At 40.9% G+C, this 132,747-nt stretch overlaps 1 protein-coding gene across 4 annotated transcripts; it reads left to right on the top strand.

The window, feature by feature from the left end:
- Window positions 1–73,814: 73,814 nt before the first annotated feature.
- On the top strand, window positions 73,815–131,246 carry SCAF8 (SR-related CTD associated factor 8). 4 transcript variants are annotated; one of them, XM_036413828.2, is made up of 21 exons: window positions 73,824–73,960; window positions 79,205–79,267; window positions 101,642–101,725; window positions 103,000–103,044; window positions 105,041–105,202; window positions 106,231–106,384; window positions 107,218–107,348; window positions 109,310–109,486; window positions 110,565–110,641; window positions 112,614–112,731; window positions 114,146–114,277; window positions 114,557–114,669; window positions 116,287–116,480; window positions 119,565–119,665; window positions 120,818–120,931; window positions 122,020–122,176; window positions 124,418–124,554; window positions 125,727–125,871; window positions 127,333–127,401; window positions 128,229–128,447; window positions 129,140–131,246. In XM_036413828.2, the coding sequence occupies exons 1-21, from the start codon at window positions 73,931–73,933 to the stop codon at window positions 130,591–130,593; spliced, it is 3,876 nt and encodes a 1,291-aa protein (XP_036269721.1). In that variant the 5' UTR covers window positions 73,824–73,930; the 3' UTR covers window positions 130,594–131,246. The 4 variants fall into 4 exon arrangements, with proteins under 4 accessions (XP_036269723.1, XP_036269725.1, XP_036269721.1 ...); XM_036413834.2 differs by having other exon boundaries at window positions 110,562–110,641; XM_036413830.2 differs by lacking the exon at window positions 79,205–79,267 and having other exon boundaries at window positions 73,815–73,960; window positions 110,562–110,641.
- The last annotated feature ends 1,501 nt before the right edge of the window (window positions 131,247–132,747 follow it).

The following is a 132,747-nucleotide window of genomic DNA, read 5'->3' as shown; positions in this document are numbered from 1 at the left end:
ATTGTCTACATTTTACTACTTACTATGTAAGGATTCTATGCAGTAAAACTTTACAAAAGAACAGTCCCCACATTTAAAGGGGGGGGGGGAGTTAATATGAAGGCAAAAACAATAATCAATGTGTAAAGCAGATGACAGCCACCCAAAGGAACCATGTGAAATTTTACATCTTTGTGCCCCATTGGAATTTTTAGGGCCCTGTAGAAGGAAATGTCCATAGAGTGATAGACCAGATCAGTCAGCAAACTCATTAGTCAACAGAGCCAAATATCAACAGTACAACGACTGAAGTTTCCTTTGAGAGTCAAATTATTTAAACTTAAACTTCTTCTAATGCCACTTCTTCAAACTTGACTTGCCCAGGCCATGGTATTTTGTGGAAGAGCCACACTCAATGGGCCAAAGAGCTACATGTGGCTAGAAAGCTGCAGTTTGCTGACCACAGGGCCAGATTTACAGCTCAATAGGTCTGTTATCTCCCTACTCATTCTATGTTCCTAGATGGTAAATAATGTTAATAAAAAACAGGGATGCATATTAGAAACATAAAGTTGAGTGAAAAAAGCAAGTTCAGCAGTTTTTGTACAATAAGAAATTATTTTTGTTAAGCTTTCTAACAAACAAACCAAATAATATTTTGCTTGTGAAGTATGTATCTCTAAGAAATACCTATAATAATAAAAGCAACATTTGCAAATTGACCAAACAACCAAACAGTGGATCAACCATCCGTACGACTATTCTGTGACCCCCACTGGTGCCAGGCCAAGGCGGGTGCGATGTGATTGGTTGGGGGCCTGGCCATCACCCAATGATTGCCCTGCAGAGGGAGGCCCAGGTCACTGGTCAATTGATCAATCAGAGGCTCCATGATTGCCCCAAAGAAGGAGGCCCAGGCCACTGACTGGCAGGCTGCGGCGGGTGGGCGGAGCATTCCTCTGCAGGGGTGATCCACTGTGGAGACCCGGCCAGGGGGGCAGGGCCTACCTCTTTGGGGAAATCGATCGTGGAGCCCTGCGATGGATCACCCCAAAGGCCCAGGCTACCTGGCGGCGGCGCTGTGGCTGGTGGGCAGAGCCTCCCTCTCTGGGGGGATCCATCACAGAGCCCCCAGTGAGTATGTAGGGCCTACCTCTAGGGAAGTCATGGGGCTCCTGGACTGGGAGAGAGCACAGGCTGGGCTGAGGGACATCCTGCCCCAGTGCACGAATTTTGTGCACTGGGCCTCTAGTAAAAATTATAAACAGCAAGGAAATGCACATATAGTATCCCTTTTCTGGATTTAGGTGGTAAAAGAATAGGATCTGAGTATGTCCACAGGTGATTTCAGTGCTACTGGTAAAGTTCTAGTTCTTATGTTGGACATAAGATTTTTGTGATATTGGAATACAAGACAGGTTTTTAGGATTGGAAGTGTGACCGCATAAACTGTAAATCAAGTCAGGTGAGGCAATTTTGTACAACCCATCAATTTAAAAATATGAAATTGAGGGTGTTTAAACAGATTTACTTTAGCTGCTTATGTCTTAACCAGATGTCAAAATAACATTTTGTGGTGGACACTTTTTCAAATAAACTTTATTCGATGACATTTCCAGGTCTTTTTGCGCATGCCAGCTGTTAGGTTTGGGGGCCAGCACGCTGTGATTGGAGGACCCGTCAAAACCAGAAGGCATGTTCGGCTCGTATTTCTACATCCATCAAATTGCTGCCAGGAAGTAGACGAGCGTCCAGGAAAATTTCCATCAGGTACCAGAAGTCTGCAGGGATGGCCATTGTGTCCGCGCGGCGGACACAATGAGGGGAAGTGATCCTCCCGAAGAATAACATCTGCCCTGGCCCAAACGCACTCATTACTTCAGACCCGGTCAGCTGCAGTGTCACGAGAGCGGTGATACCATCACTTCCAAATGTGTTTCCGTGGAGGTGCCAAAGGAGGCTGGCCCCCATAATTATTCTGAGCGGCATGGAACAGTTGCTCTCCTGACATCCTGAAAAGTGATCTCTTTTCTAGTTTGTGTTTTTATGGCGGGCTGGTGCTATGTTCTTACTCTGTGGGCCACAACCTCATCCCCCAAGAAGCAAAACAAAAGCCCCCAAACCCAGCGCTAAACAGACCCGCTGGCCCCGTGTCCGTGGAAAGGGAATGGCGGGAGGCTCACATGACCCTGCGCCCAGCGGGAGCCCTCTGGCTCCAGGTGTGAGTGATGTGGGCGCCGCCCTCTGACCTTGTGTGTTCTCGTTTGTTAAGTGGGGATAATCATGCCAGCTGGACGCACAGGGTGAGGGAGAGGAGCATTGGGGTATGTGACTACCAAGTATTAGACGTCAGTGTAAAGGATCATTTTAAGTGGACAGGGACATGTAGCAGAAAACAAAAAAACAAAACAAAAAAACAGAGGAGAAATAAAAAGTAGGGCGTGCCCAAGGAAGGACATTCTCAGCTCTGATTCTAACAATTTTAGGATGGATCACAGGGAGACTTGGATAGTATCTACTAGGAAAACTCTCTTGATTGACTCTTCCAAGCTGTTCCAGGCACACATGCCAACCAATGCTAGTTCCCCGGAAGCAGGGTGTTCCGCAAAAAATTCATGCTCATCCTCAGAGACAATTCAACCGTGGCTTCAGCCAAGGAGTCGGCTTATAGAAAATACTGTAGAAAGGGGTTTTACTTACCCGTTCCGAACTGCCTGGCAGGATCCAGAGAGAGCCCTCAGGGGCCCCCAGAAGCTGAGGCCATTCCGTTTGCTGAGAGGTCAGGTAGCTCAGGTGTCAGAAAGGGATGCTCACGCCAGCGGCCGGCATGATGGCAGGGTGCCAAGCTAGGGGGTTGCCCAGGCTGGGGACATGGCCACCCAGTTTCAAATCAGGCACTAGAGGACTGGTCTTCGGTTCTACAGGAACACAAAAGAAGATTTGCTTTATCAGTGCAATCAGTCAAGTGAGTATCCATTTGGCTTTTGGTAACAAACACCTAATGCTTTCAGCAATGGTGGAGCTAATTAATTGATCAAGCCCCCGCTTGACTGGCTCTGTCAGGAAATGGGAGAAATACAGCCCAGCAGGACAACATCATGGCCCTTCATTTAAAGGACCCGTGCCCTCCGGGGGGATCCCAGCTGCTGAAGCCCTAGTTCAACTTCTCGTGGGGGGCTGGGGGGGGGGGGGGGGAGGAGATCGGAAGGAGGTGACAAAATTAATATGTAAATATTCATAACAAGTACAGTTGTCTGAATACTAACTCTAGCGCCTCCACACTCACAACTCAGTCTCCTATTGCCTTCCCCCTGCCTCCTGCCTGACTGTTGCTACCTTGGTCTGAACAGACTTCACCAGGAAAATAATGTCAGCAATGGAGACCGAGACCTGCCACCCAGAGTTGGGGGGGGGGGGAAGGCGTGTCCCTAAACTCTCTTAGCAAGAGTTTGTGAAGTCTGCAGTTAAGAAAGACTGCATGGCCAAAACCAGTTTGGCTCAGTGGTAGAGCGTCAGCCTGCGGACTGAAAGGTCCCAGGTTCGATTCCGGTCAAGGGCATGTACATTGGTTGCGGGCACATCCCCAGTAGGGGGTGTGCAGGAGGCAGCTGGTCGATGTTTCTCTCTCATTGACGTTTCTAGCTCTCTAGCTCTCTCCCTTCCTCTCTGTAAAAAAATCAATAAAATATATTTAAGAGAGAGAGAGAGAGAGAGAGAGAGAGAGAGAGAGAGAGAGAGAGAGAGAGAAAGGAAAGAAAGAAAGAAAGAAAGAAAGAAAGAAAGAAAGAAAGAAAGAAAGAAAGAGAAAGAAAGAAAGACTGCATGGATTCCAGCCCCATCTTCCTCGTTTCCACCTCTCATCTGGATGATCCTGAACCAGCCCCTTAGCTATCCCAATGTCACTGTCCTCACCTAGAAACAGGAGTCTGCAAACAGTGTCTGTCTTAGCTGTGCGTGTGCGTGTGTGTGTGTGTGTGTGTGTGTGTGCATTGAATGAGATAATATATAACACATAAGGCAAGTACTCTCAGCACTTAGCAAGAATTATTATTTTTCTTGGATTACCAATGGTCTTTGTATTTGGGGTTTATGCTTTCAGGGAAAAAATCAAACAGGATATTTGTAGACAGTTCTGGTTTTCAAACTCTAAGCAAAGTGCTGTATCAGAAGAGGGAAAAGTCAACATTAGCTTCGTAGCAAGCTCTGTATCCCAAACAATCAGCTTCTTGTTCATTGTCAAGTTCAGTTAACGTACACTAAGTCCCAGAGTCCTGACAATAATTAGGATGCTCACAGGCTTCTTCCTCGGGTTCCTTTTCATCGTGGCCTCAATATTTGGGTGGTCCTTCAATTGGCTCCTTTGTTACTTTATTCCATCTTTTGTTCTAAGTCTGGGACACCTGGAGGACATTTCCAAACTAGAACATTTGCTGCGACGTTGGTCCTTCTTTCATGCTCTGGTTTTAATAATGAGACACGATCATTCTAGAGAAACCCTTCATAAGCTGAATATTGTTTCAAAGCCGGCTCTATTTACATTTCTCGCGGACCTCTCTGTGGTACACTGTGTTCGGTAGGAAACATCTGGCTCTGGGGTATTCGTCACCGAGAGGCCGTTCACTCCAGGGCAGGGCATGCCTGCCTGCACGCAGATAACCCCCAATGGAGCCTGGCCTCAGCGCTGTCCTCAGCGCATGCTCTGCTCCTGAGCAGAGCACATCCACAAGTGTGGTCCAAACAAAATGCCCCCAGCGGGTCCCTGGAGAGTGTCCTTAGTGACCGGAGCCCAGCCTGTTGCTAGGACAGAATCTTCAGGAACTCAGCAATTCTATAACCCTGGGGGCTCTTATCCAGGGAGCCCTGGTCTTCGAGGGACGCACACTCGGGGAAGCTGGAATAAATTAGAACATTAACTTCCCATTGGCATGTCTCATTTTTTATGGAACTCCTGTGTGAGCAGTACCTTGGGAGTTGTGCTTTCAAATGATTACTCTGGCTACTCCGAGGACAAAAGGAACCCAAAAGCCTGGTGTCCTCAATCAGGCAACCCAGTTCACTGCTTACGTTCTACATCTGACTACCCAAAATCTGGACCCAGCCATGGGCGCTTAGTGTGTTTCATGGTTATCTGCTTCCTAGTTGACTTCCTACGTTGGTTTGTAAATATTAGAACCACCTGTATCCTCTTCTCCACCCCACCCCCCTACAGAGAAAAGCTCACGGGAACCTGCCCTGAGACTCATAGATAGCACCGATTTCCACTGCCCAGCTCAAGAGGGATACACATCCCAGAGACAGTGTGGTATCGTGGAGAGAACATGGACTTGGACTTAAAACTACCTATGTTCCAGTTCCAGCATTGATAGCTACTAACTACATAGCTTTAAACGAACAGTCATACCCCTCTACAACTCATAACGCCTACTCAGAACATGATGAGGATTCCATCAGGTCATATATATAAAGAATCTGATTTATACTAGTCTGGAAAATAGATTATTAGTATCATTACCATCATAATGATTGCATGATGGAAACACTGTGATTTATGGGTTGTTGTTTTTTCTAAATCACAACAATTATTAACATAGTATACACAGAATTGAAGTAAACAAACAAACAAACAAAAATAAACTGAAAGGAGCTTGTAAGTACAACTGACAACCCAGTTTAGTCCAGTTATCCTAAGACACAGATTTAGTGTTGGTGAGAAACTACTGGGTGCAGGAGGAAGTGACCCACAGAAAGTAAAAGTCAACAGCACATGGATCATTTCCTGGAGAAGTGTTCTTTTTTCCAGATTTCTTGTTTGTAGAGCAGTTATTCTGACAATGAAACACAGATGCTGAAGCCTCAAACAGAAATGAGATTCCACACCGTCCCATCCCAAAAAGGAAATCGTATTCTGATGATCCAGCAAGAAGAGCTCTTTAGCTCAGGCACACATGCCCGCCACCTGCGGAGGGAGGCTGTCATCCCATCCTCAGCTCCCACACAGCAGGCAGAGCTGTGACCATCTCTCACCAGCCCGCGGGGATCACAGAGCCAGCATGCCCTCTCAGCCCCAGGTTGGGTACCACTCTACACATAAGGGATTCACAGGGGTGCTGGGTCTGCCCAGGTTGGTGAGTCTGAGACAGCTACATGGGGACCTCCCCCAACCCAGAGAAGGTTAGGCCCAGGCAAAGCTCCCTCATCAAGCAAGGGAAGCTGGGGTTCGTGGGCACCTACTGCCCTGTCTCTTGATCATCAAACTTCATCCCATGTAGACTAGACTGCAAAGCAATGACTACAAACCCAAAAGGAAGTGAAGACTGGAAACAGTATTGACAGCAATACCTTACTGTTGTCTGACTCGGCAGCACATACATTGCATTCAGATGTGCAGGCCAGGGGTCTACAGATATTTTATGCTTTGGATACTTTCAACAGACCACCTACTTTACTCATCACCTGTTACCATGACAGCAGTGTGCATATGTTCACAGTGTGTATATGTGTATGGTGCTGTGCGGCTGACAAAGCACTCTGGCAAACATGATTTCATCATAATCCTCATAGCAACTCCATGCACAAGGCTATCAGTGTTGTTGTTGTTGTTGTTGTTGTTGTTTTGTTGTGTGTGTTTTTACAGTTGAGGTCATTGAGCCTCAGGAAAAAAATTAATTGGTTCACCCCAGTGCCCACATGACATGAATCTTGGGTCAGGGGTTTGAATCTGTGGCCCCTGACCCAACGTGTTTTTTTGTGTGGAGCTACATGTTCCATAGAGTTTCAGGCCCCTAATTTCTGAATGTTGTCCACGGTATTGTCACAGCTCTCAGCAGGGAGTGGGACAAAGTGCATTTTGCCTGTGGCTCTGAGCTGGGGCTGCAGCAGAGAGCAGGTAGCCCACAGAATCGGTCCCAATAAGCCAAGTGGTCACCAGCCCAGAGCTCAGGCTGCCAGGCCTAAGGAAGTCTGCTTTGAAAGTGGAATCTCAGCCATGCAATAATTTTCCCAAAGCCCAGGGGATCATGGGTAACTGAGCTTAGTGAGGGAACTGGCTTCTTTCTCTCAGTCAGTACAGTGGCAGCGTGGGTTGAGCAGGATAATTGGAAGATCTCTTTGAACCTACTAATACAATTGGAGCAAATCATCCAAACTTTGCCTGAAGGTCTGATCTTCAACTTTGGTTAAACATTTCCTTAAAGTCTTTTAAGTATAGAGTCTTGACCAAAAGGTTTCAATGGAGGCCTTTGCTCCCATTTTGTAATTTCTAAAATTTTTATAACCTGTTGTTCTTATTAACAGAAATGTATGATGTGGAAACTTTCTTAGCAATTTAAGGGATGTGTGGGGATTTCCTTTGGGGGCCACAGGTTCTCTGCCATGAACCTGAATAGGCATGTAAGCTCCATGAGGGCAGAATTCTGTATCACTCATATGTCCTCAAAACCTGGCGCATACTGGAAGTTGAATGAATGAATAGATTCTGATGATGTAGGGGCATTTGATGTTGCCTTTAGGCAGAAAGAGTTGCTTGTTTGGAAGGCAAACTAAAATAAAAAGGTTCCCTCATTATAAAGTACAATGATTATCTTGATAAAAACAAATATTAAGTATCTCCTCATTTACCTGATCCAGTAGCTGCAACTAATATACAACCTATTTATTGTATTTGCAATGGCATGTAAGATTCAAAATTACCATGTGGTTACGCATACAACAGATAAAATATGTGAAGTGTAAAAGATACCAATTATGAAAGCCATTGTTTCCCATAAGAGCCAAGGATGCCCCACCCCAGTTCTACAGGGGATTATGGTCTCATATCCTATGTGACTTTGCTGTAAGAGGAACCTGTTTATATTATCTGAGCTCAGAACCGAGCTCCATTTTAATTCTAAACACTAAGTATTTTGCTCCATTTGAATATATACAGAATTCTCCAGGAAGGCAAACATCATGTAATCTGAAGGAATATTGAATTTTGTTCAAAAATTGACCATGACTATTGAAGAAAATTACCATCAACAAATGCTCATACTATTAATATTAGACGCACTAATTAGAGAGCACCTATTTTTTTTTTTTTTGTATCTGTTGCATTCACAGTGATACTAAATTAACATTCAAATGTACGTATTTAGACTTCCACTTCCATATGTGAAGTGTTAATGGGTACAGGAATTATTCTCCTGCCATGGAAACTGAACAAAATACATGAAACAACTGTTTTCAGACACAGAACAGCTTGGCAGTGCTGGTCAGACTGTGACCCTGATGGGAGAGATCAGGTGAGGCGAGTGTTATAATTGCTCCAGCTTCCTGCCTGGAGCAATTTCTAAGCCACAGCACAGGGCCCAACAATCTAAGAGTTAGGAAGACAGAGATGATAGTTAAGGAGCCAGGGTGACTAGAACTTGTAAGGCAAAGAACTAGCAAAGAGAGTTGGAGAGAGAGAGAGAGAGAGAGAGAGAGAGAGAGAGAGAGAGAGAGAGAGAGAGAGAGAGAGAGAGAGAGAGAGAGAGAGAGGGAGAAATCCAAAGATCTGCAAAAGGCTTCTCTCAAATCTTTAAATACTAATGAAAAATGTGATCACTGATAGAAAGAAAAAAAAAACGACTAGATTGCATTAATAGCAATTAGACACTACAGAAGAAAGGTCAGTAAACTTGAAGCAATAGTATCTCTCCACAATGAAGCACAATGAAAAGAAAGACTGGGAAAAGATAAACAGCATCAGTGACAAATGGAACAACATCAAGTGGTCTAGAACATGTAGAACTGAGGACCAGATAGAATGGGTGAAAATAACAGAAAACATTTTTAAAGGAATAATGGCTGAAATTGTCAAAATTTGATGAAAACTACTAGTTTAAACTCTCAGACTTAGGATGCTTAAGGAATCCAAATAAAAGTAATCATAAAGAATCCAAGCTAAGGAACATCATAGAATCAGTGATAAAAAGAAAATTTTAAAAACTCTGGGGTAGGAATTGTGGGGACACATTACATACAGAGGAACAAAAATGAAACTTTGTAGGCCAGAAGACAATGGAGCAACATCTTTAAAGCACTGTCCTGAAGAAGAAGAAAAAAAACTTTCTATCTAAAATTCTATATCCAGAGAAATAGCCTTCAAAATGAAATGGAAATGAAGACTTACTCAGGTGTACAAAGTCTGTGTGAAGTATTACCTGGAGGATGTACTAATACAAGCAGTATGGGAAGGAATACTTTCAGACTGAAGAAAAATTGATACCCAATGGAAATCACCAATGATACCCATTGGATCACTTACTGGTGATCCAATGGAAATTTGGATCTGCATAAAGAAAGGAAGAGCATAGATATTATAAATGGGTGGAAATGTATTAAAATATATTTTTCTCATTTTAAATCTCTTTCAAAGATAATTATTATTAAAATCGATAATAATAGCATGTATTGCAGGGCATGTATGACAAAAATAGCATGATGTATGACAACAATCTATAAGAAACAATAGTGCAGAGCCCAGGAGGAAGAAATGAGATGCTCTGTTGTAATGTGCTTACAGAATGCTGTATATGTAGTAGTATAACAGCATCTGAAGGTGGTTGTGATAAGTTAAAGATGTACACTGTGAACCTCTGGGCAACCACAAAAAAAAAAAAAGTGAAGTAAAATGTATAACTGGCCAGTCACTTGTGACGAAAAAATAATCATTTTAAAAACCTCAATAAATCCAAAAGAAAGCAGCAACAATAAAATTTAAAAAAAAAAGAGGAACAAAAACCAAATTGAACAAATAGCAAGATGATAGATTTGATCCAAACTATATCAGTATTTATATTAAATGTAAATAATCTAAACACTTCTATTAAAAGACAAAGATTGTCAGATTGAAAAAAGAACCAGCCCTAACTACAGTGGTGCCTGTGAGAAAAAGACTTTAAGCACAACAAAACAGGTAAATTAAAAGCTAAAGGGTGGGAAAAGATATATGAGAACAGTAAGCAAAAAATAAAAAATGTTGAAGGAGCTGTCTTACTATCTGATGAAGTACATTCCAGAACAAGGAGTATTCCTGGGAATAAATATGCAGCACTCTTTTTTTTTTTTTTTTTTTTATGACCAAGATGTGAGTTCATCAGGGAGACACACAACCTTAAATGCTGACTCACCTAATTACAGAGCTTCAAAATAACGAAAATGGTAAAACTAAAAGGAGAAGTAAAATAATGTGAGATTTCAACACCATTCTCTTAGTTATCGATAGGACAGTAAACAGAAACTCGGGAAACACTTAACAACACTATAAATAACGTTGTCTAATTACTTTTTCTAGAACACTCCACCCAGCCATAGAACGTTCATAAAGATAAATTATATTCTGGGTCATAAAACAAATGTACTTATTTAGTCCTCATTTCAAAATGTCAACTATAAAGACAAAGTGTGGGAAATACTCAGTTAAATTTTGTTCTTACTTATAAATCTGACTTTATTCATTGCAATGAGAAGCAAGCCTCTGACTACTTCATTGTATCTTCTTGTATAGCAACTGAGAGTTTTATATTGAATTGCTTTTTATTTGTTGTGTTGCACGTAAGACACTGTATTGAAGGGTATAAAATTTGCATGTAAAATACTTTAATAAATTTCATTTTGTGACAGAGAAATGAAAATAACAAAGTGTTCTGCAGAAAGGGACATTGGGCACCATGGAATATAGAGACACTTGTCTGGAGCAAAAATGAGACGTGTCAATAGTCCTTTTCTCTTTACCATAGTCTGGTAGAAAACCTTAGCAAAGAAGCGCAGCTTCTCATATATGCAGACTCCAATCCCTTCCCCTTGCCAAAATTATATGCTGAGGTAGATAGCTATAAATTTGAATTTTGTGTGCAGAAAACTCACAGTTGAAAGGAATTTTTAATGTGATAAATGCAATGTAAACAAAATAGAGTGCAGTGGTGTCATTACCATCCTTGACATGAATTATATTCTTGTTAATGCAGTGACAGTAGCTAGTTTTTCTAGAAGCTCCATCATACAGGGCGTGGGGGGGAGAAAATCACTCATTGGGTAATTGCGTCATGCCAAGCACTTTGCTAGGCACTGAAACACAAAGTCAAATAAGTAAGAAAAGGTTCCTACCACACAAAAAAAGAAATTTCAGTGTGGCCAGAGAGGAAGAAGAGTAAAGAAATGGTGAGAGTCGTTGGATACGTGTTACATTAGAAATGTGTGTGGGGTTTAGGGACTGGAGAGGAATTGCTAAGTATAAATGGTTAACTTGGGAAGCGAATCTGGAGTATGCGATGTTTGTGGGGCATTGTGAAGGTGAAGTAAGTCAGACACCAATGAAGAAAAGTGGGAAGGGCATTCTAGGTACTCGTAGTAGACGTAGACATGAACTACCAGGATAACTTGGGGAATGCTGTGTTCACAGATGCTATGTATTTAGGAGAACAATCTCCTACTGATTATCCCCAGCCTTTCAGGGACTGCAACTCTGCTCAACTCCAGGGCTTTTGCGCTGTTCTGATACCAACTCAAAAGGTTTTTCTGAAGAACTTCTTTTGAAAACAGCCTGGCCAGTGAGGCTCCGTGGAAAATACAAGCTAGGATTTCATTTGGATGCATGACTTATTGGTGATTAAATATACCATCTCTGATTGGTTTCAGGGACAGTTTACCAGATTTATGTACTATAAAGGTAGTTGACCATGTTTTCTGTTTGAAAGTGGAGGAAGTAGCATCCTAATGCAAAAGCAGTTAAAAATTTTTATTGTGCAATATGATTAGAGAGTTACTTGAAAACTATAATGTCCATGTGCTGAAACTTGCTCCACAAAATAAAGCTTTAGTACAATTTAAATTATGCAAGCACATGAGCTAGAATTGCAATTATATGTAATTGACTTCGCCAATATAATTGAAGTGTGTGGTCTTACTATATAATTTACAAATCTGTACACAATTAGTTTTGTATGGTCTGTTTTATCTCTTTTTACAATGCCATCCTTCTCCAAGTTATGGGAGGTCCAAACGCCGACTTCTAAGGCCGTTTGTAGGTGAGAATATGTCTTCACCACCCTTCATAGGACACCCACACCCTTGCCATCCTGGCTCTTGGCTTCATTGACTAATGAAGCGACCCAAATTGGTCTGTGCTTACAAACTGCATTCTTCATAATTATCTGCACTCTCATTGTCACCCTCAACCACGCCACCACTATTTTGCAAAATATTAATTAAATATTTCTCTGTATGTTTTATAAAGAAGGGCTTTACAAATGCATATTTACTGCCCTCCAGAAAATAACTTACATGGACTATATATTAATTATCTGCCTGAATTTGTCAAAATTTCATTGCTTGTAATTTCTACCCAGAAACGTAAAAAAAAAAATTTTAAGATTTTTTTTAATTGATTTTTTTTTTTTTAGAAAAGAAAGGAGAGAGAGAAACATGGATGTGATAGATCCAGAACCATCTTCCTTCGTCCAGTCACCCACTTGCTTTTTGAGTCATTGACCTGGGATTTTGCTCTGAATATTCTAGCCATTCCATTGGTTCATCCGTACAATAGGGAATAATTATACCTCATACGCACTTAATATAGCACATGACTTAACATTCTGTCCTACGGTCAGAAAAATCAAAGGGTTGATGGCCCTGCTTTTTGCTCACTTTTCAGTGACATCAATTTGGGGAACAGAGTATACAAACCTTAAGTCTTTGGTTCCCACCTCTCAGAATAATAATACTTTTTTGAAAGTTTATATGAACATATAATAATCACCAAGATTTCAGAGAGCTGCAAAGCAATAGGCCTTTGGAGGCCTGGGCTAGTTTTAAGAAAAAATGCACCAACCTGAATTTTTGCAACAGCAATTCACCCCTCAGCCCCTCCTCAGATCCATGAAACCCTGAAGGGATGGCTTGGTGACCTACACCACTCTTTCTCATCCCCCAAATAAAAAAAGCAAAAAACACAAAGTATATTTTAACTTTTCTAGTTCTTTTCTCTCCAATCTTTCCACACCCTCATTAATTTAGGGGTACACTCTTCAGGAACAAAGTTGTTGTCCAAAAATGCTGGGTGCTTGCTTCTGCAAAAAGGGCCTTGAAAAAAAATGTTCATTACTATTCGTTTGGAAGTAACATTTCCTTTTCATCACATTATCATCGTTTCCCTGAAAACGTGCCATTCAATGTGTGGCGTTTTTCAGCTCCAAGAAAATGAAGACCTAACGTGAAATGAATGGAGAGCTAAAAATGGGCCCAGTGTCGTGGGGTCAACAAAGCCTGTGTTATTCTGCCCTGCTGACAGCACCCCTGAGCTTAGAGTCCGTGCACCTGCTTCTCTCCACTGCGGGCGCATATTTACTCAGAGGAAAGGGGAAAGCAGGGCTTAGCTCGAGAGCAGCAGTGTCAACAGCGTCACCCGTGCTCTCAGCAGCCATCGTTTGCCCACCTGTCTTTCTTGGAAATGTTTCAACGGGTTGTTTTCTCAGGTTCACGTGCAATTTCATGAGGCCCTGGACACACCAACTCTGTGTCAATGGTGCTGGCTATGAGAGAGAGAGAGAGAGAGAGAGAGAGAGAGAGAGAGAGAGAGAGAGAGAGAGAGAGAACATTATACACCAGGTTCCGTTCTCTAGATGCTTGTTCAATGCAGGTCAGATAAAATATGTAAATTTAGAATTATAAAATAATATAACACATAGTAATAGAGAGGAGAAGACAAGGAATCCTTGCCCTGCTTTTTGCTACTTTTCGATGACATCAATTTGGGGAACAGATTATACAAACCTTAAGTCCTTGGCTCCCAGTTCTCGAAATAATAATACTTTTTTGAAAGTTTATATGAACATATAATAATCACCAAGATCTTAGAAAGCTGCAGAACAATAGGCCTTTGGAGGCCTGGGCTAGTTTTAAGAGAAAATGCACCAATTGGGTTTTTGCAACAGCCTTGGGAGGAGTAAGGAGGGGGTCAGGGGGGGCTTCCTGGAAGCAGGGGCTACTGAGTGTTAGAAGAGAAGGAATCAAGTAGGAAGAATACATTCTCTGCAGGGAACCTTGCAACGGAAAGACCCTGGAGATAAACTGCTCAGAAAGGCCTTGAAGTCTTCGGGACGGGGCGCTGGGGGTCCCACAGAAGTTGAATATTGCTAGAACCCAAGGTGGAGGCTAAGCAGGGACTGAGAAAGCAGGCTGGCGGGTGAGAGGCATGAAATCACAGAGCCGTGTCCACCACCGTGTTTGGCAAAGGCTGCCACGTTAGAAGATCTGTTCAATACGGTGTAATAAAAACTAATCACTGTAGACCTGGGAGATTATCCAGAGACATCCTGCCACTTCGGTACTCAGGCAGGATATTAAAGATATTTTCATACTGGAGGCCTTTTACTAATTCTCAGGTCTGCGACACTGCCGTCCGTTTTTGTATTGTCACCTTCTAGCTACTTAGGCCTCGTGGCAGTCCTTTTAGGGCACAGAAAAAGGAAGCACACATTAAAAAAAAAAAAATCTGTAATTAAAAAATAAATAAAAGCATCTGCTTAACTGTTGCTTTCTGCAAAGATCGTGACGGTTAGGAAGCTGAATGACGGGAAAGTCCTGCTTGTCTTCACCAATGTTTCCTCCAAACAGGGAGGAATGTGCCGCCATTGTGTGGGATTTGCTCACTCACTGCTCAGGCCTTCTCTGGTCAAAAGTAAAGGCTTGGGTCACCCAGAGGCCTGGCAAGAAGCAATCAGTTCATGCCACCAGAGCCCTCGGGGTCCTTGTGAGTAAATAAGCCCCATTTTCCTTTCTCTCCCAGTTCCCTCTCCAGCTCCAAGGAAGGCCAGTGCAGCGGGCATCCTCTGACCTGACCCCGTTACCTACGAGGACATTGCTTCTGCTGCCTGGTACACACAGAGGGGACACCAAGGTCCAAGAGTCTTATAACGAGGGGGCCAGATGCCCTGCTTTACCTGGCACCGCCCCAGTTTATGTCTGTACTGCCAACATAAATACCAAGTGTCTCTGTTGGGATAATAAGTCATATGGTCACCCTGCTTCTAACCGGTTTCAGCAGAAGCTCAACGCCTGACTCTGAGCCTCTCTCCCATTCGGTCCCACAGCAGCCGACACGATGGAATTCCAGTGAATTCCTGTGAAACGTGAGAATTGGAGCAGTCCTTAGAGATTATGGTTAAGAGTTTGATTTATAATTATACATTCCAGGACCTTTCCGATAACCTGGAGAATTACATTTAATCAACACAAGTCCTTGTTGTGCTCCTATGACCAACAACTAGGTCATTTTTTAATACACAAGGAAGGCGTCAAAACCGGTTTGGCTCAATGGACAGAGCGTCGGCCTGCGGACTGAAAGGTTTCGGGTTCGATTCCAGTCAAGGGCATGTACCTTGGTTGTGGGCACATCCCCACTAAGAAGTGTGCAAGAGACAGCTGATCGATGATTCTCTCCCATCGATGTTTCTAACTCTCTATTTCTCTCTCTTCCTCTCTGTAAAAAAATCAATAAAATATATATTTTTAAAATACACAAGGAAGGCCCACCTCCCACCTCGAGCAAAAATGAGCAAGGCACTCAGCAAACCTAAGGCGAAGAGTGTGATGGAAGCAGACGGGGGAAGAGGCCGCCAAACGTGCCATTCCTACAGAAAAGATCCGTGGCGTGGGTCTTCTGGTCTGGTGTTCAGCCATGAGCTGGAGGGCAGCTTTTTCCCAACAACGCTTCCCTCTCCCTCTCTCCCCACTTTACACAGCACATTCCGCAGAGTTGCTGATTCTTTATTATTATTATTATTATTATTATTATTTTAAATATATCTTATTGATTTTTTACAGAGAGGAACCAAGGTACATGCCCTTGACCGGAATTGAATCTGGGACCCTTAAGTCTGCAGGCTGACACTCTATCCACTGAGCCAAACCAGTTAGGATTATTATTATTATTATTAATTATTACTACTACTACTATTATTTCAGAGAGGAAGGGAGAGGGGGAGAGAGAAACATCAATGATGAGAGGGAATCATTGATCAACTGCCTCAGGCACATCTCACACTGGGGATCTAGACTGCAACCTGGGCACATGCCCTGACAGGGAATCAAACCCTGACCTCCTGGCTCATAGGTAGATGCTCAACCACTGAGCCATGCTGGTTGGGCCAGAGTCACTGATTCTTTCTCTCTCTCTCCTTCCCCAACTCTGAGCCTTTTATATAAAAGTCTAAACTGGTTTTTTTTTCATTTGTTTTATTTAAAAAAAAAAAAAACAACTTTTTGAGACATAATTAACATGAAACAAACTGTCCATACTTAAAGGGGACAATTAAGTTCATTTTGATTACTCCGATGCAACTTTTGCCATGATCAGAATAATGGATGTGTTCATCGCCCCCAAAATCTCCTCCTGCTCTCTGGTAAGTCCTCCCACAGGCCCCTCCTGCTCCTCAACTCCCACCCCAGGCATCTTTCATTTGGCTTAAAACAAAACCAAAGAAGCAAACAAACAAAAATCTTCTAAAAAGGGATTCCTTTCCAATACTTCTAAATTGCTTAATTTAAACCTTCTGAAGCTCTAGGACTTCTTGCTAACCCATGTGAAACATACACAGCAATCTGCTTCGTTGTCTGGCACACTCTGCCCATTAAAAAATAAATAAATAAAAATACCAGAAAATTCCAAGAGAGCAAAGAACATATTTGGCTTGTTTGACAAGCTTAGGGGAAGAAGTATTTGCTTTAGCTGAAAGCCATTAGCAGCATTCTTTCCTATGGAAGAGGGAATGCCGGGAGCAGCGAGACACTGACATGGTCCAAGATTTCATTCAAACGCGAGAGACGGCGTTGCTAAAAAAAAATAATAATAATAATAATAATAATAATAATAAATACCAACTCAGGCCATAGAAATAAGTTGTAGTTCGCCCGAGTGAGTGGAATGCCTTCGGTTTCCATGGTGGCGTTAATTATTGAGTAACCTCTTCATCAATACTTTATTTAAGGAACTCACTGGAAACTTTAACTTTGAAAAGAATGCTCAGTGTTTATTCTGGGTTCACAGTGCACTTGCTTTGGGAGGGGAAGTCCCTTTTCCTATAATGATGGGAAACTGGGGGGAAAGCAGAGTCTGAACGGCTGAAGATTCCCCCACTATCTGCCTGCCTGAGCCTACAAGGCATTTCACATCAGCGTCTCATAGGCATCATGAGAGGACTGGACCAGAAAGTCCACGCAGGCTCCAAATGGTCTAGTGTGACCTTTTCGGGAATATCTTTGTTGAGCAAAGGGCTCAGCCGGTTCAGGTGCCCCCTGGAGTAGACAGAAGAGGAGTGTTGGGGCCTCCTCTGCTAAGGCTGTAACAGTGGGGTGCACACCCTAGGACGGAAGGATGGCCCATGGGTGTCTGTTGCCAAGGCTGGAGGGTCTGCACTCAGGTGAGGACCCCTCCCAGTGAAGGACAGGAACTGGGGGAAGAGAAGGGCCTGGGCTGCAGTGGAGGGCTTCTGTCTGAGTTCCAGTCCCAGACCCTACATCTTCGGTGCCTGCTCCAAAATCAAGACGAACAGGCCACTTTCTGCCCTCAAAGCCTCACTATCTGCCTCATGTGGCCTCTCAGAGCTATTATATTTCTGCACTGAACTCGGAATCTGCAGCCCCATTCAGAACTGAAAAACCCTGTGGAGGCTGAGCCGCCCCATGCCTCAGCCAACTGGGATGGGGATGGGGTTCAAGTCTCCAGCGGCAGTGAGACCAGCTGCTCCTGACAGGCAGGGACCCGCTGCTTGTCAACAACATGGGGGTCCACCTCAAAGAACAGTGAAATGGGAAGGGCACGCACCGAAGGCACGCTGGGATGACCTGAGGACTGAGAGTGTGACTCCTGCCCAGGGGGGATGCTACCACACACACTTCTCCGGGGGGCCCTCCCTCATTCCACGGCTATGACACTGCACTCTTGGATGGGCCAGCCGGTCCGCTGCTTCCTAGAAGCAGGTCAGACTCCCCATCACATGCCAAAGGGTGCCGGACTGCAGCGCCTCACCCTTTGCTGCAGCCTCTGCAGAGGCAGTGCTACCCCGCTGCCCTCCCGTCACAGGGGCTCCCCCTTGGAAAGCGTGAGCTAGCCTCCCCGCAGCCAGGGACGGTCTGATTGCTCACAGGGTCGCGGCCACGCTGGCCTCCGTGCACGACAAAAAAGCAGAGAGTCCTGATGGAAAGAATGCATCTGATGCACAATGAGAATCAGAGGCGAGAGGCCTGTGTCCCCAGGGAGACAGAGGGAGCCGTTTCAGATTCCAGATGGCTTTTCAGGCTTCAGTCTGGTCGAAAGAATGGCCGTTTCCACGAAAATTTCTTGTGCTTAAAGTCAACAGGGTTTCTATAACCTCACACACACTCACTCATACACACGGAGACAAAAAACAAAAACAAAAACACCTGATCTCACTGGAATGTTCTTGAGTGTATCAATCTAGAAGCCAAGAGAAACTTCATCAAAAATAAAGTTGCTTTTGGAGATCCCACTCACACAGGTCAGCACGCCAGTGTCTGTCACTCAGGTTCCACGCCATATGGAATGCGTGACCCACGTCCCTCTGGAGACCTCTGGCCCCGGGCCCCTGGTTCACCGATGGCCCAGTCACCTACTTCGCAACGTTGACCTCTCCAAACCACCAGCCATGCCTCTCCCCTGAGATCCTGACACAGAGCTCCCCACCCTCACCCGTGGGCAGCCCCCTGAAACAGCATGGAGCCCAGTCTCAGTGGGTGGCTCCTTTGAGTGCAGCTACATCCCACACCAGGCACCGGGCATCCCCCATGGCCTCAGCCCCTTTCTTCTCTAAGACCTGCCTGGCCAACCACTTCTCACGCTGCATGCTGCCCTGCCCTCAACCTTCAAACCTCTAACCTATTTCTGCACTTGGGCCATCCTTCTGCATACAGTCCTGGCTTCTCAGTTCCTACCATGGGGTCCACACCAGCTCCTCTCTTCTGAGCGCCCTTTGCAGACCCCCATCTCCATAGTGATCCCACCGTGATGAACGTGCATTCCTGCACTTAGACCCAGGACCGAAGGTAGGTACCAACCACTGGACATCACAAGTCCATAGACACGAAACTAGAAGTCACTCAGCCAACACAGTGAATTCATCCCTGCAAGACGGCGGAGAATCACAACCCTGCGAGCCACAGCTGTGCCAAACCCGTTTCACACCAGACTTCAAATCCCATCGGACACATAGTTTGCACAGATTCACCTTTTCAATATGAGCTGTCACAGCAGAGTTCACAGAAGCACCCGCCCAAGGAAAATGTCAGGATCTGCCGTGGAAGGTCTTAATCGGAATGGGCAGTGAGTGAAATTACCCACAAAGAGCCATCCTCCAGGGAGAGCTACGGGTGACCTGTGTCAAGCAACCCAAGAGATTTTTTTTCCTGGTAGAAAAGCTAACCATGAAAAGTCCAGTCACTAATGAAGTGCATACCTCTCCCTAGCAGTAAAAAAAAAAAAAAAAAAAAAAAAAAAAAGTGATTAAAGTTTTATAGCGTTAAACAAACTGTCTCCCAGAACCCCTTTTCTCTCTCAGCTTTTCAATGTGGGTCTTCAGATTGCGGCCGATCACTCTTATCTGGGAACGCGCAGTTTAGGGGACACAATGGCCTCCTGAGAGCCACCGAGGCTTCTGCCAAGTCCATACAACCGCAGCTCTTTGATGTTCCCCAGACGAAGTCCCTTCACGGCCCCGGCTTTGTTCGCACCCCCAGCCCTGCCATGGCTGCCCCCCTCCTCTCTTCCCACTGAAATCCCAGCTCCTCTTCAAGGCCCAGCTCAGGTTCCAGCCCATTCGGCAGCAAGCTTTCTCACAGCTCTGCATTCAGATACACTTACCACCCAGCGCACTAATTTGGTTTCTGTCATGTATTGTGTTATGTTTTGGATTTCCAATGATGTCACTTTCTCACCCTATTGAACCTCCTTGGAACCCCCATATCTGTCAGCCTCGAAATGGAATCTTAGTTCAGGGACATATACCTAAGGAGTGCTTAGTAAGTTCATTTTGATTGGTTGGATTGGGATATTAATAAAAAAACCCTTTCATGTGGTGCTTTAATAAAGTGTAGGGTAGTTTCTAAATATCACAAGCCTTTTATATGGATGTGTTATAATACATAAGGACAAATGCTTAATCTGATAAACTACAAATAAATTCAAGAGCCTTAAGTATTAGAGAAAGATTCAACTCAATATATGGTTTGCATATTATAAGATTTGAAATACATTGTATTTGTTCAAAATTTATTCTTGGATTCGGGGTCTTTTATGCCTCATAAAACTGCTGTCAAGCTTGGACGCCTCCCATCCTGGGCCTGGGTGACCTGGGTGACCTGGAGTAGGGGTTAAATCAAAGCAGCCTAAACAAGTGTAAATGCATGGAAAACTGACTGTGGCCCAGAAGAACCCAGGGTCTGAACACCAAGTTCAAGATTCTAGGTTAATCTAGAAAATGGAAAATCAAAAGGAAGAACTAATGCAATGTGTGGAATAGTTCAAGGCAACTGTTCCAAAATTAAAGTTGCAAACAGCTGGAAAATTGTGCAGAAACCCTTTCATGTGGTGCCTAGGGCATGCCTAAGGGGTAAAAGTGGAGACTTGCAGGCTGGGCAGGGATTCTTAAGTATAACACTCAAGAAACCAGAAAACATTCTTCTATGGACACTTGCATTCCCTCAACCTGATGTCCCATCATTCATGCATTTCCTATGTGAACCCGGGACCCTTTGGTCTGCAGGCCGATGCTCTATCCACTGAACCAAACCAGCTGGGTGCACGCTAATTTTCTCCTGGTGTATTTCCAGAGTGCATCAAATAATAATATAGGTTCTAAGTTCTTAAGTTCTAATATAGGTTCTAGGTTCTAAGTAATAATATATTTAACTCTAAACTCCAAAACTTAGCTGCCTTGTTCATAGTTATATGCTCAGTACCTAAAACAGCGCTGGACACACTGTATTCTCAGTAAATACTTGGTGAATGAATTGATAAATGGATACTTGCCTATGTGCCAGACCTTCTTTTGGTGTCAGGGAACATGCACTTCCTTCGAGCAGGTTAAATAAATTAAATTCTTGTCACATATTTTATTCATCATCAGACAGTGAGCATGGAAGGAGTACATCACTAAATAAAGGTGAATGTGAAATAACCATTGAATCATCTGAGACCGAATGCCCCTAGGCAGTCTAGATCTAGTGCCATAAACAACTACATAAAAAACTACCCATGCAGACATTAGCAGCCTAAGGCATTCCTACTTAATACACTTGGGCTTAATACACAGAGCTCCTCCCACGCACAGCAGTATCGGTGAGAATGAAACTCCTCTCTCAATAACAAACACAGGCCCTAGGAGTCAAACTGATAACCACCACGCCCAGGCACACCCAACCCAACCATAAAAACACGTGTGCCTCTCCTTACACCTGTGCAATGGTGCAAGTTAACTGCCCAACCCAGCTTCTACCTTGACCAAGGCAATAGCTTTTGACTTTATCTTCTAAAGGTTCAGTCTTCAGTATGCATGTACGTACAGATGTTTGCATTTATGTACACATACACACATGTGCATATGCATGCATGCATGCATGCAAACGTACACATCATGTGGTTTCTGAAGGTACAAGTTAATACTTCTCTGAAAAACAACAGCTAGAAGACTAAAAAATTAGGGGATATGAGTTAATTACTCATTTATGAATTTATTCACTTATTCTTTCTTCATTCACTAAGCATTTATTGAGTACCTACTCCTGCCAAGTATTTTTCTAGTGCAGAAGATTCAAAGATAAAAACAAGACACATTTCTTATTTTCCAGGAGATTACAATCAATTGGAGGAAAGAGTCAACAAAAAATTACTGTGGCCTAGCTTACGTGGCTCAGTGGTTGAGCATTGACCTATGAACCAGTAGGTCACGGTGGATTCCCGGTCAGGGCATATGCCTTAGTTGTGGGCTCGATCCCCAGAGTGGGGTATGCAGAGGCAGCCAATCAATGATTCTCTCTCCTCATTGATGTTTATATATCTCTCGTCCTCTCCCTTCCTCTCTGAAGTCAATAAAAATATATTTTTTAAAAATTACTTTGGAGTGTGGTCTCCGATACTATAGAGACCAGAAACTTCTGTGATCACACTGAAGGCAGGAGCACACTTTTTAAAAATATATATTTTTATTAATTTTAGAGAGGAGGGAGAAGGAGAAAGAGATAGAAACATCAATGATAAGAGAGAATCATTTATCAGCTGCCTCCTGCATGCTCCCTCCTGGGGATTGAGCCCACAACTCAGGCATGTGTCCTTAACTAGAATAGAACCTGGGACCCTTCAGTCCACAGGCCGACACCCCATCACTGAGCCAAACCAGCCAGGACAGGAACATACTTTTACTGAGCGCCTGCTCTGTGCCAGATGCTTCTCAGCAGGTATCTCATTAATACGTACAAAAGTCTTATGAAGTAGGTATTATTATATTTTTGTACAAGTTTCAAAAGAAAACTTGAGGAGTTTAAGCAGAACCAGGATTTTAATCCAATTTCATTGATTTGCAAGTCGGTTACCTGGAGTATTCTGGCCTGGCATCACCAAGGAGATGGAATTTTAATTAAATATTAAAAGATTAAAAGTCAATTACCAGACAGAGCTGGTGACTGGGAAAGAGGACACCCTCAGCTGTGGGAACAGCATATCCAAGGCTCCGAGGAGGAGGATGTATATTTAAGAAATGGCAAGTAGCATAGTTGGACCAAGGGTCAGGCCAAAGACTGCATTTCACCTGGATCACTTTCCTATGGTTTCTTTCGGAAGTCCATCTGGACCAAGTGTACCATCTCCTTCTCCGTGTCCAATCTGTGTCTGCAAGCCTGTGGCTGCCACCAGCCCAAGGAGCTGGCCCCTCCCTTTGCTGTCAACTGGGATGTGTTTCTTTCTAATTCATTAACCTCCCTAGGAGGAATTCAGGCTCATCAAAGCAGCATTACCAATATTTACGTCAGTTTTCAAACTTAATTTCTCGGCGTGGAGGGAGAAGTATGCAGTGGAGGAATGTTTTTGTTTCAGGAGCACAGGGTTTCTGTCACGGCTTTTCATTTTGGCTGAGGCTGAGGATGCCTCCCTGTTTTTCCAGTCAAACAGTAAACACCACCTTTGACGTCTGGACTTCCTGGATAAGAAGATAAATAACAGTGGCTCTTACAAACTTTGTTATAGTGAACTATGTTTTTCAGCTCACGGTAGACACTGTATACTGCACCCCAAGTGGAAGAGGACGTGATGAAGACAATGGTTATTTGCCTTGACACTTCAGTTCCATCCCCGTTCGCATCCTGGAGATTGGTATGTCCCCAGCTATTTCCCAAAAGTGCAGACTGGGTGCGGGTGGAGCCTGTTGCAGGCCAAGTCTTTGCTCAGATATCTCTCCTCAGATATCTCTCCCCTGGGACTCTAAGCTCCTGAGGGCAGGTTCTGCCATCTGCCCTTGTTCCTGGTGTGTAGTAGGATCCTGGTGTTGTTGTTGTTGCTGTTAAAATAATAACTCAATATATTATCCCCAAATGGCTCTTTAACCATCTGCTATGTTTGCCAAAAAGTTATCTGTCATTAACACATTGAAGGAACCCAGTAGGGTCATTAGTTCAGGGCAGGTTTGATCAAGGGAGGATGATGGAGAATTATAACACACAGCTACTCCTGGTTCTCACCTCCCTCGTCAGTGCATCGGTCCTTTGCCCTTACAGCAGTGTCGTTGTGCGGCTCACAGCAGGACTGAGGGTTATACCGCCTTCTAAGTTACACCACTTGCCCTTGCTGAGTTGCCTTTTCTTTTTAGTCTCCCCATCAGTGCTTCACATTGACCCACTGCCTTCACCACAGCTAGACAGTGATGAGAATGGGATTCTGGCAGAGACCTGGTTTGCTAGGAGCTCTGTGGGCTGGATTCGGGGATCTTAGAAGACCCTCAGGGTGGGGAGTGAGTGCTCCCAGCTGAGCAGTAGACAAGTGAGGGAGCACGGGTTCCTATTATCCTGCATGCCAATGAGGCTGAGTGCTGAGAAGCAGGACCGAAACCTGCCAAATGGCGCGTTGGCCATCCTCTCTCTCCTCCAGGCAGACAGAGGAGGAGATGTTATTGTGGAAGTGGGACCACAAGCTTGCGGCTGTAGGCGATGTGGTTGTGGCTGCTGAGTCAAGAAGTCCCCAACGCTGAAAACAAAGAAAAAAACAATGCTAGCAATGAGGAACTGGCTATTCGTTACAGAGCTTTGAGTGTATCACAAACATCAGAACCTTGAATGTTTCAGAGCCCAAAGGAAGCGGCTGCTCCAAAACTGAAGAGGACGTACAGCCTTGCCACATATAGGAAATCTAGCCAGGCTCATGTGCCCAGCCCTGCCACAGCCCAACATGGCAACAACAAGGATGGGGTGCTGGGTACGTTGGTGGCCAAAGGCACAAAGGATGGTGGCAACATGCACAGAAAAAGAACGGGGCCTAGAAGCCAGATGCCCATCAAATGCCAGGAAGTTCTTGGGAGAGGAAGCAGCGCCCTCCTCAGGCCCTGATGCTGGACGATGGATTTGGTCTCCATAATTTTACCAAAAACACTGCCCTTCCCCCTCCCGCCAGAGCAGAGCAGCTGGGCCTGCAGGGACGAGCAGAAGCCTGGCTCCTAAGTGTTGGTCCTCCTGCAGCCCTCATCCAGGCTGCTTTGTGAGAGCTGTTTCCCTCAAGAAGCTATACTTCCAGGGAACTCCATTTTACTCACCTCTCCGCAATGACGCTTAGAGAACCGCCCTGCATGTCTGGGGCTCTCTATAAAAATCTGGCACTGGCTGCCCGTGGCTCTCAACTCTGACCTCTCCTGCTTTGGACCTGCTGCCCCGGGAGATGCAGGCTGGGAAGAAACCTCGAGAGGCCGGCGGGGTCATTTTGGAAGGGGCAGGTGACAGAAATGTCCCTGTGCTCCGCATGAGGAACTACAGCCTCGGGAGGGACACGGACCGGCCCACGGTGGCAGCTGGCGGAGGGACGGGAGTGTGGGGCAGGGCCTGCCCGGGGACCCTCTGTTCTTTGAATTACATTAAATTACAATTTGCCTCAACAACTATTGAGTTTACAGGAATGACTCTTTCCAGAAAACACTGGAAAGAACATCCGTAATAGTGTTTGCAAGAAGTGCATTAAGAGCCATTATTCATCACTGGAAAGAGGCTCAAGCTGCCCAGAACCGCCGGGTTACGTTTGCGAAGGGCAGACAGAAAAAGCTATCTCGCCTTTTTCCCTAAAATGAAGCCAAGAGCCCTCCACACAGAGGCCTCCCCCTTCCAGGGGCCAAAGAGGAGCATTGTAGGAAGTAAGTAATGAATATTTCTTTTCTTTTTTTCCTCTTCAAGCTGAACGACGCTTTTATCAGCCTCAGGTTTTATCAGCCAATCTCACTTTTTCTTATATTTCTTTTTCCCCACAGAGATAGGACTGAGGAATGGTCCACGTTAATCTTCCCGGACTGAGCTCAGTCTGGTATAATAATAGATTCCAAATTCCTTTGCTTTTATTCCATGTTACTTTTTCCATAGGTGGCAGTTCCTATTAAATCCATAAATCAGTCATTTGCAGATGGTTGGGCTTTTTTTTTTTTTCTTGGACATAAGATATATTATACTCATAACTATTAATTTCATTCACTTTATATTTTCATTGGGTATATTTATTCCAGCTCTGAGTCATAAGAAAATAGTGCAGCAGACGAAAGACACACGGATTTCATTGAGTAGGGCCAACCTAAAACAGATAGCAATGATTACCTTTTGTAGACAATTTGAAGCCCATTTCTGTGAATATTTAATTCTAGAAGATTAAACCTAGAAGAAGAAAAAATGTCGGGATTCATCCCCTTTCACCATCTAATTCTCCAAAAGAGGACCCTGAGAATTGTCTGAAATTAGGTGCCTTGTGTGAAATTAGGCCTCATAGCAAAGTAATGTCAGAGGCAGGGCAGGAAATTGGATTTCTCCATTTCTAAGCAAGCTGTTTATGAGAAAACTAAAGTGTTGTTCTGTAAAAATGTGTTACTAAGGCCTTGCACACAGTAGGTCTTCAATAAATATGTTTCCCGAGTACCTGATTCAGAGTAATCATAAAGAATCTCTGATGATAATAAGTAAATGGAAGGGGGGGAGAGATAAAACTATGCCAGAGGGCCGAAACCGGTTTGGCCTAATGGATAGAGGGTCGACTCGGGGACTGAAGGGAACCCGGGTTCGATTCCAGTCAAGGGCATGTACTTTGGTTGCGGGCATATCCCCAGTAGGGGGTGTGCAAGAGGCAGCTGATCGATGACTCTCTCTCATCGATGTTTCTAGCTCTCTATCTCTCTCCCTTCCTCTCTGTACAAAAATCAATAAAATATATATTTTTAAAAAAAAAACCTGTGCCAGAGGATTCCCTCCTCAAGGAAGTGCAGCCTAACTCCCACTCCTTCAGTGTGGGGAGCTCATGATGATTATCTTCCAAAGAGGACAAGGGGGAAAGGGGAAGGGGAGGGGAGTAACTTTACTGTGGAGAAGCTGACAACGCTACCTCAGCTGTGATCAAGGTCAACATCAACAGCGATAGGTCATTTGGTACCCTCAATAAGATGTCGTGAGAATGGTACTTCCTGTCTGTCATCTTCCTTTTTCCCAAAAAAAAACCTCAAAACCCCAGTCTAATCATGAGAAAAGCATAAAGTAAATCTCAACTGAAGGACCGTCTACAAAATTCCTCACTACTGCCCCTCAAAACCCCCCAATCCAGGAAAGTCTGAGAAACTGTCACAGCCAAGAGGAGGAGCAGAGATTTGACAGCTAAATGCAGTGGGGTGTGGTGGAATCCTTGAACCGAAAAAAAGACAGTAGGAAACATTTAATGTGATCGAAGTAAAGTAAGAACTTTAGTTAATAGCAATGGTGTTGCTGCTGGTCCATTCATTGGAACAAATGCACCATATTAATAATGTAAGATGTTGATAAAAGTACATGAGAACTCCATATACTATCTTCTCAATTGTGCAAATTCCAAACTGCTCTAAACATTAAGATGATTTTTAAAAAAATCATTGATGAAAGGGTCAGGAGAAAGAGCAAGTGTTTTATGATTGCAGCCCATTGTTATTCTGGCTTGCTCCGCTGCATCTATTTCACCCATCCCATCCCACATAGAAGCTTCCTCTCAAGAAGGAGTTCCCTTAGAGAAGAAGGAAAGAGGAGTTACTGTGCTTTAACTTCACCAGAGCTCCCTTCCCACTCAAATATGCGTGCTGCTTGTTTACACAAACCCTCCAGATGGGACAGTAGATTAAGAAAACCGTGCCTGAAGACAGGGATCTGTTTTGTGCACTGAAGTTTCCCAAGTCTGTAGAGAGTGCCTCGTACCCAGTAAGCTCAACAAATATTTGTACAATGAAAGCCCTCGGGTAAGAAATTACACTTGTTAAAAAACATCTACTATGTGAAAGAAGATCTAAAGTGCTCTAGCTAATTTTTCAAAATAAATATTCCCAAACTTAAATAGTAAAATGAATGTGATCCTTCCAAAGTGGTACCCTTGGCAGGCCTACACTTAATTCAATCCTGCTGTGATTCTGAATAATTTTAGGATTATTCACTTGGAATCTTCAGCACTTCCAGGATCAAGTCCAAACACGAAAAATTAGAACTTTATGGTCTGGACCTTCCAAGCTCTCTCGGCTCATTGCTATGCACCCCTCTCCCACCGCTTCCTCTAAACCACTTCCTGTGAGACACGGTCCCCTGCCTGAAACCTTCTCCCATAATTCCTCCTTCACATCGTAGTTGAAGCAACACATTCTCTGAAAAACTCCTCCTTACCATCACACCACCGCCATCCTAGGAGATAATGAATCATATTTTTGGTCCTGCCTCTGTCCCCTGTCATTGCCTTTATCATGATGATCTGTGTTTATGTGTTTATCTTTGTTTCCCTTATTAACCTATGAGCTTCTCAAAGGCAGGAGCCTGTATCACCCATCTCCATATCCGCAGCGACCTACAGAGCTGCTAACTCAATGAGTGCCTGTTGAATGGCCTGGAAGAGAGCAGTAATTAAGTCCAGAGTCATGTGACTTACTCCTTTCAATAACCTCGGGGGTGGGAAATCTTAATGCTTTCAAGATTAATATATGATTGGAAAAAGATCAAAGCCATCTAGTAACTATTGAGCAATACTCTTTTATACAACACAGAAATGTCTACAAATAATGAGATTAATGTCCTTAGGTCTCATAAGGTAAATAAGTTCAAAAATTGTCTTAATATCTAGTAGTTAAATCTGACATATCAAAATGCTTACATATATAGATAATGGATTGTAGTTATTGCAAGATTTACTCATCCATTTATTCAACAAGGTACTTTTTTAAAAAATGGAATAAGCGTGACGCTATCTAGATCTGTGGTATTGCAAGAATGAGTAAGACTAGGTCTCTGTCCCCACCAAACTCGTATGTAAGGGGTGAAGACAGATATACCTGGTTATTACACAAGTCAGACTGTGATAAAAGGTGTGAACACTATAGGAACACAGATTCTGAAGTAGATCTTTTATTATTTAACAATAATTTTATGTATAGAATACAATACTGTTGACTATACAACATTATATAACAGATCTCTGGAACTTACTCATTCTGCTTAACTGAAACTTTATGCCTGTTAATCAGGAATTCCTCATTTTTCTCTCCCACCAGCCTCTGCCATTGCCATTCCACTCTTTAAGTCTATAAATTTGACTATTTTAAATGACTCATATAAGTGGAATCACGTAGTATTTGTCTTTCTGTGATTGGCTCATTTCAATATCCTCAAGTTTCATCCATGTAATCACATTTACAGAATCTCTTTTTTAAAGTTGAATACTATTCCATTATATTTATACCACATTTTATTTATTCACTCATCTGTCAATGGACATTGAGGTTGGTTCTTGGCTCTTGTGAGTTAGGCTGCAATAAACATGGGAGTAGTTCATTCTGACTGGGATGGTATTAAGAAAGCATACTTACAGAATTGTTGTCTTCAGCTCTGGGTGGGCTGAAAAGCAAGGTTTAGGCCAGATTGTGATAATCTTCCAATGCTAGCCTATAATCGATCAGCTGCCTCTTGCACACCCCCTACTGGGGATATGCCCACAACCAAGGCACATGCCCTTGACCGGAATCGAACCCGGGACCCTTCAGTCCCCAAGCCGACTCTCTATCCATTGAGCCAAACCAGTTTCGGCTCATATTTTTAACTTGGAATACTATGTGAATGGTGATTCTTTCTCACCACCCTTCCCCCAGTTACATATGCAATTAATAAAATAGAATTTGAATAGGCTCACATTATACTCACATACTTTTAAGTGTCCCTTAATTTTTTTTATATCCCTATTGAGAAACTTAAGCAAACGCATACCATTCTACCCATAGAGAGTCTATGAATCTATTTCTCCTACCAACATAGAACCAAGTACAATAAAGACTCCATATAAACGTTTGGTGAACAAATGGACTTTGACAAACTAATTGGACCTAGTAAATAATTTCCTAAGCCCTCAGATGAAAAACATAAAAGTGAAAATGTCCACTCTTTAACAGTGAGTCACCTTTTAAATATTTATTAAAATATTCTCATAAGGGCCCAGCCTTCAACTCTGCTAGTCCAAGAGCAATAGTACTAAGCTGGCCTTACCCTAAAAACACCCATCACTTAACTGGTCTTTCTTTAAACAGGGTATGCTCACTTAACTGGTTTTCATTTAAAATCCCATTAACAAAGTTTCAACATAAAACAACAAGATAAAAGTCAACATTTTATTTCCTGACCTACTAAACCAATCTCTGATGATTCTGAATGAACTTGAACTCGTTTTTAAATTATATTATTCCAACGTCTTTTTCAAGCCCACATTTCATTTCTCTTCCCAACCTTTGTTCCACACCCTTCTATTTTATTATTTTTTTTTTTTAGCTTATTAACCTCATAAACATGTTTGGTTTGCCATTTGATCTTAGTCGGCCACTTCACTCCATTATTGTTGTCCTGTAACAAACCCGGACACACTCCCAGAATACTACACTACACATTGAGACATAATACAGAATTAGCACATTTTTAAACTTTAAAAAGTTGTTGCTCTGACATGCAGAGCCATTACGAGACCTTAGCGTGCATTCAGCTGTGGCCCTCTCTAACCTCCATGGCTACTCCCGCCATGTCCAGGTGTCTTGTAATTTCCTGATCATCTTGTGCACACCATGCTTCTGTGCCTTTTCTCTCGCTGTTCCCTTCATCCGGTTTGCTTCCCCCAGCTTTGTTTCCTTTCCTTCAAGGTAACAATTCAATTGTCTTTTCCTGCAGGATGGCTTCTCCAGCCCTCTGGCTCTTCTCCGGTGGTTTCACAGTTCTTTACCCCATGACTCATCAGGCTGCGGGCTGCTTTCATTCATAATATCATGTGCACAATCAGTTCTTCATCATTGTTGCTTGAACACCCAACAGCATAAAAAATAACCTTTTAACTCAGCACATGTACAGGAGTTTCTCCAAATCTCTAGCTCACAGTTTATCTTTCTTTGTCTTCTCTGTAGCATTTAGCATATATTCCCAAGTATGTCATTCTATTTAAAGAATCATTGAATGTCCAAATCATCATCTCAGCTTAAGTAGTAGAGAAGCTTTTAACCGGAGGAAAAATAGATGAGATAAGATCCAAAACAATGAGTGTGCTAAGCATGGGTCTCCTAGGACTTTCTACACTGGCATTTCTCTCACCCTCTATCCAAGCACTGTGCACCTTGGTTTATGAATAAACTTGTGATGTCTATTACTGACTGCAAGAATACAGATTGACTGAATTCATCTCTGGTCTTGAGTTACTCCCAAAATCTGAACTGTCTTCCACCATTCCTTCACATTTTCTTTTGAAACCAAGTTCATATGGCTCCAATTTACCAGAATGAGAAGATGTTAGCCCTGGAATTTCTATAGTTCACACCCTTAATTAACAAATAGGGGACTGAGGCCATTTAGAAGCGGTGACTTGTCTAAGACCACAGAGCTTCCCTGAAATCCAAGTCTCTTAGATGTGTAACTCTATCCCCTTTCACCATCCTCACTTCAATCTTACCCACCTTGCTTTTCTCTCAGCCACTAACTATATCAGGTGAGAAGTTTTTTATGAGGGATAGAAGTTTGTGATTCCCAGTCACTGGTAAGATCATGAAAAAGAATTGTGGGAGTCGGTGTGATGAAATGGAAAATCTATGGCATTTGGAATGAAACATAGACTCAAATGCATGCTCTACCACATTCTAGCTGTGTGACTGTGGACAAATAATGTAACTCTCTGAGCCTAAATATCCTTGTCAGTAAAACAAGATTCAGCATGAGTGAGGCCCAGTAGATGCCGGGAGGGTAGACCAGCCATCAGAAGATGGACACTGAGCACAGCAGGCTGTCTAAGTGGGGACCAGATTCTGACATGGGATGGCCTAGAGAGGGTAGATAACATCCGTATGGTTCTCTTTCCATTCTAAATAGCTTCTTGACTCTGGGATGTCTATTAAAGCAACACATCAGCTTGTTTTCAAGAAGGGAAATGTTTATGCTGCCTCTGCATAGTCATTAAAAAAAAAAAAAGTCCCCCAGAGATATACTGGTAGTCCAAAATATAAAAACAATAACAACAAAAAACTTTAGCTTTCTGCCAAAATGACTTCAACGGTCTTCAATAATTCTAAATGCTAAAATGTGACCTTATGCTCCAGGACATCAACCTCCCAATGCAGCTATTTTGGTCTTCTTACCCTGACCGAAGGCTGTGTTTCCTTCTCGACCAGATATGATATCCTGCAACCCTTACCTCCGGGTCCTTACGTGTGGAATTCAGCTTTTTATCATTTCAAAGCAGAGCTCAGCACAAAGCCTGCTCACTGAACCCTGGGCGAGAGTATCTCATTCATCAACTTTTAAAAAAAAAAATGATACTCCCTTTTATTAAAACCTAGGAAGGGAGCCCTAAATGAGCTGCATGTTTTACGTGTCCAGGCTGGACTCAGAAATGGGAGGAGATGAAATGAGAGTCTCTTTTCTTTAAACACCTCTCATACTTTGAATTATGCCATGGAGCATGGAGCTGTTTTGGCATTTTATAAGATTACTCGAGGCCCACTGCATGAGATTTGTGCACTGGGGCACATTAAGTACACATTTAACAACTGGAGAACTTTTTTATTTTTTTATTTTTTTTTTTGCAGAAATGTATTTAATTAGCACCCAATTCAAGAATGAAAATGACTGATAACTGAATGATTGTAAAAATGTTCTTGCGACATTTATGTAATTTTTTGGATCTCAGAATACACCCACTTAACATGAAGGGGTACCTATGCAGTCTTGAGGAATAGCAAGAAGGCAGTTCAGACCACACTGCAACGTTCAACTGGCCTTGCCCGTTCCCACGTGATGCCTGACCCCACTGCCCTGAGCCACAGCCCGTGGGAAGGAGGGACCCTGTGGGGGTCTGAAGGACCCTGTCTCTGAATGGGCCTGGAGGGCAGGCCTGACAGCTGTGTGAAATAATAATAAAATGCACAAAAGTGTATCGACATCTTCTTAAGCTTTCTGAAATTGTTTTTAATATATATATTAATGATTTTTTACAGAGAGGAAGGGAGAGGGATAGAGAATTAGCAACATGGATCAGCTGCCTCTGGCACACCCCCTACTGGGGATGTGCCCACAACCAAAGTACATGCCCTTGACCAGAATCAAACCTGGGACCCTTCAGTCCACAGGCTAACATTCTATCCACTGAGCCAAATTGGTTATGGCAAGCTTTCTTAAATCTTGATAGATTAATGCAGTGAAACAAGAAATAAAGAAAATTACTGGCATATTGGTCAATTAATAGAGAATCTTTTTTTTATTCATAGGATAAGTTGGAATTTTCTTTTTCTCAGGGGAATTTGTTTTATAGCTTGATCTTGATCCAGAATAATTGCATGTAAATAGAATTTTAGAGATAAGAAAACAAATGACATCCTTTCCATCTGTGGATTCAAGCTATAATGCTAAAAACCTGAAGGAAAACACATAACATCACTTTCCGTGAGGAATGCAAGCGAATGGTAGGAATAAAGTTTAATCAACTCTGCAATGCATAAAGAGGTTAACCCTAATCCAAGCACTGTACAAGCTCCAACCATAAAACAAATCATATTTAAAATAAACATTCATTTAAAAATAAATAAAAAATAAATATTCATGATGTGAAGACCTACATTTAAAGGAGTCAGTCCAGGAAAACATATACTTTTTCCAATGAGGTTGCCATTGTTTAAACAATTTAGGAGACCTTACTTTAGAATCACCTTCACAAACTATAGCATAATTCTTTTTTCAAAAACCTTTTTTATTTTTTAATTACAGTTAACATAAAAATAGTATATTAGCTTTAGGTGTTCACGCCAAATTAGACATTCTATAACTTATTAAGTGATCATGCCAATCAATTTCACACCCCTCTGACAGCATACAGAATTATTAGAATACTAGAGGCATGGAGCACGAATTCGTGCTCTGGAGGGGTCCCTTGGCCTGGCCTGTGGGGATCAGGATGAAACTGGCCCAGTGCACAGATTTGTCAGGGCGTGTGCAGCCCATCTCACCCAGTCCCGATCAGCTGGACCCCAGCAGCAAGCTAATCTACAGGTCCGAGTGTCTGCCCCCCTGGTGGTGAGTGCCTGTCATAGTGCCTGGTCGAATGAGCAGTCAGACACTTAGCATTTTAGGCTTTTATTATATAAGATTATTGACTATATTCCCTATGCTGAACTTTACATCCCCATGACTATTCTGTAACCATCAATTTGTACTTCTTAATCCCTTTATCTTTTTCATCCAGCTCCCCAACCCCCTTCCTATCTGGCAATTGTCAATAGGCCAGGGGTGCCCAGCTGGTGTGGTTCAGTGGTTGAGTGACAACCTATGAACCAGGACGTCATGGGGCAATTCCTGATCAGAGCACAGGCCCAGGTTGTGGGCTCGATCCCCCACTATGGGGGCATGCAGGAGGCAGCCAATCAATGATTCTCTCTCATCATTGATGTTTCTATCTCTCTCTTCCATTCCCTTCCTCACTAAAATCAAGTGTGTGTGTGTGTATGTGTGTGTGTGTGTGTGTGTGTGTGTGTGTGTGTGTGTGTGTTATTAAAACCAGGTGCACAATGAGGCCAAATACTATTTGGTTCCCAGCTTGGCCTCACCTGGGCACCTCACCTTGGCCAGCTGGGGAGAGGGGCCATGGAAGATCGGGGTGGGAAGAGGCCGATCAGGGGCAGGGCCAAGTGGGGGTAGGGACCACGAAAGATTGGCCAGCCGGCCCCACCCCCGGATCAGGCCAGTTCACTGGCTGCAGTGGGCTTCACAACAACTGGTCATTCCAGTCATTATGGCGTTACAGTCACTGGCTTTTTATATATATAAAGATAAGATGCCACCGATTGAAACAAGTGTCTGTGTCTCAGAGATGCGAGTATGAATAAATGTGTGCCTCAGAACCCATGAGATATGGTCAGAGTGTCTCGGAGGACCTCTTGCTGCCCAGCTCGGTGGCTGCTTCTACAATGCACGTGGGGGCCCTGCCCTGAGACGGGTGAGCTCCCCAAGACGCAGTTGCAAAGGTGACACCTGAGCTTCGGGTGCAGCACCGTGAGGAGGGGAAAGTCCCCCGGGAGGACCACGTTTTATATGAGAAGAAGAAAATGCAGAAGAATGTGGAAAATGTTGAGCGAGCATAAATGGTTCCTCAGGAAGGTGTTAAGAAAACGACCTTAGTGAATTCTGACATTCAGAAGGTTTTTCCATCTGTGGAAAGAGCACACTGTTCCCATCCAGAGCGAAACCACCACTCCAGAGGGAAGAACTCCCACACTTCTTCCATGTTGCCCTTGGGGCTGGGGCAGCTCCGGGTTTGGAGGCAGCCATGCGTTCTGTCACCTGGGCTGGCTGGTCTCCCAGGCCCCAGAGCCAGAATACCCTGGAAGGAACATTAACGATGCAACTGGAACAGGGCGCCCCAAAGGCCAGATCCCATTTGTAGCCATTTCTGTGTATACGCCAATTCAACAAGTATTAGTCCAAGGATCTGGACCAGGTACCGGGTATTGTTTTTTAAAAATGGGACCAGGTGCAGAGTGTTGTGCCCTAAGGCAGTGGTCGGCAAACTGCGGCTGGAGAGCCACCTGCGGCTCTTTGGCCCCTTGAGTGTGGCTCTTCACAAAACACCATGGCCTGGGCAAGTCTATTTTGAAGAAATGGCATTAGAAGAAGTTTAAAAAATGTGGCTCTCAAAAAAGAAATTTCAATCGTTGTCCTGCTGATATTTGGCTCTGTGGACTAATGAGTTTGCGGACCACTGGTCTAAGGAGTGAGAAAAGCCTCAAAGTTGGCATCTGCCTGGAACTCCATTCCGTGCAGAGGATGGAGGGACTATGAACTGAGAAAGAGGGGGAGGGAAGGGAAGGGAAGAGGAAGAAGGAGGTTTCATCCGGAAACAGTACAATTTTCTCCGTGGTTTGGACTGTCCTAAAAGATCTTCACACAGACGTGTAGGAAAGCCTGCCTCTGGTAACCCATTGTATTATAACCCATCCATCGGAAATTTGAGAGAAACTGAGTAAGAGTCCTCGGTTTCTTCGCATCTCACACTCTCCCCACCCTCCAGCTGTGAAGGTCTAATTCGTAAATGTGTATCATACTTCCTACATAAGAATGTGACTTTTGGCCCTAACTGGTTTGGCTAAGTGGATGGAGCATGGGCCTGTGGATTGAAGGGTCCCAGGTTTGATTCCGGTCAAGGGCATGTATCTTGGTTGTGGGCACAACCCCAGTGGGGAGTGTGCCGGAGACAGCTGATTGATGTTTCTCTCTCATCGATGTTTCTAACTCTTTCTCCCTTTCCCTTCCTCTCTGTAAAAAATCAATTTAAAAAAAATATATTTTTAAAAAAGAATGTGACTTTTGGATCCACCTCAGCTGGTTTGGAAGCCTTTTTGCATAAAGCTGGAAGTTCTGAGCAGGCCAATGAGTAAATCTGCTTTTTTTTTTTTTTTTTTTTTTCCAGATGAATGGGATATCATTCAAGAATGATTATATCTTAATATGAAATCTGGAACATCAACAGCAGCTTAACATTATTTTTAAATTGAGGTAGGGAAAAAATGTATCTTATTTTTATCCACATAGAAGTAACTTCAATTTAGGACAATTAACAGTTACGTTTCAGTAGTTATTTAGTAATAATGCTCCTACACTGTTGCAAGTAATTCTAAATTGTTTAATGTCTCCCACTTATGATTTGGATCCATTGTTACTTAAATTAGATCATTGAACATCTGGGTCTTGAAAATCCTGTATACAAGGATTTTCAAAAATAAGTTTGGCGTTTATTATGGAAGAACGGGCAGTGATCTAGCAGGAGATTTTCTCAGAACATTTAGCTAACTCAACTTTTCCTTTCTTTCCCCTCATATATTTTTAAAAGACAAATTCCAAAATATAGAAGTGACTGTGTCTGGTTATCTAGTCTTTCATTACTAACCCATTAATGTCATTGTTAAAGGATTTGTCTCACATTTTTTGTTGTAGGCAAACTAAGTTGGTAACACATTGAAAGCCTGTCAGCTCTACCTTGTTACCTTTCAAGCTTGATGACCTCATGGCAATGAACTTGAAGTCTTCCCCTCTACCTCCACTTCTCCTGGTATTTTTCACCACAGTTCCGTGCCATTTTGTCTGAGGACCTAACAGATGGCAATGATAAAGCATATGACATCACGGGAACTATGGTGTCTTGATTTTTATGTTGTCCTTAAATATAAATCTTAGCTAAGGCTGCCAAGAGGTTTGGCAAAGGTCAGCAGGGTTCCATGCTAAGTGGGGGACATCGGAGTCCCTCCGCCTTACACATTCTTGCAGTCTCCACAAACAGCTCCTCCTCTCTAACATCAAGTTCACCCCCAGTGTTTACGCCAATGTGTTTGGCCAACTAATACTTCTTTTAATGAGAATTCCGTTCCCTGCCAGAAGCCCCATTTGGATCGTTTCGTGTTCCTTTGTTGATCATATCAAGCAAATCACTACAAATAATAATTCTATCATAACATGGTTCTTTCCAGGAAATGGCATCTTGCTGATGGCATCTAAGACTGGATATTATTAAAATCTGACTTGCTTTTTTCATCTGGCCTGCAGCGCAGTTTCACACCCCTTGAAGAGGGACAACGTGGAGAGATTTTTCTGGCTCGCAATCAGCATTTCAGGTCGGTGGTCGGATGAAAGCCCCGATAGAACTCTGTCCAAGTATTTGCTGTGTACTCTTAGGTTCCTGTGCTGTGCTGACTCAAGCAGTTTTATAAAAGCCCTCTGTGAAAACAGGCCGTTAAGGCAGTCCAGAATGAAATAAAGAAAATAATGATTTCATTTGTTTTTCATTTTCTGAACACGTAGAATCCACATAACTTTATTACCCCTTCATGATAAACGAATGAAAAAAAAAAGCCAAACAATGCAAAAACATTATAAAAAGTTGAATTCTGAAATAAAAGCATTTGCCTTCATCTTATGGTTCATCTGTTCTTGTCCCATCCATTCTGATGCCCCACCAGTCACGCAGAAAGAGCGCCTCCTGAATTAATGAAGGAAACAGTGCTGGTTTGAATGAACTCTACAACTTTCTAATGTAATATTTGTCTCCAGTAGAACTTTGGGGAGCACACTTAGTAAATGACTTCTCCCGACAAATGGCAAGAACTACTTCTTTGGCAGTAGAGGGATAAAAAAAATTTTTTTTAATGTAGAATCTGGGTGCAAAATGTTTAATCTTAATGTCAGGATGTATTTGGCTAAAATTAAAAACACCCAATTAAAAATATCTATAATATAAGAGTTTCTATTTCGCCTAAGCAGAAGCCTGACAAAGGGTTGATATCACAAGTCATCAATGTAAAAAGCCCTTAGTCAATAATAACTATCAAATATGGCATTCATCCATTCTTTCACTCAGGCCTTTAAATATTTCCTTGGCCGCTTTTGTGCTGGCAGAAGGTCAGAGAGCTGGTGAGTGAGGGAGCTGGCCTTCCATCCTAGCCAGCCCGGCTCCACCACCCCATCTGCTCCTCAAAGTCTAAGTAGAGCCTCTGAGTCCCTGAGCTGATAGCCTGTATCCCAATTGCCAGGAATCAAAAAAGGCACATATGTCACCTAAAACTTATAGATGACCAATTCTACAGCATGGGAAGGAAGATCAAATGCTAGTGTGTGTGTGTGTGTGTGTATGTGTATATATATATATATATATATATATATATATATATATATATATACAATATAAATATATATATATATATATATATATATATATATATATATATATATACACACACACTCACACACACAAATAATACTCCAAAGACTATGAAGAAAGACAGTTAAGAAGTAAAATAAGTGAAGGAACCAAACCTAGGGGAAAACATCCTAATTATTATTAGGAGAATAATAATTATTAATAATTATCAAGCCAGACAAGATTAGGTCATCTTTTCTTTCTAGGGGTTAGAGATACACAGATATAAATATTAGTGGCCACAGCCTTGTTTTTGTCTCTCTCCTTTGCCCCTTGCCCTGAATTGTTGAGCTATTTCAGTTTATGCTCCAACAATAGCAAAGAAGGCCCTATTTTCAATGTCACATTAATCAACCCTAAGGAATAGTGACTAGAATTTCTTATGTTGTTCTCAAATATAGAGAAAAATAAATTGTGTTATTCCAAGGCCCTTGGATTTTTGTATCCAGTATCCAGTACACATGTGCAATATAGTATTCATGTATTTTGATAATGGGGTGGAGATACAAGGGAAATAAAGGGAATTCTAAACCCCTTAGCAAAGGAGCCCCGTTACATTCAGTAAGGATATCAAATGACAGGAACAAAGGTTTGAAGAAACTGTGAATGTCTTCTTTGATAAAAATATATAACTAGGCATCTAACGTATATAAATCTGCAGTATTTTTCCTATGGGAGAAAATCTGGCCTGGTAAAACCCAGAATGTGAATTTAAAAGGACACATGCCGTAGGTGCTGGCTCAGCTAAGTTGGGAACAAGAGAGGAAAAAATTAGGAGCACAGCTCAGAGAAGAACTCTGCACTCATATTTCCTTTTCCATATTTTGCACACAATCTACCCTCAGTTTCCTTAAACGTCATCACTTTGTTTAATAAAGAAATGATAAAGAAAGAGCCAGTCATGAAGCAAGTGGCACAATAGTTTTCATTTGATTGTTTTAAAACCCCACAGTTCACTCTAACGGCCGATTTGATTTACAGCCTAGAGCCAATGACTTCTTGAGATGTTTCCTGTTTTCTTTTTAGAAGAAAAAAAAAGCCAGTATGAATAACAAGAGTTTGTGGCAAATTCTAAACATAGAGCCTTCTTGCATTGGATTACATATTTCCACCTGTTTTGTTCTCTTGCTCTCAAGTTTAATTTCTTTTATAATTCCACAAATATGAATTTTTCTGAATTTGCTTTTTGACAGCTTTTTTAAAAAATATATTTTATTGATCTTTTACAGAGAGGAAGGAAGAGGGATAGAGAGCTAGAAACATCAATGAGAGAGAAACATCACCCAGCTGCCTCCTACACACACACACACACCCTCAACCAAGGCACATACCCTTGACCGGAATCGAACCGGGACCTTTCCGTCTGCAGGTCGACGCTCTATCCATTGAGCCAAACCGGTTCTGGCTTTGACAGCTTTTCAATAGGCAAAATGGATAATTGACCTTATTATTTTTCAATAACAGGGCAAAGGCATCACATTCATCTCAGACTGCTTCTGATACTTGTTTTTCATTTATGAGATAAAGATTCTGAAAGGAAGTATTGGTGACTGGGAGAGGCAATGTCATTTCTGTTTAAACTGATTTTCATTAAGAAAACTTCATACTGCCCAGCCTGTGTGGCTCAGTGGTTTAGCATCAAGCCATGAACCAAGAGGTCAGCAGTTCAATTCTCCATCAGGGTATAGACCTGGGTTGCAAGCTCAATCAATGTTTCTGGAGGCAGCGGATCGATGTTTCTCTGTCATCAATGTTTCTATCTCTTTATTTTTCTCCCTTCCTTTCTCTCTAATATCAATTTTTAAAAACATTAAAAAAAAAAAAAAGAAAGAAAGAAAAGAAAAGAAGAAGAAGAAAGAAAACTTCATACTGAATTAAACCAGCCAATTACCCCATCCCTGGTGGGGTTGTATTCGGAAAGCCACTGCTGCCTTCCATGGGTTGAAGCTCAAAAAGTCAAAAATAATTATAATCATCCATAAACATAACCTCTTTGTAGTGAACAGGGAACACTTTCTGAAAAACTGTGGTCCATATACTGAGTCTTCACCTTATAAGACCATTCTTCTTTGTCCTAAAATGACTTAGTTGAGCTGTCAAAGCTACCGCTAAAATATCTTCCTGATTTTGAATCTTATTTCAAATATTTTCTTTATAAAGTAACATCTTTTACTTTCTCTTAGGAAGAATGACAAAGTAAATGATTTTTATCATCTTCTCTGTACTTTCATAAATCCATAAATACTTGGTTTTAAAGATATGTGGTAGGAACATTAAGTCTGTAGACATGTTCTCTGATCTCATTGAGCCTTGATTTCTTACTCAGCAAAATGAGAAGATGAGCTGGAGATGATCTCTAAATTAACTTTCTAGAGTTAAATTGAACTAACGATGACAGCTTCACCGTGTTCACCGTCGGTGCTTCACTTCAGATTCACACTGTAACTAAATATGCTCAACATTCGGGTCACCTGGAACTGGAAATAAATGCAAGGAATTATACTCAGTTGAATTGCCCTTTTTTCCCCCCTTTAAATTCCTCAACTAGGTTCACTGAAAGTTACCAAAACAATCAAGCTTACAGTTTTTCTTCTGCCTTCGGTCCTAAAATCTGAATTTTTCTATCTTTCCTCTTTCTCATTCTTTTGCTGCCCTCATGTTGGTGAGGTTACAAAATGACCTTACAAAATGACCTCTTTCACATGGAAAAACATCTGAAAAGGCATCCATAAGAATCACTTTACCCAATGTTAAGCACTGAGTCTTTTAGGGGAAAAAAGTCTTTATTTTTGAGAGACACAAGTAAGTTCAGCTTCAAATTATGCAAAAGAAATATTTATCATGTTTCAAGTGAAAAGATTAAGATTTCTTTAATGCTGTAATGGAGATCTTGTACTATGGAAAACAACATTCAGACTTAACACTCTACTAGGCAGTGCTTTGATGTTTTATGACTTTCTTGGGCACACATTTATTTCTATTATTAGATTTAATTATGTTTCCTCCAAGGAGCTATTGTTGGTTAACCATTAATATTCTCATTGGCATGAAGTTAAATTAGTAACTAACTTCATGACAATGAGCAGATCAATAGCAAAGCCTTCAACTAACACTGTAACAAATATAATTAGAATAAGTTCTAGTTCTACTTACACCCAAAATAAGTTTTAGGTGGATCAAAGATTTAAATGTAAATAAAAAGAAGAAAAAGAGAGAGCCTTGGGGTGGGGGGAAAGGACTCATACTTGAGAAAGCCTTTTTAAATATGACTAAAAATATGGCAACCATGCCCTAACCAGTTTGGCTCAGTGGATAGGGTGTCAACCTGGGGACTGAAGGGTCCCAGGTTCGATTCCAGTCAAGGGCATGTACCTTTGTTGCGGGCACATCCCCAGTGGGAGGTGTGCAGGAGGCGGCTGATCGATGTTTCTAACTCTCTGTCCCTCTCCCTTCCTCTCTGTAAAAAATTAATAAAATATATTTAAAAAAGAGAGAGTTAAAAAAAAATACATGGCAACCATGAAATAAAAAATTGCTATATTTGGCCACAAAAAAACAACAACACAACAACACACACAATGATTAACTGAAAAATGCTTGCAATTTCTATCACTGACAGAAGGCTAATTTCTGTAACATATCCATATCTTAGAATCGATAAGACAAAGGATAACAAACCAACAGAACAATGTATGAAAGATATAACCAGACAGGTCACAGAAAGGGAAATAAAATAGCCTTTTAACTTATAAAAAGGTATTTTACCTCATTCGAAATAAAGGAAATGCTAATTCAAACTTTACTGGGATACTTTATTCAATTTTCATATTTATGAAAATGAAAAATTGCATGATTCAGTGTGTTGTTACATTCTCATACATTACTAATTGCATTATAATTGATGCCTCTGGAAGAATTTAGTGATAACTACTAACATTTAAAATATTCATACCTTTGCCCTAGCCAGTTTTGCTCAGTGGGTAGAGCATCAATCTGCAGAATGAAGAGTCCCAGGTTCAATTCCGGTCAAGAGCACATGCCTGGATTGCAGGCTCGAACCCCAGTGGAGGGCATGCAGGAGGCAACTGATCAATACTTCTCTCTCATCACTGATGTTTCTCTCTCTCTCTCTTCCCCTCTCCTTTCCTCTCTGAAATAAATAAGAAATACATATATTTTAAAATAAAATATTCATATCTTTTAATCTAACCAATTACACACACACACAGTGATAACAAATTGATTACAAGGCACATATTAGGAAGTGTTCATATTCAATAATATTGAAATTATTTCCACAGTAATAGAAGTACAATAGAAGCTTCTCTCTCTCTCTCTGTCTCTCTCTCTGTCTCTCTCTCTCTCTCTCTCTCTGTCTCTCTCTCTGTCTCTCTCTCTCTCTCTCTGATAAGCCATTATGAGCAAGAAATCAAATTAAAATGTATGCATTTTATTTATGGAACACAAAACAACAGAATTGAAACTTCAGTGTCACCGATCCTAATTCAGCCGCTTAGGGGAGCAGATTTGAGGGTTTTCCTTGCTTCTTTCACCATCAGATTCCTTCCTCCTTCCCTCATCAGTTCTGAATTGAAAACCCCCAGTAACTGTCCAAGTCTGCGACAGAGACCCGCACTCAGAGTGCTTCCTAATCTGGAAGCCGTCTCTGTGCTTCTGGCTGGAAAGAACGCAGGGAATCAAAGCATTTCCTAAACAAGGAAAGCCAAGATAAATCCACTCATTCTAAGGAACGATAAAAATGACATTTCCACTGGGATCAGACTCAGCACAGCCGATGAGCATTGCTTTCACGCTAAGGTATGGCTTTGCTAGTATATCAGGGCAGGGGTTAGTAGAGGTGAGTCCATTAGCCATTATACCGAACATGAACATTCACCAAAGGGCAATTAGCTTGTGTTTTGCTTCTTCAAGTGCCCTTTCTCCTTCTTAATGGTCAGTATTTAGTATCCTATCTTGGACCAAAATCTTTGTTTGCTTTTCACATTTTTCCAGTTTGACAGTAAGAGGCTGATTCTCGAACAAACCAGACCACCCACCAACCACCAACTGGTAACATTTTGATGTATTTTATGTTGTGTTTCTAATCCATCTTCCGCAGCATTTCTATCCTGCTAATGAAAAGACTCAAGTTTCTCATAGTTGTTCTTTCTATTGATATTTAGCATGTAACCTAAGTGGGCAAGAGTGGGAAGCTAAGAAAATTCCAGAAGACATAATATGTTCTCTGGAAGAGAATCTAACTAACCTTGTTTATGCATCCGATACCAGGCAATTAAGACTTGTATCTTCTTTTCCATGAAGCCAAGCCTAGCCACAGGTTCTGGTTGGCTCCAGAGTTGCATGTACTGTACATGTGTTGTTTTCATCTTGTATGTCTGCTCTCTCTTCTCTTCCCTGGGCCATTTATCCCAAAGTACCCACCTGTACTACCCAACCTCAGATGCCCGCAGTCACTGTGCTCCACCTGAACCTTCTTTACTCCCTTCGTGACTTTCATTCCCCCGTCACCTTGAACTCCAGGTTCACTTCTTTTTGTGACACAGGTCTCAAATTTCTGGGTTCAGCGCTGGCTTTTTTTGTCTTCTACTGGCTCGTTTCACCTTCTACCAACTTCCACATGCGCTTCTGGGTTGTTAGACTGCTGCTTGCCTTCACTCTTCCTCACTCCACACATTCCCTTTATTTTTGGTGACCATGACATTCTGACTCAGACTGATGCCACGCTGACTGGACTTTCTTATTTTTCTTTGCATATATTTTCACTTTTCTTTTTTTCTTTCCTTAAAACTGTTCTTTTCTTTCTAACAGCCTAATCTGTTCAAGTGCAGGGTAAGGTTTCCATGTTTCCCAAGCGTCCCGGACATGTGTGGGATACACACACGGATTGTGGGTGTCCCGTCCAAAATCCTCACATGAAATCCTAACGCTCATCTGATGGTGTTTGAAGGTGGGGCTTTGGGGTGATTGGGTCATGACGGCCGAGCCCTTATGAATGGGATTCCTGACATAACAGGAACCTCAGAAAGTGACCTGGACCTCTCCACCATGGGAAAAGATGGCTCTCAACAGGCGCTGAATCTGGCGGAAACTTGACCTCTGACTTCCCAGCAACTGTGAGAAATAAATCCCTGTTATGTCTAAGCCACCCAGGCTGCGGTATTTATTCCAGCAGTCTGAGCAGACTGAGACAGGTGGCCATCTACACCCAAAGCGAAATGACGCCAAGCAAGAAGGAGACCCAGAGTCAGAGAGAAAAAAGGGATCAAAACATAAGCTTTATGACTGTGAAAGGCAGCTGGGTCTGCAGCCAGGATCATCAGCCCTGTAGCTCACACACCCACAGCCCAGCTCCCTGTGATGACAGCCCTCAACCCCCACCCCAGGAAGCGCTGCTCGGGTGAGAGTTAAAGGCATACAGCCTCAGGACCCAGCTCCAAGAGAAGGGAAATCACGCACCCAGCGCTCAGTGCTTCCTACCCGCCTTGCCAAGCAGGGAAGTCACCCAGGGGATGGGGAAGAGAGCAGAGCCGAAGTCATCCTGCTAATGTTCCCGCTAAGGACTGGAGTGGAGGTTTTCTTTTATAGAAACATGAGGATTCAGAAACCGGATCCCTCCAGCACGCTGGGTACAGGCTGATGGGATGAGCCTGAAGGGCTCCACACATCTAGATTCTTGTTTCTCGTTCCTGTCTTTCACTAGCAGGGTTTGTTGTTTGTTTTAACTATATTTTTATTGATTTCAGAGAGGAAGGGAGAGGGAGAGAGAGAAAAAAACATCAATGATGAGAGAGAATCATTGATCGACTGCCTCCTGCATGCCACTCACTGGGGATCCAGCCCACAACCTGGGCACGTGCCCTGACCGGGAATTGAACTGCGACCTCCTGGTTCATAGGTCGACGCTCAACCACTGAGCCATGCTGCTCCTGCTCTATCAGGTTTTTAAAACAAGTTTATAAGTAAATAAACAAGCCAACAAATGAGTTTCATGAGAATTATCTGGGCCCTAACCGGTTTGGCTCAGTGGATAGAGCATCGGCCTGCTGACTGAAGGGTCCCAGGTTCAATTCCAGTCAAAGGCATGTACCTTGGTTGTGGGCAGATCCCCAGTAGGGGGTGTGCAGGAGGCAGCTGATCAATGTTTCAAATTCTCTATCCCTCTCCCTTCCTCTCTGTAAAAATAAATCAATAAAATATTTTTTTAAAAAAAAAGAATTCTCTGGAAGCTTATACATTATTGGCAGACACGGGGTTGAAACCCTCTGAGAATCTCTGCATTGCTGCAAAGACAAAACAAAGAGGAACTGGCTTACTCGTTCCAGTAACCGCTCCCCTCTGTGCCTGGGTGTCCAAAGGCCTCTCCATCGCGCTGTCCGGACATGGGCTGAAGCGTCACCGGAGCTTCTGTGTCAAGTGTGGTTGGCAGGGGATGAAATGCCAAGGCCGCAGTTCCCGCCACGCCTGTTTGTGTGACCTGTGAGCCACATTCCAACGGCCCAGGACCCGCTTCCTGAGAGGATGTTCTCCCCTTTCCAGCAACTCCGCTGGCTGAAAGCTGGACGCGGCCTTCACGGGGGAGTGAGAGGATCCTGAAAAGGAAACCGTGTTTTTGTTTCTTCAAGTAAAAATCTCCAGGGTGGGGTGGGAAGGGGAAAGGTTTGCAGGATAATGCCTCCCTTTCCTTCTAGAATTCTCCAAAAGAGGCCATGCCGATGTATGTACTTATTATGCACGGTAACTTTCTTTGTACTGACGTATGGCAGCCCTATGGGGAGGCAGCGGTGGGCGGTGAAGAAGGCTGAGAGGGAAAAAGTGTATTCATTTGCAATGCCGTGTTGGAGGAGAGCTGTCCGGATTCCCTGGGCCCAAAAGAAGAACAAGTGAGCCCTAGAGCAAACGGAGCCTGGAACATTGCTGGCGGCAGAAACAAAACCGAAATTGTCCTGCTTCAGGACAGCATGGGAAGACCGGGTTCCTTGGAAAATACAATCATACTGGGAAAATGGAAAGCCAAAGCAGGAGAGCACATATGAGCTGGATGGAGTCCACCAAAGAAGCCCGAGGCATGAGTCCACAGAAGCTGAGCAGGGCTCCTGAGGAAAGGCCGCGTGGACATCACGTATTAGCTTTATGACCAGGCACTTGGCAGTTTGGATGCTAATACAAATAATATGTTTACTTATAATGTCTAATCTTTTTTTGCTGTCCCTAGAAATATAAGTGATTTCTGTATATTGGTCTTATGTACAGCAACTTCATAAATGCAGCTATCAATTCTAACAGTGCAATTACAGAGGTGTGTAAGCCGCCATGTAAATCATCGTGTCACTCATGGATAGTGAGAATTTAGTCAATGTTACTTGCTAAATTATATCCTCCCAAAATTCACATGTTGATGTCTTAACTCCGCTCCCCTCCTCTCTCCCCTGTCCGCCCCCACCCCCCCAGGAACCTCAGAAGGTAGCCATATTTGGAGATAGGTCTGTTAATCTGATATGACTGCTCAGAACAGTGGTCAGCAAACTCATTAGTCAACGGAGCCAAATATCAACAGTACAACAATTGAAATTTCTTTTGAGAGCCCAAAAAACCGACTTCTGCTCATGGGCCATGAAGTTTCAATCGCACTGTAAGTGCATGCCCTCACGTGGTATTTTGTGGAAGAGCCACACTCAAGCGGCCAAAGAGCCGCATGTGGCTCGCGAGCCACAGTTTGCCAAGCACTGGTTTAGAAGAAGAGGAGATTAGGACGTAAACACACATGGGTGGAAGGTTGTGTGAAGACACAGGGAGAAGATGACCATCTACAAGCCAACGAGAGAAACCAACCCTGCTGACAGCTTGACCTTGAACTTCTAACTTCCAGGAATCTGAGGGAACAGAAGTCTGTTGTTTAAGCTAACCGGTCTGTGGTGTTACAGATGGCAGCCCAGAAAACGACTACAATCATTATGCTTCATAACTCACAGTTACTGAATTATGCACTCTCTGCCGAGCACTGGGCTAAGCACTTTTCATAACCGTTTCTTTTATTTCTCACAGTTTTCAAAAATATATGTCGTATTGTCTCAACTTTACAGACCACCAAATAGACCCTGAGAACCAAACACCAACCCCAAATCCACATGACCCTGCTCCTTGCTTCTCTGCCCACCCAGAGCTGTGGGTCACACGTTTGTGCCTTCGCTTCCCTTTCATTTAATTGAAAAATGAACTAAATCTTTCTCAGTGGGGAATATATATTTACATCATGGAGACCTGCCTCTGGTCCAGTCCTATCACCCAGAGCTACGAGATGTAACCAGTATCCCACAGTGAAGTGTCAAGCAAGATGCACATTTTCAAAGGATTTCACAAAGGGAAAAAATAAAACAGGCATATCACTCTTGAACCCCCACCTCACTGAGAACATAAAAGGACCAGAAGAGAGTAGATTGAAAGATTCCCCACCCCACCTGGGCCCCTCCCACCACTGGGAGGCATGGAGAGGCCAGTCCTCTCCTCTGCACGCCTGCTGAGAGGGCCCCGGGACTCTCAGCTTGGGGAGACAGGGTTGTTTGTTCTCTGGCTCTCAGCTGAGATCTCCCAATGAGAAAGCAGGGACAGCTAGCCATGGATGGGCAGGCCAAAGGGCTGTGAACAGAAATCTAAATGGAGCCACTTCAACATGCAGCCGGCGCTGCCATCCAGAGGCCCCGCCTGGAAGGTTGTATGCCTCCGATCTTTGGAATGTTAAAACAGGACAAGATGCCGAAACCGGTTTGGCTCAGTGGATAGAGCGTGGGCCTGCAGACTCAAGGGTCCCAGGTTCGATTCTGGTCAAGGGCATGTACCTCGGTTCCGGGCACATCCCCAGTGGGGCGTGTGCAGGAGGCAGCTGATCAATGTTTCTCTCTCATCAATGTTTCTAACTCTCTATCCCTCTCTCTTCCTCTCTGTAAAAAATCAATAAAATATATTTTAAAAAACAAACAAAAAAGGACAAGATGACCCTTGGACTGGGCCTAAGGCAAAATTGTGACCAAGGGGACTGTTTGCAAAGAACTCAAGAAAGCAGTGATTGTGACTACTGGATTGGTGACCACGAGACTGAAAATTAAAAACATTGTTTAAGATGAATGTTACTGTGTTCTATTATCTGCACATAGAGAAACACCTCCCTTCTCCGGACGTCATTGTTCCCTTTTTCTTTCTCATAAATACCCACGGCCTTTGTCTCCTAATCAGACCCCTATCTGGGCTTCTGCCTGAACCAGTGGTTCCAGAATGGCCCTTCTTACTGACCTCAAACATGTGCGTGTTGCCTCTGCCTTGGACAGGCCTTCATTTTAGGCTAACAGGAGTGATGGTCGCATCAGGCCATCCACGGCCACCGAGCTCGTGGGAGCAGAGATGAGCTAATGTCACCTAAGGACCTCCTAAGAGGAGGTTGTTCTAGGTCTGTGCAAAGGGGCAAACTACAGAGGCAGAAAGGCCTCCACAAAGAAAAGTAGACATGATCACCCAGGTTCTAGCTGCTGAGGGAACCAGCAACCAGCTGGGCTGAGCTGTGTTCTCTGTGGGGAAGAGGAGAGGGGGAAGCCAAGCTCACCCAAAAAGTCAGTAAGTAAGCCTTCAACACCTGCAGGCCCAGGAAATACTAGGCACCTCAGAACAGTATCAGAAAAGGAAAGGACTTTCCTGGTCTGGAATTTCCCCAATCCCTATTGTCCAAAAGAAAAAAGAAAGAAAAAAAAAAAAAAGGTGTGTGTGGGGGGGTGGGGGGGGGCCAGGGGTAGGGGGTAGGGGGAGTGAAATAGTGGGGATGGGGAAAAAAAGCCTTTCTTTTAGGCTTCTCCCAAACCTTCCTCCTCGGGGCTTAGCTGGGGGAGGGGAGTAGATGCCTCAAGCTTAAATCAGTTTAAATGCTTTCACCAAATCTTGATTCTTTGTCATACCTAAGAACAACTGGAAAAGTAATCTGGGTAGAGGAAGTAGTGATCCCACTCAATAAATTTAACAGATTTAAAAGGTAATTAGAAACTGCAATGAGAAACCATCATAACGGCCATCATAAAAAAAAAAGGATAATAGCAAGGGTTGTTGAGGATGTGGAGAAACAGGAATAAAAATGGTACAGCCATGTGTAGATCAGTGTAGCAGAGTCTTAAAAAGATAAACATAAACTTAGCCCAGCAATTCCACTGCTCAGTACCTATCCAAGAAAGATGAAAACATGTTCACTCCAAGATTATTACATGAAGGTTCATAGAAGCTTTATACATAATAGCCAATGACTGGAATCAATCCCAATGTTGATCCACTGATGAATGATAATTAAAATATGCTACATCCATACAATGGAATGCAATTCAGCAATACCAGTAAAAAGAAGCGAACTACTGTTACATACTATAACACTGATCAAAATTATACCCAAAACATTATACAAACTTTAAAAAGTGAGATGCAAAAGATTATATATTGTATGATTCCATTTAAATGAAATCGCCCAGAAAGAAAAAAAAATCTGTAGATTTGTAGATTAGGGTTACCCAGGGCTGAGTGTGGGAGTAGGATTGACTGCAGTCATAGGAAAACTTGTTGTGGCAATGGAATATTCTAAAACTACATTGCAGTGATGGTTTCATAATTCTATAAACTTTAAATAATTGAATTACAGTTCAATGTAAGTGTACATTTTCTTACCACGAGTGACTATTATGGTATACAAAATTATACTTCAATAAAACTGTGGGGGAAAAAAACACCAATATGGTATCAGAGGTAGGGCTATATAGATAAAGCAAGTTTGTCGATATATTGATAATTATTGAAGCTGGACAATGGATAATGAGATTTTATTATACTATTCCCTCTACTTTCATGTATGTTTGAAATTTTTTCACAGAAAAAGATTTTTAAAAGGCAATGAGAGGTTGAATTCAAATTGCTTTATAAAGACACACTCTTTCAAGTATTCTCTATAACTCAGTCATTACACTTACATTAAATGTGGCAGTATTCAACAGAAAACTGGCCAGAGAGATGCAATTGACTAATGTGTTGGCTTGGTCTGTACTTGTAGGTTGCATCCAACAACTTTAATAGGCCTCATGCAACTCAGAAATCATGGTGTCAAGAAGTCATAAAGCTAAAGAGACTTAGAGAGGTCACCAGATGACCTCTGCTTCTGAAATGGCCTCCCACAAGAAGGCTATCTTTTTCTTTTAAAATATTTAGAAATGTACATAGGGAGAGACTCAAAATTCCTTTGCTACCTTAAGTCCACACCGTCTGGCCATGTTAATGAATATCTTCCTGTGCTCTGCTGCAGCCAAGTCAAACAGCGAGTATTTGGAAGCCAGAAGTAGGTTATGCGTCCATTCTATGTCTGGCTTTTAACGTAGAGAAAGAGCTAACGAAGGAAAAATTACTGAGCAATGAATTACTGAGTATGATTAGAGAGTTTTTTTTAAGAGACTTTGTTTTTAAGGTACTGTGATACCCAACCGCCTCATGAAACAGATGTCCCTGAGCCATGCATGGGTCATTGTGAACAGTGACAATGCATTTTCTTCCCTCCTGGTACTTGCCCAGGTATTGTGGTGTTAAGATGTTTACGCATTGCAATAGGCCAGGGGTTTTATTCAGAGTGCAAAAATGAGCATAGGAAAACTTGAATCAAATTCATTCTAAATCTTTCAAGGTTCCTAAAAACTCAACATCTGGAGGGTTTGCCGTGGAATAGTTGGCAGTAAGATAGCACCATCTGTTGATATATAAAAAAAATGTTTAAGTCTTTCCAAATGCTTGTTAAAGAGTCGTGTTAGAATTAAAGCCACAAGTTCAGTGGAACAATTACCAAATTGTGTTTATACAACACGTCTCCCATGGAAACAGTCTATTTGTATAGACTAGGCCAGGGGTCTGCAACCTTTAAGACATAAAGAGCCACTTGGACCCATTTCCGAAGGAAAAAAAAACCTGGGAGCCGCAAAACCATTGCGACATTTAAAACAAATATAACACTGCATATATTGTTTCTTACCTTAATGCTATATACCGGATCGTGCAGTTAGCTGTCAATCTGAAGAAAAAAAGGACTTTTTCACTTAACAATGTAAAATATATTTTTGCAAATTAATAGCTAATTAAAATATTTAATTTACCTGGTTAATGGGATTTTTGCTCCTGAACCTCAGTGCACAGTGTCAGCACATCAGGGCTGTAAGACGTTATCTTCATTTTCACACGGGCTTGCCAGTTGTCGGAGCCGCGGTAAAGCTTCAAAGAGCCGCATGAGGCTCTGGAGCCGCAGGTTGCCGACACCTGGACTAGGCTGTTAAGTGTGTGTGTGCATGCATACACACACACACACACACACACACACACACACACACGCACACGCACACACACAAATCTATATTGTGTTATACATAATATATACAATTTATATGATATATAAAAATTAATATAAATGTTTGCAGCCCTGCAGGTATCTGAAATGTCTCCACCTTTAGTCTCTGCCACTACTTTGAAACAATTATGTGGGGCCACTTAGAATCTGTTCCTCTGACTTACTGGAAGTTCCTAATCTTGATAGTTATCATACTCCTGCTTGCATGCTGCTAGGTTTGAAGGGATTGTGTCGAGTATATTAAAACCTTCTTTCCAAAACAAATTAAACATTGACAAATAGATTCCCATTGCAATCTCAATCCTTGTGAATGGTGATATGCTCATTTTGTACTCTGAATAAAACCGCTGGCCTATTGCAATGCACAGATATCTTAACACCAGAATACCCGGGCTTCTTACTTGAGGTCAGTAAGTACAGGGAGGGAAGCAAATGCATTGTCACTGTTCACAATGACCTAGAAGTCTATGTTTTGATTCAAATTCATTCCTCACCCTTTCAAAGTTCCTAAAAACTCAATGCTTCTAAAATCAGATAAAACAGATTTAGTTTCTGTGCTAAATAAAGATTAAAACGTGGGTAGTTCCCACCGTGAGCACAGAAAGTTCTCTAGTCCTTTCCTGGAAGATTCCAGCTCTTACACAAAACAAGGTCTTTGTAAAAGCCTGTCTAGTGCATAGCCTTTTAAAGCTAGTCATTTCTGCCCTTCAAATTAAGGAGCGCTAACTGTATTATTAGTTTTGAAAGAAAATGCTATGAAAGAGTCAGAGTACATAGGCTACTCAAAAGTTCAGGCATCTTTCATATTAATGAAATCTACCACATGAAATCCTCCGAAGATGCTATCTAGAGTTTTTGGACCCAACTTGCTAAACATTATCTAAGTGCCTGCAATTGTGAACATTCTTGATTCTTCTGCTCAGTCAGCAACTTCATTCCGTTCGGGAAGAACCCATTTGAAAGAGTCAATGGAAGAAATGCCAGGGAGCGCCATTTCCCATGAACTAGAAATGGAGACGCGGGGTGGGGCGTCTTGTGACAATAAGAAAGAAAGAAGCAAGCATGGATGAAGAGCAGTCAACCCCCGGGAGAAGCCCCCCTTCCCTTGCAGACACTGCCGCTCAGGAAGGCCGAGCCTGGCTCTGCCCTGAAAACCCAGTTCCACCAGTGCTCAGGCCGTTCAACCTCCAGAGTGGGCAGGTAAGCCCATTCTTTGTGGGGTAGGAAGAGAATGTCAGACTGTCTGCTTCGGGTTTTAGTCTCTCCTTTTGTAAATGTTGTCTGATATATGCCATCCATAGCAGTGATTTATAATTAAGTGCATATAAAAATGCAGGTGGAAGTCAATAAATCGTGTGTTTTACCAACAGAAGTGAGAAATCAGAGAAGTTTGGGGTCTGCTATCCTAAGAAGCCATTGCCAATAAATGGGAATTGTCATAAGGAAGAGAACTAATTGCCATCACTACTCTGGAGTCTAATATACTGCAGCATCTTTCACTCAAAAGAAAAAAAAAAAAAAAAACACTCACACAAATAAACCAAATCTTGATTTACTACTTTACTTCCTGGTCAAAAAGAGGAGCTTCCTTCCCCTTATGCTCACGACCAATATAACAGTGACCATGCTAAAATTCTGTTTTATCCCAACCTGGAATCATACTTCTCATTTAGTGACAGACTCTCTAGATACTTATATCATCAACATCACTGGGAAAACAGATTTGATTGACAGAGTCGTACTTTCCAATATTTACCAGGGTCTCATCTATGTGGACTGGATGGCGAGAGCCATTAGTGCTAGTCGCCAAATATTCCATCCTCTGCCTTCTGGGCATCAGGTAAGACCGTGCATCCTGCTACCATTAAGAGCCGGGACAGTGGACACTGAGCGACTGTGTCACCTCTATTCTGGAGCATCTGATAGGCAGTTTGAGAGCTTCCGGGGGGGGGGGGGGGGAGACTTTCTTTTCTTCCTCTACCAGGTGACCTTCCACATCAGCCGAATATCTGAATGACCGCTGTGAGCAAAGCTGTTTGCCAACACTGTGGTTCAGGTTTGGGGACAGGTGAAAGAGTGGAAAGCGTGTTGAGAAAGGGGAACTTGAGTCACATTCTGCACACACTTGTGTTCACAGCCCATACACGGGCGGACACAGTGGCCAAAGACACTGGCCAGTCCAGTGTGAGACCTGAGATAGAAGTCCGGCCTTGAACTTGGAACCAGAGCAGGAGTAACACTCTGCACCCATCGCTGACGGAAACCAAAAGGATAACCCAGGAGCTCTGAGTGAACAGAAAAATCATGCTCTTGTTTTGGGTGGGTGTGGGTTTTTTTTGTTTTGTTTTGTTTTGTTTTCTGCAAACGTTGGAAAATGAGTGGTGTCCGCCTGCTAAAGGAAGCTGGTGGAATTTATGTTGCTAGTCCTGAGCCCCACAGTGTCCAAGGCACTGCAGGAAATGCCGCCCGGCAGGTGTGTGTGTGTGTGTGTGTGTGTGTGTGTGTGTGTGATTTTTTCAATGACTTTAACTGTAGACTAGTTTGGAACTTTTCTTTTTTTTTAGGATGTGCTGTCCTGCTGTCGTTTCTTTTTTGTTTGCTCTGTTGTTTTTTTTTAAATATATTTTATTGATTTTGTACAGAGAGGAAGGGAGAGAGATAGAGAGTTAGAAACATCGATGAGAGAGAGTCATCGATCAGCTGCCTCTTGCATACCCCCTACTGGGGATATGCCCACAACCAAGATACATGCCCTTGACCGGAATCGAACCCGGGACCTCTCAGTCCCAAAGCCAACGCTCTATCCATTGAGCCAAACCGGTTTTGGCTGTTTGCTCTGCTTTTAACTCTATGGGGATCGTGACACTTTCAGGAAGAAGAGCCAGGAGAGGAGGGAGATTCGGGGAAGAGAAATCAAAACAACCTGGAAACTCCCCTGAGGTTGAAGCATCGCAGAGCTGGGCCAGGGCCGAGCGGCTGAGCCGGGAGGCAGGTTCCCGTGAGCCACTCCATTCCCTGTGGCCAAGCAGCCCTGCTGTCGGCGTGGGCACTCGCAGGGGGCGCTCGGGACAAAGCCTGTCCTGGTCAGGACACACCGTCTCCCACCCTGTCACAGCCCAGGGGCGTCCAGAAGAACACCGAGTCCGGAGTTTGCCCGAAGATGTTTCCATCTTTTTTTTTTTTTTTTTAACATTTTATTGATTTTTCACAGAGAGGAAGGGAGAAGGATAGAGAGCTAGAAACATCGATGAGAGAGAAACATCGACCAGCTGCCTCTTGCACACCCCCCACTGGAGATATGCCCGCAACCAAGGTACGTGCCCTTGACCGGAATCGAACCTGAGACCCTTCAGTCCGCAGACCGACGCTCTATCCACTGAGCCAAACCGGTTTCTGCAGATGTTTCCATCTTGATGTTCAGAGGATCCCCACCTTCTGTCACTTGTCAGTCTCCTGTAGATCTGCTACACAGATGCCATAGGTCAGGCACAAAAGGGGGTGCAGCATCAATGCTAGGCATGCATGCTGCCCCGAAAGAGCTCTCAGGTCTTTCTCAGCCTCAGCACGGAATCCACATCGAGTGGAATCCACGCTGGGGAACTTAGCCTGCCCCCCACAAATGCAAGTCACGTTCCAATCTGTACTTAACACGACCAGCGTGGCTCTGAGCCGGAGACAAGAAAAATAGATGTAAGCGCCCTCCTCGGCGTTGTTTGTTGTTAAGGAGCTGGAGGAACAGACCTTCTCCCAAGCAAACCCTCCCAGCTCTTCATGGACTGCCAGGTGTGGTTTCAAATAATTACCCAGAACCCTCAGCGTGCATGCTCCTCCTCCTCTCCCACGGTCCCCTTCTGCTCTGTATAAATGCACAATTATTTTTTTGATATATTTGTATTGATTTCAGGGAGGAAGGGAGAGAGAGAGAAACATCAACCAAGATGAGAGAGAATCACTGATGGGCTGCCTCCTGCATGCCCCCACACTGAGGATCAAGCTGCAGCCGGGGCTTGTGTCCTGAGGGGGAATCGAACTGTGACCTCCTGGTTCATTAGCCTACCACTGAGCCACACCTGGCCGGACACCGAATTATTTGTGGAAGGATGGACGTGAAGCACCTCAAAACCATCCAGTATGTGGCCCTGACTCTGTGTAAGAAATCAGCACTTGCTTCTCCAAAGTCCCCGGACTTCAGAGTTAGGAGGCAGCAAAGGCTATTCGGCCCGGCTTCAGAGCGCTGGTGTTTGATGGTGAAGTGGTGGTGATCAGAGAGAGGAGTTAGAGATCAAGATCTAGTACAGGGCCCTGACTGGTGCGGCTCAGTGGACAGAGCATCAGCCTGCAGACTGAAGGGTCCCAGGTTCGATTCCGGTCAAGGGCATGTACCTTGGTTGCGGGCACATCCCCAGTAGGGAATGTGCAAGAGGCAGCTGATCGATGATTCTCTCTCATTGATGTTTCTAACTCTCTGTCCTTCTCCTTTCCTCCCTGTAAAAAACCAATAAATTTTATTTATTTATTTATTTATTTATTTATTTATTTATTTTTAAATCTTACACAGGTAGCAAGCAGATCCAGGAGCTGGCCTACAGTCTGGCCGCGTCCCCCGATGGCTGGTGTGGAGCGGGGATGCAGATCATCCTCACAGCAGGAGGGAGGAGACCTTCATGAAAGGTCTATGGAAAAAAGTCTCCGTAAAAGCGGTCACTCTCACGTGAGGGACAGAGTTAGACTCGGTCACTAAGGACAAGGCAGGCTAGCAATGGGTGAGTGCAGACAGCTGTGACGCGGTGTCTTCGGAAGGCGCTCTGTGGCTGATGCATCCCGGTTGGACGCGGCAGACAATGACTGTGAAACTCAGCTCGCACTTTCCGCACTCAGAACGGCCTGAGCTGTCACCTGGAGGAGGGAAGGAGCCTGCCCCACACCCGGCGTGCGTCCAGGACTGCCTTTTACTTGTGGTGAGGAGCACTTGAAACGTGGAAGGAAATGATGAAATGACAGGATTTCCTGTAAAGGGCACGAACAAAGCAATTCTGCACAAGGTGCCGTGGGACACAGCCCTGTAGGGTAAGTGGCGCAAAAAGTGCCTGACCTGACCTTTTGTGCCTGTGAGGTGCCTCGGTTACAGTAACATCAGAGAAGCTGGCCAAAACCATTTCCTATAAGTCCCAATGTTTTCCTATCGAGGTGACTCATGCATGGAAATCCATGCCCACCTCCCATGCAGACACACGGGAACTGCTATGCGCACGCGCACACACACAGGGAGAAAGAATGCACCCGGTGTACCCCGACCTCGTCTTGTTTTGATGTTATATGAAGGGGACCCCAGCAAGCACATGTCATCCGGGGCAGGAAGCAGCAGGCTTCACTGAGCAGGTATGAAACCCCAGCCGCCAAATTAGCGTGCCTCAGTCACAGGAGTCTGAGCGATTTCACCAAGATTTGTCCGAAGTAATTAACAAGTCAAACGCTTTCCCCTCTAGCGCCTACCAGGGGTCCTCAAACTTTTTAAAGTGGGGGCCAGATCACGGTCCCTCAGAGAGCTGGAGGGCCGGACTATATGAACTACTAATTCCTACTGTAACACCTCGGCTGCGCTCACTGCCCAAAAAACCTGGCGGGCCGGATCAGACTCCTCTGCGGGCCGCATGTGGCCCGCGGGCCGTAGTTTGAAGACGCCTGGTAGACCTTGGCAGGATTAAAGAATCATCTCGTTACTTGGCCATTAAAATTCAGGCACCCCAACCCCCTGGATGATACCTATCTGAGACGTTTTAGGTTTAAGTTATTTAACACTTAGAAATAGAGGGAAATAATATTATTCTATCCTGTAGTCTCTAAACTTTTTCCCCCTTTATATGACGTTAGTCACCGGGTTGCTATCGGAGAAAGCAATTTTCTATAACGTTTTACTCTACTGCAAAATGTTTCTCCTGTGTTTTGTATCATGATATTGCCTCAGTACCAATATGGGAATGACCGGGGGGCAAGATCATGATAAGAGAGACTAGAAGAGAGCAAGAAAGTGTAAGCTGTAGGGACTTGGGTCTTAATGAGGAGCACACTTGCAAATGACATAAAAAGCTATTTTAAAATAATTTCCAGCCGAAACCGGTTTGGCTCAGTGAATAAAGCATCAGCCTGCAGATTGAAAGGTCCCAGGTTCGATTCTGGTCAAGGGACCTTGGTTGCAGGCACATCCCCAGTAGGGGTGTGTGCAAGAGGCAGCTGATCAATGATTCGCTCTCATCGATGTTTCTAACTCTCTATCCCTCTCTCTTCCTCTCTGTACAAAATCAATAAAATATATTTTAAAAAGTACATTTCATTGTATATGTGCACCACATTTTCTTTATCTGTACGTCCATCACAGGCTTTGTACTAGTGCTTGCAGTGGGTCTACAGGTTCTGAGCACCAGGCTGGCCTGCAGGGAACACTCATTCCTTGCCCCCTCCCCCAATTCCTTCTGACTTCCATCGTGGCCTGTCCAGAGAGCAGCAGCTGCCGTGGACCGGGTTCATGTCAGTGTTCACCAACTTTACACGGCATTATGAACACATGTTTACTAGTACAGTTCCCTGTGTGACCTCAGCATATCAACGCCCCATTATGGATTGGATTGTGTCCCCACAAAAGATATGTTGAACCCCAGTAAATACGATGAATGCAACCTTATTTAGAAATGGGGTCATGAGATTATACTGGATTAGGGTGAGCCAATCTGCCGGCTTCTGACCTATGATTAGGGTTAATAATTATTTACATACATAAAATATACATGGATTGAATACTTAAATTCAATAAAATTATTGTTTTATGGCTTAAACTCTTTTTAAATTTAGTTTCTTGTCCTTTGCAGAGACATTTTTTAGCTGATTCAGATTAAATAAACTTTTGTGAGAGGTAGTGGTGGAAGTAATGATTTGGCAAATGTCAATAGAAAAAAAGAGAGAGAGAGAAAGAAACACAGAGAGAGGGAACTTACTAAGAAACTTGCCAAAAAAGAAAATGTAATTTTGGAAATGTGCTGTGTGAGGGATAAAATCCAAGATTCTTTTAAATGAGGGCATTGTTCACAGGAATATTAACGTGATCATTCTATTATACTTCAAAAGAAGTTAAGACCTAATGGAACACTGTGCCTTTCATCTCAGCTGTCAAATATCCCAACAAGAACTACACCAAACCTAAATTTCTCAAACCACACACTGGTGGCCTCAACTTGCTCCCAGACTCCCACACCTCCAGCAATTTCCTGCCTGGGGTGGGGGTGTGGTGGAGGGGGCGGGGGTGGGAGCTGCGGTTGGGAGGGTTGAGGTGGCAGAAATCTACCAGTGACTTCCCACAAGACCTGGCATTTCCCATATGAAATGATTTCTGCCCCCAAAAGTTTGGGATTAAATCCAGGTTCTCACTGAAGAAAGCAAGGGTTAAAACAGAGGAAACGAAGGGGGCGATAAGATAAATGGGGAGTCCTGGGGGACTGATGGCACTTGCATCCTGGTTCTCTATGGCGGCCTGAGTGTCCCTTTGCGAGGCTTGAACCAGGATTTGGCATCAAACCTTTCTGGTTGGTTCCCAGGTGTCCAGCCCCACCTTAAGCTAGGCCAGTGGTCGGCAAACTCATTAGTCAACAGAGCCAAATATCAACAGGACAACAATTGAAATTTCTTTGGAGAGCCACATTTTTTAAACTTCTTCTAACGCCACTTCTTCAAAATAGACTCACCCAGGAAGAGCCACACTCAAGGGGCCAAAGAGCCTCATATGGCTCGAGAGCCGCAGTTTGCCAGCCACGGGGCTAGGAGATCTCTCTTCACAGGGAAAAAGAATTGAACATCGGTGGTGAGTAAATGTGGAGAACAGCTACAGAGTTTGGACAGGTTCAAGCCTCGGACTGATGAGAGGGCACAGTCTCTGGTGGCCACATGCAAGTCCCAGCTTGGAGGGCAGAGCCTCCCGGCACAATGATAGCCAGCAGCTGCAGCTGTAAGCGTGAACCTGTGGCCTGAACACTGGCCCACCTGCCTGACATAGGCTGCAAATAAACAAAGCTTGATCAGGTGCATGTAATTGAGTAGAATCAAAATCCAGGAAAGCCGAAACCGGTTTGGCTCAGTGGTAGAGCGTCGGTCTGCGGACTGAAAGGTCCTGGGTTCGATCCCGGTCAAGGGCATGTACGTTGGTTGTGGGCACATCCCCGGTGGGGGGTGTGCAGGAGGCGGCTGATCGATGTTTCTCTCTCATCGACGTTTCTGGCTCTCTATCTCTCTCCCTTCCTCTCTGTAAAAAATCAATAAAATATATTTAAAAAAAAAACAAAACAAAAAAACAGGAGAACGTTGTAAACACCTTGACCAGGCCCTCCCTTTGCCTCGTGGCATCTGTTATAAAATAAAGACACAGCTTGTCGTCTGTGGCGCTGTTGCTAGCTCTCCATCAGAGAGGCTCTTCGTCAGAGAGGACAGTGTCCCACCGAGACCCAGCTTTCATTCTCTCGTCTGTCTGTTCTCAGTCCTTCGCCATCCCCTCTCAGGTTCACCGTTGGCTGTGCTGGTGCAGCACAAGTAAATGCTTACACTCTCACTTTCTTTCCCCAGAGACATTCTGGGCTTCATCAATTCCAGCAGGAAGACTGTTTCCCAGGCTTGTTCACTAGAGCAGTGTTTTTCAACCTTTTTTGGGCAAAGGCACACTTGTTTCATGAAAAAAATCACGAGGCACACCACCATTAGAAAATGTTAAAAAATTTAACTCTGTGCCTATATTGACTATATATAAAGTAATTCTCTTGAATAGGAATCATATAAACACAAAGAAAGTATTTTATAATTACTTTATTATGAAATATTAAGTAAACAAAATAGTGAAAAATTATAAAATTCTTGTCTTGTCTGCACCTACGGCACACCAGGCAACATCTCGTGGCACACTAGTGTGCCGCGGAACAGCGGTTGAAAAACGCTGCACTAGAGATCCCTCTGCTGGCTGTGGCCTCCGCTTGGTCTTTTGTTCCAGGGGAGACTGCGGGAGCCAAGCTGCAGCTCACTGTGTCCAGCAGATGTCACTAGACTCCCACGGAACATTGCACTTCGCTGACAGCATCTCTTCTGTCAAGACAGGTTCATTACTTCAATGCATTTTTATTTTATTTGTATTTTATCTTTTTCAATTTTTATTGTTGGAAGTATTGCATATGTCCCCCGTTTCCCCCCATTGACCCCCTTCAGCCTGCCTCCACCTCCTGCCCCAGATTTTTACTACCCTATTGTCCATGGGTTAATCATATATGCACACAAAGTCTTTGGTTGATTACCACAGACACACACACACACACCTCCGCCCTCCCCCCGCCCCCCACCTCACTTTCCCTCTGAGATTCCGCACTCTGTTCCATGCTTCCATGTCTCTGGAGCCACTCTGTTCATCAGTTTATTTTGTTACTTAGATTCCGCATATGAGTGAGGTCATGTGCTACTTGTCTTTCTCTGACTGACTTAATTCACTCAGCACGATACTCTCCAGATCCCTCCATATTGTCTCAAAGGGTAAGAGATTCTTCTTTTTTACTGCTGCATAGTATTCCATGGTATAGATGTACCACAGCTTTTTTTTTTATCTGCTCAATATTTTTAAATATAGCACTATTTGGTTGTCAAAATAGTCTGCCCAAAACACACATAACTCATCTTCTGGGAGAGCAACACAAAATAAGATATCTTGCTTGAAATAACAAAGTAATGAGGGTGTGAAGAGGTGTTGGGGGTGGGAGGTAATTGACAGGAAGGGCAACTGAGATTGGGTTCCAGGCTGTTTTCTCAATGGCTTTCACCAAAAGCCACACTACACCCCAGATCGAGGATACAAATGAGTGTATACGGCTTCCAGTGTCTTAATCAGGTTGAGCTGCCGTAGCCAAATACCCTACGCGAGGGGCCTTAAAAAGCAGGAATTCATTTCTCACATTTCTGCAAGTTTGGCCCCCTGGTGAGGGCTCTCCTCCTGGCTTGCAGACGGCCACTTTCTCAGTGTCTGAGGAGCCAGGGCCGGACCCGGCTCAGGGTCAGCGGCTGTCACCACCGCTCCACAGCTGTCACACGCTGTTTGGTCCTTGGGCTCCATTCATGAAGCCTGCTGTGGTGTCTCTTCTGACCAGGGCACTAATCCCATCCCGAGAATCCACCCAGAGGGTGTCACCTAACCCTAATCACTTCCCCAAAACCCTGAGCACCAGCCCATTGGGGTTAAGCCTTCAACACGATGTGGGGGAGGTGCAGCTCAGTCCACAACACCGAGATTCCTGGTCAATAGATGCCAACACAGCCCCTGTCCGGTGAGGCCAGCGCTATGTCAGAGGAGCCCCGCACACGAGTCATGGCCTTTGAAACCACGTGAGGCCTCCAGGGCCTTGTTGGCCCCCCAAGTCCACCCTATGCCCTTAGGATAAGGTGACCAGATCGTCCAGGTGTTGGCGGGACAGTCCTGATTTCTAACAATTTTTCCCGCATCCCGCATTTTTAAAAAGTCCCAATTTTTGGCAAGAATCTTTCCAATGTTTCCAATCTTTCCAAAATCTTTCCAAAAATCGGGACTTTTTTCAAATGCCGCGGGACGCGGGAAAAATTGTTAGAAAGCAGGACTGTCCCGCCAACACCTGGACGATCTGGTCACCTTATCATAGGAGGAATGTATTGCTGCACTGATTGCTTCAGAATATTCTAGCTCCTAGGCCATCCGCCTGCCTACAGCGGCCCCACCCACTTACCTCGGGGACTTTGCTTGATTTACCTGGGAAGCTATCTCAGCGCATCACTACCTGTGCAGGTGCCATCACAGGACACAGTCATGGAGGGCTCCTGTCCACACTTCTCGGAGCCTGGTGTATAGCTGCTATTCTACTCACCGCCCATTTCATAAATACAGCACTGTGAGAGCAAAAGAGGCTATCCGGTAAGGATGAGTATGGAGATAAACCTGAACACCCTTTTTATTAGTATGACTTAACTGAAATAAGAAAAAAATAAAAATAAACTGGAGCTCAGGTCACCAATTTGAACCAGAAGTCTCAAAATTAATCTGACTATTAAAAGAAACTTGGTGCCCCACCTTAATAAATTAAACTACATTATTTACATATAATAAAGGTAACATATTGAAACGTACTAAATAAGAATGCATCATGCAATGAGCAAAATTGAAGAGTACCTAAAGGTTGTCTGATGTTTTAGGAAATGAGAGTGGTGCCTTAAGGGGGGGGACCCCAGGAAGACACCAGGAACGGCTCCGAGCATCTGAGCTGGGAGGAGGTCAGACAAAATCTCCAACAACTTCCTTAGACTTGGCCTCGTCGGTTTTCAATCCCGTAAGATGTCACACCGAGGAAAAATCAGTTTTACATGATTCTGAAGTTTGTTTTTTGATATGGAAAATATTAGAGAGGCTCTCGGTTGCTAGAGAATTTCGTTATTACTGTTAATTGTCTAATTTTTCACTCGTTCATAATGTATTTATTGATGACTTACTGTATGCCAAGAACAACTGCTCCGGCCACTAAAAAGAGTAAAACAAAACAAAACAAAAACAATAAACAACAACCTCACAATTTGAACCTGAAATTGTTTGGTTTCATGGGGAAATGGGGAGATAAATAGACGCATGTACCCAAAAAGGAAGGAGGTAGGAAGCTCTGATCTTTGCCTGCAGACAGGGAAGTCATTGCAGAAGTGGCTGTTTCAGCCTAGACTGGGAAGAGCAGAAGTGAGCGATGCACAGGTTGGGCAGGGCATCCCCACGTCCTCCGAGAGCACAGTCCCCTTGGACCAGGGGTCCTCAAACTTTTTAAAGTGGGGGCCAGATCACGGTCCCTCAGAGAGCTGGAGGGCCGGACTATATGAACTACTAATTCCTACTGTAACACCTCGGCTGCGCTCACTGCCCAAAAAACCTGGCGGGCCGGATCAGACTCCTCTGCAGGCCGCATGTGGCCCGCGGGCCGTAGTTTGAAGACGCCTGCCTTGGAGGCTGACAAGCGGCTGGGTATTTGTGGAGCATAAGGTGTAACAAGAGAGGAATGCTGCGTTGACACCACATACAGTAAATGCAGGTCAATGTGAGCGGGGCCATTACTGTTTACAAAAGTATTTTTGTAAAAAATACTTCGAAGATAGTGCAGAAGCATTGGCCTTTCTTTCTAAGCCAAACTCATTTCACATTACTTAAAATCTCATTGGATTATCTCATAGCTTTCTCTAACAAATTACTTTGATCAGGTTTTCTTCATCTAGAAATTGACTTTTCACCTTCCCTTAGCCCAGTGGTCGGTAAACTCTTAAGTCCACAGAGCCAAATATCAACAGTACAGCGATTGAAATTTCTTTTGAGAGCCACATTTTTTAAACTTAAACTTCTTCTATAAGGCCACTTCTTCAAAATAGACTCACCCAGGCCGTGGTATTTCGTGGAAGAGCCACACTCAAGGGGCCAAAGAGCCGTATGTGGCTCGAGAGCCGCAGTTTGCTGATCACTGCCTTAGGCACTATGTTGAAGCTAAAACTATTCCTACACCCTTCAGGCAGTCCTGGGTGTGTCACTATAAAACTCTGAACAGCCACTTATTTTATCATTTCCGATCAGATTAATGGAACAGAGCAGTTAAGCAGAAAACTTTTCTTGTTCTATTTCAAGTTGGAAAATAGGAGCCATTCACTCCTTTCATATTTTAAGAACCCAGAGGTAGCTGCTATTTTATCATTATCTTATATAGGGGGTGCATGCATTCTGAAAATGAACAAATTCTCTAAAGCACATCCAATAATAAAGACTTTCAAAAGAAAATGAATTCGTGGTAGAAGTCAAGTGGAAGATGACACACTAGTATTAAATCAATGTCCGATCCACTAAACTTAAAAAAAAAAAAAAATGATTTTTTTAAAAGCCTGGTGGGTTTTTTTTTTCTTTCTTCTTTCTTCTTTCTTCTTCTTCTTTCTTTTTTTTTTTTTTTTTTGTCACTTACATTTTTTAAAACTTTTGGCTTTCGTTTCACAGGCCTCACTTTCTCATTTCACATTTCTAGCTCACTTAAATATTTTTTATTCTTGATCTTGTTCCAGCATCATTGCCTAAATAAAAAATCTCTGGTGAGTAAACACTTAACCCTAGTTTACCCCTCACAATCCCACATTCCTTTGTTCATGCCGAATGTTGAAGTTGCGTAATGTATTTTATTCTCTTCCTTTCATGACCAAAAGAAGCATTTTTAAACCAGAGAGTGTCCTTCATAAATACTTTCATTAGGGACCAGTGTTGTAAGTCACGTGTTAAAAGTTTGCCTTAGGCAAAATTGTTACCAGATAATCTGTGTGCGTAGAGGGAATCTGTAAAGTGTCTCCTGTCAGTGTCATGTTAGGCATGGAGCAGCAAGCAGGATCGATATGAATACAGTCCCTCTGCGGCAGGAGCGCATCATCTCACCGAGGGGAAATGCAGAGGAGACGACCCGGTAACAGTAAAAGGCCATCCCTGATGACCTCCCCAAACAGAGTGCTGTGTGTCTGTTTCCTCTGCTCTCCTAGCAGACATACTCCCTGGAGGAGGTAGGTCTGGGAAGGAAGGATCAGGAATTGGAATGTACAAGAACCAGTGCTGATTATTATTAAGATAAAAGCGAGTATTTCGTTAAGGAAATGAGCAACAGCTGAATCTAACAGGACGGAAAGGATGTAGTTTGATTTGAGAGCAGGTGTGTGTGTGTTAGAACGTGTGCTAAATGATGTGTTTGGCTCGGGTCAGAGAACTCATTTTAAAGTAGCAAGAATTGAAAGTAATGCAGGATTTTATTCAGGCCGAGAAAATTCTCACTTTGTAGACGAGGTAAAGGTATCAGAGCTGAGGACTGGCACAATAAAACCAGCCTTTTAGCAATATTTATCTAGCAGAGGCCTTTGTTTATTTATTTATTTATTTATTTATTTAAATATATATAATTGATTTTTTTACAGAGAGGAAAGGAGAGGGATAGTTAGAAACATCGATGAGAGAGAATCATCAATCAGCTGCCTCTTGCACACCTCCTACTGGGGATGTGCCCACAGCCAAGGTACATGCCCCTGACCTGAATCAAACCCGGGACCTTTCAGTCTGCAGGCTGACGCTCTATCCACTGAGCCAAACTGGTTTCGGCTAGCAGAGGCCTTTAGGATAGGGACATGGTGGAAGACAGGAGACCTCGCCTGCTCATGCATTCATTCACTTAGCAAGTACAAAGTCAACACCCAAACAGTGTGAGGTGCCCCGAGAAGTAGGAAGCGTGCACAGCTGTGGGAGCCAACATCCAGAAGAACCAGAACACAAGCTCTGCGAGTTGTCTATATTCAATCTTTTTTTTTTTTTTTGTCAGTTACATTTCTTGTTGTAGCCTGCCTTATTTAGGACTATCCTAGCAGCTTTCGGTTCTGTATTTATGCTAATTTGCCTAGCTATTTGGAGTTACTGCATCTGCAATTAAAATGTTCTATGCGGTTGTTAGAAAACTATGTAACCGAGATGAAAAACAATTTTGTTCCACCCAAAATATATTTAAAAGACTATGAGAAAACTGGAGATTTTAACAGACCCTCTCAAAAATACATTGCTAAAGCATACTAAAAATAAGTGAAGACACAGATGCTATAAGTAACATCCTACTAATATGCAAATCGACCGAAGGGCAGTGTGACAGGTTGCTATGACGCAAACTGACCACCAGGGGGCAGACACTCAATGCAGGAGCTGCCCTCTGGTGGTAAGTGCACTCCCACAGGCAGAGTGCTGCTCAGCTAGAAGCCAGGCTCAAGGCTGGTGAGGACAATGATGGTGGCAGGAGCCTCTCCCACTCCACAGCAGCACTGAGGATGTCCAGGCCCGCTCCCTAAGGGCTCCCAGACTGTGAGAGGATGCAGGCTGGGCTGAAGGATGCCCCCCCGCCCCCGGGCACGAATTTCATGCACTGAGCCTCTAGTGATTAATAAACTCACATAAATAGCTACATAAACAACCGACCAACCAAAAAACAGAAATGGCCGAAACCGGTTTGGCTCAGTGGATAGAGCATCGGCCTGCGGACTGAGAGGTCCCAGGTTCGATTCCGGTCAAGGGCATGTACATTGGTTGCGGGCACATCCCCAGTGGGGGGTGTGCAAGAGGCAGCTGGTCGATGTTTCTCTCTCATCGATGTTTCTAGCTCTCTATCTCTCTCCCATCCTCTCTGTAAAAAATCAATAAAATATATTAAAAACAAACAAACAAACAAAAACAGAAATGCTTTTGCAGAAACACATGTAATTGGATAAAAATTCTCCAGAAACACTCTCAGCTGACTTTTGTCTACGTCTTACTGACCAGACTTGTGGCTAATGGCCCCTCCTAGCTGTATGAAGCTTATAAACTAGCCTTGGGATTGACCAACCTCTATTGGAGAGGCAGCAAGGAAAAAGGGATGTTGAGAATGAAAATACGTCAGCCAACTTACACTGTCTGCCACATCTTGGTTATGTCATTGTTCTGTCCTTACTTGAATGATCAAGAGCAACTGAATTTATACATTCAAGTCCCAAGTTTTTATGTTCAAAATTTCAAAGGCATTGCCTGCATCCAATGCAAAGAGAGGTTTTATATCTGTCTCTTCCAAGTTCCTTTGTAGTTGTTCTAATGTTTACTCTGAAAATGTTTAGGATCTTTATATTTATTCATATTCTCACATTCTGAAATTGAGTGACTGTGTCTAGGTGTGGGTTTTTAAAAAATTGATCCTATTCTGCCTCAGTTGGTCCTTTGAATCCAAAGTCTTCTGGAAGTTTTCTTCTCTTGCTTCTTGGACTACATTTTCTCCACTTTCCTGAGACTTCAGTTAGTGGGATGTTCGGATTCCCCGGGGTTGTCTTTCTCTCCTATTTCCTGCATTATAATTTTGGGTTCTCTTTTTCCCCTCCTTCTAGATCTGTGGCCCTTCTACTCACAATTTGTTTGTGGATCCAGCAGCCCTAGCCTCACCTGGGAGCTTGTTAAAAATGTAGAACTTCAGGCTGCACCTCAGAACTACTGAATTAGAATTTTCATTAATTAGATCCCCAGGTAATTCTTGTGCACACTAAAGTTTGAAAATTATTGTGGGATTTCTTCCAACTTTTCTCTCAGGTCTATTGAAATATTTTTGTTGTGGCATTTGTAGTACTAGTTCATAGTAGCCCTTTCATGTACTGTTTGCTTTTTTTTTTTTTTAACATTTTAATGTATAAAATACTTTTTTGAGAATAATTTTTTTTAAATATATTTTATTGATTTTTTACAGAGGGGAAGGGAGAGAGATAGAGAGCTAGAAACGTCGATGAGAGAGAAACATCGACCACCTGCCTCTTGCACACCCCCCACCGGGGATGTGCCCGCAACCAAGATACATGCCCTTGACCGGAATCGAACCCGGGACCTTTCAGTCCACAGACCGATGCTCTACCACTGAGCCAAACCGGTTTCGGCCATACCTACATATTTTTAAAAATCTGGAAAAAATTAGAGACTAACAAACATTCACTTTATATGAATTTACTTGGTGGATATAGGGAAAATGTTTGGGATGCGGTGACACCTGTGAGCTGGGCCCAGCAGGAAGTGCGTGGCAGAGCAGACTGATGGCAGGCTGAGACTGCCATCCTTAGAAAGACCTGCCGGCTCAGACTCTGGCCAGGGCCTGGGAGTTGGGTTTCCCCTTGGGAGCGTTCCCACCATTGCCTCATGAGAGTGGCTCTCTGTGCCTGCGTGTTTGTACACACAGCGTGCTCATGCCAAACACCTGCTTTCCTGCCGGAAGCCTTGGCTTTCTGTGGGCGCCCCAGCACAGGAGGCTGTGTGTCCGGCCCAGCACGCCCTCTGGGTGCGGTGTCTCTCCTGAGCTCCCCACGAGGCCGCATTTCCTCCGTGCTGTCACACTGCACGGCTGGGAGAATGAACCTCATCCTGGGGGACTCCCGAGGGAGGACTCTTGGAAGTTTGCAGCTGGATTTCTTGTGCCTTTTCCCTCTGCTGATTCTGCTCTGGGTCATTTCACCGCAATAAATCCTACCGCGAACAGGACGACTTTCTGAGTCTGAGTTTCCTGGCTCACATAGACCCTGAAATTGTTCTTGGATCTGTCTTTCAGAGTGAGTTACACGGGTGTTTGTTTTAATATTTTTATACCATGGAAATGTCATGAATACTGCACATATGTATTAGTTAATAAAGAGGAAGAATGGACATGAATTACCCAAATAAAAATGAGATGCAATTGTGGCAGCAAGCACTCCGGGAACATGAGATAGCATGGCGAAGGCTGGGGTGCCCGGCATCGATGCTTCCCTTGTCCCTCCTACCTCACCTCACTGAGTGTTGGTCCCCAGGTACGGAGTCCGGGAACCATGGCCACATCCCTCATCCTCTTTAACTCTTACATTTCTTCTCTTTTTCCAGTAAACCTCTTTTGTTATTTTTTAAACTATTTAAAAATATGTATTTTATTGATTTTTAACAGAGAGAAAGGGAGAGAGCTAGAGAGCTAGAAACATCGATGAGAGAGAAACATCGACCAGCTGCCTCTTGCACACACCCTATCGGGGATGTGCCCGCAACCAAGGTACATGCTCTTGACCGGAATCGAACCTGGGACCTTTCAGTCTGCAGACTGACACTCTACCGCTGAGCCAAACCGGTTTCGGCAATAAACCTCTTTAAAAAAAAAATTTATTAATGTTTTCAAGAGAGGAAAGGAGAGGGATAGAGAGTTAGAAACATTGATGAGAGAGAAACATCGATCAGCTGCCTCCTGCACACCCCCCACTGGGGATGTGCCCACAACCAAGGTACATTCCCTTGATCGGAATCGAACATGGGACCCTTGAGTCTGCAGGCTGACGCTCTATCCACTGAGCCAAACTGGTTACGGCTGCGGTAAACCTCTTGAAGAAATATATATTTTTTAAAAAGTGTTGTTAGCCTGTCCTCCCACTTTCCCCCACCTCTTCTCCCATTTTCCTTTCCCTAATCAAAGTATGCCCTCTGCTATCTTCCTGGGTGTGGAAGCTTTATTAAATCAGGTCATGTAATGCGTTAATACCCCATTTTATTCCTTAGCGTGAACTGCATTGAATCTCCCAGGCCTGAGTACTTCAGTCAACATCCATTAATGACTGACTGAATAAACAACCTCTCATCCACCAGAGCAGTGAATGCTGAGAAGCTGGTATGAGCAGAACTGAGTGGGAGACCTGTGTGAACCCAGCACACTACCATACGTGACTGGCTAGGACAGACCTCTGGCAGGAGGGTGACAGAATGCGGAGTCAGCTTTGAAAAGAACCATCATAGCACCTCGCTAAGGCAAGAGACTGATGCAAGCATCCTCCTCGGTCGGAAAACAGTGCTGTCAAGGAAACTGGGAAGTCCTGTGGGCAGAGTGAACAAGCAGGAAGGTAGTGTTAGCCGAGCTGGCCGGACCATGGGAAAAGGTTATGATCATAACTGAAGTACAATGGGAGTTTTATAGAGATTTAAGGAAGGAAGGAACCTGATCTGATTTGTGTCTAAAAAAAACCAAACAAACAAAAAAACAATCCCCCAAATCCTCTGGCTACAGTCTGGAGAATGAACTACAATCACCAGCCACTTTTGACCAGATACATCCTGAGAAATGTGTCAGGTTATTTTGTTGTGGGAACGTCATAGAGGCACTTAACACAAATCTAGATGGCTTAGCCACTACACTCTTAGGCCATGTGTTCTGGCCTATTGTTCCTAGGATACAACCTGTAGATCATGTGACTGGCTGCATAAAACAGCAGGAGACTAAATAAAGCAAAGCAAAATGATTCATTCAAGAGATGTGGTAAACAGGAGATATATGAGACTGCTCTGGCAGAACACGACACAGTATTTTACAGCAATATGTTTTTATAAGTAAAAAGAGTATGCCCTAGCCCTAACCGGTTTGGCTCAGTGGATAGAGTGTCGGCCTGCAGACTGAAAGGTCTCAGGTTCGATTCCGGTCAAGAGCATGTACCTTGGTTGCGGGCACATCCTCAGAAGGAGGTGTGCAGGAGGCAGCTGATCAACGTTTCTCTCTCATTGATGTTTCTCTCTATTCCTCTCCCTTCCTCTCTGTAAAAAATCAATAATATATATATATATATATATATACATTTTTTAAAAGAATATGTCCTAAAATGATTTAAAAAAAAAGTATAGTAAAAACATAAGCCAGTAACATATTCATTTATTATCAAGTACAAGTACTAGAGGCCCAGTGCACGCCATTTGTGCACAGGACGGGGGTGGTCCCTCATCCCAGCCTGTGCACTCTCGAAGTCCAGGGGGGAAGCGGGCCAAACCCGGCAGGTAGACATCTCCCAAAGGGGCCTAAACGCTGCCCCAGAGGCAAGAAAGGCTCCTGCCACTACTGCTGCTGTGACTCCAGCTTCTGGCTGAGCTGCGCTCCCCCTGTGGGAGCACACTGACCACCAGGAGGCAGCTCCTGCATTGAGCATCTGCCCTCTGGTGGTCAGAAAACATCATAGCAACTGGTGGTTCTGCCATTCGGTCTATTTGCATATTAGCCTTTTATTAAATAGGATTATATACTGTACATAACTTTATGTGCTATAGTCTAATACTATATATATATTATTTATTTCATAGAGGAAGGGAGAGGGAGAAGGAGAGAGAGACACATCAATGGTGAGAGACAATCATTGATCAGATGCCTCCTGCATGCTCCTACTGGGGATCAAGCCTGCAACCTGGGCATGTTCCCTGACAGGAAATCGAACTATGTGACCTCCTGGTTCACAGGTCAACACTCAACCACTGAGCCACACTGGCCGGCTATATGTGCTATAGTTTTTTATGATGGGCAGGGTAGTAGGTTTGTTTACACAGCATCGCCACAAATGGGAGTAATTCACAGTGCTACAGTGTTAAGTTGGGCTATGGTGTCAATGGGCCATAGGAATTCTTCAGCTCCACTACCATCTTACAGCACTACTGTGTCACGTGCTGTCCTTGGTTGACCGAACCGTCATTACGAGGGTCATGACCGTAGACAGACAAGCAGGGGCCAGTTAGGAGGCTGAAAAAAGATGACAATGGCTTGGCCTATGAGGGTTGGGGACGGAGGACTTGGTGACAGCACATGAGTTTTGCAGGTGAAAGTATAAACTCTTACAGATGAAGTTATCCCTTTTATCCCTAGTCCCCATATTAAAGCTGTCAGCGCGAAGACCTAACAGGCGAAGGAGCCGGTGTGTCTTGGTTCCACAGGGTTCAGGATCCAGCTCTCAGCCAAGAACCTTGATTACGACAATCCTCTACCCTCCTTTGCCTCCCTTTCCTCGAGTGAATTGGAGAGAAATGACTGCTTTAGGAAACCTCTCCCAGCGAGAAGGCTGTGGTGCTCGGGGTTGGATGACACACCCTAACTTTCAATGTTAAATACATGCTCACCTTTATTTTGGTATTGGTTATTTTACCCTGCACAAGGCGAGCGCAGGCATTGGCTCCCCCTGCCTCCTTTTTATAAATATATTTTATTGATTTTTTACAGAGAGGAAGGGAGAGAGAGAGAGAGAAACATCTATCAGCTGCCTCCTGCACACCCCCCACTAGGGATGTGCCCGCAAACAAGGTACATGCCCTTGACTGGAATCGAACCTGGGACATTTCAGTCTGCAGACCAACGCTCTATCACTGAGCCAAGCCAAACCGGTTTCGGCTTGGCTCCCCTTTTACCTAGGAATATTGTATTCACCCTTTTACTCCAAACAGCCCAGGGCAAAAATCCTTTAGGATAATTCCTCTTTCCCAAAAGACGGGTTCCCCTTCGCCTACCCCAATCTTCTGTGTCCAGGACCCGCTCCCCAGCGCAGACAAATACACCCCGGGCCGGGCCGGGATGGAGGAGCGTATGTTTCCTGCAGCGAACTGCTCGCGGCTGCAAGCGAGCTCGCCCGCCCCACCCGGATCGGGGCCTCGGTTTCTAACGTGACCCCCCCCCCCCCCCCACGCAATTAAAATGCTAGCGTCCCACTGTGACCAAAGAAATGATTGGAACTTTTCCTTCCTCCGATTAACTTTAGGCAAAGTCCTGATGGTCAGCAAACCCCAGCCCGCCTTGCAAAGGGGCCGAGCCACACGGAAACAACAGAAACGTGGCAATGTTATTTCCTAAACTTGCGGCTTTGCAGGGCCGTTTGCTTTTTGTTTCTCAAGCACCGCTGTGCACGGTCCTGCCAGGGCCGGTGGAGGCGGCTCCGCCTCGCTTCCGCGTCCCAGGGTCAGCGGGGCGGCGGCGGGGGGGCGGGGCGATCCGGGGGGCGTGGCGCTCGCAGGGGGCGGGGCGCTGCGGGGGGCGGGGCGCGGGCGGTCCCCGGGCCAGGCCTCCGGGAGGCGACGCTCTGGCCGCGCCGCCTCGATGGTCCCGGCGCGGGCGCCGCAGCCACGCGGCCCGGGCGCCAGGGGGCGCGCTGGCGGGCGCCGCGGCGCTCGGAGCTACGCGGCCCGGCTCGCTTCCGCCATATTGGATGCCGCAGCCGCCGCCGCCGCCGCCAGCGCTTCCTCCTCCGTCGTCGCCGTGCGCTGCCGGTTCCTGCGGCCCCAGCGGCGGGAGGTGAAGCCGGAGCCCGCCGGAGGGAGCGGAGGAGGCGGGTGGAGGGTGGAGGGAACGGTCCTCCCGGGGGCGGGGGGAGACCGAGACGGGGGAGCGCGGCGCCGGGCCCAGCCCCTCCCCCGCCGCCGGCCCGCCCAGGCGGCGGCGTTGTGTCCCCGGATCGGCGCTCCGCCCGCCCGCCCGGCGGCCATGCCCGCGCCGCGCGGCCCCTGAGGCGCCTCCCGCCGCCGCCGCGCTCCCTCCGGCCCGGTCCCCGCTGCCGGTCCCCGCCGCCGCCGCCGCCGCCGCCGCCTCGCCCTCCGCGCAGCGCAGCGGCCGCCTCTCCCGCCGCCGGGCTCCGGCCTCCGCGCCGGCAACATGGAGGCCGTGAAGACCTTCAACAGCGAGGTTGGTATCGGCGGGCCCCGGCGCCAGGCTCCCTCCCCGCGCCGGGCCGGGCAGCGGGCGGGCGGCGGGCGGCGGGCGGCGGGCCCAGGCGCCCGGGGGGAGGGGAGGCTCCGGCCCGGAGGGAGGGAGGGAGGGAGGGAGGGAGGGAGGGCCCGGCGCCCTGTGAGTGGCTGCGGCCGGGAGGGAGGCCCCGCAGGCCTCCCCGGAGCCTCCGGGCTGGCCCCGGGCGGTCCCCCTGTCCCCTCCGGGCCTGGCGGGGGGGGGGTCTGAGCTGAAGGCCGGGCCTCCCCGGCCAGAGCCCCCTCCCTCCCCGGGGTCCTCGGCGGGGGCGGGGGTGCAGGGAGGGCGCCCCGGGGTCACCGTGCCCGGCGGGGGTCATGGGGGTGCTGCCGGCTGGGAACTTGGGGGGAAGGGGATTGTGATTTCTTGATTTCTGTTCTTCACCCCTCCGCCTGCTCCTCCTCGCTGCCCCCCTGTCCCCCCCAGAATCAGGAATAAAGACAAATGTGAGGCAGAGGCCTGTGCGGGGAGGGAGGGAGGGAGGGAGGGAGGGGGGGGAGAGGGGAGGGAGGGGAGGGGAGGATTCCCCCGGGCCGGCTCCTTCCCGTGTCAGGCCTCACACCAGGTCTGTGCAAAGCAGGGCTCCGACTGTCCCTGTCCCACTGCCTTTGCCAGCCAGCTTTGGCAATAGTGTGTTTTTAAAAATTGCAAACCTTAAGTAAACATGACGAGCACATGACCACACAACCAGGATCATCCTTAGCCTGTGTGCCTGAAGGCTTAGGGGAGGAGAAATGAATGTCATGTCAACTACGCATGGATTTCACCAACTTTGGATGCGAGGGTGCGAATACCCTGTGCAGCGGTGTGATTAGCAGAGTCTCACCTTTCACGGTGCTGGAGCAGCCGGGATAGGACCGGGAAGGCAGAGCTTTTAAAATCTACTCCGCAATTTTGTTTCTTTCCTTCTATTCGTGTTCCCATCCCCTTCCCGCCTCCCCCCTAAGAATTGGCATCTGGGAGGCCCAGCACGGAGGCTAGGAGTTAGGTGACGCCTGTGAGCTGGGCTCTCCATGTGGGGAGATGGCAGTGGCACGGCTGAATGAAAGCAAGCTTTTTTGGTAAAGGGTTTTCTCCTCCTTGATAAATAACAAGAGCGTGGAATATTTTTTAGAATATATTTATGAATTTATAGCTGATCATTTCGGGCAAATTATGAAATTTGGTTCCATCCCCACAATACTCTATGGTGCTAAAATCCGGAATAATATTTAAGGATACTGTGTTCTAATTCGTTGTTAATAGTTGCACATCTGTGCAGGAGCCCTCCTCCCCTGCCCCCAGCTCCGTGTGGCCTTTTTATTTGCTACATGGAGTGCTACAGCACTAATACAATGTTAGGCTTTATTATTTTTAAAAAATTCTTTGTCTTCCACTGCAGTTATTTGACTTACCCTACCCCATTCCTTTTTGATGGGTGTCTCTCCTGTTTGTCTAGGAGGTTCTTAATATGCGTTCTCTGTGGAAAACAAGATCACTTACGTGGTAGGTAGAAACAGCATAGGATGTGTGATTGATCACAGTAGAGCACGATGGAATAGAAAAGTTTTTTCACTTTAATATTGACATTAAGTTTTAGGGACCTCACCTCTTATGTAATCTTTATAGGACAAGTAAGTCGTATTCCCCTTTTAGTGTATGTAGCACTCATCCCTCTCCCACTATGGGTTTTAAATAACTTAAACAATCTTCACCTCCCTTACTTCCTAATATGCTCAAATTTCACCATGTTTGAAAGTGGGGTTAGCGTACAAGTAGTAGCCATACTACTTACTATAGGTTGAGGAAGGGAAATATATTTGAAGAGGAGCCACAAGAAGAATATGCTTAAACCTTTTTATTTTTTTTGGTTTAAACACAAAATATATAATCTTTTTTTTCCTGATTTTGAATATAGTTTCTGTGAATGTCTTATGATGCTTGCTGATGTGAAAATTTTGTGCAAGTAAGCACATAATGGGAAATAATTCAGTAATAAGTGTTTTCCATTAAATCGTGTTGCAAAGTGCAAAATTAAAAAGAAATCTAAATGATAGGATTAGGAGAAAAGAGGTTTTAGGAGGTTTGCTGTGTTTGGTTTTGAAAGGCATTTACCCTGGGGCTGGGCCCTTCAGCACTGTCTCGGCTCCATTTAAAGGTATCTTTGAAGCACTGAATTGTGAAGAAATTCCATTTGCTTTACAAGGCACCAGAGAGGAGCCCTAAGCATAATGATTAATGTTTGTCAGTGAGATATTTTGATACTTAAAATGTGTAAAATATGAAATGCTTAGCTTTTATGGCTTGCTACTTCTCAGGTTTTTCAAGACTGCCTCTCCAACCCTCCGCCATTGGTTTGAAAACAAGACCATGCCAGAAATTGTAGCCCTGGCTAGTGTGGCTCGGTTGGAGTGTTGCCCAGTGTACTGAAGGGTCATGGGTTCAATTCCAGTCAGGGCACACCTAGGGTTCAGGTGTGGTCACTGCTCAGAGCCCATGCTAGAGGCTGCTGATGGATGCCTGTCTGTCCCTCCCTTCTCCCTCCCTCGTTTCCCTGTTCCTTTCTCCCCCTCTCATTCTCCATTTCTCTCTCTAAAAAAGTAAAATAAAACAAAAAATAACCAACAATAGGTTTTAATCTACAAACAGTGCATGAGTTTCAAGTCTGAAAATCCTTACCTTATGCAGGATATGAATGAGCCATGATTGTCATGCTTCCTCCCTCCCTGCCAATAATTTCTTGGGTTCTGTGAACTCCCCACCCCTGTGTTCAAAATTACTGTCAAAAGATCCTTTATGTGGCATAATTTCTCTTAATTATCACGAGTTAAAGGAGATTTAGGCTCAGAAATTGATATTTAGGTGCCCACTCTGTTAGTTTTGTGGGAAAACTAGAATTTCCACTTAAACATCATGGTGATGAAATAGTTATTGCCATCACCACTAATGTCAATTCTGAAGTGAAAGAAAGACTGTAAGACTTCCTAAGAGGCGATGCTTGCTTGCCTGGGCAGTTAACTCTAGAATTATTATCATTACAAGATAGTGTAGATGTTGATACTCTGAGAGAGTGGCCTTGGCTTATTATGTTTAGTGTTCTCACCTAAGTGGAAAGGGTCTCATTGGTCCTCTTCCATCTGTGGACTGCTTTAGTACCGCAGACAGTCGTTCCTGGATTGCAGGAGCTTTCTGTGAGCTGTAAATTTATACTCTGTCCTTCAGAATGCCGCTGTGCGGAGGCCATTATGGTAAAGCTTGCTTTTGAAAGGGAAAGGAGGATAACAACACATGGCCCTGTGTGTAGAAAAGTATCACTTCACTGGAGGAGGCATTTTATAACGTTGGAACTCCCAATACGTGGGACACAGAGAACCTGTGAGGCATTGGTTATGCTTGGACAAGAAAGTGCATGGTGGGGATTTGGCTTACATGTTGGATATTTTTCCTATTTAAGGACATTAAAAAACAGCACCAATTCCAGTTTCACACTTCAAAAATTAATCAATCTTTAACATAATCAAATACCAGTTAGGTCATCCTCTTTTTTTTAGGTTCTTTGTATAGATACTTGCATTGCTATGGTTGTTTTCCCTCTATGATCCATTCTCTTGCTGCTCTGAATAGGCCGCATGGGAAGGGAAGATCTAGAACCAGATTTGTAGGTATGAGATGCAATTTAATTTGGGGATTTACCTTGGTGGATCAATTCCGAGAGGATTCTAGTGTCTTTTATCATTTTTGGATACCTAAATTCTTTGTGTTTTTGTCCTTAGGATCTTTGGTTAGTGAGATAACTTAACTCTTTAAACTTTTCCAGGACGCAGACTTCCCAGGCATTGTAACACCTTTCTGTGCCTTGTCTTTCATATCAAAACTGAAATCCCACCTTCTTTTAACTCTTATTTCCGATTTTGTATCAAAAATGTTCATTTGCTTAACTATAGGACTTTTTTTTTTTTTTTTTATAATACTCTTTCCACTAATACCTAGGGATAGACATGGATTTGGTAGGAAACAGTGGAAAAGGTAGAGGGAGGAATAAATGTGAACATTTTTAATTTGTGTATTTTCCCCTTTGTTTTTGGTTCAGGAAAGGGAATTTATGTGAAGCAGGTATAAAACACTGCATTTTCTTTAATTTTCATCTACTAAAGATTCTGTTTCTCCTTTTTCTTTCCTATTTTAACTTCCCAGTGGGAGGTTTGGTTAATTGTTATCAATCAGGCCTTTTTTGTTTCTTCTGCCTTGTGAAAATTCCTTAAAGATGTAGCATACTGAATGTTACAGCAGAAGGAAGCCTTCACAAAACCCTCCCTACCCCACTAGTTTTGATCAGGGTTTCTCTGCCTCAGCACTATTGTCATTTTGGACTAGGTAATTGCTTGCTGGGAGGAGCTGTCCTGTGCAGTAACCCTGGGTAGAAGCAGCAATCCTGAGTAGAAGCCAGAAATGTTTCCAGAAATTACAAAATGTCACTTGGAGGATAAAACTGACCTTGGTTGAGGATCACTGACTTAGCTCTCCTTTAAACAGTCTTAAAGCACTCTGTACTTTCCTTTTGGTGATTACTACCTTCCCCCCAGAGTGTAAGCTCCATGAGGGCAGTGACCGCATGTGCTCATTGCTTCATATCCTTCAGACACAGAGGTGCCTTAATACCTGGTGCACACTAAACACAGATTTCTTGAATGAATGGGTGGATGATATACTAGGCAGATGATTGCCCCTGGACCAGGGTAGTTAACACTTCTGAATATTTGTTTTTCCCTCAATAAATTACCGATTTGAGATTGTTTTTAGATTTCCTGTTGGAAGATTCTTAGACTAAATATAAAATTAACATTTTGAAGGGCTTAGTATGTATAAGCATTATTTTGAAGGTCATTTCATGGTATTATAGGACTATGGGAGATTAGATGGACATTTTTATTTTTATATCAAAACTTTGATGTGTTTATAATTTTCACTTTTTACTAAGGGGTAGAGTCTGGCAGGGACTTGGCTTAGAATTAGTGCTCGTACCCAGAATTTCAGATATCTCTTTCTAGGGCCAGTTCCGCTGGTGTTGGACAACTAATTCATTGTGATATGAGAGAATGTAATCAACCTTGACCTTGAACACTGGCTGAGCTCCTAAGCTCTTAAGTGAGCTCAATTTATTCCGGTTTTGTTTTCTCAACATATTTCTCTACTCCTCTCTCTCAGGATTGTGCCTCTACTCCTGCTTGTACAGACTGCTTTTCCAGCAGCATGGACACAAGAAGCATAGTAAGATGATTATAATCCACGTAAGGCAGGTCCTTTGGAAAATACTAGGTTTAGATTGATACTGAAATGATGTCTTGATTATATGGGCAGTACTTGGGAAGCAGAACAAAGCTGGTCACTTAGAATATATTAGTAATTTAAAAGAAAACATGCAGGGAATACGTTTAATTTCTTCACACAAAAATAGCCTAAGTGAAATAGAAATTATTTTAATAGCATAAATTATATATACTCTGGTTGCTTTTATTTGTCTTCTGCTTCACAAAATGTTACTGTATGTTTTCTAAAAAAAAAATTCATTTCCTACTTAATATGACTAAATTGCAATTTAATGGTTGGAAATAAAATACATCTTATATTTTGAGGAAGTTCTTCAAACTATAAGATGACAAATCATTGACAGATGTGCTATAGGAATAGAGAAACAAAATGACTAAGTCAAATATTTGATTTTTAATTACAGAAGAGCAGATTTTGGTAGAGGTATTTTATGATAAATGCTGATGAGATGTTTCTGTAGCCTGTGATTTATCTGAGTTGATACTTTCTCAAGTTTGATTATAAACATGATACATTTGCTTTCCTGATTTTGATTTTATGCATTTATTTTGTCTTTCTAATTCTGCTTTACATGAGTTTCTAATAAGACCATATTTTAAACTCAGGGAAGGGTATTATAAATACGTTATGGTATCTACTATAGGTCAAGATATAGCTTACAAACTTTTACATCTATTTTAGTTAGAATGGGGAATATTGATTATTCATTGTTTTTGTTTTACTTATTTTCACATTTTTAAAAAATTATATGACTATTAAGTTAATGTATTCCAGGTTTTTAAAATAATTCTGCAACTTAATATAGGTTGACTTGAAAGACCTGGGATTTAATTTTTTCATTCATTTGTTCATTCATTTAACCAATATTTAATGGATGTTTACCATGTACCAGATACTTTTCTATCTGCTGGGATAGTGGTAAACAAGATAAGCAAAAGCTTCCCCTCTTGGAGCTTATGTTCTTGTGGTCCTTTGAGTGCAGTGGTCTTGCTGCAGAGCTAGTGAGCCTGGGGAGGCATTACGGACTCCAGTTGGTTCTTTTCAGGGATTGCCTTGGCTGGAACATCTCTCCAGGCTCAGATCCGCCTGGTTTGTCCTCAGCATTTTGCCTTATAGAGTCCACATTGCTCATCTGTTCAAAGTAGAGATTGAGCAAGTAGACTTACTTACACAAGAGTATGGTATGTTTTCAACAATGGCCTAACATGAATTTAAAAATACCTTTGGTATTTTGGAATAACTCTTCCTTATAAATACAGCCAATAAGGATGTTTTCTTTGGTTCCTGAGATATTAGTGTCCACATGTAAATGATTAAAAAATACTTTAAGTGGTGGCCAAACCTTTATGAATTTAGAATAATAAATTAATATTTTTATAATCTTTCCCTTGATGTAAGTAAATGAAAAAAATTGGCTCCCTCCCGCCCTTCCCACACACATTTTCTCAATTTGATTTGATTCCTCAGGGCTTATTTGAATAGCATGCAAATGAAGGAAGAAAAAGTTTGGATCATGTATTTTGCTCTGTAGAACTTGGGAAATGATATGAAGATCTTTTTGTACTGGGTTACAGTATCTGAAAGGTTGACCAGAATAGTATACCTGAAACTAATAACGATTTTATTTGTCAATTATATCTTAATTTTTTTAAAAAATAAGTTGACCAAGTCCTAGTTAATGGCTTTCTTTAATTTAGCAATGTTTTGATACTATCGTTTTATGGCAAAAAAAAAAAATCAATATAGCTATTTACATTTATTGAAATGCTTGAAATTATATTGGTAAAAAGGATGTTGAACAAGTTAAAATTTTTGCAAACCAAAACATTTTATGCAGCAAGTGTTTAATTTCTAGAACCAGCTGCTCACTATGGTGAAAAATATCTGACATATGTATTTTTAAAGTACTTTAAAAAAAAAAAACATTAATAGAAGTGAGCTGCTTTTAAACTCCTCTTTCCCCCACCTTTCTTTGTATTTCAGTACATCTTTGGGATAACCTAGTGAGGAAAGGAGGATAGGTATGACCCCCTTTTTACAAGTGGATAAATTGAGGCCCGCCTACCATTGTGGTTTTACTTGGGAAATGCAGCTTTGTGAGTTTTAGAGCTCAGACTAGAGGCACCCAGGTCTCAAACTCTGATCCAGATGTTTTTCTTATCTTTCCATGTAAAGGATAAGAAAAACCACTTGATTTTTCACAATTTCTTCCTACTGGCAATGTCCAAATATAAGTTAACTATTTTTTTCTCAGTTTTTAAATTTTATTTTTACAACTTCAGATTTACAGAAAAGTTGTAAGAATGATAAAAGAATTTTTGTGTATGCTTCATCCTGATTCCTTAATTATAACCATATATATATATATATATATATATATATATATACACACACACACACACACACACACGTATACACACATACATTTTTTCTTTCTCTCTGTACACTTGCAGGCTTTTTTGGGGGAACATTTTGAGAGTAAATTGCATTCCATGATACCTTTTACTTATAAATAACTTTTCTAAGAAGAAAGACGAAAAAATCACATTGAAAGCATTGTTTCCTCATTAAAAAAACAATAAAGAGGACATTCTCTTATATAATCATTGTATGATGATTAAAATCTGGAAATTAACATTGATACAATGCAATAGTTGCAGACCTTATTCAAATTTCACTAATTGTACCGGTAATATCCTTAACAGAAAGAGGAAATCGTATACTGCACCTTGCATTCATTTGTCTTGTCTAGTGTCCTCTAGTCTAAAGCACCTAGTTATTGGCGTCTTTGTTGTTTATGATCTTACTAGAGGCGCCGTAAGCGAAATCGTGCATGGTGGAATCCCTCGGCCTGGCCGGTGATGGGGGCCATCGGGCTGATTGGGGCTAGCTAGGGAAAGGAACCGCAGGAGGTTGGCTGGCTGCAGGAGTTGGCAGTGGGAGCACACTGAGGCCAGAGGCCAGCTCCTGCGTTGAGCGTCTGTATTCTGGTGGTCAGTGCGTCCTCATAGCAACCAGTTGAAATGGTCGCTTAGGCTTATATGTGTAGACTGGAGGCCTGGTGCACGAAATTTGTGGACGGAGGGGGAGGGTGTCCCTCAGCCCAGCCTGCACCCTCTCCAATCTGGGATCCCTCTCACAGTTCAGGTCTGCTGGCTCCCAACTGCTCACCTGCCTATCCACTTCTGCCTGCCAGCCTGATCACCTCCTAAACACTCCCCTGCCAGCCCAGTTGCCCCTAACTGCCCTCCCCTGCTGGCCTGATCACCCACAACTGCCCTCCCTTGCAGACCTGGTCCCTCTGCTGCTGGCCATCTTGTGGTGGCTATCTTGTGTCCACGGGAGGGCAGCCATATTGTGTGTTGGAGCGATGGTCAATTTGCATATTACTCTTAGTAGATAGGATAGAGGCCTGGTGCACTGGTGGGGACGGTCTGGTTTGCCCTGAAGAGTGTCCCAGATCAGGGTGTGGGTTTCCTCGGGACATGAGGTGGCCTGGGCAAGGGGCCTGTGGTGGTTTGCAGGCTGGCTATGCCTCCCGGCGACTAAGTAAAGGCCCTGTATCTGGGATTTATTTATCTTCTATAATTGAAACTTGTAGCATTGAGCAGAGGCTAGGGTAGGCCAGGGTGGGTGGAAAGCTTGGCTTCCTGCATGGCCAGGGAAACCCAAGCCCCCTGCTTGCTCTGTGGCTGCAGCAATTTTGGCTGAGTTTACTCCTGATTGGCTTGGTGTAGCAGAGGTACGGTCAATTTGCATATTACTCTTATTAGGATAGATACATTGAGAACGGGCCATTTATTTTTAGAATTCCCTTAATATGGATTTGCTTGCTGTTACCGTATTTTTCGGACCATAAGACACACTTTTTTCCCCCCAGAAGTGGGGGGGAAAAGTCCCTGCGTCTTATGGTCCAAATATAGCCTACACATATACTTTTAAAAAAAAGTTTTTTTACTTGCCTTGCTCTGTGTGGTCTCTGTGTGCTTGCCCGGCTCTAAAATGGTTCTAAATGCTGCTGTTTACTTTACAGGGTTGATTACATGTGTTTATGACTGTGATGTTGGGTTTTAATGCACATAAAATATTTTAGGACACTATTTGTTTCAGAATCTTTTTTTCTTCATTTCCCTTCTCTAAAAACTGGTGCATCTTATGGTCCGGAGCGTCTTATGGTCCGAAAAATACGGTACTTCCTGGTTAGGTTTAGATTATGCATTTGGCAGAAATATTCCAGAAATGATGTGTCCTCTGGAAGTACATGAAGTCTATTTATCTCATTAATGGGAATGCTAACTTTTTTCTGCATCTTTTCTCCATTGTAAAGTTATTCTTTTCTCCTTGGTAACAAATACGTTACGGGGAGATATTTTGAAACTATGCAGATGCCCTGCTACTCATTAAACTTGCATCCATTTGTTTTAGCATCCATTTAGTTCTTCCCTGAATCAGTTATTACTAAGATGGTTGCCAAATAGTGATTTTCTATGTCTGTTCTTTATGTACTACCGTATTTCCCCGAAAATAAGACATCCTCCAAAAATAAGACCTAGCGCATGGAAAGATAAGACATCCCCTGAAAATAAGACCTAGCGCAACTTTGGGAGAAAAAATTAATATAAGACTCTGTCTTATTTTTGGGGAAACAGGGTAGTAGTTGACATTTTGTAAGAACCTTTCTCCTCATGTATGTATGTATGTATGTATGTATGTATACATGTAGTATGAACTTATGGATTCCTTTTTATTCATTGGAGTATTTTTATGCTTAGATTACCTCGTTTTGACCAGTTAGAGCTCCTTCAAGCTGACTCCTATGTTTTTTATTTGACATGCTCATTATTTTTTGAGCACCCCCTTACGTCCTTGAATAATAAGATATTCCCATCCCAGCCCTGGAATCAGCCATTTCTACAAGGAGCTCTAATTTCTTCTAATAGATATCTACTAACAGATTGAGCTGAAAATTATATATTTTTATATTTATACATAATTTTTTCTTTACCTAAAAAGCCATTGAGTTCACCCTGATGATATCTTCAATTCCATTCTAACATCGAAGGGTTCATTCTAAATGTTATTTGATCAATCATAAGGTACATGAAAGTAGTTTCAGAGTTGCTAAACCATATGTCTGTGAAAACAAACTTTTAGCCCTAGCTGGTTTGGCTCATTGGATAGAGTGTTGGCCTGTGGAATGAATGGTTTTGGGTTCAATTCCAGCCAAAGACATGTGCCTGGGTTGCAGGCTCAATCCCCAGTAGAGGGCGTACAGGAGGCAGCCTATCAATGATTCTCTGTCATCATTGATCTATCTCCCTTTCCCTTCCTCTCTGAAATCAATAAAGAAATATATTTTTTTTAAAAGAAAACCTTAAAAAAATGAGAAAGGAAAAGAAAAAAACAAAAAAAACCCTTTAACCAAATTTAATATTTGTTTGTAGTTAATTTCTTATTTAGCCTTAGGGTACATGGTCAAAATACTTTGTTCAATCATTGCTTGGTCAGTTTTTCCCTAAATGTAGTTTCATTCATTTAAAATATAATTAGGTTCAGTTTCTTCCTATTTGTATTAATTTTGTTTTCTCTTTTTGTTGTTGTTAGTTTTTAGTATGTAAAACATTAAACATAAGGTAACTTTAATACTCCTTTACTTTTTATTAGCTTCAGCTTCATAACCACTTAATGCTTTGGATAAATAATTTTTTCTTAACATTCTTAAATATCAAATAAGCCCAATCCTAGCTGGTTTGGCTCAGTGGATAGAGTGTCGGCTTGTGGCCCGTAGCGTCCCAGGTTCGATTCCAGTCAGGGTCACGTGCCTTGGTTGTGGGCACATCCCCAGTGTGGGGTGTGCAGGCGGCAGCTGATCTATTTTTCTCTCTCATTGATGTTTCTGATTCTCTATCCGCCCTTCCTCTCTGTGGGGGAGCAATGTACTATATTTTTTTAAAAATCAAATAAGCCCAAACTTCAGAAGTTTAGATGTAGAGAAAGTTACCGTAGATCTATTTCTAATGGCACAGTTTCAAATCATGGATGGAAGAAAGTGTGAATTCAAAAGCTTTCTTCTCTTGGTGAATGGAATCTTTCTTCATAGGGGTCAGTATACTCTGTAGAGGACGAGATAGTAAATATTTTAGGTTTTGTGGATCACTTAAGGTATTTTTTGCATAGTCTTCCCAGTCACAATTCTTTGTAGGCTTGAGGGCCTACAAAAATAGGGCACAGGTCATACTTTACTGGCCCCTGCTACAAACTTTGAAACCTGAGAACTTGAATTTATAGCATGCTACTTATAAATCAGAATTAAACTTGAGCATGAAATTATATTCTTTGTAGGCCTTATAAGGCTTATTTTAACATTAAAAACAAAACAACTTAAAAAGGCTGCATTAGTGAGAATATTCATTCAACAAATTTCTTGAGCACTTAACCACTATGTGCAGACACTATTATAGTTTCTAGAATTTTAACAGTGTGCAAAACAGATTTTTAAAAAGATGCAAAGAAACCTTGCCCTCATGGAGTTTACATTCACTTTTTGTGTGTGGGTATGAACTGGAAATGCATGTTTTCTTGTTCATTTAGTGACATTTTATCTACCAAACATTGTTTCCATGATAATTGAGAGTGAGCATTTTTTTTCTTGAAACCTTGATAAAATATACAGCAAAAGGGGTGAACCTAAAAATTTTGCTTATTGCTTCCCATCTCTTGTGTGAAGCAAGTTTTGTTTGAAAATGATTCTCAGTCATAAAGCTTTCAATGTGTAGCTGTACTAATTCAGTAAAGGATGGCAATGAAGTAAAACCTTATTATTTGGGACAAAGGACCCATACTTAATTTAGTAATAAGTACTTGTGTATTATACGACCTTTAAAAAATATTATCCAAGTATGTAATAGTAATTCAACTAATCTTTCTTTAAGGTTTTAATGAATGAATGAGAATGAGAATGCTTCTTAAAATACTTGCTTATGTAGTTTCTTGAAATAGGGAGAAAGTCTCCTGATAATATTTATCTAATTAAAGCTCAAGAACTACGTGCAAGTTACCTGTTTTGTTCCTGTCTAAATATCAACACTGCTGGTAAAAATAAGTTTTACTGTTAGATGTTTGTTGCTGAATGGTTTATATCTATCCGAGTAGTTTTTCTATAAGTGTTTAATAAACCAGTAAGTACCTTTTAATTCTTTAATTTTTTGGTAAAACTTTATTGAGATGTGAATAACTGCTTTTGTAAGGGCTATTAACATCTTTGGCTTTTTTTACACCAAGAAGAGTGTCTTTTTTTGTTTTGTTTACTCCTCACCAAGGATATTTTTCTATTGATTTAGAGAGAGAGAGAGAAACATTGATACGTCGATGTGAGAGAGACACATGAATGGGTTGCCTCCAGCATGTACCCTGTGACCGGTCCTGGGAACTGAACTCATGACCCTTAGATGTTCGGGCTGATTCTCTTACTACCTAGACACATGGGCCAAGGCAGAAAAGTGGTTTTTAATGCAGGAGCAACTAGTGATTGGAAAGAATGCTAGCAAGTATTTGCTGATTGAGTGTTATTTATTAGAGGCCCGGAACACAAAAATTTGTGCACTTGGGGGGTCCCTCAGCCTGGTCTGTGCACTCTTGCAGTCTGGAGTTCTTTGGGGATGTCTGCCTGCTGGCTTAGGCTCGTTCCCTGTGGGGAGCCGGCCTGAGCCGGCAGTCAGACATCCCTTTCATAGTCCAAGAGCCCCTCCTTATCACCTGCCTGCTCGCTGTTCCTTGGTGCGGCCTCAGAGGCGGGAGAGGCTCCTGCCACTGCTGCTGCACTTGCCCGGCTTCTGGCTCAGCAGTGCTCTCTGTGGGAGCGCATTGACCACCAGGGGCAGCTCCTGCATTGAGCGTCTGTCCCCTGGTGGTCAGTGCGCATCATAGTGGCTGGCCATTCATTCGATTTGCATGTTACCTTTTATTATATCTGATGATGTGTACTATCAGACATTGTATTCTGCAGAGTGGTTGCCAACCTTAATTAGCTACCTACCTCCTTTTCCTCAGCTCATTTCCTAATGGGATGGGTTGGCAGTGAATTACCATAGAATTTGGAGAAGGTAATGTGATGAATATTATGAAACAAAGAATAATGATGTAGCCATTGTACATGCTGTGTGTATGCTTTTCTGTGTGTATCCTGATGTATATACAGCATGAAGAAAGAGGCATTGAATGAGGCAAAGGATAAAGATCATTTCCAAGTAAATGTCACCGGGTAGGAGATAGGGTCATGAAGAGTGACTGAATTAAGCAAGGATTTTCTGATGGAGGGCCTTTGTGTACTATACACAAGACCTCATTTCTAATCAAAAGTGAATGGAGATTCTGAAAGATTTTAAATAAAAGTCCAAGTTTTATATTTGTGTTTTACAAAGGTGATTGGTATCTTTGTAGAACAAGACATATGAATGAGGTTGAGGGAGAAGGAAGGTTAAATTAGTATAGAGGAGAAGAAGGGGAGAATGCAAGAGAAGTTTACTAATAATAGAGAACTGGATATGAGGAAGAGGTCAGTGGTACCAGGTCTTTGGCTAAGGGACCAGATATTAGATGCAATTGTATAGTACCAATCCAATCACTAAGATGGGCCAATTAGGATGAGCAAGAAAACTTGAGTGGAAATAATTTGGTGGGTTGGGTAGAATGGGGGATATATATATATATATATTTTTTTTTAGAATAAAAGAAAGATCTTAAATTTAGAAGGAGAGTTGAAATCACTCATATCTCCACCATCCAAAGACACTGACTATTTTGTTGACTACGGCAGTAGTGTTGTACTTGAAGATTTGGTGTCTGTGGGACATTAAGGTGGAGATATCCAGCTGGATATATATAGGTCAGGCACCTAGGAAAAATAGACTTGAGATGAAGATTTAGGAGAGTACAATTGTCTAGAGAAGTGATGAAGAGAATGAAGCTTAGGGTAAAATCTTGTAGATTTTTATATCTTCATTCACTGCCCCCCTCCCCCGAAGACTCTGGCCCCTTTTCCCTATCATTGTATTTATGAATACAAGGAGATTTAAAAGCAACTCCATGGGATATGCTTGCTTTAAATTCTGCTTATGCAACCAGACGTTCCTGTGTGTAATTAAAATTTAAGTATTAAATTGAATGATCTATGAATAAAATTAAATATTTAAATTTTGTTTAATGAGATTTTAACAGGATTTCTTAACATTAAGCCTGCTCATATTATTCAGCATTTTGTTAGCTCCTCATAGTCACATAATGCTTTATCTTAAATCTTCTACAGTAACTGCTTTATTGTGAACATGGAATTGTGGATTTAAAGGCTATATTATTAGAAATAGAACCCATGTTTATTTGAGAAATTCCCTCTAGTATGGTTTGTGGGGATTGGTTATGAGAGGATTTATAAGTGAATTATTCTTCCTCTTGTTCTCATTTGGCCATTTTACAGTTATTAGTATTTCTAAAATTAAGAGGAGGTAAATTTAAACATTTTTTTCATTTTGATGATGTTTAAAAAAGACATAGGAAAGAATTTAAATTAAGTGAAGATTAATTGCTTGGATCCCAGGGAAAATTTAAACTGAAAAGTCATTTTATATGAGTTTATGTGTATATATTTTGTTTTCTCATGGAGAATCATTTCTGTTCCCTTTAGATTTAGAATAGGGTAGCAGAGACTGTTACAGTTATGTTATGCATTGTATCTATAGGAAGAGCTTAAGTTTGTGGTTCTGGATTGGGTTTCTTGTTTATTTCCATGCTTAATTTTGCTTCCAAGAAATTACAAATTTTAGACCTGAAAGACTTGTGATAGTATATCATTTAACCGACTCATTTTACGGGTGAAGAATCAAGTTTTTGATAAAACTTGTGTAGAATCACAGCTTATCAGAGGCATGTACTTAAGTGTCAAATAAGGAGAAATTTCTCTGTGTGTCTTGGTTCATTCTAATTTTCATTTTCTCCATATGGATTTTTTTGGAATGAGAATTTGGTAGTGTTTGTGTTGGAGGTGGAAGTGTGCAAATTGGTGATTATTAGTAGTGATTATTGGAGATTATCGTTTCATGCTAATGCTGGCCAAGATAAGAAACAAGCTGCAGTACTGCCACTCTTGTTCATAAAATAGGCTGCCATATACAAAAGCATGTATTTCTTGGCAGGGAGACCTTGAATAGTAACATCACTTAGCCAGCATTTTTCTAGCAACTCAAAAACAGCCTTTGGTTACAAAGCTCATGTTCCTCAATCGAAGGATGTGTGCAGTTACTCTATAATATAAGCCTGTATCCTTAGCATGTTTCTAATATTCACATCGTAATGATGGTGGCTACTTGGTAACTACCTCCTTTAGATTTCCATGGATTACTGTTTAGAAGGCTCCTGGTGCAGGTATATTAAAGTACATATGACAAGGCAACAATATTAATGTGGTTACTATGGAAGTAAGATGTGATAGGTTACAATTGGCAAGAAAGAAGGTAGTTTTTCATTTAAAAAAATGGGATTAGACAGAATTAACTCTAGGATCTCTTAAATGTTAACCCCGATGAACAAGTTTTCCAATTTTTCTTAGTTTTAGTTATTCATTTTAAATATAGAGATATATTGATGCCTTCCCTGACTGTCATATTTGATTTAAATATTTAAAATATTGGCTGGTTTTAAAATATTAAAAAATGGTTTGAATACATAAAATAATAAAATAATCTTATAAAGTATTTGGGAAGCTAAAGAGTAGTAGTTCTAATATTCTTAGTTTTTAAAAATTTTTGTTCTCTAAAATAGTTTTCTTAAAGAAAACAAAAGAATAAGAAGTAAAGGTAGCTTTAAAAAAAGGCTGCAACTGGGAACTTTCGGTGTCATTGTGAATATCTCGTGTTATCCTAAAAGATATCTCCATTTACAACATACTTAATAATACTGGATAAAATTATGGAGATTATGAGTATAAAAGAAAGTACTAGATTATGTTCAGCATATTTTTCAAGTTGGAAAATTAGTTGAACAAAACTTTTCAGCAGCAGAAAGTAACAAAATACAAACCATCATGTATTTTATATCAATAACATTAGTCGACATGAGAATTGGTTTACTAAATTCAGGGCTTTTAAGAAAATCAATTTTAGACAGTTATGAAGAAGATAATTTTTGCTTAAGAATATACATTTAGAGTATCTATTTCAGGTATACACATATTTATAATATATATATATATGTACATAACTGCATATAGAAAGGCTTAAAGGCAGACAGTCTTACCAGCCTTTTAGCAGTGATTATTTCTTAAGAGATGTAGAAGGGGTGCAGTGAATGAGAGCTTTCAATATTTATAATTTTTCACAGTCAGCATTTATTACCATATTGCTTTTCTAATATGTCCCTCAAACCCAAAATACCAGTTGTCTTAGCTTTTGGGAGAGTGATGGAGTTGGCCTATTTTAATATTATTTGAATTTAATCCTTTCGATAAAGTGAGTTTCCTTGTTAAAGGTTGGAAAACTGAAACCTGTTTGAGGATTGCTTAAAATTTATATTTAAAATAAATGTACTTAGCTGTTAACTTAATCAGTAGACATATTAAGTTTCATAATTGATGTTTTACAGTTTTCCTGGTTATTACTTAGGTTGATACTATTACATGGTATGTCTCCATGGTTATCTGTGGACTTTTTTTGGAAAATGTGTGTTTGGTAGCCAGAACTGAGCTTGAGACATGGTTTTGTAGCTTATCAACAATTTGAATTTAGGGAAGTCACTTAGCCTAGGTTTTTATATATTTATAAAATGAGAATAATAAAAGTCTTATTGGGCCATTCTGAAGGTAAAAGTGATACAGCATTTGTGATAGTGCTTAATCACTGACATAGTGCTATAGACATGAAAAACGTTACTATTATGTATGCTACAGTGTCTTTTTAGTCTTTGTAGTTATTGCTCTTATTTCTGAAATGTGTTTACCCTAAGGCCCAACAGTCTCTTCTTGTTCTATTTATAGTCTCTCTGACACTTGGTCTTCAGTATTTTATTCTGTCTCTTCAACTGTTGTCTCTTTAGGGATGACCTGTATTTTGGCTTTTCTCTTCTGGGATTCAGTCTCATATGTTCTAGGCATTTTGTATATATTTGTTCGTGAAATAGGATCCTATTCTTGTCTTTCTTTCCCAAACTTCTTACTTTTAGATTATGTTAGTAAAATCATGTTCCCAAACACATTGAAAACTTGGGTGCCTCCCTCTTGTCTATATCTTTTCAGTCATAGAATTCAGTGATTTATACTAAAGATGTTTTGCATCCTTCCTTTCCATTTTATTCTCAATCCTAAATAATAAAAATAAATATTGATACTTTAGCATTGTCCTCACCACTTTCCCCTTGCTATAAATATGTTTATCATATGCATTGTTTATATGCAACACTATGAAACAGGACTATTTATTGTAAGCAGAGCTCTGCACTATATATTCCTGTCTGTGTGTCTTGTTACGGGTACTTAGTGACAGCATTCTGTTGAGATTTTAATGCTTTCCCATTAGGAAATAGCCACTTCTCCAATCCTTTTTGAAAAGTACTGTTCCTACCCTGTTTCCCTGAAAATGAGGCAGTGTCTTATATTTTTCTCCTAAAGTTGCGCTAGGTCTTATTTTCAGGGGATGTCTTATTTTCGGGGAAACACGGTAAAGAGAGATTTACTCATGAGAGTGTTACATATGTCAATAGTGTGGAAGCAGAATCACAGCTGTACAGAATCAAGTTTGTCCATTTTACTTCCGTTTTTTTAATTAAATCTTTTCTCTGTTGTTCCCAAATAGATGTACATTTCATTTGTCTGACTACTTCCCCCAGAAGCATTTTTAGTTTTATTTTGGCATTAAATTATGACATATGTTCTTGTTTTCATGAGGCAAAGTCTTAAATGTTTAAAATGCCATTTTATTAGTATATTGTTTCTCCGTTAAATGCCATATGGGACGAGAGGGGAGAAAAACAAATATGTTAATCCACTAATAGTTAAGGAAATTGTTTCCTCATACACCAACTTTTTAATATACACACTTCAAATTAGCGTCTCCTTAAAATTATCTGTGATTACATTTTAGACACCTCCTACTGGGGATCTGCAACCCGGACATGTGCCCTGACTGGGAATTGAACCAAGAACTCTTGGTTCATGGGTCAGTGTTCAACCACTGAGCCACATCAGCCAGGCTGTTCTGTTTTATTTTAATTGGGCTAGCATTACCTTGAGAAAGTACTAATCTAGTGGGTTAGTTAGGTTATGGTTTGATAAAAAGTAAAAGACCATTCTAGGGGGAGAGAATAGAAATAGAAAAGTAGGACTTTTGTTTTTTTTTAATTTTAAGGAAATATCCTATGTCTAATAAGTTATATGCAGTTGTTATAACTGATATTTCTGAATATTTTTCTGGTCTTAGTTTGCACTTAATTCATACATATATAATTACATATATAATTAGTTGTAATTACTGCAAATATTTTATATTTGTTATGTAACGTTTTAGACATTTTCTTACTTGTGCATTAACAATAAATTTCTATTAGTATACCTTAAAAACCTCTCTTTCTGGACTTTTAAAAAACTGTCATATAATGTGTTATATGAAAATAATCATGATAGGTTATCTTGTCCATTTACTTAAAATATATCGTCACTAGTGACGTTTTTATACCTCTTGTGTTAGCAGTATGCTACATTTTTCATTGGTACTGTAATTTTTTTAAGTTCTATTTCTACTTTTATTTTGTAGTTTCTTTTTCTCTGCTGAAACTTCTTTGCATTTATTTCAACAGTTTTTCTTTTTTACCTTATTGAGGATGATTTTAACTTTTAAGTCTTTAACAGATAACATCAGTCTCATCATGGGGTTGGTATCTGTTATCTTTTCCCATGAGCAGTGTGGACAGATTTTCCATGTGTGTGTTGTTGCCTTTTTTGTAATTGTCCCAGTTTCAGAGCATTTATTTTGCTATTTAGATGTGCCTGGCACATGCGCCCCTCAGGGGTTAATCTCTGGGCACTGGGTTCACATAGGTTTTAGTTCTCGAACCTTTGCTGCTGGGCTTCTTTAGGTCTCTCATGAGGGGTCCCATTCCAGAGATGAGCCCAGGATCTGTTAGTTCACACACGGAATTAGAGGAGCATCTTCTCCAGGGTCCTCAGGGCTCCCCCAGACTGTGTCCAGGTCCCAGGGCTTCCTTTTCCTGCTTCCTCTTTCTGGAGACGGCTCTTCTCTTGGGGTTTTAGATAGAGTTTTATTTCAAACCTTTTTTACAGAAAATTTTAATTTAAAAATCTTAGGAGGAAGTCACTATTGGTCACATTATTATTTTAGAGTGTGCTTTTCTTAATGTTGAATCTGATACAGTTAATTCTAATGTTATTTTCTGGTTACATTTTATGTCAAATGCATCTGACTTTTTGTGTTACTTCGTTATAGGCTTATATTGTCTAATATTTTATGTTGTGTCTCATACCAAAAGTAATATGGAAGGTGGTGGGTGTTCTGTGGGGAAGGAGAATTTGTATGTTAGGAAGTGAGAAATTTTGGATGTAGAGAATACCTAGTTTCTGACTTGTTGAAGTAAAATTTGTAATAAGGAGTATTGGTTCTCAAGTATTAAAGTTGTGAATAATAAATTTATTGGGGTAACATTGATTAATAACACAATTTTCAGATATACAACATTGTGCTCACCATCTGTTATCTATTTTACTTCCCACACCTCTCCACCCCCTTCATCTCTGGTAACCACCATTCTGTTGTCTGTATGAGTTTTTATTTGTTACTTCTTGTTTGATACCCTATATAATAAAAGCCTAGTATGCTAAGTGTCTGGTCATCTGTTCAACCAGTAAAAGTGTAATATGTTAATGATATGCTAAGGCTGCTCAACCACTCACTGTGACTTGCACTGACCACCAGGGGGCAGACGCTCCGACCGATAGGTTAGCTTGCTGCTGGGGTCCGGCCCATTGGGATTGAGCCAGATGGACCATACGTACCCTGGAGTCCTCCCTTGTCCCTCTCCAGCTGGCCAGCCTCCTGCATTCCTCCCTGGCCCTGACCGTGCACTGGTAGGGTTCCTGGGTCTGGCCTGTGCCCTCTTGCAATCCAGGACCCCTCGGGGGATGTTGGAGAGTAGGTTTCAATGGTGGAACAACAGGTTGCTTTGACGCACATGGACTACCTGGGGGCAGATGCTCAATGCAGCAGCTGCTTCCTGGTGGTCAGTGTGCTTGCACAGGGGGAGCACCGCTCAGCCAGGACCTGGGTTCACAGCTGGCAAGCGCAGCAGCGGTGGCGGGAGCCTTTCCATCTCCGCAGCAGCACTAAGGATGTGTGATTAATGTCATTTGGACATTCCTTAAAGGCTCCCAGGCTGCAAGAGGGCGCAGGCTGGGCTGAGGGACCCCGAGCCCTCCGAGTGCACGAATTTCAGGCACCGGGCCTCTAGTTCCACATAAGGGAAATCATACAGTTTTTGTCCTTTTATATCTCACTTCACTTAGCATAATACTCTCATGTCCTCTGTAATACCTTGATTTTGAGTGGTGGGCATCTGGAATTCTACAGGACAAATTATTTTTCTCTTTGGTTACATCTTTTGTATGGACTGTGCCTTGAGTATTCTCTATTTCATCAGTTACCAATCCTTACCACATTTCCATTTTCTGGAAATTTCTGACGTTTTGTCTGCTGATTCTATTCTCCCCCTTATTCTGCTTTTCATTGTGAGTTGTTATACCTTCTGAATTTTTTATTTCTTTATTGTCCTCTCAGTAGGGACAGGAAAAGACAAATGTCTGTTGTGGTTAGCATGCTGTTTGCATTGAAATTGTCAAGATTGTATTGGTTGTATGATTTCTGATTTCTTTGTAGACTTAAGGGATCCTAACTAGTACTCAAGTCCTGAAAGGACCGCTGTTGAAAAAATGGATTGAGTTGATTACTGTTTTAGTTACTGTAGGTTCACACTTAAGGTTAATTCCATTGGTCATAGAACCAACAACTTTGAAGGCATAATATTAGTCTGTAAATGAGCAAGATTTCACCCAAATTTTGAATGTTCTTTGTGGTATGCCACAATTAAGTTCTTTGCTGGGTTCTTCCAAGGTGACAATAGTATTTATTTAGTAGTGTTCAAGTTGGAAAAGGCACTCATTTTTGAACTGCAGAGTACTTGGAACTGCAGAGTACTTGAAATAACAAGCAATAGAGTACAACATTTTAAGTTTGGGGTAATGAGCTTCACTCAGTGTATAGATGAGGGAGGGCATGAAGGACATGAGATTGCAATGTTTATCCCCCCAAAATAGTGCACATTTGTAGAATTGAGAGATACTGTCCAAATGCAGGGGGTGTCCTGCTTTTGTAAAAAGGTTTTGTTGGAGCACACCCTGCCCATTTATATATGAGTTGTCAGTGGCCGCTTTCCTGCTATGTGGATAGAGCTAAGTATAAGTAGTGTGATAGAGAGAGCATGTGGACTCCAAAGCCTAAAATAGTAACTGTGCTGACCCTGGCCTGGGTAGTAATCAACAACTTAAAAAATCTTTATTAGAAATGAAGGTTTTTGTTGCAGTAGCCACTAGCATGTAAGATATCTCAATTTAGGTAAAAGATTCTTCAAACATTGATTTGATTTGAAGAAGTTGTTTTTAGATCTAAAATTAAGCATTTGATGTGGTGCCTACAAGTGATAGTATAGAATTTTAAAATGTTACTAATTCAAAGGGCACTTATTTTTCAGGGTACCTGAGGGGAATTGAAACATAAATAATGAATTAATTAGACTGAAAACTCAAGCTATTGTTTACATCTTTCCTTTAAATTGGTAAGTCTTGAGTAGCCAAAGGAAGGGGCAGGTCAAGACTGGATTTTATTTCAATCACTGGGTTCAGATGGATAGAGTTTGTGTAAGTAAAGAATTGTTCACACGGTTTTAGATAACATGAGAACATAGCACGTCATGAGGGAAAAGCTTGAATTTGGGAGGCAGAGTGTAGACACAGCAGGCATCAGTAGGCCTAAGGAAGTCTAAGCTGAGGGAATAATTTGATGGAATGCCATAGCAGGATCAGCAGCCACTGTAGACTTTGGAAAACATGGTAGTAGGGAGTCAGACCCCAAGAAATAGACGGTGGGATTACAACCCATATTTGAGAAGACTGGGTCTGCAGAGAGCCCAAGCCTCAGGAGCAAGCAGTCATGGTCCGTCTGCTGACTCAAGCATGGAGAGGAGAATTGTCAGGCAAAGAAAAAAAAAAGGTTCCAGAGTCAACTTTTATTCTTCTCCAACATATTCCATTGTTCAAACCATGCTGTGTTTTCTGCTCCAGATCAAATTTTGAGTGGTAGGTTATATACAGGGTATCTCCCCAAAATGTATACAGTTTAACAGCTGATAGTTCAAGTGATGTTTCTTTTCAGATTTAACCCATTGGAATTATAGTAATTCAACGTGTGTTTACATTCTTTTTAAACACCCTGAATTTGTTTAGAATGAGGGTTTAAAATACTGAGTGGTTATAGTGACATCCATAAAAATTTTCAAATCTTTGATAGAGGTCAAGGTGATTGAGTTTGATGCAATGGTGGAATATATAGAATATTTAAATGTGAAGATGGAAATAGAAGGAAATTGGATGATGACAAGCTGTTTCTGATGTCATGTGCTGGGTAACACTAGTTCATTAAATGTGTAAATGTATACTCCACCTACTTCAAAAAAACTGTGAAGTATTTTAGCATTGTTTATCACAGTTGAAAATAGATTTTATTTTTATATACAACAAAACTATAGAAAGGACCTTCAAATGGCTTAGTGAAAACATGTTTGGTGGGTCTTTTAATGTTGTTCACTTAATGGAGAATAATTACCAAGAGTAGGATTTTAATTTTAATAATGTCCAACTTTGTTGAGCCATTTTATTGTGTTCTAAAAAGTTTATATGCAGTGTTTCTGTGAAATGAGTATTTTTATTTTGTAAATGAGAAAACAGCTTTCAGAGGTTTAACAACTTGTAATAAGATGATTTAGTTGGAATTCAAATCCAGTTCTTTCTGTGTATAGCTTGTGCAATGCTGTGTCTTGTATTTGTTTATTTTAATTTATTAGTAAACATATATTCTCTACTGGACACAGTCACAGAGGATACAGTTTGGTGCAGAGGGGAAAAAAATCTAAACAAAGTCAGGGTTTCATTCTTAGAGCTTAGTCTCTAAGTAGGAGAGGGCAGTAGTGGATCTCAGATGGGCCACAATAAATTCTTCACTTTACATGACTTGTTACAAACACTTTAGAATGTGTTGGTGTTACTTTGCACCTGGTGAGTAGACTGGCATGGGGTAGGAATTGAGTCTACAAATATATTGAAGTTCCCTGTGAGTTGGACAGAGATGGCACTTCTTATCAACAGGTAGGCAGCTTTATGGGCACTGAATGTACCTCTACCAGGATTGATTGCAGCTTGCACAGCTCTTGGTGTACAATTAACCTCTTGTTAACTTAAATTGCATTAAAGAAGTTACATCCTTTGTCTCTTAATAATACATATTAAAAATCATACAGTAAATGCCAAATTATTGCAGTGACTAATTCAAAGGAAACAAACAGTAGAGTGAGAGCATGAAAGGTTTTGATCTGGTAGGGAGGGGACATAATATATGTTTTTTAATAAATTAAAATGAACAAATACAAGACACAGCATTGCACAAGCTTTACACAGAAAGAATTGGATTTGGATGCCAACTAAATCATCTTACTACAAGTTGTTAAACCTCTGAAAGCTGTGTTCTCATTTACAAAATAAAAATGAGGGAAGGCTTTCCTCACTAGGTGGTGCTTTAAGATGGAGGAGTCTGCATTAACAGCGGAGAGGCCCTGGTGGAGAGTATTCCAGATAGAACAAACCCATTTTAAAGGCTTTGGATTGGGAACTGAGAAAGATCTTTGTGCCTGGAGCTAGGGAGGGAATCATGGGTGAAATGAAACTGGAAAGGTAGGCAGGAGTTAGATCTAGCAGGACTTTGTATATACGTATAGATTTTTGTGTTTCTTCAAAGAATGGGAAGTCACCTTTTTAAGGGGTAGAGAGAATGATTGGTGAATATTAATCACCTAATCAGATTAGTTTTTCTAAGACATGCCATATTTAGGTGTTCTCTGTTTGAGAGATGAATTTGGACTATGGTTGTGGTCATGATTGGAGGAGAGGAGGAGGAGAAACAAATATTGAGAAAACTGGATAAAATGAATAGAATTCAGTGATGGATTTCTAGTTTATTAATCAAATTTGCTTCTATCATCTGTACAAGTTGTTTTGCAGTTGTTATGACCAAAGGTTAGTTTCCAGACTTGAATATAGTATCTTACAGCATTGTTTAAAATCTTAGCATCACTGAGTACATTGCAAATTTTAACCACTATTCATTTAAGCTCAGTTATTTGTTGTTTCCTAATTCCCCATCTTGTCTCAGTTTTCTCTATAGGCAGTATTATCCTTTGCTTAAAATGGGAATTTCAAAACAAAAAAATATTTTTTTGAGGGGGAGATTATTGTTAAACAAGAAATCTATTGATTTTTTAAATCAACTTTTATTGTTTGTATTATTACAAAGGTTCCTCATTTCTTCCCCCCTCCACCAGGTTCCCACCCCCATTGTCCTCATCCATAGGTGCACAGTTTATGTTCAGTCTCTTCCCGCATCCACCACTCGCCTTTCCCCCTGAGAATTGTCAGTCCACTCCCCTCTATTGATTTTTTAAAAAAAAGTTTCGAGATATAATTCGCATGTCATATAATTAATCAATTTAAAGTGTATAATACAGTGGTTTTTAGAATAGTTGCATAACCATTACCACATTTAATTTTAGAATGTTTTCATTACCCCTAAAAGAAATGCCGTGATCATTAGTACTCCTTCTTACCAACTCCCCCCTTTTTCACATTGAAGACAGTCACTAATAGATTTGTCCTTTCTAGACATTTCATATAAATTCTAGAGGCCCAATTCATGAAATTTGTGCAAGAGTAGGCCTTCTTTCCCCCTGCTGCCGCACTGGCTTCCCTGGCAGCCCTGGCTTCATCTGGAAGGTCTTCCGGTCTAATTAGCATATTATGCTTTTATTATTACAGACTAGAGGCCCGGCGCACATAATTCGTGGGTGGGTATGGTTCCTAGGCCTGACCGGCTATCTGCCGTCTTCCCCAGCTGCCTGCAGCTGGCCCTGCCCTCCGCCACCACCCACCCCTGGTTCCCCGTTTGGCATCGGGTGATTGGTGCCTGACAGCCAGGGGAGGGGACCGAGAGGTGTTCGGTGCGCCTCATAGTGACTGGTCCAGCTGTCATTCTGCTGTTAGGGTCAATTTGCATATTACCCTTTTATTATATAGGATAGAGGCCTGGTGCGTGGGTGGAGGCCAGCTGGCCTGCCCTGAAAGGGCCTTCTGATCAGGGTGGGGGTCCCTGCTGGGGCGAAGCCGCCCTGGGTGAGGGGCCGCAGGCATTTTGTAGGCCGGCCACGCCCCCAGCTTTATCAGGAAGACATTTGGTCTGTCAGCTCCTAATTAGCATATTGCCCTTTTATTAGTATAGAATAGAGGCCCTGTGCACAAAATTAGTGCACAGGGAGGGGATTCCCCTCAGCCCAGTCGGACCCTCTCCATTCCGGGGTCTCTCAAGGGATGTCCAGCAGCTGGTTTAGGCCAAATGTAGGATCTGACCTAAACCGACAGTCGGACATCCTCTTGCAATCCAGGACCACTGGCTCCTAACCGCTTGCCTGCCTGCCTGATTGCCCCTAACAACCCTCCCCTGCAGGCCTGATCACCCCTAACTGTCTCTGCCTCGGCCCCTGCCACTGTGGCTTTGGAAGGAGGACCAGATGACTGGAAGATGTCTGGTCTATCTGGTCTAATTAGCATATGACCCTTTTTTTAATATAGATAATATAGATAATACCATAATTGTTTGTTGTTTTTTCATTTAAAATTTTTGTAAGTTTTTATTGATTTCAGGGAGAGGGGGAGAGAAAGAGAGAAACATTCAAAAGAGAGAAACATTGATTGGCTGCCTCCTGCATTTCCCCTTCTGGGGACCAAGCCCACACTCAGGCGTGTGCCCTACCTCTAATCAAACTGGCAACCTCCTGGTGCATGGGTGGATCATGATCAACAGCGGCTAAGCTGTTTTATTTTTATATTAATATGGCTTTTTTTTTTAACTGGGTATAGTAGTTTTTAAATACATCTGATTTATAACATGTTTCATTTTGTTTTTTATAGCTAATAATTTCTTTATTAAATTTTAATCAGTTGATGGTTTTCACTTTTTAAATGTTGTGTGTGTGTGTGTGTGTGTGTGTGTGTGTATGTGAGAGAGAGAGAGAGAGAGAGAGAGAGAGAGAGAGAGAGAGAGAGAATAGTTGCAGTGACCACTTGTGTACAAGTTTTATGTGATTGTATATTTTCAACTCTCCTAGTATATACTTGGTAATGGAATTGCTGGGCCATACTGTATATTATTATGTTTTTTTTAAATATATTTTATTGATTTTGTACAGAGAGGAAGGGAGAGAGATAGAGAGTTAGAAACATCAATGAGAGAGAGTCATTGATCAGCTGCCTCTTGCACACCCCCTACTGGGGATATGCCCGCAACCAAGGTACATGCCCTTGACTGGAATCGAACCCGGGACCTTTTAGTACCCAAGCCGACGCTCTATCCATTGAGCCAAACCGGTTTCGGCTATGTTTCATTTTTTTTTTTTAAGAAACTGCCAAATTGGTTTCCAACCATTTCACATTCTCATCAGCATTTTATAAGGGTTCCAGTTCCTCCATATTCTTACTAACACATTATTTTCTGTCTTTTTTTACTATAAGCAAGTTGACTTGATACCTCATTGTCGTTTTGATTTTCGATTCCCAGATGGCTAATTATGTTGAAATTGATATTTAAAAGAAAGGCAGTATTTTGATTGCATTGAGAATATAAAATTGGAAATGTTTGGTGATTTTATATAATTGCTTAGAGGCAGTTTTGCTGAATTTAAAATTTGTTCTGGCTCAGTTGGTTGACATGGCCTCCGTCAGGGCACAAACTTACATTATGAGTTCAATCCCCTGTCTGGGCAGGTATGGGAAGGCAATTAATTGATGTTTCTCTCTCACATTTTTGTTTCTTCTCTCTTCCCTCCCCTTTCTAAAATCAATAAGCATATCCTTGGGTGAGGATTAAAATTTCTTGTTGTTGTTTTTATCAGCTGTATTCCTTGAATGACTACAAGCCACCAATTTCGAAAGCGAAAATGACCCAAATCACTAAGGCAGCCATCAAAGCTATTAAGGTAATACATTTTATTCTTGTTTTTAAAAAGAAAATACTGCACTAATATTTTGGAGGTGGGATAATTCTTACAGATTATACATGTTATTCCTCTTTATAGAGTTAATACACATTCATGAAGAAAAACCAAAAATGAAAATCTATCATTGTAAACTTCCCACCTAGAGATGATCACTTAACATTTTTATAAACTTTAAGCCAGCATTTTTCCTTACTTTTGTTAGGTGGGTAAGATTTTAGGTATAGGCATATTTTGGAGGATATGTTTAACACTGTTATTTGGCACACTGACTTCACAGAATATTGAAATCTTGAATTAGTAAATTTTTCTAAAATTAAAAAAAAATTTTTCTTATTGATTGTATTTAATATTTGAAAATGAGCCATTATGGAAAATAATTGAGCCTCATTATACAAAGGGCATTTGAATTGTGGGAAGAGGCCACAGACATTTAGCCATTGCTCTCATGCAATGGTTTTGAACATGTTGACTCATGGATACTTCTGAAAATCTGAGGAAGAGCTTGGATCTTCTCTAGAGAAGTATACATATACTCAAAATTTTTTGGCGTTAAGGACCTTTGAAGCTCAGCCATAGATATCTCTCTAAGAGGTTCCTGTCCCCAAAGCTAAGACTCCCTGCTTGAGCAGGGCTATTAAAATTGAAAATGAGTGCTTTTTTTTTTTTTTTTTTTTAATTATGTAGTTATTTATTAATCTGTGGACATTTGGTGGTATATTTTCCTACTCTGAATAAAAACATAAGTAATACTGTGACATACCAGGATAAGCAGGGAGATAATGACTTTGAAAACAACTCCCTTGCATACATTTATTAATGCTATTTGTTGACATTTATTTGATTTTTCTACTACTATGCTAATTTAGCTAACAAAAAAAACACGGCACTATAGAAAATCTCCTCCTCCTGCAAAAATAAGAATATATATCTGCCAGTGTGTTTATCACAAATATTTTGCTGTCATTATAACTATTTGTGAAAATATGCTTTCATAAAGATTTAAAATTCTTGTGTATCTGTGTTAATGTAACACATCTTGAATATAATGAGCATATATCTACTTCAGGAATTCCTTTACTGATTAGACTTCATAGGTAGTTATAAAGACCAGTTACATGAATGATTGTCTCAAAATTCATGATTAATATTCATTGTTTTGGTAGACCTTTGAAACTATAGTAAATCCTATGTTTAGCAGGAAAATGCTAATTTAAGCAAACAGATGTTTAAAACCATGCTTTATTTTCTTTTAGTTCTACAAACATGTGGTACAGAGTGTTGAGAAATTCATTCAGAAAGTAAGTATATAATTTTCCATATATATGCTTAATGAATTAAAATGATAGATTAATGCCTTGTCATTTAAATCATTTGAATCAAATACCCAAGTTGGAATTTTTTTAATGGACTGTTCACTTACTTTGTTTTCTAACTAGAGGCCCGATGCATGAAAATTTGTGCATTTGGTGGGGGAGGGATGTCCCTCAGCCTGGCAGGCACGCTCTTGCAGTCCTGGACCCTCAGGGCATGTCCACCTGTCAGCTTAGGCCTGCTCCTTGGGGGATTGGGCCTACGCTGGCAGGCAGGCATCCCTCTGGCAGCCCGGGAGCCCTTGAGGGATGCTTGCCTGGGGAGTGGGCTAAAGCTGCAGTTGGACATCCTTAGCCCATACAATTTCGTTTTGAGTCTTAAAGTCTCCCTTAGAGAGAATGCCAAAGAGGAATGGCATTCCCTCGTCAGTGTCGGGGGAATTTAAATGTGTGTGTTTTTTGTTTGTTTGTTTTTCGTTGATTTCAGAGAGGGGAAGGGAAAGGGAGAGGGGATAGAAGCATCAATGATGGGAGAATCCTCAGCTGGCTGCCTCTCGCATGCTGTCCCCTATTGGGAATTGAGCCTGCACCTGGGTATGTGCCCTGAGCACGCACTGCAGTTTATGCTTGTGAATTGGTGCTACAGGTCTCTTCATTTTCTTGACTTAATAAATACCTTAAACAAGATTCTTAAAAAGGATTTGAAGGAACATATGAAATGTATCATCTTGTGTGTTTTTTTTCAGAGTGAAATCACTCATTTATCAGTTAATAGTCCTGATAGAAATGTGTGTTTTTGTGCTGGGGGTGTATTGAACATCCATTTCTCAATGGTACTTGAGTTTCCAAGAACATAATTTTGATTTGGTGCTGTTTATGATTTCTAGGAAATTACTTATCTAAATAGATCCAGAAGTTGAACCTGCTTTTTGCAGCCGTGATTTCATTTTAATCAACAATATGTTTGGGCCGAAACCGGTTTGGCTCAGTGGATAGAGCGTCGGTCTGCGGACTGAAAGGTCCCAGGTTCGATTCTGGTCAAGGGCATGTACGTTGGTTGCGGGCACATCCGCGGTAGGGTGTGTGCAAGAGGCAGCTGGTCGATGTTTCTCTCTCATCGACATTTCTAGCTCTCTATCCCTCTCTCCTCCTCTCTGTAAAAAATCAATAAAATATATTAAAAAAAAAAGTATGTTTGTGAAACAGGTTTTATTATGGTTTTGAATATGAAGACAAACTGACAGCAGTGAACTTGTTAGTAAAAGGATTCTTAATTGTGCTCACCTAACTAAATAGGCAAGAAAGGAGGAGACTTTTATGTTCTTCAATTTGGGTAATGGATATGAAGGTTGAAAACATCCTTGGAATAGCTAAAAAATATTTTGGTAGAACAGATTCTTGGAATCAGAATGGGAGTGTCTTAACTTTTTTACAGGTGTGGTATTTGAGAAAAGTTTTGAAACTCTGGGCTCAGTACATTTAGAATGCTATAATTTGCCATTTGTTCCTACATTAGATCAGAAACCCTAATGTTACCGTTTTAGATGAAATCTAATGCGCCGTGGCAATGCTTTCTCAGAGCTCTTCTTTCCTGGAGTTGCTGCTTCCTTCCATGGGACTTTGCAAAACCATTGTCCATCATTTTTATTTTATTTTAGTTTATTTTTTCATTGTCCATCATTTTTAATTATAACAGTACCCTGTTCTTTTGTGGGGTTTTTTGTTTTGTTATTCAGGACAGTTGTACAGTCCTATGTTGGAACTTAGGTGATTGATAATTGAAATGAGTGTGTAGAGTAGCCCAAGTCGATTCTTGAAAGTGCCATTCCAGACGGAGATGGTATAGGGAATAGGCAGGGTCTGTATAGGCAGAGCCTCAAAATGAACAGTGCGCTGTGTTTGTATCGGACTTACGATGATTTTTGTCTATCGGGAATTTTACCTTCTCATTTCTTTACCTTTCAACTCTTCTTTTTTTAATCAGTGTAAACCAGAATACAAGGTACCTGGACTTTATGTCATTGACTCCATTGTACGACAATCTCGACATCAGTTTGGTCAAGAAAAGGATGTGTTTGCACCCAGATTTAGTAATAACATCATTAGCACTTTCCAGAATTTATATCGTTGCCCTGGGGATGACAAGGTACGCTTCTTTGTGTTTTTTTAAAAGTAGGTAAATAACATTACCTTTTGGGGCTTAATGGGGCTCTTTAGATTATCTTAGTTTATGATTTTATGTTATCTTTTACATTATTCCAAATTTGAATATTTAGTTACTATACTATCCATGTTCCTTTTTGGTCTTAGAATCTTTTTAAACAGAGTAGAAAGATGTGGGTTGATTTTGCTACTTATTCATTTATTGAAACAACTGATGCTAAGGAAACTTCCTATCATGAGCTTTTGGGATTATACTAAAATTTTATTTATTCACATTCATGACCAATACTTTGAAAATCATCAGTATAATATAAGGGATTTAAAAATGAACCAGATCGTCATTCTTAAAATTGCTGCTTTTAGTATTACAAAATATGCACATTATTGTAGAAGTCTCTTTAATATTTAAGCTCAGTCTGTCATTTAAATTATTTTCCTGATTAAGTAATGTTCCAATTATAACAAATAGTGCCGTTTAAAGAACTTTTATATGCTGAACAGTTGTGAAAGAGTGTAAATTTGGTTAAATTCTTACTTGAGGAAGTAACCTCCCCTGTCCTTAGTTTAAAATAAAATTTTTATAAAGTCATGTCTGATGAGAACTTTATCTTGATGTTACTTATTTGTTTAAAAGATAAAGTTAAAATCAGCTACAAATAAGACTTTAGTACTTACGTGAATCCTGACTTGCCACCGCAGCCTGAAATTCTCCTGCCAACCATAACTGTGCTCCCTTCGACTTCACATGGAAGCCCAAACCTAGCTGCCCTTCCCGCCTTCTGCTAAAAGTAGCTTTGGCTTACCTTGTGTATCTGTCAAAATGAACCTGTGTGGTTTTTCCCAAGTCAGGTAAGGTTACCAAATGCAAAATTATAGAAACAATTTCAGGGCTGGAAAGTCCTGTAGAAATTATTTTAATCCATTCTTCCCACCCACTGGCCAAATAGTATGTGCTTAGGTTTGAAAGCAAAAAAAAAAAAAAATCAGTGTCATTTTTCTTTTTTCTTCTAGAGTAAAATAGTGAGAGTATTGAATTTATGGCAGAAGAACAATGTATTTAAGAGTGAGATTATCCAGCCTCTTTTGGACATGGCAGCAGGAATTCCTCCTCCTGTTGTCACACCTGTTCTGGCCAGTACTACCGCTGCTATGAGCAATACCCCAGGTACGTTGCTTTGATGCAGACTTGTTTTCCAAATATTGTACCCATACTTTTCAAGTGATTATTCATATGAATATTAATGATTCTGCAGTGCAGGAGAATTTGACTAGAATAGGTAATTGAAAAGTAATTTGAAGGAAAAATAAAATTAGCATTACATTTGTGAGTAATTTTTAAAAACTAGGGAGCTGAATATTTTTAATCATTAGATACATAAACATAAAAAGTCTTTGGGAATTGGTGTGTCAGTTAGGTTTTTCCTGATTTAACTGCCTGTAATTTTTTAAACTTCTATGCAAATTAACTTGATAATATTTCACAGAATATTAGAGAAACAATATTATAAAAATTATTTGATAGAGCCAAGAATGCTTTAATAATCATCTCAAAATCAGTTCTTGAATTTTAATTGACATACTTTTTTTTTTTATCATATCCAAGAATTGCATTTGTTAACATTTTGGTATATATTTAGTTTTTGTTGTGTGTGTGTGTGAACAAAAATAGTTTTATATAGAATAGTTTATAACTTTTCATTGAAGTTTGTATTTTGGTGATTTTTTTAAGTAATAGAATTTTTATCTGTAGTAAGATTTTTAATGACTGCTAAGTATTATAATAGTAATTTAAAGTAATTAATTATAGACAAGAATGGATCATCCTTTTGGTATTTTAACCTATCTAATTCTGTAATGATTTTTAAAAAGAGACCGTAAAAAACATTTATATAAATTTGTATGTGTTTTATGAAAGTAATAGAGCAAATTTCTCTCTTTTCAAGCTTTATTTATTTACTTAAACATTTATTGGGGTGGGTGTAATGTCTCTTTTTAAAGGAACTCCTGTGACACCTGTTACTCCAGCCAATGTGGTCCAAGGTTTACCTGATCCATGGGTATCCCAGATAGCAAATACAGATACACTTACAGCTGTAGCTCAGATCTTACAAAGTCCTCAAGGCCAGCAGGTGAGAAGCTTTCTTATATTGACGATGATATAGAACTCATTATTTTCCTAGTGGATTATTTCATAATGCATCATCTAAAGAGTGTGTGTGTGTTTTCTTAGCACATACTATCTTGTTACAGTGTATAATTTACTTATTTTGTTTATTCTGTTTTCCCCCACTGGAATGTATGCTATACAAGGGCAAGGATTTTTGTCTGTTCTGTCCACTGCTGTATCTCTAGTTTCTAGATTCTAGTAAGCATTTAACATTTTTTTGTAGAAGGAATGAGTAATGTATATTGGGTATACAAAAGATATTTTAGAGTTGAGTTGTCTGGAGGATAAGGTGGCCTGTGCATATACTAGTAAGTTAGTAGTGAAAAAGTTTAAATGGCAGATTAAAGCGTGGGGCCTGAGTTTTACTCTACATAAATGGTGAGCTGAGAAATAAAGGATTGATATGCTAAGCAGTGGGGAGTTGCTAAATAATTTTATGTTGAAGTCACATGATCTGAACTGTACTTTAATGGGTAGAAGAGGAGAGAAGGTCTGGAGATAGAAGTATCTTGGTTTTGGTAACAGTGATAATGTAAGGGAATTATGACTATGTGAAAAGTAATAGGGACGTTAAAAAGGACAATCTCAGAAAAGGGACCATTCTAGAATTTTAAAAATATAAAAACCAATTCAATTATATTCATGTAACAGACCCAACTTCTACCTTTTTGGCACAGTTAGGAAACTGAATTGGTAATACATAAAATTATTGGATTATTAATTTTGTTTTGTGATACTGATATTTTGAAAATCAGTGTTTCAATTTTTAAAAAATACTTAAGAAAATAAATACTTTGGGCAGGAGATGGGGTTTTCCAGGAGATAATAGTACATAAAGTCAAGAAGACTAATTTACAGAATATCAAGTGCAGAGTAGAGGGAAAGTAGGATCCTCACTGGTTTAAACCTGAGTGCCTGAAAATGTAACAGTGCTGTTGGGGAAAATGGGGTGCCAAAGGGGCAGTAAAAGCCTGCAAAGGCTTCCCTCCCCTCCCCTCCCCTCCCCTCCCCTTCTTTTTTCTTCCCTTCCCTCTCTTCCTCCCTCCCTTCCTTCTTCCCTTCTTCCCTTCTTCCCTTTTATTCCTTTATCTCTCTTCCTTTCTTCCTCCCTTCATTCTGTCTGTTCTGTAGTTTCCTTAGTGCGGTAATTCAGCCATCATATATTTTTAAATTATTTTTTTTTTGGTATTATATTAGCAGTCTGTAGTAAATGTTTATTTGATAGCTAAATGACTCCTTTGTTTATTAATGTTGCTATTAATGTTGCTATTTTAGATAGGCATAAAATTACTTTACTTACTGTCTTCTTGAGTGGTGTTCGTACTTTCTCCCACTAAGGGTGGGTGAGGAGGGTGAGGAGGAGGAGGAAGTACAGTTACTTTTAACTTGTTTCACTGTTCACTTTATTTTCCTCAGTTTGGGCTCTGTTTAAGGGATAGATTTCTTTGCTTTTCTGCTTTGAGGAAACATGTTATCAGATCTCAGATCTGAAAGATAGTAAAAGCAGTTGTAGTCACTGCTTGTCCTTTTAGAGATTAATAAGGAAGTTAATTGAAGAGATGAACAACTTAGTGAAAAAAATCAGTCTGCTTGTGATGAGTTCTTTATCTGGTTATCACTGAATGAACACTTTGTTTTGTTTTAAATGTTGTTTCAAATGAACACTTTGTTTTGTTTAAATGAACACTTTGTTTTGTTTTAAAAAACTATCCAGAAGCAAGACAGATTTATTAAGGGGTGTTCTATGGAGGGCACACAAAATTTATTTATTTTTTAAAAAAATTAACTCTTGTTTTGTGTTAGTTTACATTTTTTTCTTCATCTCCAAAGACTTGAACGAATTCTATTGACTAAAAGCTTTAGATGGGCATTCTGATAAAACCCGGCACCTGTTTATATTAATTTTCCCTTTTTCCCTTCCAGTTTCAGCAGCTCATACAGACCTTACAGATACAGCAGCAGAAGCCCCAGCCTTCCATCCTGCAGGCCCTGGATGCTGGGCTGGTGGTTCAGCTGCAGGCTCTGACCGCACAGCTCACCGCTGCAGCTGCAGCAGCCAACACGCTCAATCCCTTAGAACAGGGGGTGTCCTTCAACAAGGTAGGAATTGTTATCAAGTCTGTTCTATGTGAGTTATGGGATTTTATATACTGTCATGTGGATCATTGAATTTTATCATAGAATTAGTTCAATATGAACTGTACAAGATGTTACCAGTTTTACAAAAGGCTCAGATTTCTTAAATTAAGTATAATACTTTCATAATTCTGTTGGAAACATTTACAGTATTTTCCTTTACATAAAGATAAAAGATTTTTAGGTCAATAAAATTGTGAATTCACCATTAAGGCAAAGGATTATTTTCTGAATTTCTAAATTTCTTTTTTGGGTGTTACAAATGTATTAATTATGGCATTCTGTAATTTTAACCTGCTAAAATTAAAGCTGTTCATTGTGTAATTTTAAAGAACAACTTTTCTACAAGTTGTCATTATTCTATAATATTTTGATAAATTGAGGTCTAACTAGTGTTTTTTTAAGTTGAAAACTTTTCACATATAGCTTATTGTGTGATATTTTCACTATTCTTGTTAATTATGGGAATATTAAAATATCTTGGAAGTGTTACCCATATTTTATTTCTGCTACTATTATTTTGCATAGAAAATAATGATTTATTGAGTTACTAGATTTTCTTAGCCAGCAGCTTCCAAGTGTAATTTAGCCTGACTCTAAATAGCTAGACCACATAAAATTTTTTAGATTGATTATTTAGAAAACTGGAGCATTTTAAGAAAACTGTACTAGGAATAGATCATTGATTTTAGTCCTAGATATTTTTATCGAGTTTTATCTATTACCATTGGCAAGCCACTTTATTTTGATTATAATATTTTCTTCTGTAGACTATTAGTATTTATCCTGTGTAGCATGATTTGTAGCAATGTATTAATATGTCAGTATTTTAAAGAAAAGTAAAGATCCACTCAAATAAAATGTTTTGGTGTAGTATAACATGACGGAATAATATGAAACATTTTCATATTAACTATTGAGTGATACAGATAAATTCGTGAGACATAATTGACCTTTAAATAAAACAGCATTTGTAACATATTTGTGAGAAGCACTTCTTAACCTCTCTCTCTTTCTCTTCCTCACCCCTTTCCCCCAGAAGTTGATGGATAGGTTTGATTTTGGGGAAGATTCTGAGCATAGTGAAGAACCCAAAAAAGAAATTCCAACTCCTCAACTGTAAGCATCGTAATGTTTTTCTTTATAACCATAAGTGTTTGATGGTTTTTTTAAATAAACATTGGGTGGGATGCTGCATTCTGAACTACGTACTACCGTGTTTCCCCGAAAATAAGACCTAGCGCATGGAAAGATAAGACATCCCCTGAAAATAAGACCTACCGCAACTTTGGGAGAAAAAGTTAATATAAGACACTGTCTTATTTTCGGTGAAACAGGGTAGATTAGATATCTTTTGAATAAGTCAGGCTGTTTTGCTCTAACATTACAAAATGATGGTAGAATGGTTTTCTCATTGCCTCACTGTATTATCTTGACTCTCAAATCTTTGCAGATAGTTGGCTATATCAAAAGTCTTTATGGGAATGTTGATAAATCTAGTTGTGGTATTTTCTGTATCTGTATTAGGTTTAATTTATCTCACTTGTATATAAAATTCTGGAAGTGAATCAGACTAAGGAGTTTAGGATTGTAAGGATTTTTGTTGTTGATAATCCTCACCTGGTGATATTTTCCCATTGATTTTGGAGAAAGTGGGCAGGAGAGAGAGAAAGGAGAAATGTCGCTGCCAGAGAGACACATTGATTGGTTGCCTTTCCACATGCCCTGACCATGCCCGTTGATCGGGCCTGCAACTGAGGTACATGCCCGTGACTGGAATTGAATCCAGCCGCAGCTCTTCCAACTGAGCCAAACTGGGCAGGGTGGGATTTTTTTTTTATTTTTTTTTTAAGAAATGATGGTATGATTTTATTTAGCTCAGCCTCCCTACCCTCACCACCAGCAATTCTGCAGCGCCCTACATTTTGTGAAGTTCATGAAAACAACATTGGGAAGGATAATCTTGGGTGTGGTGTGGAAGGTGGGAGAATGGAAGGGGATCTTATTTCAGTTTATTAGTTTTATATATTGGGATAATGTATTTAAATGTTATTTATTTAAATAAAATACAAATATATTATTTTGATAAAGATTCTACTTAAAAACATTAACAACTGATGTTTTAGATTGAGTTGTGAAGTTAGAAGAAGCATTTGAAATTATGTAGATCAGTTGCTTGAACAATAGAATCATCATCTATCTTTTAATAGTCTTGACCCCAAGGTATTTGTCCAGTATAGTAATGCCTTCCATTATGAGAAGTTAAGTAATTATTATTGTTTTGTGTTCTTTTGTTACTGAATCCTGTTTTTGATTTGCCACCTACACACTCATCCGTTCTGCTTTCTGAAGCAAGGAAACATTTGCTCCACTGTCATTTGTGACATAGCCCTTCAGTTTTTGAAGATAGGTATCAATCATTCCTTTCTTTAGGCTTATTTGCTCCAGATGATGTACTCTTTTTTTCTTTAACTGTTTCAAGTCTCCTCACCATCCCGATCATCCCCTTTGGGATGCCCTCCTTTTGTCCCTTTTACCTTGTGGCACCCAGAATTCCAGGCGTATCCAGGTTTGAGTTTCTCAGAGTATAGTTAAATTATTTCCTCTTATCTAAACATTGTTTCTGTTAGCATTCCTAATAACATGAGTGCTTTTTTAAAGGAAGCAAGTTAATTTTATCAATTTTATCCATTATAATTATAGATTTCATATGTACTAATAGAACAGTTAGAGAAGTTAAAGTGACTGTAAATACTTTTAAACTGATTTTAGAAGTTTTATTGAGTTTTTCTTAAAATGTTCTATTGTAAAAAGTACTGACATGTATATTTAATAGCATGAGATGGTATATCAAATCTTCATCAGAGTATCTCTAACATGCATGTATTGAAACACTATTGAAGAGTGTAGTTCTATTTTAACATAGTAATGCTTTGAGATATTCCATTTTCTTTGTTAGTATTCCAAAAATAAACATTGTAGTAGAGTATGTTTCATTTCCTTGGCATTGGGGGGTCAGGGTTAAACACTCTGCTATTTATATTATCTTTACTGGGTTTTACAGTATATCTCCACTTGTTTTTCCTTTTAGTTCTCACGTTTCAGAATCTGTGAACAATTCCATCTTTCATCAGATAGCAGAGCAACTGCAGCAGCAAAACCTGGAACATCTCAGGCAGCAGCTCCTGGAACAGCAACAGCCTCAAAAGGTTTATAGCTCCATCTTGTGGCCTTTGGAGTTATTGCTGCCTGTATTCTATAAATTGATGTTTAGTACGGTGATTTTTCTTCTTTTATTAGGAAGATTAGTCTTTAGGATTTAACAATTTTTTTCTGTAATCAAAATGTACTCAAGCACCTTATGAATGGATTGAGAATGTTGTAGAGATTAATCTCAGTATCCTAGAAGTGGAGAACAGAAGACAGAAATGGGCTTTCAATACCACAACTTAGTTCCTCTCCACTCAGTTCCCTCCCTCTCAAGCAAGGTAATGATGATTTTGTTGTTGTTGATGATGGCAGTGATGACAGAATAGACTGCTGCCTTTACTTCAGCTATTACCATGTGGCAGGAACTTTATTAGGGTGATTACATTTAATGCTGATGAGATAGATCTTTTCACTCCCATTTTATACCATAAAAAATTGAAGTTCAGTGAAATGAAATATCTTTATAATATTCACAACTTTTTGGTGAAAGTGAATTTAATACAACATCACAGCCATTTAAAATAAGTTTTATTTCCCAAGATTTAAAGAAGCAGGAAAATCAAGGTGTAGTACTCTTTACCAGCTTGTAATTAATACCAAGTTATTGTAGTGAAAGGTGAAAATTAATACCAACTTGAGAATATGATTCTAAAGAATCTTAGTCTTTCCCGTCTCAGCTTACTTAGTTGCTCTATACATTATCCGTAATTTTAAAAGATACAGTATTAACACCGTTCTTAAAGGAGTAGATGTTCTTAAAAGCATCATTGTTAAAAAATGAGTGAAGAAAAGGGAGTTAAGAAGAAAAACTACTTTTCGAAAGCATAAAGTAGTGTTTAAAAAACATTTAGAATTAGAAGGTATATCAACCGATTAGCAAATTGAATAAATTGTTTGGCTCTACCAATTCAATTGCCCTACTGTATTTAAGATAGGATTAATAAGTAAAATAAATTAAGCATTTTTATTTACCAGTAGGCTCAATATGGCCATCTAAAAATTTTAATAGTGTCCTAGAGAAAAGAATAGGATTATTAGTGCCATTCTAAACATAGTCGCCCTGACCAGATGTGGAGGTTACTATTAAATATCATTCGTGATATTCTCCCTTTATTAATTCTTGATTGTTTATATTTTCCGCAATTAAAAATTCACTTGAAGACCCACTTGATTTTCTCATTCTGTGCAAACATTATAGTCTTCTCTCCTTCTTTGAAGTTCTGCTTTGCTTTTAATTAAACTTGGATTTACACAAAAGTGTAAGTTTAGATTGATCATAAAAGATTAAACATAGAATTTCTTTATACTCTGAGCTCAATTTTTAGAAATTGTCATGTTTGTGTGTTTACATTTTCATTTGTAATAATATCCACTATTACTCAATGTTTGTGTATTTGTATACATTTTCAATAGGCAACCCCTCAGGATAGTCAAGAAGGAACATTTGGATCCGAGCATTCCGCATCACCCTCTCAAGGAAGCAGTCAACAGCATTTCCTTGAACCTGAAGCAAATTTGGATGATTCCATAGATATTCAGCAACAGGTAAAAAGTAAATGCTTTCCTGGGTCATAAATTTATAAATTAGAGAAAAATATTATAAAAGATGGTGATTTTTATTTTAGGTAGACTGTTTTATTACTGGTTTTATGTAAAACAATAATGTCCTGAATGTTTTTTCTCCTCACCTTAGCCCTGCATTCTAAATGTTTTACTATTAGACATTAATGCTACTATGGTGAGTAGTTTGTAAGGAAGAAATGTCAACATGTGCTGATTCTAAACGAGGCATTTTATTTGTTTGCTCTTCTTTTGACTAATAAGGACATGGATATAGACGAAGCGCAAGAGGGAGCGGAAGAGGAGATCTTTGAACAAGAAGCTAAGAAAGTGGCTGTTCGCTCAAGATCAAGAACACATTCACGCTCTCGTTCAAGGTTCTATAATATCTAAAAATAGTTGTTTGTAGACATTTAAAATGTTGGCTTTATTTCTTTGCATCAAGATGAAAGGAATTTTTTTTTCCTTAGAATTATATCTTATATTGTCTCAGAAAGAAGTAATTCAGAATTTGCTAAACAGAAAATAGTTTGTTCTGTTTTTACTTGGATATATCTGTGGCCGTTTATTTGAATAATACACACAAATCACAGCCATATCATGAGACCTTGATTTTGGATTATGTCTGACATAGTTAACTAGAGGTCTGGTGCGCGAAATTTGTGCGTGGGTACGGTCCATAGGCCTGGCCAGCCATCAGGGCTGAATAAGTTCCCTGCCTCCTGGCCTCCCTGCCTCCTCCTCCCCTCGCTCCCTCAGCACCCTGCTGCCACCGCTGGCTGCCCGCCACGCTCTGTGCCGCCTCTGGTGGTCAGTGCACATCACGGCGAGCATTTGAACTCCTGGTCAAACTCCCAAGGGGACAATTTGTATATTAGCCTTTTATTATATAGGTTATTACATAGGATAATATTTTGATGACATCCACCTTTTAAGGTATTAATGTCTCAGAACAACAGTTAAGTTAGGCTGTGGAGGAAGTGTTAGAAATTCTGTGATATTTCTCACATTCCATTTCATCATGATAATAGCAAAAATGATCATAAAGATAACACTACAACAAAGTTTCATAAACAGTAATCATAATATCAAACTATTATAAAATATCCTATAAATGTTTTTTGTGAGCTTTTCAACATGGCTAAGGCACAGTAATGTACATGCTCATTCAACCTGGTAAATTTCTATGGAGCATGTATACATTGGCTTTACTACAAACTACATTAAAACGGAAAGTCTTTAGTCTTTTACATTTTTTATACCCTATTTTCTGCACATGAGTACTCTGAAAATCTGAACAGTAAGTAAATGCTAGAAAAGGGAGCAGTATCTTTGATCACCTTTTCAGTCATTTCTTGTTTGTTTCAAGATGTTATGTGTATTTATCTCTTCTAAATGAGAGCTTGGCCAGTCAGCTTTCTCTAAATCCACCTCATGTCACTGAGTTATCTGGCTAAAGTTACGTTAGTTATAATTTGGATGTAGCACGGCGGCTTCTTCGTCTTGCAGCGCCTACTTTGTAAGCATGTTGGAGACGTCGGAAGCTTGTAAGCAGAATTATATAGTGGCCTAACGCTCTGTTGGAAACACTCTTTGTTTCGTAATTTTAACAATGTAACATCTACGTCACCTAAGGGATCTTTTTATTTTCTTGTTGTTTGTTTGTTTGTTTGTTTTTTGTCCCTGTTTGTGACTCTTTGAAAAATAAATTGAAATACTAAGAGAAAGAAAGGTCCTTATGGGGTCTCATTTTCCTGTTCCTCATGGTTGTGGATAATAACCCAGACGCAGTGAGAATTATTGGAAACAAATATTTATGACTCGTGTACCTAAGTAGTATATAGATTTGAGAAAATGCATATTTGATACTTGATTATAGTTACACTTTTTTAAGAGATAGATAAATACAAAACAATCTTTTTTCCTCTTCGAAGTAAGAAATTTAATATAAGAAGAACATTGTCATTAGTAGTAAAATAAGATTTCTTTTTTAGATCACCAAGAAAACGAAGGTCTAGGTCACGGTCGGGATCTCGAAAGCGTAAACACAGAAAGCGATCACGCTCGCGCTCCAGAGAGAGAAAGAGGAAATCATCACGTTCCTACTCCAGTGAGAGAAGAGCTAGAGAAAGGGAGAAGGAGCGACAGAAGAAGGGGTTACCTCCAATTCGGTCTAAAACATTAAGTGGTAAGTGACAGCATACTTTTACAAACTCTGTGTCAGCAGATACTAAGAAAAGAGTTATCTGCTACAGAGCTTCTAAATCTCACTGAGAATTTGGTAAATGAATAATTTCATCCTTGGCTTTTGTAATGTGATAGGGGAGAAAAGAGAAAGGAAGAGCAGTTTCTACTCAAACACTAAGGTTGTTGAGAATTTAAAAAAAAAAAAAGTTAATATGTTTGTATTGATTTCCGAGGAAGGAAGTGGGAGAGAGCTAGAAACATCAGTGATGTGAGAGAAACATCAATGGGCTGCCTCCTGCATGCCCCCCACTGAGGATCCAGCCCACAACCTGGGCATGTGCCCTGAGGAATCGAACTGTGACCTCCTGGTTGGTTCCATAGCTTGACGCTCAACCACTGAGCTACACCTGCTGGGCTGAAAAAAAAATTTTTTTTAATGCAGATTATTAAGTATAAGACTTGAATAATGATGTATAAAGTGGACCAGGCATAGTGTCTTTACATGAACACCGTGACTTCTGTGCATTTGTGTTCTAACCAGTTAACCAGCAGGTCTGTAGGAGTAATTATTGTAGGAAGCATGTAAACTTTAAAGCTAATCATAAACTTGCTGAAATAGTACTGGAGACATTCTGATTGTATAAACTTTGCCTCCCCTATATGTTAACCTACAATGTATGATTAGAACAAATTTGATAGTAATGGGAGTTTATTTTAGGAGAGGCCTAGAGGAGAGTTCACGTTGTAGGAATGTGAAGTACAGGAAAGTAAGTTGTAAAAAAATTAGTGCCAAATTCTGCCTAAAGGGTTCTTAGTGGGTTATATAACTTCTAAGATGAACCAGCAGGCTGCAGATGGGCAAATTACATAAAATCGAACAAATTGTCTTTCTTTGTAAAGAGCTAACCTTTGGTCAGGTGATCTGATTTCCAGAGGTCTACAAACGTATCCTTTCTGTCTTAGAAATAGGTAAGTAATTGGTATAACTTATAGTACTGCTGAAGCATCTTGGAAATTCAGGCTTCTAATTAAAGGCAGTAGCCACCTGCTTGCTAAGTTCTGGCATTTTCAGCAATCTTTGGCTATTTTGCAAGAATCTTAATCTGATGATGAGAGGCAGTATTAATCTAATGTTGCTCTAACTCACTCTGAAAGTTTCTATTCTATTTATCTCTTAAGGTAAGGGACTGTAAGGGAGCCATGATTACATTTAAGGCATTCAGAATCTCCAATTTTAGGATATAGCTTTTACCTAGTGTGCTTTCATGTAGTTTTGGGCCTAATTTGTCATGTTGCTACCACCATTTACATAGTTTTGACTATAGAATTTATTTTCTTTTTCTTTCTCTTTTTTTTATTTTATTGATTTTTCACAGAGAGGGATAGAGAGTTAGAAACATCGATGAGAGAGAATCATCGATCAGCTGCCTCTTGCACACCCCCTACTGGGGATGTGCCCGCAACCACGGTACATGCCCTTGACTGGAATCAAACCCGGGACCTTTCAGTCCGCAGGCTGACGTTCTATCCACTGAGCCAAACCGGTCCCGGCTAGAATTTATTTTCTATTGCTGTTTTATTTTCACGGGTAAACACAGTAAAAACAAAACAGAAAGCACATAAAGTATGGTAAGAAGGATATATCTTTTTTTTTTTTTTTAATCTCAAATCTCTCCTTCTCGGAAGCAATATTAATTTTATGTGGTCCCAGCACATTTTAAACATAGGCAGTAGTTTTCCCCTACAGTTGGTCCTTAGAACACAAGAGTTTATATGAATAGTCCAGAGGATATGAAACATCAACACACAGCATTCTAGGAATCAAGTGACTCTTCCTCATGGAATAGGGGAAGACTCGTTTTTGCTTTAAAGCACATGTGTCAAACACAAGGCCCGCGGGCCAAATCCATCCCGCCAGGCCTTGCTATGTGGCCCACACCGCGCTGTCATCACTGCACTCCGCTGCGTTTCCATCACAGTGACAGTTTATGACTGTTCAGTAAACCATTCGGCCCGCGATTTAGGCTGGATTTTAGATTTTGGCCCCTTCTCTGATTGAGTTCGACGCCCCTACTTTAAAGTAAAGAAAAAGATGTTCAGGAAAAGGAGATAATCATGAAGGCATGAACAGTAGAGCTAAAAGTAGACAAAATGTCTCATGTGACACTTGTTTATTTATTGATAGTGGCTTCCAAGTCTTTTATTGTAACAGTTAAGGAACAACTCAGTCTTTTGCTCTTCATATTCTCATGGAAATTATTGTTTCCTTATGGATAGGATACAGTTTTGAGATTTAAATGTTAATTAGGGACAAACATCCATTTAAACTTTCCAGCACAGAAAAATACTTTAGTCTGGCCAGTGTGGCTCACTGGTTGAGCGTCGACCTATGAACTAGGAGCATTAGCCTATGAACAGCTCTAGCCCCGGTGGGAGGTGTGCAGTAGCAGTCAATTGATGATTCTCTCTCCCCATTGATATTTCCATCTCTCTATTCCTCTCTGAAATAAAATAAATGCACATTTTTAAAAAAACTTGGAAGGTACACAAAATTACATTGAAAAGTGTTTGGAAACTTCGTTGCACATTGGAATTACCCGTGGTATTTTAAAACTCCCAACTTTCACTATGTCATACTCCATACTAGTCATCATCTTTACAGTGGGATCCAGGTACCCAAAGTAATTCAAGTATGCAGTCACACTTGAGGACAGGTGACATGATAGAGGTTGGCTTGGCAAGGTGCAAATGGAGAGATACCGTGTTTCCCCGAAAATAAGACATCCTCCGAAAATAAGACCTAGCGCATGGAAAGATAAGACATCCCCTGAAAATAAGACCTAGCGCAACTTTGGGAGAAAAAATTAATATAAGACACTGTCTTATTTTTGGGGAAACAGGGTACCTAGGATTTTAGTTGATTTTAAATAGAAGAGATAAAAATGTCAGTAAACATGTTTTTTAAATATGTTGTCTTAAATTTTAATGTTATTGTTAGAGCTACTCAATTCCTTAAAAAAAAAAAAAAAAAAAAGGAACTGTCTACACGACAGTGTAGGTCATGTGCCTCTTTTTTTCTTGACAGTGTGCAGCACTACCCTCTGGGTTGGTCAGGTGGACAAGAAGGCAACACAGCAGGATTTAACCAACCTGTTTGAAGAGTTTGGACAAATTGAATCCATTAATGTAGGTATCAGTTTTTAAATAACAGTTTAAGATTAAGAAAAAGAATAGAGTTTTCACTCATCCAGAGAGTCACTTTGGTTTCTAATTAGCTTAATTGTATCTACTTATACATATCTTTATAAGGATTGTTTGACGTTCATCATTTCTGTATACACTCTACTGCTGTTTATCATCTTAATTAATTTTTAAAATGGAATTCTAACAAAAATTCTTTGGAATTTTATAATAGTCTAACACTTGATTTCTAAAAACATTGAATTTGGAGTTAGCAGGAACTAGTGTGATCTAGTTTAATTCCTTTTTATAAAAAGAAACCCAGTCCACAGAATTGTAATCCACCTGCACGTGAGCACACAGGTAGTGTGGGATACAGCTGGACTTTGAGGTCCCAGTCTTTGTCAGCCTCTTCTTTCCTCCTTCCCCTTCTTTGTCTCTTCCTCTCAAAGCCAGCCTTAGACAGGAAAACCTGTGTGGCCAGGGCATCTCCAGACACTTGAGCTTCATTCACTCTTTAACTCCTCAACTTGATTCTTTCAGTGGTTTGCCCCGCCCAATCTTTGAGTCGTTTCTTCTTCCCGAAGGGCTGTTGTTCCCTGGGACCAGAGCTAAGTAATGAAATGCTCCATAGTTTTTTAAGGACACGTACAACTAATTAACCCTATGGTTTTATTTACTATTATACTCTGGCTATTGGACCTTTTGTCATTATTTGCTGGAAAATTGACTGATTTTCTTTTCTAGTGTTAGATCCCAACTTTGGTTATATGTTGAAATTTTTCATATTTATAGTAGCTTTCTTTATTTAAACTGAATTTGATCATTTAGTATTTTACCTTCAATTATGTAAGATCTGATTGGAGCCTCACGAGGAGCTGGTTAAGACATTCAAGTGTGTGTGTGTGTGTGTGTGTGTGTGTATTTAAAATATGTTTTTATTGATTTCAGAGAGGAAGGAAGAGGGGGGGGGAGAGAGAAACATCAATGATGAGAGTGAATAATTGATTGACTGTCTCCTTCGCATCCCACAATGGGGGGAAAGGAAAAATGACTCAGAATTCATCAGTAGTTAATGTTCTTTTTCATTAAAACCATAAAATGCCAGAATGAATTGCCCTCCTTATATCCTTCTAAAGGAAACATTTTTTTTAATAGATGATTCCTCCCAGGGGCTGTGCTTATGTCTGCATGGTTCATCGACAAGATGCATTTCGGGCTCTTCAGAAGCTGAGTTCTGGATCATATAAAATTGGGTCCAAGGTCATTAAGGTAAGATTGGGGCAAGGAGACACATTCCTCTGTTTTATTGGGTTATGAAAATATTTTCGTATTCATTTTTTTTAAATGTTAATGGGCAAAATGCGGCAAATTTTTTATTTTAGTACTATTGAATACAGAATTAGATATAGATAGATTAATACCCAAAACTTTAATCAATTTCTATTATTTCTCCTTTTTAGCCTATTTCATACAACCCAGGACCGTATTAAGGTTTTATTTTTATTTTCCTTTAATCTTTAAACTGAGTAATTATTATGTATTTTTTCATTTTTACTTCTTTTTTTTTTTAAGTCATATGAAACATGACTTTTTTTTTTTTTAATATATTTTTATTGATTTTGTACGGAGAGGAAGGGAGAGAGATAGAGAGTTAGAAACATCGATGAGAGAGAGTTAGAAACATCGATCAACTGCCTCTTGCACACCCCCTACTGGGGATATGCCCGCAACCAAGGTACATGCCCCTGACCGGAATCGAACCCGGGACCCTTCAGTCCCCAAGCCGACGCTCTATCCATTGAGCCAAACCGGTCTCAGCCATTTTTACTTCTTAAAACTAATTTACACTTCATTTTTTCAATTTGGAGGTGATTTATTCCATCAATTCCTATAACTGAATTAAAAATAAAAACTTTAAAATAACTGCTGTCAGTGGAGTTAATGTGCCCATGCTTTGTCATTCTATGGCAGAGAGTTTCCTGTAAACTCCGGTATCACTGGTCTCTTTTCTGAAGTACCAAGTTTTTGTTTAAATTATAAGAACTATTCTAATTATCGATAATGTAGCTTGACATTTTTTATGGTGAAAAGTAGATTTGGATATTGTTCTTGGAAATGTGTTGTTTTAAAGTTATAGTGAGAAGTGGAAATACATTTCATAAAGACAATCCCAATCTAATGCAGTTTTTATTTTACAAACAAAAACAGAACATGGAAAACTTTTCATGCCTGCTGTTCTCTCATTAGTGATGCTGTGCCTGTCCAACTGATTGTTAAAACTATACATGTTTTTTAATGTTTTGCCCAGTTGTTACAGTATTGATAAGCTTTCTTTTTCCTCTCCTAATTCCTGATAGATTGCTTGGGCTTTAAACAAAGGTGTAAAAACAGAATACAAACAGTTCTGGGATGTGGACCTTGGAGTTACGTACATACCATGGGAAAAAGTTAAAGTGGATGACTTGGAAGGTTTTGCAGAAGGAGGCATGATTGACCAGGAAACTGTAAATACTGGTAAGAACCCTAAAGGTAGTTTTGTTATTTAAAAGTTTGTAATTGGTAAGAGTTTTTCATGATAGGGTGAATTGTGTTTATTCTATTGGGTCTAGTAATAATTAATGTCGTTTTTAAACATTCGTTTAAAATCTTGCTTGGTGTTGACTTGTATTGACATAACCTTCAAACACGTGGTATCTACAGAACGTGTTAAGTGCAATTAACAAGTTTTGCTTGAAAAAGTTTGTGTTTGGTTTGGTTTTTGTTGCAAAACTAGGGCTAAGAAGATGGCGGATGAAGAGCATATTCGGCACTGCATGCTTTACGAGTTCCAATTAGGAAGAAAAGCAAGTGAGGCTGCAAAAAACATCTGTAGTGCTCTTGGTCAAGATGCAGTTAGCACCAGAAAATGCTAGCGTTGGTTTGAGAAATTTCGCGAGGGAAATTTTTCGTTTGATGACGAGTGGTCGAGGCCGTGTGTCCAATTTTGATCAAAAAGCTCTTCAAGCTCTTTTGGTGCAAAATCCTTAAATTACCCAACAAGAGCTTGCGACAACTTTAAATTGTTCACAAAAAACAATTTCCAATCAATTGCGTGCACTTGGCAAAGTCCAAAAGTTTGGAAAATGGGTTCCTCATGAGTTGACCGACAACAACCGTAATCAAAGAGTCACAATTTGCAGTTCGCTCCTCTCTCGTCAAAACCGTTTGCCGTTTTTAGAGCAAATTGTTACTGGAGATGAAGAATGGGTGCTGTATGTTAATTTGAAAAGGCGGCCTCAATGGTTGGACAAAAATGAGGCTCCGCAGCCCACGCCAAAACCTGACTTGCATGCGAAAAAAGTGATGTTGTGTGTTTGGTGGAATTTTAAAGGAATTCTTCATTATGAACTTTTACCATCTAACCAAACCATTACAAGTGCAGTGTATAGTGCCCAATTGGAAAGGTTAGCCCAAGCTTTAAGAGAAAAAGAACCCGCGCTGATTAATCGGAAGGGCGTAATTCTTCACCACGATAACGCATGACCGCATACTGCAAGAATCACTGCTGAAAAACTGCGCCAGTTGGAATGGGAAGTTCTCCCTCAACCTGCATATTCTCCTGATATTGCCCCTTCTGATTACCATTTGTTTCATTCTTTGTAAAACTTTCTTCTTGGAAAAAAATTTAATAATGAAGAATGCCTCAAAAATGCATTGACCGAATTTTTTGCATTAAAATCACAAGAATTTTACAACAGAGGGATTAAAATGCTTCCTGAGCGTTGGGCACAAGTAGTAGAAAACAACGGCAACTATATTGTTGATTAAATTTTGTTGTATTGTTTAAATAAATTAGATTTTAAAAAGTATTAGAAAACGACATTAATTATTACTAGACCTAATATTTTCTGGCTTCTTTCCTCCAAAAAGAGAAAAAATATGAAACATTACTGTGTTTAGTGTATATGTTTCAAGGGTTCTATTTCATTAAGTGTCAGAGTATAGAGGAGACAGTATTTAAAATATATATATATTATTGATTTTTTATTTTATTTTTTTTTACAGAGAGGAAGAGAGAAACAAGGATAGAGAGTTAGAAATATCGATGAGAGAGAAACATCGATCAGCTGCCTCCTGCACAACCCTTACTGGGGATGTGTCCACAACCAAGATACATGCTCTTGACCGGAATCGAACCTGGGACCTTTCAGTCCACAGGCCAGTGTTCTATCCACTGAGCCAAACCGGTTTCAACGAAAAGATAGTATTTTAGAAGTCTACTAATGAAGCATTTTTAGTGTCTTTAACAAAGTTTTGTCTTCAAGACAAAGAGTTATATATTGTGTATATGGAGGTTTTTTTAAAAACTAAATATTTTAATTTCTTGAATTTAAATAAGAACTAGAGATTTCATAAGCTTCTTTGAAAAACTTCCTAGATTATTTTGGTTAGTATCCATGTTGAGAATGATTCATTTTCTTGTGGTTCACATTCATGTAATTTGAGAATGCTTTGTAATTTTATGGCAGAGATCGTTTGCTTATTACCAAGTGATCTTCTGACTTGCTCTTTCAAAAACCTTGTCTTTTTATTTTAAAAAAAAATGATTAGCAGTTATAAACCAGTAAGAAATCTTAAAATAATTAAAATATCATATGTAATTGCTTCACATCTTTGTAGCATAATTAGCTAATTTTTAGAATATTTTTGTATACATAGAAATAAAATGAAAAGTTCACTTATCTCGAGGAAATCCATTTCAAATATTTTGTTTAGAATGGGAAACTGTGAAAAGCTCAGAACCTGTTAAAGAGACGGTCCCGACAACTCAGAGCCCACCACCTCCTGTCGAGAAGGAAACAGTGGTCACCACCCAGGCCGAGGTTTTTCCTCCTCCTGCTGCTGTGTTACAGGTTAGGCTGGGTGTTTCGTTGTTGAATGTGTTGTTTTACATTTCTGTTTTTACTCATGTGTTTACTTTATAAAACCTGGAGGAAGTTGTCCAAATGCAACAAATAAGGGTTTACACAAACACTTTAAAATTTAGAAATGATCTAATATTTAAATACTTATTTCTAGAACAGATGGTTACTAATTGCCTGCTGTGTGGCATTTATTGTTTTAGGCACTTGAGATTGGGATACCTCACTGAAAAAAAAACCAACAACAAAAACCACAAATCCCTGCCCTTAACAGAGCTTTTGTTCTTCAGAAGGGAGACAGAAAATATAAAATAAGTAAGTTTATGAGATACTATGGAAGGAAAAGGGTAGTGTAAGGATGATCAGCTTGAGTCATTGCTATAGTCTTAAATAATAACCATTTGGCTATCCAAGGAAAAGACGCATGCTTGGTGTGTTCGAGGATAGCAAGTAGGCTAGGCTAGTAGAAACGAGACCTCCAGAAAGACTTTGGTTTTCGATCTGGGATATGGATCCTTTGGAGGATTTTGAAGGAAGAAGTGACTTGACCTGCCTTAAAGTTTTAAAGGGTTGTACTGGCTACTATTTTGAGAATGGACTAGTAGGCATTAAGCAGGGAGACCAGTGAAAAGACAGAGCAATCCCAGTGAGAGATGATGATGGCTTAGATTAGACTGACAGCAGTGGAGGGAATGAGAAGTAGTCAGATGCTAGGTGTATTTTGATGTTATCACCAATGGAACCTCATGGCACAATTAGATTTGAGTTGTGAGGAAGAGTAGAGGGAAGGCTTTTGATATGAGAAGTTGGAGGAAAGATGGAGTTACTGCTATCTGAGAATGGGATATCAACTTACTGGGAGATGGCAATTTAAATTGAACCTTATATTCACTATTCACATAGGTGCCATTACTTTATATCACTTGATAGATTTCACAATCTTCGCATACACTATCAGTTGAAAAATAGTGCCTTGCTTTTTACCCCAAACAGACTGACTTTTACAAGAATTGAGAAAGGAAAGGAACAAAACAGCTTAATATAATGGTATTTGTTACCTTCTTGAACAAGAAATAGAAATAATTTACCTTTAGGTGTTCCAAGTTGTAATCATTGCACATGAATAAAATGATTTATGGACTTTTTATTTTCTATCCACAAAGATTCCAGTAGCATCAGCTGTGCCTACAGTTAGTTTAGTCCCACCAGCATTTCCTGTGTCAATGCCGGTTCCTCCTCCTGGATTCAGTCCAATGCCTCCACCTCCTTTTCTACGAGCAAGTTTTAACCCTTCACAACCACCTCCTGGTAAGGAGTTTTTGTCTTATTAATGAAAATCTATTTAGAATATAATTTCTTTTTCCAGGTTAAAAGAAGATACAGCGCAGTGATTTTTTTTTAAACGTTAGCATGTTGGAATCATGTAGAGGGGAGGGGATGTTAAAGCACAGATTGCTGGGCAGTTTTTGTTGGGGACCACTTATTAAGAAGCATTGACAGAGAAGAAATGGAATCCTTTAAAATCATTGAAGTGCTCTTAAAATAATTGAATATTTATGGTGAAATTGTTATATATTAATTCTTTATAGTTATTATTCATTGGGAAGTGTGCATTAAATCATATAGATTTTTCTCCAAAAAATCATTAGGGTTTCCATTTTGACATTAAAAATAGTATCTTAAAATGCTAATTGAATTTGTAATACATTTTTTACCTAATTATTGATAAACAAAAGTTCTTTAAATCAGTGTTTCTAGGAAAAACTATAAATTACTTAGATAATACATATTAAAGTAATTGCTTTTATAGAATTGTCTGTTATGACAAACAAGGTACTATACTTCGATTTTTGTAATTTAAACTCTTAGCCATTGAATATAGTTTCTAGAAAATACTAATAAGGCCAAAAAATGAATTTATTGTCTGAAAATACTTGTAATTTATTTGTCTTATGACATAAAGTTTTAAAATTACAGTTTACTATGTTAATTTGAAATTGATGCATATTTTAGTAAGAATTTTATTGTATATTTTATAAAGTATTTGACAATTACTTTTGTCATATTTGTGATTTGAAAATTAAAATTTAATTTCAGAAGATATTTTAAAATGATTATTTCAAAAACCATACCGCTCAGACTTTATAAAGCCATTGTCGAGCTTTCATTAGTTGAAAATCACATGTCTTTTTTTCTTCTCTTCAGCCACTGTTTTTTAATTGAATTTAATGATAGCTTTGTATTTCAAAAATTCAAGGAAACAGGTTTATAGTTTGATCATTTAGTATTGAAAATCATCAAAAGCCAATATTAAATTGGAGATTTATTTCAGTGCTCAAAACATAATACAGTAACATCCAAGATTAAGGAAAAGTAATACCTTTTACAGATGACATTGTTGCATATAATGTTATCAGCAGCTTGAAATGCAATGTTTAACCCCCAGGCAGTCACCATGCTCACATATAAACTGGTTACCTGGCTTGCAATCTAATTATGCAGCATGCAGAGAGTGACACAGGACTCCCTCTTGGTGAGAACTCTGCATTGCCATGGCACACTCTGTACTTCACTAAGGCTCAAGTAAGGTAGTATTTATAAAAGTACTTTTTAAAATGGAAAACACACTCACAAATAGGAGATGGTAGTAATAAAATACTTTTTTAAGGATGTGGAATTTGGTTTATAGATATTGAAATCATTGATTTAAAGAAGTAACTTTCCTTATTCTTATGCTATTTTATTTTGGGTCTTTCTTTTTCCATGTAGGTTTCATGCCACCTCCAGTTCCACCACCTGTTGTACCGCCGCCTACTATTCCACCAATAGTACCAACGGGTGAGTTTTCTGTTTTAGGATTTTCTTAATTCATGGAGTGTTAATGTGCTGTTTCTCATTCTTTTGAATTATTGTTTTTTTTATTATTAAAGTTTTTAGAAACACATTTTTTTGTTAAATGATTTCTAAAAAATTTAACAGTATCAAATGTCAGTCCATCTTCAGATTGGCATTCTTATCTCAGAATGTCTTTTTATAATTGGTTTATTTTAGTCAAAATTCAAATAAGGGTCTCTACATTATATTGTATTTTTGTGTGTGTATGTATTACATATCTTAATCTAGAGTAGTACTGCTCAAACATTCCTTTTTTAATTCCTTTTTAAGAAAATAGGTTTCTATTGATTTTAGAGAGAGGAAGTGAGAGGGATAGAGAGACAGAAACATCAATGTGGGAGAGAAAAATCAGTTGGCTGTCTCTGGCACACCCCTTACCGGAGGTTGAGCCCAAAACGTGGGTATGTGCCCTAACCGGGAATCAAACTGGTGATCTCTTGGTTCATGGGTTGATGCTCAAGGGAATAACTTTGTTTCACTCAATGTTGTTTGGTTTCAATGTTTATGAGATCCGTAGGAACTTAACACTTGTTTATATCAACTAGCCTATGGTTCATTACCATTTTAAAGTCACAGAACCTCCCACCGACCTTAAGTGAGGACCTACTGTATGTTGTTCATGAACAGTCATACCAAACAATTGGAGAGAGAGGATAGGGAGTCAATTAAAAGTTTGGCAAGGCCATTGTTATTCATGGTTAATATTTTAACTTAGCACAAGAATGATGAGATAATTAAGTCTGAAATACAGTCTCTCACTCTTTAAACAGCTTTGGTGCAGCCGCCATTATCCATGACTCCAGAAACTGTGAAAGAGGTTGGATTTGGTAGCCTTGTTTTACCAGGTGGTTCTGTTGCCAGCAGTCTTGCTCCTTCCACTCTGCCAGCTGGAACTGTTTTTAATCCTGCCCCTAAGCAAGCAGAGCCTGAAGAAAAAGTACCTCATCTTATAGGCCATCAGATTTCTTCTGGTGAAAACACCAGATCAGGTAAACACTAATGAAAATCCTCAGAAACACATAATTAAATCATAAGCGCTGCTTCTATGTACTGGTGTTTAATTCCGAGATGCCATGAATTTGTAACCAGTTTAATGCACACATATTGAAATGCAATTTTTAAAAAGAAATCACTGTTTCCTAAAATTTATATTAAAAACAAATTTGTTATTCTGTTCAGGATAGTATAGATTTTGACACCTTTCCATTGAGACCTCACTCCCTCTATTTATTTATTTATTTTGCCTAATGGGACTGATTTAATGTGTTATCAAAATAAGATTGCACAAAATATGAATACCTACAAGATGATAAAAATGAACACATACGAAGTATAAATAACTTACTTCCGACAGTATTATTTAGCCAGGACTGGAAATAAATATGGTGTTTGAAGGCAGCAAGTCTTTTTTTTCTTTTTTGGCACCACTGTTAGTATATTAAGAATTGTGGCTTAAAGGTGGCAAATCAGTATAAAACCTGGCATTTTTGTTAATTTAAAGATCATGTTTAATATTTAAATTTTACTATAACTGGTATTAATTTTAGCTATAATTCTTACTTAGTATTTAGTCTACTTTGAATTTAGCTGATTAACTCAAAGCTAACTGCTGGAAATTATAGCATTAGTTTTCTTTTTATACCAGAATAATTTTTTTTTTTCTCTCCCCTTTCCATTTTAGTGATTCCAAATGATATTCCAAGTGGCTCTGCAATTTTAGGAGGACAGCCGCCAAATGTGACAAACAATTCTGGAATTCTTGGAGTTCAAAGACCAAATGCACCAAGTAATTCTGAAATTCTCGGAGTCCGGCCATCTAATGTTTCGAGTAGTTCTGGGATTACTGGAACCCAGCCTCCGAATATTCTGAACAACTCTGGAATTTTGGGAATACAACCACCCGGTGTTCCGAGTAATTCTGGACTTATGGGAGTACTCCCCCCCAGCCTCCCTAACAGTTCTGGACTTATAGGAGTACAGCCACCCAGCGTTCTAAATCCGTCTGGACCTATGGGAACACAGCCTCCCGGGGGGCCTCAGAGTTTACCCCCTTTACACCTCTCGAATCAAAGGATGCCCGTAATGCCAATGTTAGACCTCCGGCCAGGACTACTTCCGCAGGCTCCTGGACCCCGCTTCCCTCTGCTGCAGCCTGGAATTCCTCCCCAGCGAGGACTCCCTCCCCCTTCCATGCTCGATCCGGCATTTCATCCACCGCCCCGGGGTCCTTTTCCTCCAGGAGACATTTTCAGTCCGCCAGAAAGACCTTTTCTAATTCCTGGAAGGCAAAGTATAGACAGTATTGCTAATCCGGAAAAAAGGATACCGCTTGGGAATGACAACATTCAACAGGAAGGCGATAGAGATTACAGGTTTCCTCCGATGGAGACCAGGGAAAGCATGAGTAGACCTCCCCCGGTGGACGTTAGGGATGTGCTTGGCCGGCCTGTGGATCCCAGGGAAGGCCCTGGAAGGCCGCCGTTAGACGGCAGGGATCATTTTGTGAGGCCTCCCGTGGACATTAGAGAGAACCTTGTGCGGCCGGGCATGGACCATCTCGGGCGGAGAGACCACTTTGGCTTTCCCCCAGAGAAGCCGTGGGGGCACAGAGATTTTGACGAGAGAGAGCCCCGGGTGCTGCCTGTCTTTGCTGGTCCCAAAGGCTTACATGAAGAAAGGGGGAGGTTTCGGTCTGGAAGCTATCGATTTGATCCCCGAAGTGGTCCTTGGAACAGAGGATTTGTTCAAGAGGTTCACAGAGATTTTGATGACCGCAGAAGACACTGGGAGAGGCAGAGGGATAGGGATGACAGAGATTTTGATTTCTGCAGAGAAATTAATGGAAATCGTCTTGGACGAGATAGAATTCAAAACACCTGGGTACCCCCTCCCCATGCTCGGGTTTTTGATTTCTTTGAAGGGGCCGCTTCTCAACGAAAAGGTGATAATGTGCCTCAGGTTAATGGTGAAAATGCTGAGAGACATGCTCAACCGCCACCTTTACCAGTACAGAACGAACCTGAACTCTATGAAAAACTGACATCTTCAAATGAAATAAACAAGGAGAAGAGTGACACAGTTGCTGATATAGAAAGTGAACCAGTGGTAGAAAACACAGAAACTGAGGGGACATAATCATCACTCAGTAGGTAAACAGATACCTTTTGTAAAGTTGTCATCTCTGTAATAGATTAATGGCTGACTGGACCATAGTTGTTCACTTTTGTCTGCCAGAATTAAGTTAATCTGATGTTCATGTTCACTTTTCTCTTAAAATAATTGTACAACTGACTTGTATAGACATTGTTCTTAATATGAACATGATAGGTAAACATTTTTTATTTTTCTGATAAAATATAAATGTTGCCCCCAGATTCTTTTAACTTCAAGGAAATGAATAACAGCTTGTCAGAGACTTCCTATGGAAGAAAGGATTTTTTAGATACTACTATTAGGTTGGATATGGTAATAGGTATATTTCAGAATAGCAAGCCGTGGTATATCTTATCCATATCTTTAGGCTGCTGCAGAATTTTAAGGTAATAGACAAAGCTGTGATATTTTATGCAAAGACTGGCTCTAGACATTTGAGGAGCACAATACAGAGATTTTAAAAAGTGATTTTGTAAAATCTACACTATGGTCTCTGTTTCTCCAAAGTAAGTATTTGTGATTTGTTCCTCATACTGCAGTGAGTAAAAAGAAAACAACAACATAAATATTAAAGTACGTTTCAATGTTGGGTGAATTTTGTTTTTAGATGCCAATAAAACTTATTTGTTTGATAACAGTGTTCTAGGAATTGTATTTTTTTTTAATCCACAAATTCTTTAAACCCTGAATCGTTAGCTGCATGTGCTTAGTTGCAAAAGGTTTCTGTTACTCCTAATAACGACAATGAAGAACTGTGGTGGAAAAGCATGTACTCTAATATAAAAACCATGCAGTCTCATTAGTTTGTATATAAAATTTGTATACTGTGTGAGTTGTAGGTTATTTTGTTTCTCTGTATGTCTATATTCATGCACATACAGAGAAATATAGATGTTGATAGTTCAGAGAATAAAGTATTTTTAAAAACTGAATAGAATTAGATAAATTTGGCATTGCTCATAGTTACAGCTCTTAACCTTTATGAAAGGGAAAATAAGTACTATAAAGAAATACATTGGCGGTTTGCTAATTTAAAAAATATATAATTAATCACGAAGCCAGATTTAGCATGGGCCCAAATTTCATATAAATGCTTGCTTGCAATGCATTGTTTCACATTATATTTACTATTCTGCATTGATAGTCCTAGTACTAAAGTACTTGCTGGTCACTTGCCTGACGTGAGTATCTTCATGGCACAAAATTGATGTGTTTAAAACATTAATCTGTAATCCAGGAACAGAGTGACTGTCAGGCTCTGGGTTACACTGTTCGTATTAATCTCCAAGGTAAACTGAGTAGCAGAAAAATTTGTTCTTGGTTTCTGTTACTTATTTGTTTTTGTTTTTGTTTTCATTCATTTGTGTCTCCTTTGGGTTTTACGTATGTATACACATATGTATAAACCCATGGGTGTTTTTTCCTTTCTAATGATGGCTTTCATTTGGTCCTAGTTTCCTGTGCATTCCCAGCAATGATGACATCTGCTCTCTTTATGTAGAAGCCTTAAGTTAGGTTTGTCAACGATAACCCCACCCCCATGATAAGGTCGCGCCAGCTGTTTAAAATGGGATGTTTTAGCTGACCGTATCTGCTGATCCTGAGAGCTATAGGTCTATACTGTTCCTGGCCAAAAAGAGTCTCTTCTTCCTACAGATTCTGAAATAGAAATAGAGCATTTTGTTATTTGGAAAAGTGGGAGGGGGGGGAATTGGGTGTTTATTTTTAAGGTAACTCAGTTCAGTTCAGTAATTTGAATTGGTTTCCAGTCTTTTCCTTAGGATAACAGGAAAAACTGACAAAGGCACAAAATGTTAATGTTCGGGAAAGGTTTGCCTTGTCTTCCAGGAAATTACACGGGCTGCAGTGTCTCAGACGCCTTTAGTTACACTCACCATTATAAAATTAAATGACGTGCACTTGGGATAGGTCACTGAGACTTCTCACTGGCTTCTAATCCCAGGCTCTTTACATCGCTGTTGGCCTTCGTGTGCAAGCTTAAAAACAAACCATGTGCAGGCATTCCACCGGTTGGAGGATTGTGTGGTGCAAGTTTCCTCATCACTGGTCAGTACAGAAGCCAGAAACCTGTCTTGGAAATGTGTGACACTTAGCGTAGCTGAAGAGAATTTATGT

The sequence above is a fragment of the Pipistrellus kuhlii genome, unplaced genomic scaffold (assembly GCF_014108245.1).
Source record: "Pipistrellus kuhlii isolate mPipKuh1 unplaced genomic scaffold, mPipKuh1.p scaffold_m20_p_5, whole genome shotgun sequence".
Classification (NCBI taxonomy): domain Eukaryota; kingdom Metazoa; phylum Chordata; class Mammalia; order Chiroptera; family Vespertilionidae; genus Pipistrellus; species Pipistrellus kuhlii.
This window is presented reverse-complemented; position numbering and strand designations above follow the sequence as displayed.

Bases quoted from the DNA above. Each gene is read 5' to 3' on its own strand.
- SCAF8 (XM_036413834.2), top strand. From the start codon at position 73,931: ATGGAGGCCGTGAAGACCTTCAACAGCGAG. The intron at 114,670-116,286 runs GTTCTATAATAT...TTTCTTTTTTAG, and splicing joins CATTCACGCTCTCGTTCAAG to ATCACCAAGAAAACGAAGGT. The intron at 116,481-119,564 runs GTAAGTGACAGC...TTTTCTTGACAG, and splicing joins TCGGTCTAAAACATTAAGTG to TGTGCAGCACTACCCTCTGG.